General features: G+C 38.4%; 4 protein-coding genes and 1 long non-coding RNA gene across 5 annotated transcripts in view; 2 read left to right on the top strand and 3 right to left on the bottom strand.

The window, feature by feature from the left end:
• The window catches only part of LOC126822458 (gremlin-2), an 11,340-nt gene extending 6,112 nt beyond the window's left edge, over positions 1-5,228 (bottom strand). Inside the window, exon 1 of the mRNA XM_050551390.2 lies at positions 4,943-5,228. The gene's annotated coding sequence lies outside the window, so the exon portion shown is untranslated. The remainder of the gene's footprint in view (positions 1-4,942) is intronic.
• A 31,666-nt stretch (positions 5,229-36,894) lies between these two features.
• LOC126821620 (uncharacterized) lies at positions 36,895-53,988 on the bottom strand. The gene is made up of 13 exons (XM_056100900.1): positions 53,942-53,988; positions 53,132-53,233; positions 52,370-52,408; positions 51,729-51,800; positions 50,850-50,974; positions 49,091-49,227; positions 48,605-48,695; positions 47,497-47,588; positions 41,837-41,976; positions 39,830-40,248; positions 39,100-39,197; positions 38,360-38,416; positions 36,895-36,958 (listed from the first exon to the last, which is right to left on the bottom strand). Exons 4-13 carry the CDS (start codon positions 51,795-51,797, stop codon positions 36,933-36,935), a joined length of 1,254 nt encoding a protein of 417 aa, XP_055956875.1. The 5' UTR covers positions 51,798-51,800; positions 52,370-52,408; positions 53,132-53,233; positions 53,942-53,988; the 3' UTR covers positions 36,895-36,932.
• LOC130012968 (uncharacterized) lies at positions 43,165-45,919 on the bottom strand. Its single transcript, XR_008788212.1, has 4 exons — positions 45,884-45,919; positions 45,168-45,278; positions 44,012-44,098; positions 43,165-43,271 (listed from the first exon to the last, which is right to left on the bottom strand). It is a non-coding gene; the product is annotated as an uncharacterized LOC130012968 (long non-coding RNA).
• Positions 53,989-58,360: 4,372 nt separating the features above from the next.
• Positions 58,361-62,391, top strand: LOC126822435 (kanadaptin). Its single transcript, XM_056100901.1, has 4 exons — positions 58,361-59,072; positions 59,641-59,809; positions 61,135-61,172; positions 62,365-62,391. Exons 1-4 carry the CDS (start codon positions 58,368-58,370, stop codon positions 62,389-62,391), a joined length of 939 nt encoding a protein of 312 aa, XP_055956876.1. The 5' UTR covers positions 58,361-58,367.
• Positions 62,392-73,353: 10,962 nt separating this feature from the next.
• On the top strand, positions 73,354-109,940 carry LOC126822430 (dynein regulatory complex subunit 7). The gene is made up of 17 exons (XM_056100902.1): positions 73,354-73,714; positions 74,381-74,549; positions 76,995-77,120; positions 78,252-78,446; positions 78,959-79,117; positions 80,077-80,295; positions 80,496-80,618; positions 84,995-85,070; positions 86,169-86,297; positions 87,967-88,095; positions 90,195-90,427; positions 92,209-92,427; positions 93,677-93,787; positions 101,687-101,797; positions 102,389-102,583; positions 105,042-105,204; positions 109,933-109,940. Exons 1-17 carry the CDS (start codon positions 73,491-73,493, stop codon positions 109,938-109,940), a joined length of 2,589 nt encoding a protein of 862 aa, XP_055956877.1. The 5' UTR covers positions 73,354-73,490.
• The last annotated feature ends 21,216 nt before the right edge of the window (positions 109,941-131,156 follow it).

The raw sequence follows: 131,156 nt of genomic DNA on the forward strand, positions 1-131,156 counted from the left end.
TATCGAATTCCAACTGTCAAGGGATCTTTTACGTGCACGCCAATGTGTACACGGGACCTCGGACAGCTGTCCTTGTCAGGCCCCCCGTCCTGCATCACTGACAAGGGGGAACCACGCCGGAAAATCTGGATGAACGTTCTCGGCCAATGCAGGGATCGAACACCCGACCTCCAGGCTAGCCAGCCAGCGTCTTACCCACTTAGCCACCGTGACCCCCTCTAGGATGGCAGATACGCCACTGTCTGGGAAAATATATCCTCTGTCGCTTCGCATGCGTAACCACAGAAACAAAATTGTTAGTTTAAAAATGAAATAGAGTTTAACTCCATTTGTTCTGCCCCGAACTGGGCTAATGAAGACGGGCATTCGCCATAAAGTGTGCAGAGTAAAATTATGCCCGGACAGTGGCGCTTTGGCATACTCTTTTATCGAATTCCAGCTGCCAACGGATCTGTAACGTTCGCGCCAATGTTTACACGGGTTCTATTTTTTTGTCCCATCCGAACGACTATACGTTGTCCATTACCAGGCTGTCAGTCCTGAACCACTGGTTATATGTTGACAAGACACGGCATATGGTCACAAACCTTTTTTTTCTTTAACCCTAGCCCAAAGAACTCCTGCTGCCACATAGTGACGGGTCGTATTCAAAATTCAAAGCAATATTTTAAAATCAAACCCAGTTTATCAAACCATCTGGACATTTTTAATCAACCCAAAAGTTTTGAAGGCTAAAAATTTGGGTCGTCATCAAATATTTTCGAGAAAAAAACCCCCGACGTATGATGGGTGTCTGTACATGTACTAGATGAGGCTTTGATCATACATCAATTAGTTTATCATTTTAATTGAATTTTAAAATTTCACATGAAAATTGATAACACATCAGAATCGTGGTGGTCCTGCGATCCTACAGAGTTAGTAGTAACATATAAAGATAGTATGCACCCTGTGCATAACTTTGATAACTGATAACTGATACCTCCGCGAGGCACCAGTCGCGGTGGTCCTGCGATCTTACGAGGCTGGTGCACGCCGCAAATAACAACCAACTACAACCATGCAACTTTGCAATGTCGAAAATTGATACCTCAGCGAGGTGGTTCCGCGATCATACTAGGTTGGTACACGCCGCAAATAACAACCAACTAGAACCATGCAACGTCACAATATCGAAAATTGGTAGAAGGGCATCATTCGTGTAGTCATATACGAAGCTGGTACAAGCCGCAACAAACAACTTATACTAAACATCCACCCCGGTAGCGCCCCCCACCTCCACCTCCAGCGCCGCCACCACCATATATGAACGTTTCCGTGGACATATAACAGCAAACTTCATGGAAGCATTTCCTTCCGGTAAAATCAAATGTGGTCCAAAGCTTATACCTTAAAGAGGTCACTCGTGGCAGTATTCAGATCATACGATGCCACCGGACTGGTCCAATACAGGAGCATAACCGAAACATTGTTAGCTATGTAAACTAACTTCTCAAATAAAAAGTGGTCTCAGGTGTTCCAGAAAGAGTTGTCTCTCACACGACACCCTTCATTAAATATAGCTAAATAAGGCTATAGATCGGACCTGAATTTCAGAAACGGAAGCAACTGGGTAGAAGAGTTGGCATGTCTACGAAAGTAATAGCGACCAACTTCCCAGAGAAATGAAAATGAAATGAAATGGGGTTTAACGTCCTACTGTTCTGCTTCTATACTGGGCTAATGAAGACGGGCATACGCCATACAGTGTGCTATGAGGGAAATTTTGCCCGGGCAGCGGCACTATCGCCTTCTCTTATATCGAATTCCAACTGCCAGGGGATATTTTACGTGCATTCCAATATATACACGGGACCTCGGTTTTTCGTCTCATTCGAAGGAGTAGACAGCTGTCCGTGTCAGGTCCTCCGTTCTGCACACATCCCAGAGAGGGTGACGTAACACTGCCTTGACAAAATACGCCAGTGGTTGTTTTATTATTCATAAACGCATCAGCCGGTAACAAGAATTGTTCTTCTGAACCCGTAATGCGCCCTACAGTGTACTTTTGCTCGGACAGACAGACACGTATTCACCTACTCTTCTTTAAAGTAGCTAAGTCTCCAACTCAATATCATCCAAAATCTTCAACATTGAAAACACGAATTATTTGTCAATTTAAATCAACATTGATGTTGTGATCTTACCGGGAAAAGATGGGCTTCTGATATCCAATATTTAAGACAAAATAAACATTTTACCATTGGTACACGAATCGTGTACCATAATGCGCTTCAGCCCCAGTTGTATCAGGAGACTCGAGTGACGAGGCTAGACACGTTGCACCAAATCAAACGGCGTATGTAGACTGGAAAAACCAGACGCTAGAAATTTGCACTCGCTTGAGACTGCTGGCTTATTTCGCCTAACATAACTGATTTGAAATTGGAGTAAAAACGGAAACCATTGAATGTAAATCAGTTTATATACATTCATATTACAGTATTATATGCGTTGCGACCCACTTTTGTCAATTTCTAGGTCCCAAATGTTAGCGATTTAGCTCCTTTAAATTTGTACTGCCATGGGCTATTTTATAATATGTACAAAGGACCTCGGTTTCTCATATCTTCCGATCGACCAGATGACGTTTTTTGCCAGGTTCTTCCTCCTTCAAAAAGGGATCCGGCCTGGAAAATTCCATTTATCGAACACGTGACCTCCTGGTTAGCGAGCCAGTGCTTTACTCGCTGGGCCACCGTCCATAGCGCCCGTGTTAGTTCGAATAACTCATTCGGAGTAGACTTGACATTCAAGCCTATGAATTTCATTCATGGTGTTCAGCCTTCTCAGTTTGCTTGATAAGCATTTATAAATAATTTATGAGTAACACTAATGGGAATATATATCTATCTTTAAAAGAAAATAAAAAGGGCAAAAAAACATTTCACTTGCAAAATTATACTAAAAACTTCACACCTCAAAACACCTATCGATTCAAACTTTCTTTAACAGCCAGGGGGGGCCAATTTTAAAATTAAAATCGGAGAGAGTTATAAACAACCTGACAATCTTCCCGTATCGCGTGTCAGATATCCTCCGCGTATTTATAAAATAAACCAAAATAATATACTACTTTATCAAATTTGTTTAAATTACCAAATTTACAATTTCTATCTTAAAATAATAAACAGATTTCTCCCTGACCTGGAAAACCTCTATCAAGACTTCCGTCTTCCACAGTTAGTAAAATTATCAAGAAATTAAGATAATAACTAATATTTTTTTATCCAAAAAAATGAGTTTGTGAAAAACATCGTCTAATGGATATTTAACTGTGTTGATAAAATACACAGTAAAAATAAAACTGATACGCTTTACGTGTTTGATCAATCAAGTTGCGTGTGGTTCGGTCATGCGTGTGGTTCGGTCATGAGTATGTTTTTTGTGGGTTTTCTTGTGCATTGGACGCGTGGATGAATCCCCCAGAGCTGGCTAATATTACAGTTCTCTCAACTCAACATCCCGAAACTTTGTGTTTCATAAACAAACTCTTGATCAAATTGCTTTAAAAAATGTCGCCGTCCTAATACAGAAACCAAACGGCAAAAATTGCCATTGTTGGTAAGGAATTTCCGAATTTGTCCACGATCCCCCGTCCCTCCAACATTCAACTTTAAAGGACATAAAGTGAAATGGCATGTGGTTTCATATCTTATCTTCCTGAACCACCAGGGCTCTTAAGGGAAATTTCAAACACCAAAATATGGTCGCCCCGGGGACTACGAAAACTAATGCATACATAAAAAGCAAGAACAAGCTATGTTAAGTTTGATTCTAATAAAAGGCACGGAACTAGTGGAAATGTGCAAGAAATAAAACGTCCACTTACGCCACTGTTCTGGCTAAATTCTCATCATCGCGTCGCACTGTACGCGAGTAGTATTGCTCTCACGACAATCTCAACATTCTCTTCTGAAAACGGCGATTCCGTGAAGCATACGCTGGTTTAATAACCAAGCAGTTTCGGGTTCGATCCCGTTTAAACAAGCTGTTTCGGGTTCGATCCCGGTTAACCAAACTGTTTCGGGTTCGATCCCGGTTAACCAAGCTATTTCGGGTTCGATCCCGGTTAACCAAGCTGTTTCGGGTTCGATCCCGGTAGGGACGGAGAAAGATCTTCGCATCTGTCAGCGTGTTTCCCCACGTCGTTCGGATAAAAGGAAAAACCTAAAGCCGTGCAAACACTGGCATGTACGTAAAAGAATCCTTGGCAGTTGGAATTCGATGAAAAGTAAAAGAAAACGCCCGTCTTCGTTATCCCTGATTGGTGCAGACAAAATAGAGAGTTAAATTCCGTCAAAAACAAGGAAACAGAAATTATATTTTTTTCAATTTTACTAAATCCCCACAAGTATTTAAATAAACGTTTCTTTGTTTGATTATTCGCGTGATTTAGAGGAGGAAATATATCGTCATTATAAAACATGCACGTGCTTGTATAAAAAGCTATTCAACTGAGGGGATTTCATCAAATCCATTTCAATAAAGGTCCCAAAGCTGTTAAATTACTATTATTTATTATTTAAAGACTGTACAACCAATCATATTATTACGAAATCAAATAATGAATATTCATGAATTCAACTTTTCCTTCAGTGACATGTATCGTGTTTATTTTCAGTTTAATATGTGTAAATTACGAAGGAAATCGCGAAATTAATTGTTTTGTTCAGCCCGTAGTTCTAATTCTACGGAAAATATTGGGCGCTGTTTCTGAATCCAATTAAATAAAAAAAAGTCGTTCGGTATTCGCTTTTTTAATTATTTAGCTTGCTATTTTCCGGAATATGAGTCGCCCATTAAAAAAATAATATTTTGCAAAAAATATCCCCTTTCTCAAATCATGGCAAATAATTTTAAATAAAGACAATATAAAATATATTTAAATTATATAACTCACCTTTTGATTTTAAAATTCTAAATTAAATCCGGAATATTTTTTGTTCAATAATCGGTGTAGAACCAATTAGTTGATTATTTTTCGCACAAGATAGTAAGAAAAGTATTGACTGTTCTGTGCATATCGTCCTGTAGGCCTACTGTGTCTCATCAAGTCCAAGTATTCAACAAGTCAAAGTTATAAGTAGAAATGACTTCAAAAGCTGGAAAGCGTCTGCTATTATGGTGGCTGTACAATGATAATGTGAACGGCTGGAGTAGGGGGGCTTTTTGATAGCCCGAGTCGATCGGCGCCAACGCAACACGACCAACTTGGATAAGAAAACATCGTGATAACCCAGTCTACGAATCCCACTGTAGTTAACAAGGAGACGCGATAATTGAGTCTAGGGTTGTAAAATGATTGGGTGGCGGCCAGAAGTCGGTTTGTCGTCTGCTAGGTGAGTGTGGCGGGAGATGGCAGACGTACAGTGGTAGTTATTTGACGTTGGTTATAAATTCAACAATATTCGTGTCCTTCCACGTTGTTTGCCAACGATTTACTTCAAGCCGAAAGACTGGGCTAAGTACAACTTTAAGAAAAGGAATAGCCCATGCGTAGCTTAAGCGATCAACTCATATAATTGCAAAAACATTTATAACAAACTAAATTCTAGCATAAAATGAAATGATATGGGGTTTAACGTCATCTGGTCTGGACCGACTGGGCTGATGAAGACGGGCATAAGCCATACAGTGTTCTATGTGGAAAATTCTGCGTCAGGGCCTACTCTTATTTCAAATTCCAACTGCCCAGTGTTCTTTTACGTGCACACTAATGTGTACATGTGGGCTCCGATTTTCGTCCCATCTGAACGACTAGACACTGTCAAATTCTGGCATACTACAATAATTGTCTGCTACAGTTGCCAAAAATATAAAATAATGATAAGCCTCACGTCTAAAGACTCTGTAGATATTTTAAAGAAAGAATTCAAACGTTATGCCATCGATTCTTGGTGTCCATGTTTCCTCGACCATCTTCTTAAATTTAACAAATCATTTTACCACTTCGTCTCTCAGATAATGAAGTCGGGGTGGGATGGGGTGGGATGGGGTGGGGGGCGCAAAGATAAATAAATCGAAGGACGAAACGCTTAGACTGGGGGAAAACGGTGGTCGGACGTTTCGTGATCTAAATTTCACAAATTACGGGTTGATTTTTAGCAATGCCTAGGCCTATCTTCGTTTTAAAGCTAACGCCAAAGCAGATTAAATTATTCTTTTATTGTCGTTGCACAATAAATGCCTAAATTCCAATATAGCGTGGTCGGATGTTTCAGACACGGAATGTACTTGATCTAAATTTCACAAATAACAGGGTTGATTTTTAACAATGATTTTTAAAGCACACGTCAAATCAAATTGAATTATTCTTGTATGTCATTGCACTATCAATTCCTAAATTCCTAGCGTGGCTCTTGTTTTCAGACAGTTCATTTCAAACGGGTAATTTGTAGTTTAATTTTTATTTTAAACGCATTTTATTGCAGAAAATCTTAAAATAAAACGAAATCCATCATTTATGTCAATCGTTAAAACGAAAGTTATTTTCTGCCGACTTTTCGACTACCTAGTTTTAATAGGTACAAACTGGTGCTAATAAATTAAGTGAAATGGGGTTTAACGTCCTTTTTAAACAAAGCGGGAGAATTTCGCATACTTATCTTTCAATTCCAACTTCTACGTACGTGTGCGTCAGTTTGTACACGGGGCCTCAGGTTTTCGTTCCAATACTAACTATCCGGCGCTTTGTCTTGCAAGGCTCTCTTTGGCCGGCGCCACCGACAATGGGAAATGAAATGAAATGGGGTTTAAGGTCCTACTGGGTTAATGAAGACGGGCATACGCCATACAGTGTGCTAGAAGAAAATTTTGCCCGGGCAGCGGCACTATGGCCTACTCTTATATCGAATGGAACCGCGCTGTTGACCGCCCCCTTCCACTCCCGGGTTAAAGGGCCATCGTCGTACTCACTATCCCACCGTGGCTCCTTTGTGCTGACAAGAGATTAGGGTTTGCTCTATAAAGATCCGTGACCGAAACGTCATACAGGCATACGAATCAACCTCACCCATTTCAATGCCTGTATGCGATTGTAAAAATTTGCATTTTAAAATAGGATTGGGTAATTAATGATAACCCGTGAACATGGCTGTCAGAATAGTTGAAATCTCTGTGTATAATTTAAGCGCTACAGAATCCAAGGGGGGGGGGGCTGAATGGCTAGTACGTGCGCGCTATATCATACAGTCTGTCATTGTGTCAACTGGCGTGGTTTCAATTCCCCGGTTGTACGTGACAAGCAGTAGGGTCGCCTAATTTTAACCAACCCCGTGGGTTTTCTCCGGGTCCTCCGGTTTCCCCCCCTACGCGCAAGCGAATTATTGAAATAAAATTAAAACCATACGTTAGTCCCGAAATGACCTAGTTTGTGTCGAGTGGACGTTAAACCCCATCTCTCTCTCTCCCTCTCCCCCTCTCTCTCTCTCACAGAATTCATGCCGGGAGATTATTCTGCTTTAATTAAATATAAGTCAGTACAGAAAAGCAAGACGTAAAACCACATTTCATTTAATTTCTGTTAAATATTCACTCTGCTTACATATTAGCGTAAATTAGGCCGTGATATTTCCAAATAAAATGCAAATCACGCACAATTACTTTTGTCATATTTTGTCTATAGTACACGTCAACGCTACACTATCCTGAGACAAAACCCCGGGCGTTTTTTAAACCCTCATATATATGGCCGTCTATGTATGTTACTTGTTTCCTACGCTACCTTCAATACTTCAAACAGCACGCTATAGAAAGTAGTAGACTGTTATCTTGCTGGATACCTGGTAACCAAAACAACAACCGACAAAACTTATAACTCTTCAACTTGAATCTAGAGAGATAGATGCTAACTTGTGAATTACAGGCAGACAGAGACAGGCTAATTATCTCATTAAACTTAATTACAAAAATGATTAGGGCAAATCAAAGGAATGACGGATGAAATTAATGACCGCGTGAGGGCGTGAAAAGCCGTCGAGGGGGTTGACGCCACGAGCTAGGGGGTAGACGAAATCAGATCTATTAGTCGCAGCCATCCAGGCAGTAGTCGCGTTCTATAAGTATTTTATTAGTGTACATTTACTTTGAATGTAGGAGTATAAAAGCATTAGTTATTAGCTATGATCTTGCGAGAAGTGAAAAGCAAGAGACTTTAAGAGAGAGAGAGAGAGAGAGAGAGAGAGAGAGAGGGAGGGTTTAACGTCCACTCGACACAAACGAGTACATTTCGGGACCAATAATATGTTTTAATTTTATTTCAATAATTCACTTGCGCGTAGTTGTCTTTCGCAGTGAGAGGAAACCGGAGGAACCGGTGAAAACCCACGAGGTTGGACAGGCGATCCTACTCCTTGTCACGTACAACTGGGAAATCGAAACCAGGCCAGTTGACTCAATGACAGACCATTCAGCCATTCAACCCTCTAGACTTTCATGGGTCTTGCCACAAACCGCCATTTGATTCTGCCGGATAATATCTATGTTTAACGGCTTAATCCACGCCAAAATCATTGACCATTAAACATTAAGTTAAACATATATTATGACGTCACATTCATAATGACGTCATTGTATTAATCATATTAAACATACATTATGCAAGAGCTAAATCTGCCTATTGTAGGTCTTTCTTTAGACCTGAAATGTTATATAAACTATTAAACATGCATTATGCAAGAGCTAAATCTGCTTATTGAAGGTCTTTCTTTAGGTCTGAAATGTTATCCAAATTATTAATTAGACATTAATTAACCTATCCAGACTATAATCAACTCTCGATGGCATCGCTAGCCTGTGATATTTATTGGATTAGGTTCCGATTTGCTGTTCGACTTCCATTCATAATTTAATCATGACATCGATAATCGAGACTATGCTTTTTATCCTACCGACTTTAGTAATGATGATCGAGGCTAGGACGTAAATTCAATCGCTAAAATCTCGGTTCAGGGTGGATCAATTTGACTGAAATTTTCAGCAAATTCCCTTTACATTATCTAGATTTTAACTATTATCATGAGAACTGTCAGCTCTTTATCTAATCTTCTATAATGTTTCTTTGAGGAAAGATAACCCAAAATGTCAACGGATGATAATCTCTAGGCCTGGATGCAATCGGAATTTAAAGGAGGCCCTTCAAAAGATCGGTGAAACTGCCTTGTTTATTTCTTCTGCAGACCTTTGATATGAAATGATATGAAATGGGATTTAACGCCAGACTGGGCTAATGAAGACGGACAAACGCCATACATTAAGCCATGAGGGAACTTTTGCCCGGACAGCAGCACCATGGCCTGCTCTTATATCGAATTCCAACTGCCAAGGGGTCTTCAACGTGCATATCAATGTTTACACGGGACCCAGGTCTTCCGTCCCACCCGAACGACTAGCAGATCTATGAAGGGAACTGAACAGAACTGAACCCTTTCTGGGCCGATCTATCTGTTGGCTGAGATCGTTTCTTGGGATTGTCCGGGGTTGTCTCCACTTAACACAAACTAGGTCATTTTGGAACTAACATATGGTTCAACTTTATTTCAATAATTTGCTTGCGCGTATGGGGTCTTTAGCAGTGGGAGGAAACCGGGGGGGGGGGGGCTGAAGAAAACCCACGAGGTTGGACAGGCGATCCTGAAGGCTAGAAAAGATATAGCGTATAGTTGTTGTTCGGATGACACGTGTATACGTTGCTATGCATCTGAAACAGCCCTAGACAGTTGGAATTTGAAATAAGAGTAGGAGCTAGTGCACACTGAATGGAGCATGTCCATCTTCATTAGTCCGGTAGGTGCCGAACAGTAGGCTGTTAAACTCAATTCAATATCATCCAGTCTTCGACATTAAAAATCTTAAAGTAGCTAAATCTCTAATTCAATATCACCCAAAGTCTTCGACATTGAATATCACAATTTTTTTGTCAATTTAAATCAACATTGATGTTGTTATCTTACCGGGAAAAGATGGATAGCCAATATTTAAGACAACATAAACATTTTACAAATGGTATACAAATCGTCATTTGTAACAAGGGACTAGAAGAACGAGGCTATACATATCCCAAAAGTCATGTCAAACGGTGGCGCCATATTATTATTCTTATCTGAAAAGCATGCGCAATAAATACTACCGATGTAGACTGGAATAACCAGATGCTAGAGGTTGTCATTCGATTGAGACTTCTTGCGTATTTCGCAATTTGAAATTAGAGTAAAAACGAAAACGATTAATGTAAATCAGTTTATATACATTCATATTAATATGCATTATTATATGCGTTGCGACCCATTTATGTCAATTTCTAGGTGCCATATATTAGTGATTTAGCTCCTTTAATCCGTTTAGGGATTAGATTTCCACAGAAATGTAGAGTGCAAATAACTTCAAAATCCTAATTGATATATTTATTGTATTGGTAACCCGATAAGTATTCATAAAGGATTTTGCGACATTTATATATAGGTGCGAATTTTTAGACCGACGGCGACCATCCATTGCGGCATTTTTACAGTTCAAAGACAAAACGGAAACGACTTTGAAATGTAAAAACTAACATTTGATAAGAACGAGAAGAAGTTGTCTGATTCTTTCAGTGACCTTATCGTTAACACCATAATAAAAGCTTTGATTTGGGAAAACAAACAATTGGCATTTCTTGTTTCCTCCATGCATGAAAATAACACAATCTTATTTCCTTGATGCACGGGTCTGGCACGAGCACCCAGGCGCCGGCAGGTAACTCCCAAAATACCACGTGGAACCATTACAACATTTTGATATTATTTAAAGATACATTATGTAAGATTTAGATAAAGAGCTGGCCGTTCTTGCCGTAATATTTAAAAAATAGATAATGAAAAATGAATATCTTTAAAATTTCAGACAAACTGATTATGGATTTTTGAGGTTTTGGCAAGAATACTGTAGTCTCCGTTGTTATTGCTACAATAATAAACGAAATTACGATTTTCCATTTTAAAGTTAAGGGGGCATTATGAGAGATCAGATAGAGCTGGCAGTTCTCGCTATAATAGTTAAAAACTAGATAATGTAAAGTGAATTTGCTGAAATGTCAGTCAAATTGATCCACACTGAACCTAGATATTAGCTTTTGAATTTTAGACCTAGCCTCGATCATCATTACTAAAGGCGGTATGGTTATCTATTTTTGGATTTAATCTTCAATGAGCGTTGGGCAGCAGATCGGATTCATATCCAGTAAATATCTCAGGCTAGCGGTGACATCGAGAGTTGATTATGGTCTGGATAAGTTAATAAAGATCTAATTAATAATTTAGATAACATTTCAGGCCTAAAGAAAGACCTGAAATAGGCAGATTTAGCCCTTGCATAATGTATGTTTAACCGATTAATTGCGATGGATGGTCTTATACAATTAATATGGTAGCCATCCGATGTCGTGAGAGAAATGGGGTTTAACGCCCACTCGACACAAACTTGGTCATTTCGGGACTAACATATGATTTAATTTTATTTCAATAATTCGCTTGCGCGTAGGGGTCTTTAGCAGTGGGAGGAAACCGGAGGACCCGGAGAAAACCCACGAGGTTGCCGATGACCTAGAGCGTTTATTATGGGCTTGTCATGTAAATAAATGTCTGATAACAATTGAAGCCAGAAGAATACCCTACAATAAGCAGATTTCGCTCTTACGCGTAGTGCATCTTTAAAAAATGTAGGAACTAGAAACGTCGCGAGTCGAGACGGAAGTTGAACAATAAAAGATTAAAATATTGTAAACGTTTCCCTCAGGTACAAATTAGTTGATCATTTCCGCGACTAAAAGTATCCAGTTTTGTGATGTTTTTATTTTTAATGCTAATAGGAAAAGATAAAACTGACTCTTTGTCAACTTTTATTGAGCCATGAAAATAATCTTTTAACATTTGATAATATACGCCTCGTGATCTAAACCGGAGCACGCAGTGACTTTTATTCCAATATCGGTAAAAGTCATCGCAAATGTTGAACATTCATCTCCCGGCGCTACGAGACCTTTCAGACTCTGGGCACGTCGAATACCCACTTCAAAGGAAATGCACAAAGGCATTTCGAAAACTACACTTCCGATGATTAAAGTAACGGTCCGTGATTTAGCATTTTGTTCAACCTGATTAAAACACAGATCCTATTTCGTTTCGTTTTTATAGTTCAAAATTTCGTTTTAATTGTCTTTACTACACTAGGATCTGGAAGAGTTGTTATCATTGACGTCTTCTGAATAGTGTGAGGTATTAGCCAATGAAACGGTCTGTTACGGCGAGCTTTAGGCGTGTTTTGCGCGGAACTGTGGGTAATCCACTAATAACCTCAATGCTGATTAGTTAATCAAATGTCTGACGTCATAGGCCCAAAAGCCGCTCGTATGACCTCTGACGCGACCTATCGCTACAACCGGTCAGATCTTCAGGTGTTATAGGCCATCGAAAGTATAAAAAAACGAAACGAAATATAGATCTGTATTTTAATCAGATTGCATTTTGTCTGAAAATATCAAATTTCTCACGACTTAATCCGCGCTAACTCAGGTTTATTATTTAATTAAGAAAACAAAATCTACATACCAACGCGTGATAATCCTCCGGCTTGGTTTCAATCGGATTAAAAACAGACATATCAATTAGGGCTAGATCTGTTTGTTAAGGCCAACTCAATTTTCGTCAAGGTCGCTGAGATGTAAATAAGGTTAGAGCACCTGATTGTTTGCGAGATTGTAGGTTAGGGTCAGGGTAAGCGTTAGGGCTAGGTCCAGGGTTACGGTTGGGATTAGTGATGGCCCTGTATACATCTCGTGACCTTTGAACAAACTTGAAGTTGGCGTTATCAGATATATCTAACCATCAATTTAACGTCCTCTCGACACAACTAGGTCATTTCAGGACTAACACATGGTACAATTTTATTTCAATAATGCGCTAGCGCGTAGGGGTCTTTAGCAGTGGGAGTAAACCGGGGGACCCGGAGAAAACCCACGAGGTTGGACAGGCGACACTACTCCTTGTCACGTACAAGCGGGGATTCGAAATCACGCCGCTTGACTCAATGACAGACCCTGTGATCAAACGCGCACGCGTTAACCATACGGCCACCCAACCCCCACCATAGGGGACAGCATAGATCCTTGGAAATCCAGTTAATCATACATTGTAAATACCAAACGAACTATTTTGGGACTGATATTCCTATCAAGAATTCAACTTTTACAATATAACTTTAACGGTCGTTTAAATATGGATACAAGCACTAAAATTGGTATAGGTAAGAAGAAAATCAAATTAGTTGCCTGAATTTTCTAAATGGCCGCAATTTTCCATTATAGATACCATTTTCCAAGATGAGTCGATAAGTTCCATAACACACTGGAATCAAATAGTGAGGCATATAACTTTAGCATTCCTTTAATTCACAAGCACTAAAATTTGTATAGGTGTCCGTTTAAAGTTATTTAATAAGAAATCCACATTAGCCGCTTGAATTTTCAAAATGGTCGTAATTTTCCATGATAGCTGACATTTTCCAAGATGGCCGCCATTTTCAGCTTCTGCTTTACAGAATAATTGAGAGGATTTTTATACGCCCATATTTTCACGTGGACGCGTAATGTCGTTGCCCATGTTCGGACTTCTGGATCGTTCGTTCACATTAGTTTGTGGACAGTCTACAGTTTACAATTTTTTTTCGATTTTAATAAAATTGAATGTATAATATGTTTATTTCCAAAAGATCTCGGATGAGTTCCATTTGGTACTCATCGGGTCGCAACTTCTTGGGTTATGACACTTGTCTTTTACCCATAATGTTCGAAGTTTGTGGACTCTCCAGAGGTGTGAGAGTGAGGGAAATTGGGTTTAACGTCTACTCAACACAAACTAGGTCATTTCGGGACTAACACATGGTTCAGTTTTATTTCAATTATTCGCTAGGACCCGGAGAAAACCCACGAGGTTGGACAGGCGACCCTACTCCTTGTCAAGTACAACCGGGGAATCAAAACCACACCAGTTGACTCAATGACAGACCTTATGATACAGCGCGCACGTGCTAACCATTCGGCCATCCAACCTCCCCTCTCCAGTGATGACAAATTGTTGGTCTGATTCAGATGAAGCTTAAGAGATATGCTAAGGATCAAACGGTCTTGGAGGAAGAAACTATAACACATACTTAAGGAAAAACAGCTACTTATTAGAGACTTTTGGCAATCGGAATTTTCCCATCCGTATCATATATCCGTATGGTATACGTGATACGTTGCGTCAATGTAGTTTTAGAGTTTTGGCAGATTTTTGCGTGGCTGAGCTGGGGTTAATTCTATCACAGCATCACGAGCTGCCGTATGCGTGTGCCGTATCACGTATGAGTAATACACACACATTGATCACGTCACACGCAAAATCCATACGGATACGCGATACGGACCAGGAAATTACGCTTGCCAAAAGTCTCTATTTATTTGGGCGACGTTTCGAAGAGTATCCCATAAGCATGCGTTTTTGTGTATTGCTCTATCCAGTCACTAAATGCCTCTCAAAGATTATTATCGAGATCTTGGAGGAGTTCGATATTTGTCTGTATTTTGGTACAATTTTATTTCAGCACTTCCGTCTCGCGTAGGAGTCTTTAGCAGTGGAAGGAAACCCGAGGAAAAACCCAGGAGGTTGGACAGGCGACCGTACTCCTTGTCACGTACAAGCATGGGGTCGAAACCAGGTCACTTTACTCAATGACTAACCTTCGAATTAAGAGCAGGGAAGTCTGAAATATGCAAATCCGATTTTCAAACCGGATTTCCAGCAACGCCCGTAAAGCTGACTGGAAATTTGTTCTATTCGTTGTATACATTGGCAGTGCACGTTAAAGATCCGTGGGCAGTTCGATTGCTAACACAGCATATTTAACCGAAATATTGCGTTGACGAGACGTTCAACTCCACCCGGTGGCTAAGTGGGTAAGACGCTGGCTCGCTAGCCTGGAGGTCGGGTGTTCGATCCCTGCATTAGCCGAAAAAGTTTATCCAGATTTTCCGGCGTGGTTCTCACTTGTCAGTGATGCAGGACGGAGGACCTGACACGGTCAGCTGTCTAGTCGTTCGGATGGGACGAAAAACCGAGGTCCCGCGTACACATTGGCGTGCACGTAAAAGATCCCTTGACAGTTGGAATTCGATATAAGAGTAGGCCGTAGTGCCGCTGTCCGGGTAAAATTTCCCTTCATAGCACACTGTATGGCGTATGCCCGTCTTCATTAGCCCAATTTGTAGCACAACATTAGGACGTTAAACCCCATTTTATTTCAACTCCACCTCGCCTACTCTGCACTGTTAGATAATTGTAAACATGTTATATTGATCTATAAATAGATTGTTTGTCGACTTTGTAAACAAGTGTTAGTTACCTCATATTCTATAATAAGCCTGTCATGAACGTGCCTTTACCATCTTCTAAAATTAGTCTGTCATGAACGTGTCTTCGCCAACGTTATCAAGAAACTTTAACAACAAACTGTTACTTTTAAAATCGTGTTTCATGGGTTTTGTTAACGACAGGGTGGTAGTATGGAAGTACTGATTACAATGTGTAGAGGAGGTAAATATGAAATGTAAGAAATTGCCAAGAATTTTCCTAACCCTTTGATAATGCATTATGTGAGAGCTAACTCTGCCCATTGCAGGTCTTCCTCTGGCCCACATTCATTTCTTGTCGCATATCCGACACAAATTTATAAAAATTACTTTCATAATGGCGGATCAATTCAAACGAATCTTTTTTGTGTTTTTGGATCGATAATTTCTACATGACAGTAGTGCTGGATTATTATAAATTTGTGTCGGATGTGGCAAGAAATGATTCCTTTTGGTGATCAAAGAAGAATCACGGTGAAAATAGACGGCAAGGATTCCAAAATAGCCTAAGAACAGAGGTGGTTGGGAAGCCTTATCTTCATATTAGTTGTAGATTAGGCAGTAACGAATAAAGGCCATGGTCCTGTTTCTTGAAATTTAACTCAAGATAAAATCCAAATTTTAGTAGATACTTCAATTTTGATTGGCTAGACACTAAAATCAATCTAATATTATCCAATCAAATTACTAAAATTTGGATTTTATCTTAGTCAAGATTTCGTGAAACGGGCCCCGGAGCCGATAAGAATCCGTTGCTAAAGTAACTACACGAGGCGCTTCGGCATACTCTTATCGCGGTTTTCAAATGTGAGGGGATGTTTAAATTTAGAGATTTTTTTTATTATGTTGTATATATTTGTGCCAAATAAATCTATCTATCTACCATTGACCACAATATACCCCCTTTTCAGGCAGGGGGGGGGGGGAGATGCAAGCTCCAACCCTGTAGTCAGCTATCCCCATAATCCGGCCCTGTAGTCAGCTATCTCCTTATTCAGACCCCGTAGTCAGCTATCTCCTTATTCAGACCCCGTAGTCAGCTATCCCCATAACCCGGCCCTGTAGTCAGCCATCCCCATAATCCGACCCTGTAGTCAGCTATCCCCTTAATCCGGCCTGTGTCAGCTATCCCCTTAATCCGACCCTGTAGTCAGCTATCCCCTTAATCCGGCCTGTGTCAGCTATCCCCTTAATCCGGCCCTGTAGTCAGCTATCTCCTTATTCAGACCCCGCAGTCAGTTATCCCCATAACCCGGCCCTGTAGTCAGCCATCCCCATAATCCGACCCTGTAGTCAGCTATCCCCTTAATCCGGCCTGTGTCAGCTATATTCCCTTAATCCGGCCCTGTAGTCACCTATCCCCATAATCCGGTCCTGCAGTCAGCTTTCCCAACAATACGGCCCTGTAGTCACCTATCCCCTTAATCCGGCACTGTAGTCACCTATCCCCTTAATCCGCCACCGGCTATATATATACATGTATACATACTGTAAAAGTACATTAAAAATGTTAAAATGTTATTAAACCAGTTGTTGAAATCAGTTTGTGTCGGCATACCCTATATCTTTTCTTCGTATACCGCGAAACAAAGTAGTGCAGCTTTACGGTTGTGCCAATATTTTTGGATATATATATATATATATATATATATATAAAGTACATTACTATATATAGTAAATTAAAAACAAACGTTATATATCATTTAAAGGTTTGGTCTGAGTGTTCGAGCCTTCTTGTCATTTCATCAGTGTAAGCTTGTCAGTATATCGAGAAAAGCCTGCGTCCATGACGAGACGCTTTACCTTTCACGAAACACTGGCGCTGAAGTTGAGGAGCCCTTTGTTTATAAGGCGCGACGTGAACCTTTCTAAATTAGCCTCAACTTCGTGTTGCTTTTTACTAATTGTTTGTTTACGTGTAGGATTGAGAGGATAAAACGGATAGCTAGATTATCTCGAGCACGTTCTAACCACGAACTCACGCGCTCTGTCTGCTGGCATAGCACGCGCCAGTCGTCTTTGCTCAAATGGATGGAGCCTTGGGGTTGTTTTGAACTGAGTGGAGTCCCTTTAACCCAACGAAATACGCCTTTAGTAGTCTACCATAACAATCGGTAAACACACAATCAAGTCAGCTTTCATTTAAAAATCATTTGTTTTAAGTTTAAAGTTTAATTAACAGTAAAACAAAATGGATATTTGAAATATTTTTAGATTCCTGTCTCGCTAACGTTTTTGTCTTTCTGGATGTGTGTTTGTTTAAAGTTATTTTCATCTTTTCTTTTGTCTGCAGATTAAAATTTTCGATATTGATTTATGAATAAAGTCAGTCTCCTGAAGAAAACAGTTTATGTTGAAAATGTATTGATGTAACTTGCTGGCACCAGAGGCTAATGTTTATCATGTTTATGCATGTTAATCTCGGCTGGGCTAATAAACAGTCTTCGAAATGCTTCAGGGCCAGTTCCCACTTGTCAGGTTGAGAGAGAGAGAGAAAGAGAGAGAGAGAAATGGGGTTTAACGTCCACTCGACTCAAACTTGGTCTTTGTCATTTCGGGACTAACATATGGTTCAATTTTATTTAAATAATTCGCTTGCGCGTATGGGTCTTTAGCAGTGAGTGGAAACCGGAGGACCCGGAGAAAACCCACGGGGTTGGACAGGCGACCCTACTCCTTGTCACGTACAACCGGGCAATCGAAACATCACCAGTTGATTCAATGACAGACCTTATGATTGAACGGGCACGAGCTATCCATTTGGTCATCCACCGCCCTCCCCCTTGTCAGGTTAAAGATACATCATAGTAACTACAGGGAGACTGCACTACACACAAACAATTACACAAGACAAACCTACGGACACGACACAATAAAGAAACACCATAAACAGCAAAGCGAATAGAATTGGGGGCTAGCCGTAAGCGTTCGCCACGCTTTAAGAGCTAAATCTGCCTATCGCAGGTCTCTTTTGGCCACAAAGGTTTTATAAATCATTTATTCACATGAAAAGACCAAAATCAATTCTCGAGACGATCGGATGGCTCCGATTTTTAATGGATTGAAACATGATGACCATTTAATAATTTAATTAAAAAATGGATAATCGAGACTTTGTTTAATTTCGTAACAATGGTAGCAATGAAAATCGAGATAAAGTTATTCTTATCAAAACTTTAAACACTGATAATTTCTCTTCGAATAATGTAATTTGACTGAAATTTCTAATATATTCCTTTTTCATATAGAGAACTGTCAGCTCTTTATCTAAATCTTAAATTATACATCCTTAAAATCTGACAAATTTGTTGTTCATTGGATAGTTTCTTAGCCATTGGAATACGAGAGAGAGAGACAGAGAGAGAGAGAGAGAGAGAGAGAGAGAGAGAGGTTTAACGTCCACTTGGCACAAACTAGGTCATATGGTTCAATTTTATTTCAATAATAAGCTTGCGCGTAGGGATCTTTAGCAGTGGGAGGAAACCGGAGGACCCAGAGATAACCCACGAGGTCGGGCCATTGGAACACATACGTGTACATAACTGTATGTACGTAAACAAATACATTAGAAATTAGAAATAAGAATGCAGGCCCTGGCGTCGAACAAGTAACCAGGGAGAGTTTAACGCCCACTCGACAAACATCAGGGCTATTGCTGATTGGAAAGATAACGTGTCTGCATATTCGTTTACATAAAACACGAATAGATGATGTCTCGTAGCGCATCCCTGTCACCACCCGTACTATACAAAACAACCAATCAAAACATATCATCAAATTTCAAATTAAAAATGATTTGTATAGAATGTATAATATAAATAACTTGGAGATGAATTATAGAAGCTTCGGCTGGTCTTCATATCTATTATAATATCATAGTATTGTCATTGTATATACAACTGTACTCGTGTCGTATTCGAAATAAAATATTGTTTATACCAAATTTAAAATAGTTTTTATCCACTTGATTTCAACCACTTCATCGAAAAACAATATATAACTAATCAATCGGTGTCTGTGATTCTCCTTAAACGGCGAATGGCGAACGCCAAAAATAGGGATAATGCGACTTGATTATCGGGATTCCATTATTTCCCGCGTATTTTTTTTATTCTGTTGAAAAGATTAGAGCTACCGGGAAATTCACAACGACCAAAATTAGATTTCAAGATAATTTAAATGGACAGATTCGTCTGAATTGTTGCATACAAATGAAAAAGAAACATTGCCGATCAGTGTCGATAGCCAAAAGGTCTTTTAATAAATCTAAATGACCGACAATGTTTCTTTTTCTTCATTTGACTACGCAGTTTAGTCGGACACATTTGCATTACAAAGTATGCAGCAATTTAGAAGAATCTGCCCATTCATATTTAAATTAGGAGAGAACTCAGAGATTAAATAATTTTGAAATCTAATTTTTGTCGAAAAACTGAAAATAATAATTATTATTTCATCAGTGTAGAACATTTAACACATGTAAGATAATATTTAATGAAATAAGTGAATAGAAGACATGTTTTAAATGGCATTTAAAATATACGCCTTTTCGTATTATCATTACATAGCATTACTTCGTTTCGTTGTGAATTTTCCGATAGTTCTTATTTTTACAGAAGAACAAAAAATACGCGGGAAATAAATGAATCCGGATCATCAAGTCGCATTATTCTTATTTTGGGGCGTTAGTAGAATCACACAGCCACCGCTAATTAATAGTCAAGTCGTTAACGAATTTCTTAAACTCTTGTGTGTATATCACGTCCTGATGGTTATTAGACATCATGAATATCATTAATATAAAACACTATTAAAGGCTCTATACCACTCTTGTTGTAACTGAATATATGTCCCAATCTTTATTCTGGTTAACAAATTGTACTATTTTACAATATTCCAATTAATTGATGATACAAATTTCATCTTAACACACCTAATTAAAAAAATTGGAAAAATTCAACTAAATGATTTGAAAAGCCTGACGTAAAGCTTTTCAAATGTGACTTGGATTTAAAAATATTTTCGAACCCTCTGGAAAAGTAAAATAGGATGTAATGGATAATTTAAACAACAGGTAGGACACTTAAACATCTAATACTTAGAATAAGGCTATTTTTTTTATTTTCTGGAGCTGTCAAGCCAGCAAGAGTGTTATTGTCCCTTTAAACGTCTAACACCTACAAAGGTGATTTATAAAATCCCCTGATCTGTCATCCATAAACTGAGTTAGTTCGCTATCCAAATTTTTATAAACTGAATGATTTACAACAATTTAAAATACTGATGATGAATAAAAATATAGAAATTTTAAAATGTTTAGGAGCTTTTGTATACAATTCGTGCATGTCCTTGTAAAGTTGTGTATCTTTATATTGTCCATGTATGTATCCTTTGTTTGTTTCATGTATATTTCTATTATTTTATTTGTATATGCACATAACCTTGTAAGGTTTTTTTATGCAATAAAGTTTCTTCTTCTTTCTTATAATAACTTTAAATTCAAATAATGTCAAATATTTCAGATTTTGTCTTTAGAGATTGGGTTTAACGTCCACTGGACACAAACTAGGTCATTTCGGGACTAACACATGGTTCAATTTTATTTCAAGAATTCGCTTTAGCAGTGGGAGGAAACCGGAGGACCCGGAGAAAACCCACGAGGCTGGACAGGTGACCCTATTCCTTTTCACGTACAACCGTGGAATTGAAACCCCACCAGTAGACTCAATGACAGACTTTTTGATACAGTTGACTCAATGACAGACCTTATGATACAACGCGCACGTGTTAACCATTCGGCTATCTACCCCCGCCCCCCTTATTTGGCGAGCATTCGCAATAAATACTATCGGTGTAGACTGGAATAACCAGACGCTAGAGGTCGCCATTCGATGAAGACTTCCGGCATATTTCGCCGAACATAACTAATTTGAAAGTAGAGTAAAAATGGAAAGGATTGAAAGTAAATCAGTTTATATACATTCATATTACATTATTACACGCGTTGCGACCCATTTGTGTCAATTTCTAGGTAAGAGATAATTAGAAAATGGGTTTTACGTCCAATTTTTCTGGAGAGGGAGGGAGAGAGAGAGAGAAGGGGGGGGGGGGGGGTTAACGTCCACTCGACACAAACTAGGTAATTCGGGACAAACATATTGTTCAATTTTATTTCAATAATTCACTTGCGCGTAAGGGTCTTTAGCAGTGCGAAGAAACCAGAAAATTTTCTAGGCACCAAATATTAGCGATTTATCTCCTTTAACAAGGTGCGTAGGCGTGGTGTGAGAATGGTAGTTGTAGGATGTAGGAATGTTAATGTGATTGTACGGCGGTAGAGAGTGGGGGATATTTGTACTCTATGAAACATTTACTGGCCGATACGACCACTCAACACCCGAGGAAACTGAATGTCAGGTTGTTAGATACAACATATATTACTGGCTTGAAATGTGTTCAGTACCGTTGATGATTCTCAAGGCTTTTATCTTTTACTGTGGGTGAACCGTACTGTATAATTCAATGCTGTAGATCTAATGATCTCGACACCAAGTTGGTATTTATTAAGATTTTAAGCATTCTCTTAAGACTGTTTCGTAATGTTCTCTGGCTGTATCTAAATGGTTTATTGCTACAATATCAACTGGGTGAGACTTTCTCCAGTACAAGAAAATGTTCTGGCGATTATGAAATGCCAGGTGAAGCCCATCGTTACCTTACCTAATGTCTTCGTGAGAATAGACAGGTATTCAATCAACTATACCTGTTATTTCCTTGTCTAGGGCGGGGCACGGGGGGGGGGGGCGAATGGTCTGTCATTGAGTCAACTGGCATGGTTTTGATTCCCCGGTTGTACGTGACAAGGAGTAGGGTCGCCTGTCTAACCTCGTGGGTTTTCTCCGGGTCCTCTGGTTTCCTCCCACTGCTAAAGACTCCTACGCGCAAGCGAATTGGTGAAATAAAATTGAACCATGTGTTGGTCCCGAAATGACCTAGTTTGTGTCGAATGGACGTTAAACCCCATCTCTCTCCCTCTCTCTCTCTCAATATTGCCCGGACAGCGGCACTACGGCCTACTCTTATATCGAATTCCAACTGTCAAGGGATCGTTTACGGGCACGCCAATGAGTACATGGGACCTCGGTTTTTCGTCCCACCCGAACAACTAGACACTTTTCCTTGTCAGTTGCACAACTGTCATACACACAAAGACTAATGTATAAAGGTTTTATATTTAATACAATGGAAGCGGAACCGATCTCAAAATTCGTGAAGTATACACGCCAATGTGTACACGGGACATCGGTTTTTCGTACCATCCGAACGACTAGAAAGCTGTCCTTGTCAGTTGCACAACTGTCATACACACAAAGTCTAATGTGTAAACCCTTTTCAATTTTATACCAGGGAAGCGGAACTGATCTCAAAATTCGTGAAGTATGCACGCCAATGTGTATATGGGACCTCGGTTTTTCGTGCCATCCGAACGACGAGACAGCTGCCTTGTTAGTTGCACTACTGTCATACATACAAAGACTAATGTAAAACCTTTTCATTTTTAACAAATGGAAGCGGAATTAATCTAGAAATTCTTGAAATATGCTTGGAGTTGTCGACTAAATTCGTCGATTTAGGAAATTAAAATGTCGGTCAACTAGCTTATTGTCTGTTCTCAAGCGGAGTTAATTATAGACAGACAACATTATCTTAGTATGTTTAGTTAACGTGGCCACCCCATTTCCGAAACGAATACGAATGTAGCAAATTTCTGTCGGTATCAGTTGTAACAAGAGCCATATTTTCTGTACATAATGACCGTGATTATAATAATTGGGAGAAACTGTAGAGGTAACTAAAAACGTCGAGATATACTGATGTGCTTGTACGGAGGGTTGAGAGATGAGGTTTGTTATCTAGTAACCAGTCTGCTGGCTGTGGAGGGGCAGTGAACTTTTTAGTGTGTGTGTGGATGGGAGGTGGGGTTCTCTCGGTAATTTTTTTCGGGGGGGGAGGGCTGGGCAAATAATTTTTTCTACTTTTATTGAGCGTATTGCCTATTTATTAGTTCGGACGAAGGAATGACGCCCCTGGGGAAGAGAACCTCGACTCCTTACTGTGAGCCCCAGTCCGCTCTTACTCCCTCCCCCCATACTGTATTTCGCCGATACTATTTTTATTGGGCGTAATATCTGTTTATAATTTGGAATGAAGGAATGGCGCCCGGGGGCGGGGGAGAACCCCGACCTCCTACAGTGGACTCCAGTCTACCCTAACTCTCACTCCCCAAACTTGTCTACCACGCCACTGTATTTAGCTGATACGGGGCTGCAGTAGACACGATCATAGCGGAAACCTTTTCTCAGAATTGTGATCGACAAATGTACCTACATGAAGAATGTTAAGTACGTGCTGAGAGTCAAGTTGAAATGAGTGTTATATCATCAACATTGTTCCTGGTGCATTGATATCAACATTGTTTCAGGTACATCTATATTACCTGTGTGTAGGTGGTAATAACATTACATACATTAACATAAACACTTTATATATTAGATACCATACATTCTATTGACTTGTAACTTTTGGTAAAGGTCCTAATCACGACTGACTATGATGGTATAACTCCTAATGACGATGCTGGCAATGATGGTATAGCCCCCAATGACAGTGCTGACAATGATGGTATAGCTCCCAATGACGGTACTGTCAATGATGGTGTGGCCCCGAATGCCGGTACTGATTATAATAGTATAGCCCCTAATGACAACATACATGGGTACTGACAATGAAAATATAGATCCTAATGACGGTACTGACAATGATGGTATCGCTCCTTATGACGGTATTGACCATGATGGTATAGCTCCTAATGACTGTACTGACAATTATGGTATAGCTCCTAATGGCGGTGCTGACAATGATGGTATAGATCCTAATGACGGTACTGGCAATGATAACAGCTCTGATAATGATAATATATCTCCTAGTGACAACTGACCATGATGGTATAGGTCCTGATGGCGTTACTGACAATGATGGTATAGCGTCTAATGACAGTACTGCCAATGGTGATATAGCTCCTAATGACAACTGACTATTATGGTATAGCTCCTAATGGCGGTACTGACAATGATGGTATTTCTCCTAATGACGGTACTGACAATGATGATGTAGCTAATAATGACGTTACTGATAATGGTATAGCTCCCAATGGCGGTGCTGACAATGATGGTATAGCCCCTAATGATGACAGTGCTGAGTATAGCCCCTAATGACATTACTGACAATGGTGATATAGCCCCTTATGACAGTATTGACAATGATGGTATAGCCAATAATCGAAATTGACAATGATGGTATAGCTCCTGATGATAACTGACAATGATGGTATAGTCCCTAATGACAGTACTGACAATGATGGTATAGACCCTAATGACATTACTGACAATGGTGATATAGCCCCTAATGACAGTACTGACAATGATGGTATAGACCCTAATCAAAATTGACAATGATGGTATAGCTCCTAATGATAACTGACAATGATGGTATAGTCCCTAATGACAGTACTGACAATGATGGTATAGACCCTAATCAAAATTGACAATGATGGTATAGCTCCTAATGATAACTGACAATGATGGTATAGGCCCTAGGCCTAATGACAACTGACAATGATGGTATAGCTCCTAATGACGGTACTATTGACTGTTTTGTTTTAGTTAAACGTGTGACAATCATACCACCCAGCTATAATTACGTGTGGTTTAAGATAATATAAATAAGTAGAATGGGAGGAGAAGAGAGTTGGATTTCAGTTGAACTGATGAGAACGTTAATAAAAGTATTTATGGTGTTGTGTGTTTGATATATATGTTTATTGTTTATATCAGATAGATCCCACCACAACATTCATTCATACCAACTAGTAAATAGACAATACGCCCAATAAAAATAGTATCGGTGAAATACACTTTGGGGGAGAGAGAGTGAGCACTGATTGGGGCCCAATGTAGAGGGGTCGGTGTTCTCCCCCCACATTCTGCACCCCGGGCGTCATTCCTTTGTTCCCACTAATAAACAGACAATACACCCAATAAAAATTGTATCGGCAAAATGCAGTGACGTGGTAGAACAGTTTTGGGAGAGGGAGTAAGGACGGACTGGGGCCCACTGTAGAGCCCCCCCCCCCCCCAGCGCCATTCCTTCGTCCCAACTAATAAACAGACAATATGCCCGTCAAAAATCAGTATCGGCGAAATACAGTGACGTGGTAGAACATTTTGAGGAGAGAGAGCACCCAGGGCGCCATTCGTTCATTCCACCTAATAAAGAGACAATACGCCCAACAGTTTGTGGAGAGAGAGCAAGGACGAACTGGGGCTCACTGTAGAAGGTCGGGGTCCCCCCACCCCCACCCGAGCGCCATTCCTTCGTTCCAACTAATAAACAGACAATACGCCCAATAAAAATAGTATCGGCTAAATACAGTGACGTGGTAGAACAGTTTGGGGAGTTGGGATTCCCCCCCCCCTCCGAGCGCCATTCCTTCATACCAACTAGTAAACAGACAGTATCCTCAATAAAAATAGTATCGGCGAAATACAGTGACGTGGTCGAAAAGTTTGGGGAGATAGAGAGAGCAAGGACGGACTGGGGCCATAGCGTAGGAGCAAATGCCCCCCCCCCCCCCAAAAAAAAAAAAAAAAAAATTATTTTCGGGCAATGAAAAATTCGACGACCTTTTTTTTCTATTAAAGTTTAGAGAAAAAATATAACTAACTTATTTCTATGAGATCCACACTGCCCGAAAAGTATTTTCTCGTCTTTTTCTTGTCAACTGCATGCCCGAAAATATGCCCGAAGCTCTCTTATGATATGTATGCCCGAAAAAACGGTATTGATTTCGGGCAATTTTCTCTTATGCCCCCCCCCCCTGAATTACTTTGAGCTCCTACGCCTATGACTGGGGCCCACTGCCGGGGATCGATGTTCTCTTCGCCCAGGGCGCCATTTTCTTCATTCCAACTACGCCCAATACGACCAATAAAAATAGAGACAAAATGCCCAATAAAAATATTATCGGCTAAATACAGTGGTGTGGTAGAAAAGTTTGGGGAGAGATAGTAAGGACGGACTTGGGCCCACTGTAGGGAGTCGGTTTTCTTTCCCCTCGGGCGCCATTCCTTCGATCCAACTAATAAACAGACAATACGCCCAATAAAAATAATATCGGCTAAATACAGTGGCGTGGTAGAAAAGTTTGGGGAGAGAGAGCAAGGATGGACTGGGGCCCACTGTAAGGAGTCGGAGTTCTCTTCCCCGCCGGCGTTATTCCTTCATTCCAACAATAAACAGATAATGCGCTCAATAAAAATTAAAAGTCCAGTGAACTAGTTGAATAGTTTGTTGAAAGAACAACCATAACCCGCCACCTGCATGATACCGCCTGTAAGTCGAGCGAACCATTTCTCAGTTGGAGTACTTCACATGGATAACAAATTTTGAGTTTACATTTTTATTACAACACGCATTATAATATAAACCAAAATATCAAAAAAATAAAGAATTAAGTAGAAACTGTTTCTCTTAATATGTTTAATTCGCTTATATAACGGAGTCGAACTCAAAGAAACCGTATGTAAGATTTAGGTTACCTTTTGTTGCTATAATAGTTCAAAAATAGATAATGAAAAATGAATATATTGAAAACCGGCGGGAGAGTTTGTTCCGATCAGTCTGACTGTGTAGAATACATGTTTATACAGTATGTCTGTTTACTACTAATATATAAGTTATAGGATTCTGTGTGTATCTATACATGTATGTTCTTATCTACATGGTGTTATTTAGAGAATTAACACGTGAGTTTCATTCCATCCCCGCCACGAGATAATAAACACACAGTTGTAACTAATATATACCAGGTTTCAAGTTGAATACCACCATTCATTACATGTCTTATCAAATACTCTACAGTTCATATATTATATATATACTACTGGAGAGAGAGACAGAGAGAGAGAGAGAGAGAGAGAGAGCATGTGGATCACTTTTATTTCCTTCAATGCTAACATTTCGGTATAATCTTTAGCGGTTGAAGAAAGCCCGCTCTGCTTGACACAAACCACGCCACTTGACGCAAACCACGCCACTTGACACAAACTAGCTGTCTTGAGTTTACGCCAAACCCCATTTACACGTCCAGCTTAAAGGAGCTAAATCGCTAATATTTGGGACCTAGAAATTGACACAAGTGGGTCGCAACTCATATAATACCGTAATATGAATGTATATAAACTGATTTACATTCAATCGTTTCCGTTTTTACTCTAATTTCAAATCAGTTATGTTCCGTGAAATAAGCCAGCAGTCTCAATCGAGTGCAAATTCCTAGCGTCTGGTCATTCCAGTCTACATAAGCCGTTTGGTTTGGTGCAATATGTCTAGCCTCGTTCCTCTAGTCTCTTGCTAGAACTAAGGCTGAAACGTATTATGGTACACGATTCGTGTACCAATGGTAAAATATGTATTTTGTCTTAAATATTGGATATCAGAAGCCCACCCTTTTCCGGTAAGATCACAGCATCAATGTTGTTTTAAATTGACAAATAATTCGTGTTTTAAATGTTGAAGATTTTGGATGATATTGAGTTAGAGACTTAGCTCCTTTAATATTAACATTAAAGAATCGCCGTAAGGAAGACTAAAAAACCGTCATATGTAATCGAAAAAATTAATCTTTTATCGCAATTGGCGGAAATGGCTATCGAAAGCGTAAGCATTGCACCAGTCCTGACGCAAATATACTATTCAAAAAAAGTAGGGGATATTTGATTTTGGGGGCATAATACTAAAATATGCAAATGACTACGAAAAAAGTCACTATAGAACCTAACAGAAGAAACATTTCCAGTTACATGTGACGCCCAAACGCACCAATAGCTACCGCATGGAATGCAGGTGATGCTTGGGATCATCATGGGGGTCCAACCCAAGATTTGCACGACTCTGACTTTGAATGTTACAGTCATTGTGGCATTGAATTCCAGGGTGGAAACATCAGTTTAATTGTTTTAGTGACCAGAAAACAAATTTTGATATGCGTCGGCTTACCCAAAATGAAAGGTTACGTGCCCTTGGCATGCTACAGATCGGCACAACACAGGCGGTTGTGGCGCGGACGATGAATGTTTCTCAGTCTGTCATAAGCAGGCTATGGTCCAGATACCGTGATACACAATCTGTACAGGACAGACCACGCTCAGGTCGACCAAGGGCGACAACTCAAGCCCAGGATCGATTTATCCGTACCCTGGCCTTGAGAAATCGTGTCATCACAGCAAATCAGATCAGCGCTCGTCTTCAAACAGACACTGGTGTGAGAGTGAGTGGCCAGACGATTCGGAATCGACTGCATAGGGGTCACCTTCGCGCCCGACGTCCTCGCGTGATCCCTTGTTTGAGAGATCATCACATTCAGGCAAGACGTCGTTGGTGTAGGGATCGTCAACACTGGGATAATCGACGCTGGAGCAATGTGATGTTTTCAGATGAGTCAAGGTTCACTGTTGATTTTTTGGACAGACGTAGGAGGGTGTGGCGTCGTCGAAACGAGCGCTTCCAAGACGTTAACGTCATCAGACATGATCGATTTGGGGGTGGTTCTGTTATGGTGTGGGGAGGCATCACTGTTGCTGGAAGAACGGCTTTACATGTTGTTGCAGGGCGTGTTACAGGCCAGTACTACCGGGACAACATCTTGGCAGTCCATGTTGTGCCGTTCGCACGACGTCATGGCCGCCGTTTCATCTTCCAGGATGACAACGCAAGATGTCACAGGGCCAGGATCGTTACAGGTTACCTCCAACAACAGAACATCACCACATTACCTTGGCCAGCACTGAGTCCCGACCTCTCCCCCATCGAGCATGTCTGGGACATGCTTGGACAGAGGTTACGTCAACGTCAACAACGTCCTGCCAATGTCCAAGAACTTGCTGCTGCGTTGCAACAGGAATGGGACAATCTGGACCAAAATGACCTTAGACGTCTCATTAAGAGTATGCCACGTCGGATCAATGCTTGTTTGGCAAACAGAGGAGGATTTACCCGTTACTCACTTGGTTGTGATGCTGTGGTAACTTTGCTGTTTGACCCCGGGTATCATTTTACCCTTATAATGGTCAGTCTGTGCCTTACTTAGTCTAACGATCATTTGGAATAAATCGATGAATGTGAACTTCATTTCATTTTGTCATTTGTTTCTTCGTCAGTTTCATTAGGTGACTTTAATAACACTTAAAAATCAAATATCCCCTACTTTTTTTGAATAGTATATTATTAAACAATATTACCGCGCTGAACTTCCACTGCAGGGGCGCTTTATAGAAACATGGGGATCACGTGGGGTTTAACGTCCTACTGTTCTGCTCCTATACTGGGCTAATGAAAACGGGCATACGCCATACAGTGTGCTATGAAGTAAATTTTGCCTGGGCAGCAGCACTATCGCCTACTCTTATATCGAATTCCAACTGCCAAGGGATTTTTACGCGCATTCCAATGTATACACGGGACCTCTGTTTTTCGTCTCATCCGAAGGACTAGACAGCTGTCCTTGTCAGGCCCTCCGCCCTGCATCACTGACAAGGGGGAACCACGCCGGAAAATCTGGATGAACTTTCTCGGCCAATGCAGGGATCGAACACCCGACCTCCAGGCTAGCGCGCCAGCTTCTTACCCACTTAGCCACGTGATCCCCACATAAAAACCTACATAGCAGAATTATACTTATGATTAAAAACACAAGGAAGAAATAAAATAGTGATATAATAAGAGCATTGTTCAAATTTATCAAAACTAGTTTTTATGGTGAAAGGCTGTTTTCAGATTATTAATGGAAGTTTTTTGTGGGTTAATTCTGGTGTATTACTACTAAACCTTGTTAGAGTTTGTGTAGAGAATTTAATTAAAGATACATTATGTTAGATTTAGATAAAGAGCTGGCCTTTCTTGCTATACTAGTTCAAAAATAGATAATGAAAAATGAACATATTGAAAATTTCACTTAAATTACTTTATTCTGAGCCAAGTTATCACTGTTTGTAATTTTGACAAGATGTGTGCACTGATTGTTTATTATCGTAACCACGGTACTGGTATTCCCAAGCCTTAGATCCAATCCTCCATTTTTAAAATAAATCAGTTAATGATCGAGCCGTTCTAATCTAGTTAAAATCTCGAGCATCCGATGGCATCGAGAGTTGATTATGGTCTTGCCATGTTAATAAATGTCTATTTAATAATATATATATATATATATAAATATAGCTCTCTCTCTTTCTCTCTCTCTCTCTGGGGGAGGGGGGGTGGATGGCCGAATGGTTACCATGTGCGTGCTGTATCATAAGGCCAGTCATTGAGTCAACTGGCGTGGTTTCGAATCCCCGGTTGTACGTGACAAGGAGTAGGGTTGCCTTTCCAGCCTCGTGGGTTTTCTCCGGGTCCTCCGGTTTCCTCTCACTGCTAAAGACCCCTACGCGCATGCGAATTATTGAAATAAAATTAAACCATATGTTAGTCCCGAAATGACGTAGTCTGTGTCGAGTGGACGTTAAACCCCATCTCTCTCTCTCTCTCTCTCTCTCTCTCTCTCTCCCTTACATGCATGTCACATACGACTATTCTTAAAGGTGTACAAAGCCCATTTCTTGTTTAGGCCTTTAAGGGACCAGGACATCATAAAAGTCTACAAGACCCACTTATTCCTAACAATATCGTTCGTTTATCGTGTTTAACGTCCGCTTCCACCGAGGGTGATGTTGTAGACAGTGATCTACAAAACCCACATGTAGTTAAATAACTATACAAGACCCACTTCTAAATAAAGGGATAAAAAAATTCACTTCTTATAGGTTTACAAGACCCACTTCTTCTTAAAGGTCTCGAAAACCCACTTGTTTTTAAAGGTCTGCAAGGCCCATTTCTTTTTAAAGGTCTACAATATCCACTTCTAGTTAACTTTTTTTTAAAGAAATTCTTTTTCTTAAAACTCTATATAACAAGACCTACTTTTTATTTAGGTCATCTAGGTCTGCAAGGCCCACTTCTCATTTAGGTCTACAAGACCCACTTCTTATATAAGGTCTACAAGACCCATATTTTATTTAGGGTCTACAAGACGCACTTCTTATTTAGGTTCTACAAGACCCACTTCTTATTTAGGGTCTATAAGACCCATATCTTATTTAGGTCTACAAAACCCACATCTTATTTAGGTCTACAAAACCCACTTATAATTGGGTCTATAAGATCCGCGTCTTCATTAATACGATTGGTCCAGAAAAGAAGGCGGGTTGGATGGCCGAATGGTTAGCACGCGCGCGCTGTATCATAAAGCCTGTCATTGAGTCTGGCGGGGTTTCGAATCCCCGGTTGTACGTGACAAGGAGTAGGGTCGCCTGTCCAACCTCGTGGGTTTTCTCCGGGTCCTCCGGTTTCCTTCCACGAATTATTGAAATAAAATTAAACCATATGTTAGTCCCGAAATGACGTAGTCTGTGTCGAGTGGACGTTAAACCAATATATCTCTCTCTCTCCCTCTCTCTCTATCTCTCTCTCTCTCTCTCCAGAAAAGAAGAACGTTAATTCCATTTCATTTTCATCGTGTCAGTGATCAAACCAGCATAGATTGGGAGATTCTACTGTTTTAACTGTCGACCTAAAATATGTAAAACTAGTTTTAATTTGAAGCCTATTTTAATTAGATCAGAAAAAGAAGCACTAGTTGATAAAGTCAGTTGGCAGCCTGTGTGGGTTGGGTTGTAAAGATCTTTAACATTGAGACTCGGCGTCAGATAGGCAGCCAAGAATCCACTTATAATAATAACCCACCTCTTGTACCTAACACTAGTAATATATCAAAGTCTTCATTTACTTTCTTCTTCATTTTCTTTGCCTTTTTTTATTTTAATACTATGTCGTCTATTTTTTTATATCAAATAAAAGAGAAGCACGACTTTGATTTTTGGTTCGTCATAATCTCGGTAATTAGAAATAGGTTTAACGTCCACTCTACATAAACTAGGACATTTCGGGACTAACATATGGTTCAATTTGTAATCACCGGGGAGTCACGTACGAGCTTAAGATCGAAACCACTCCATTTTTCTTAATGACAGAAATAAAAATCTAACTCGCATGCGTTAGGCCACCCGGCCCCGCCAACCCCTCTTGCACAAGGCCCCGAGTTCACAAAGTATTCTAAGACTTAAGTTAAGAATTTACTCAAATTTCAATCACAAACACAAAACTTTACACATAGTTTCTTATTGATGTATTTGATACATTAAACAAAACAAAGTTTTATAAAGGACTATATTTTAGTTAAAATAAGGCGACCAATTTGAGTATATTCGAAGTATGAGAATGCTTTGTCAACTCGGGGCCAGAATGGTCTGAATTTTATACTTTATATAAAAATTAAATATATATATTGATGGTTTACCGTGAGATAAATCAAAGTGGGTTCTTTCTGAGCAGTTTAAATTTCAAAACCTGAACATCTATTGATCTTCTGCAGCTAAAATGTGCTTTTAACTAGAACAGCAATTATAAACTCGTTTCCGATCGTTTGAATAATTAAAATAATATTTTAAATAATTATATTGTAAACACTGTTTTTAGATTGACTGAGGTGTTGGCAGATAAAAGAAATGAAACGACACGGAATATAATTTTACCTCGGCTAGCGGCCATCAAAGATCCAATCTGTAAGTGGGCCACGGTGGATAGGTGAGTAAGGCGCAGACTGAAATGAAATGAAACACGTCCTACATTTGGGCATCAACCGGGAAGTGGCTCACAACATAAAACGACACGGAATACAATTTTATGTCGGCTAGTAGCAATCTGTATGTGCGCCATGGTGGATGAGTCAATAGGGTGCTGACTCATCAACCAAAACGCCCAAGGCTCTTTTTCTCGAAATCTTAACCAAAGATAAAATCAAAATTTTAGTAGATACTTCATTTTTGATTGGCTAAGCACTAAAATCAACCTAATATTATCCAATCAAGTTACTAAAATTTGAATTTTCATTTTAGTTAAAATTTCGTGAAACAGGCCCCAGGATACGAGCCTCGGGTCGACTAGCAAATTCCAGTGGGTTTTCCAGAATTCTTTTCCTCTGGTCAGTGGTGTGACGACCGAACAATTCCACGGGAATATACAGTGTTTTTGTCCTCTGGTCAGCGGTGTGAGAAGGAGGGTCTGGCAAAGGAAGAGCACCTAGTCGTTCGCATGGGACAAAAAAACCGGAGTCCCTTCTACACTTTGACGTGCACGTAAAAGAACCCTTTACGATTGGAATTCGACGAGGAGTAGGCGACAACGTGTCCGTCTTCATTAACCCGGTTGGCGTGGAAAAGTTGTCGATTGGATGTTAAACCCCTGTTCATTTTATTTGTTATATTTATCAGTTTGCATTTAGTTTATTTTAAATTTCCTTCGAAACCGATATTTCCGCCATCCAGCTTTATCCTATTAAATCGGAGCCATCATGTTATTGTGACATCATACCAAAAACGGTTAAATCCATTTGATAAGGCCAACTTCAAGTTTGGTCAAAGGTCACGAGATGTAAACAGGGCTAGCGCTTACCCTAACCCTAACCTACAATCTCGCCAACAATCACCTGCCTTAACCTTATTTACATTAAAGCGACCTTGACGACAATTTAGTTGGCCTTAACAAATAGATCTAGCCACCTAAAACCGAAGTCAATCAATCAATGTCTAAAGCACACACATGTCAATCGTGTTCGAACTGGTATTGTTGTTGTTCTTGGTGTTTAACGTCCGCTTCAAACCGAGGGTGATGTCGTAAACTAGTTGTCATATTTTTGATTTTTATTATCTAAGCGCACGCGAATTGGTGCAGCCTTAGCCCAAATATAACATACTAGCTAGCCAACTTATTAATAAAAACGATTTAAAGATACCCAAATGGAAACGAAGAAAGCATTAATTGATCCCTTTTGATATTGTTTCCGGAGTTTATCCGCCGTGCCGGAAGTATTACATTAATTTACGGAAATGTACGATAAACTTTCGCGCCCTTTTGTCAGCGCGCGATAACACCTTGATAATCTCTGGCAACACGAGACGGAGATGTAAATGGCATATTTATTATAAAATGTATATTTATACGATAACCGACACTTCACATGGTATTGGCAGATAGATATGGCATATTTATAACTTTATGGTTTTTTTTTATTTCAAAAATATTCCTACTTTGTATGCAATCGTGCGAGAGAGAGAGAGAGAGAGAGAGAGAGAGAGAGAGAGAGAGAGTTTAACGTCCACACGACACAGACTAGGTCATTTCGGGACTAACATATGGTTTTATTTTATTTCAATAATTCGCTTGCGCGTAGGGGTCTTTAGCAGTAGAAGGGTGCCGGAGGACACGGAGAAAACCCACAAGGTTGGACAGGCGACCCTACTCCTTGTCACGTACAACCGGGGAATCGAAACCATTAAATGAAATGAAATGAAATGTGGAAATGAAATGAAATAAAATGGAGTTTAACGTCCTACTGTTCTGCTCCTATGCTGGGCTAATGAAGACGGGCATACGCCATACAGTGTGCTATGAGGGAAATTTTGCCCGGGCAGCGGCGCCACGGCCTACTCTTATATCGAATTCCAACTGCCAAGGGATCTTTTACGTGCACGCCAATGTGTACACGGGACCTCGGTTTTTCGTCCCATCCGAACGACTAGACAGCTGTCCTTGCCAGGCCCTCCGTCCTGCATCACTGACAAGGGGGGACCACGCCGGAAAATCTGGATGAACTTTCTCGGCCAATGCAGGGATCGAACACCCGACCTCCAGGCTAGCGAGCCAGCGTCTTACCCACTTAGCCACGTGATCCCCGAAATGAAATGTGGTTTAACGTTTCACCTCTCTGCACCGATTGATCTAACGAAGACGGGCAGCCTATGTACACCATGCACTGTGTCGAGAGACGTTTGCCAGGGCAGCGGCGCTGAATGAAATGAAATGGGGTTTAACGTCCTACTGTTCTGCTCCTGTAATGGGCTAATGAAGACGGGCATATGTCATAAACTGTGCTATGAAGAAAACTTTGCCATAGTGCCACTGCCCAGGCAAATTTTTTTTTCATAGCACACTGTAAGGCGTATGCCCGTCTTCATTAGCCCAATCGGAGCAGAACAGTAGGACGTGAAACCCCATTTTATTTCATTTATTTCGATAGCACCATGAACGACTCATCAACAATGAGACCTTTGTTTAAAGGGAGACAAATCTGCATTAAATCCACTGCTCGGTCAAGGGATTTTCCTCTTGACTATTGGTACACTTTCATTTCGATAACTCGGTTGTGCGAAGGGGCTTTAACAGTGGGAGTAAGGGAGTGATCGGGCGGAGGACGCGGTGAAAACCCACGAGGTTAGGCAGGCGGTTGAAACCACACCATTAGACTCCGTGACAGACTTTATGATCTAAACACACGCTTTAGACAACTCGGCAACCCGACCGTCCGTATCACAGGCAAGGACAAAACACAACCTCAACAGCATAATAATCATTTTGGTTAAAACACATTTAAAGGAGCTAAGTCGCTAATATTTGGGACCTAGCAATTGACACAAATGGGTCATACAATAATGTAATATGAATGTATATAAATTGATTTATTTTCAATCGTTTCTGTTTTTACTGTAATTTCTAATCAGTTAGGTTCGGCGAAATACGCCAGTATTCTCAATCGAATTTCAATCTCTAGCGTCTGGTTATTCCAGTCTACGCCGATAGTATTTATTGGGCATGCTCTCCAGATAAGAATAAAGCGTCACCGTTTGATCCTGACTTGTGAAATATGCCTAGCCTCGTTTTTTGAGTCCCTTATTACAAATAGTGCTGAAACGCATTATGGTACACGATTCGTGTACCAAATTGTAAAATGTTTATTTTGTCTTAAATATTGGATATCAGAAGGCCATCTTTTCCCAGTAAGATCACAACATCAATGTTGATATAAACCGACAAATAAATCGTGTATCCATGTCGACAGGCCCGTAGCCAGCTTGCTAGCTTCGGAGGGGCAGTGAAGTTTTTAGGGGGGCACACCCGGCATAGTCTACAGTAGGTATTTTAGATCTATGGTCACCAAATTCTTTTTCGGGGGGGGGGGGGGGCAAAACATTTTTTCGGGGGGGGGGGGGCATTGTGGTAATATGAACCGGACTACCTTGTGTGCGTGATGAATGTTGGATATGCGTCATCGGGCTTTTAGCTAATCCTTAAATGACTCAATGACAGACCTTATGAATAAAGCGCATGCGTTAGACAAACTACAGAAACTAATTTTTTATGGATATTAAATATAATAAATATAAACTGATATAAAATCATGTACATCAATAAATAAAACTTTGATCTATCTTGCACCTAATAACTTCTGTCCTGAAACACAAAATCAAATTAAACATTTTAAAATGCACTTTCTGTAACAGCAGCAAATGTGAGGAAGCTTGCGTTCATTTAAAGGGATATTATGGACGATTAGATAAATAGCTGGCAAACTAGATAATGTAAAGGGAATATGCTGAAAATTTCAGTCAGATTGCTCCACTCTGAACCGAGATATTAGAGTTTGAATTTTAGGCCTAGCCTCGATCATCATTACTATAAAAAACATATTCTCGATTATCCATTTTTGGATTAAATCATCAATGAGCATTGAGCAGCAAAACGGATTCAAATTCAGTGAAAATCCGACACATAAGACGGCACCGAGAGTTGATTAAGTTCTTTTCATGTTAATAAATGTGTAATTAATAATTTATATAACATTTCAGGCCCAAAGAAAGACCTGCAATAGGCAGATTTGGGTCTTGTATAATGTATGTTTAACCGGTACCTTTGGAACAAGATAAACCTCTCCCTCCCCACCTCAATTAAATAAAGTGGGCGGAAGTTTGGTCGTTTGACCCGAACGTTTGAAAAAAGATACCCCCTCCCCCCCACCACCACTAAAACGCACCCACCTCTACTAAATAATAGAGTATCTAGTACATATGCCTCAGAAGAAGATGGATTCGTTTAACCTGTACTTTAAGATCAAGAGAGCCCCACCCTTCCACCTCTATTAAATAAAGTGAGCGGAAGTCTGGTCGTTTGACCTGAACGTTTGAATAAACTAAAAAAATCAATACAAAGTATATCAAACATTCTTCAAATAGAAAACTTTTACCGCCCATTTAGACTTATTTCTTGTAGGATTGACTCGTCAATGGGTAAATCGCCATAATTCTGCATATATCAGTAACCTTGGTAACGATAAACCCTTTTAGTTTAATCATCAACAGGTAGTCATACATCAAATAAAGATAAACATGTCCACTCGGCACATCGAGATTATTAAACATGGTCTTATTTGAAAATGAAATAAAATGGGGTTTAACATCCTACTGTTCTGCTCCGACTGGGCTAATGAAGACGGGCATACGCCATACAGTGTGCTGTGAGGGAAATTTTACCTGGACAGTCGCGCTACGGCCTACTCTTATAAAGGCTTCCGCTTGTCAGTGGTGTAGGACGGAGGGCCTGACAAGGACAGCTGTCTAGTCGTTCGGATGGGACGAAAAACCGAGGTCGCGTGTATACATTGGCGTGCACGTAAAAGATCCCTTGGCAGTTGGAATTCGTTATAAGAGTAGGCCATAGTGCCGCTGCCCGGGCAAAATTTCCCTCATAGCACACTGTATGGCGTATGCCCTTCTTCATTAGCCCAGTTGGAGTAGAACAGTAGGACGTTAAACCCCATTTCATATCATTTTGTTTTAACGATAAACCTTGTATTACCTGACATATGTTCGGGTTTAACAAAATCATTCATAGACGTTGACACCATGTTGTTACCTAGAATAAAAAATAAAAATCTCACCATCACGAAAATTATTATAATTCCAGAGTTGTATAGAATAGTGAAACAAGTTGGAGATAGTAAGTTCAATGAGTGAGTCGTCTATTACTAACACATTGTATATCGTTATATCAATCATTCACGATGTGAGCGGAACCGGGGAAACCCACGAGGTTAGGAATCGGGCCGTACTAAAGCGCACAACCATGATCCCCATGTCAATCGTCAGATTTTGGTCGGGCAGCGGTGCTACGATCTACTCTAATATACAATTCCAGCTGTTTCTTGATGTAGGCTGGGGGGGGGGGGGGGTGTCAAATTGGTAACGCATGCGCGTTGAGTCATAAGGTCTGTCATCGAGTCAAGCGGCGTGTTTTCGATTCCCCGCTTGAACAAGGAGTAGGATCGCCCCTTGGGTTTCTCCGGGTCCTCTGGTTTCCTCCCACTGCTGAAGACCCCGAATGAAATAAAACTGAACCATACGTTAGTCCCGAAATGACCTAGTTTGTGTCGAGTGGACGTTAAACCCCACAAGGGTCATATTACGTGCACGCAATGTGTACACGGGACCTCGTTTGTTTGTGTGTGCAAACCTAACGACTAGAAAGCTGTCCTTGTCAGGCGCTCCGTCCTGCACCGTGGAGTGTCGGCTAGAATATCACCAATAAATAATACAAACCTCCTGACGTATCTGTGTGAAACAGGTGTGATTTTTCTAGAGGTTGGTTAAATATTTTATTAACTTGTTCTATTCTCTTCTGATGACTTTCTGTAAACCTAGAAAATATCAAACATGGAGAATAATTTTATGTTAATTTTACAATTTGAATAGTCTATTCAATTCAAAATCTATTGTCTGTGTATTCATTTATGAATATTAATTAATATTATATATCTAAATGATTCGTAAAGGAGACAAAAACTGATCAGTTGAGGAGCACCTGGTTGTCATTGAACCAAAAAAACTTGGTGTTTTAATAGCCATCATTTTACGTCAACCCTTAATACAATGTGGGGGGGGGGGGGTAGTGCTTACGCGTTGCATCATTCAAAGGGTCTGTCATTGAGTCAAATGGCGTGGCTTCGATTCCCCGGTTGTACGGGAAAAGGAGTAGGGTCGCCTGTCCACTGCTAAAGACCCATACGTGCAAGCGAATTATTGAAATAAGATTGAACCATATTTTAGTCCTGTAATGACCTGGTTTGTGTCGAGTGGACGTTACCCCCCCCCCCTCTCTAATATGATGTAGAAGGGTTAGGGTATGGGTCAGTGTTACTAAACAAATTGGTGAAAGCGCTCCCTTAAATTGGAATAACCTACTGTCGTTGGACGTTATATATAGCACATTTCATTGTATTAATTCAAGTAGTACGTTATTGGGTTTATTTGATAACACACTATAATTTACCTTGAAGAGTCAAGTGGAACAAAATCATTTCTCATCACCGATGTTTCAAACGGTGTCTGTTTCTTTCCGGAATTTCTTTCGCTCATGCAGAGATTCCTGGCTCGTAATGCTTCCTTCGTACTCGCAACGTAAGGATCGGCCGCTGTGTAATCGGACGTATTTTCACTGACGCTGAGATGACTGAACTGTCTCTCCGGTATAATCTCTCTGATACCAGCTGTCCTCTGGATCCGATCAGCTATCGGCGCCCCAGTAAACATCGATCTGTTTTCAGTCGTATGGTCCGGTGTTAGATTTTCAATACCGATCGTGAAATGTGTATCTCTGTTGAGTTCGACTCCCGATCGACAATTGTATTCCTTGGCATATCGTCTCTGTAACGCCTCGTAGCCATTCATCAACGTTCCAGTAAATGTGTTCTGTGTAAGAAAATATAATAAGGGTTATGATATACATTGTAGTGTTGGCTATCAGATTACGATCAAACGGTTCACCTTCCTCGTGCCCTCGAAATGAAATGGGGTTTAACGTCCTACTGTTCTGTTCCTAACCTTAGCTAATGAAGACGGGCATATGCCATACAGTGTGCTATGAGGGAAATTTTGCCCGGGCAGCGGCGTTACGGCCTACTTTTATATCGAATTCCAACTGCCAAGGGATCTTTTACGTGCACGCCAATGTGTACGAACGACTAGACAGCTGTCCTTGTCCGGCGCTCCGTCCTGCATCACTGACAAGGGAGAACCACGCCGGAAAATCGGGATGAACTTTCTCGGCTAATGCAGGGATCGAACACCCGACCTCCAGGCTAGCGAGCCAGCGTCTTACCCACTTAGCCACGTGATTCCCCCTTCGTGCCCCCCACCCTCCTTCCTAGTTGAAATGTTATATACAAATGACAATACTTGGTTCTAGTCAATCAAAAAAATGTCCAAGCATGTTTCCTTATCGACAACAATGAATAACTATTTTTTTAAATGTTTAAAACCATGCTCGTCACTAAATATACTCGAATTCGACCTTTAAGAAAAAGAAGGAACCGAGCACGACGTCATCGCGACCATCTTGGAATCATGACATCATATCAAAACAAGAAAGTAGTGCTTGTGACCCACTCCCTTGTCTGCCATATCACTTCTGTGGAAGAAGACTTTAAAACACCAGGTAGTAGTAGACTCACTCCCTTGTACAAAACCACTGTAAGGCTGACATATTTTAAAGTGACAACCGTCTGTACTAAGCCCTTTCCCCCAAATCAGAGATGCGGCTCGTTTTGCAGTTTTGGACTATTCTTTACTTTTTGAAAAAATATTCTGATTCAGACCGACTGCCGCCACTGACATCTCAAAAACTGAAAACAAGTACTCTTTGAAAGAGGAACCGGTCATGATGCCATCGAGGTGATCTTGGGCCAAAAAACAAGCAAGCCAAATGTCTTGCCGATCTTAATCGAATTGGCAGATTCCTTTAGGCCCATTTTAAGCGCGTCTCCCCAAGAAAACGTTTACAAAATGTATGGAAACACCTCCTGGTTCAAGAAAAGAATACGGATTTGATAGTTTCGCTTCCTTTACATATTTAATTAAACATACATTATGCAAGAGCTAAATCTGCCTATTGCAGGTCTTTCTTTAGGCATGAAATGTTTTCTAAATTATTAATTAGACATTGATTAACTTATCCAGACCTTAATCAACTCTCGATGGCATCGGATTTCTCCGATATTAAATAGATTAGAACAGTTCAGCCATATTTTGATTTAAGCTAAAAATGGAGGAGCGAGACTTAGCTTCGTACAACCAGTACGGTGGTTGAAATTATTGCACACGTCTTGTCAAACCTTCAAAGGCTAATATCTTCGCTCGCAATAGAGTAATTTTAATGAAATTTTCAAATTATTCATTTTACCTATTTTCGAACTATTGTAGTAAGAGTGGCTAGCTCTTTATCTAAATGTTACATAATGTATCTTTAAGGACATAATTATACAAAACGAGTTCACCTTACCTTAGCCTCACTTCCACTGATAGGAGCCGAATAAGGAAGAGCATCATTGGCTTTCAGAAAATCAAACCTGACAGGTGGGGCTCTCTTTGGTGTCATAGGTTTAAATGTGGAGGGCGGGGCCATAAAATCGCCATGTGATACTGAAACGAGGAAGTGGTTTAACAATATAAATATTAGCTATATGGACGCCTCAAATAAGAAATGGTATCACATGGTCTAAAGAGAGTGACATGTGAGTAAGCTAGTTATTAACAAATGAAAAATAAATGACATCCCGAGGAGCGGGGTCGTGGTAACTAAGGGAGTATGCATAGTTTGCCTCATGCACTACTTGAAATGAAATGAAATGGGGTTTAAGCTCCTAATTTTCTGCATCAACCGGGAAAATCAAGACGAGCATTCACCAAGCATGAGTCTGGTATGAGGGGAATTGTGCCCGGGTAGTGGCGCAACGGACTAATTTTCTGCACCAACAGGTATAATGAAGATCGGCACACGCCAAGCAGTGTGCTATGGTGGAATTGTGCCCGGGTAGTGGCGCGACGGACTAATTTTGTTAGCGAAGCACCACCTTACTCCCGCTTACTCACGGGACTATTCGTGCTCTCCGTTTGTTGGGGAGTTGGATGGTCGAATGGTTAGCGCATTCGCGTTGTATCATGAGGTCTGACATTGAGACACCTGGCCTGGTTTCAATTCCCCGGTTGTACGTGACATGGAGTATGGTCGGTCGCCTGTCCAACCCCGTGGGTTTTCTCCGGGTCCACCGGTTTCCCCCCACTGCTAAAGACCCCTACGCGCAAGCGAATTACTGAAATAAAATTGAACCATATGTTAGTCCCGTAATGACCTGGTTTGTGTCTAAACCCATCTCTCTCTCTCTCTCTCTCTCTAATACGATGCGTTGAACCATGCGTTAGTCCCGAAATGAACTAGTTTATGTCGAGTGGACGTTAAACCCATCTCTCTCTCTCTCTCTCTCTCTCTCTCTCTCTCTCTCTCTCCGTTTGTTGTTTGTTACGTTGCGACTTGTAGCAACGTGGTCAGATGTACACCGAATGACTTGTGGCGTGTACATGTATCACAGACGAGTTGGGAGCCATGGTGGACCAGTGAGTAAGGTTCTTTCCCGGTTCATTTCATTTAAAGCCCGTTGTCAAGTCTAACTGTCTTCGAACTTACGGGGTATTTGTGATATTTTTCATAGAAAAAGTTATCATTTCTGGTTAGTTGTTTTTATAAATCCTTTCAATACAAATAAAACTTGACTATTAATCTATCTAGGGACCGCATTTCAGAAGGCCGACTCTTGATATTCATACTTACACGAGACGAGCATATCATTAGGGTTAATTTTATCTTTTGATGTAAGAGTAACGTTTCTACCATGTCGTCTAGCCATATTATTATCAGCTTCAGTTTTACCATTAGCTTGCTGCAATTATAAATTTAAACATACATTATGCAAGAGCTAAATCTTCCTATTGCAGGTCTTTCTTTAGGCCTGAAATTTTATATAAATTATTAATTAGACATTTATTAACATGAAAAGACCATAATCAACTCTCGATGCGATCCTATGTGTCGGATTTGAACATAGGACAGCTGTCTAGTCGTTTGGATGGTGCGAAAAACCGAGGTCCTGTGTACACATTGGCGTGCACGTAAAAGATCCCTTGGCAGTTGGAATTCGATATAAGAGTAGGCCGTAGCGCCACTGCCCGGGCAAAATTTCCCTCATAGCACACTGTATGGCGTATGCCCGTCTTCATTAGCCCAGGTTAGGAGCAGAACAGTAGGACGTTACATCCCATTTCATTTTATTTCATTTCATTTCCTAGAGAGAGAGCGAAATGGGGTTTAACGCCCACGCGACACAAACTAGGACTAACATATGGTTTAATATTATTTCAATAATTCGCTTGCGCGTAGGGGTCTTTAGCAGTGGGAGGAAACCGGAGAACCTGGAGAAACCCTACAAGGTTGTCGGACGACCGGACGCCTTGTCCCGTACTAGCGGGGGGGGGGGGGACCAGGGGACCTGAGAAAACCTACGAGGTTGGACGGCGTCCCTACTCCTTGTCACAAAATAAATAAGGCGAAACAGGTTTACATCATTGACATAAAGATTCATATATTTCTGACTGTTTTAATGTAGTATCTATAGTAACTTACAATTCGTTGTTCAACTGGTTTTCTGTAGAAATCGGTGCTGTTCTGTGATTCACCAAATTTAGAAAATATCGGGTCATTCTGTATAATCTGAATAGAACACATAAAATATAAAAATAGTTCATAACAAACAGAGCCGGTGAAACGTCGTGATTGAAAATCGGTTTAGAACCCAGCAGTTTGTCACCAAGAAGTAATCGGGCTTTCGGCGACAGAAAATCGTCGGTGTACATAGGCCTTAACCAAACACTATTTTAGCCGTTACCGGGATTCAAGTTCATTGTCCAATGTCTCCCGACGTTTTCTTTCCGAGGGGTTAAAGTTACAATTTCATATTTTTAAGTTATATTTTTAAAATATATTAAAATAAAGCCCTAAAATAGATGGTATCTATAAACAGTCCTACCTCGTTAAAGAATAATCCTATAAAATCCCATAATTCACTATTACCAGTTGAGAAATTGGCAAAAATATCATTTTCAACTTCAAATTCAAACGTTTGAAGATAGCTATTCCATGGTGGGGAATAGGAAAACAAGGGAGGTAATTAGGGGGTAATTGTGTTATTATTTCCGGTGTGAAGATTTTTAAGTGTGAGAAAGATAACCTATGATCGTATAATAGTGAGTTGACAACCTATTGGGCAAAAGACATAGAAATATATAATTATGTTTTGACTTTCTTAGAAAATATGAAATTGTAACTTTAAATGGCTACGTGCGTCTTGAATAATAGGGACATCAGCGGTATTTAAAACACTGATCATTGTTATTTTTGTATATCTAACGTTCTACTGGAACCGGGCTACAAAAGACGGGGATACGCCATGCAGTGTGTAGTATAAGTATGAGTATGAGTCTTCTTTTACGTGCACACAAATGTGTCACCCGGGACCTCGGTTTTGTGTTCCATCCCAACGACTAGACCGTGTCTCATGCCAGGTCCTGTATCATGCACCACTGACACGAGAAAACCACGCCGGAGAATCGATGGGCAATTTCCCGACCAACGCCGGAATCAAACACGGGGCCTCCAGGTTAGCGAGCCATTGCCTACTCACTGAACCACCACGAACCTATAAATAAATTTACTACTTAGCTCTCGGTCTATTCGACTTTGGATAGTTCTATAGTAGAATGCGTAACAATAATTTACATACCTTGCCAGAGGACGGTGTTTTATAAAAATTGGGTCGACTTCTGGGTTTTTGAGAAGCCAGAAGGAAATCTTTAGAATACAAAGATTCTACAGTGGACTCGTCTGTTCCAAACTAAAACAAGAGAAGAATGTTTTTAAATATACATATAGCCATTGATTTGTGTAAAACAAGATAGGACCTCTATGATTTGGGTAAAACATGACAGGACCTCTATGATTTGGGTAAAACATGACAGGACCTCTATCATTTGGGTAAAACAAGGCAGGACCTCTATCATTTGGGTAAAACAAGGCAGGACCTCTATGATTTGGGTAAAACAAGACAGGACCTCTATGAATTGGGGTAAAACAAGATAGGGCCTCTATGATTTGGGTAAAACAAGACAGGACCTCTATGAATTGGGTAAAACAAGACAGGACCTCTATGAATTGGGTAAAACAAGACAGGACCTCTATGATTTGGGTAAAACAAGACAGGACCTCTATGAATTGGGTAAAACAAGACCTCTATCATTTTTATGATTTGAGTTTTATGTCGATTTAAGACAATTTTGTCTTCAAGTATATCAATTAAATCATTTGTTTTTAACTGCTGACTGTTTCGAAAAAAGAAACTTATCTATATATAAATTAAAACTAGCCAGGAACAGTAGGCCTACAGCAGTGCTCGCCTTATCAGAAAGTGCGTTCTGCGCATGCAATTTAATATGATTTTACCTTAAAATGTGCGTTCTCTTGGTCGTTTCTGCCATCTCTAGCCTCTGTAAAACAGGAAAATCAGATACAAGGAATGTTCAATAATATATTGTTTTCGACAATTCTCACAGTGTTATTAATATTGCAAGTAGCAATAAGTACAGGATGACCACACCACACACAAACACAAACACACGACAACCCAGCGGACAAGACACACAAGCAAACGACAACCCAGCGGACAACACGTGCATATGCAAAAGACAACCCAGCGAACAACACACGCACATGCAAAAGACAACCCAGCGGACAAGACACGCACATGCAAAAGACAACCCCGCGGACAAGACACACATGCAAAAGACAACCCAGCGGACAACACATACACGCAAACGACAATCCAGCGGACACAAACACACAAAGTACACTGACATATGCAAACCAATTGGAAGGAACAACTTTGCCATAATTAGCGTTTTACTTTTCTTACTGACAATTTTGCATTTTGGTTTCAAATCCCCGGTTGTACGTGACAATAAGTAGGGTCGCCTGTCCTACCTCGTGGGTTTTCTTCGGGTCATCCGGTTTCCTTCCACTGCTAAAGACCCCTACGCACAAAACGAAATATTGATATAAAATTGAACCATATTTTAGTCCCGAAATGACCTAGTTTCTGTCGAGTTGACGTTAAATCTCCGGGTCCTCCGGTTTCCCTCCACTGCTAAAGTTGCTTACATGTAAGTGAATTATTGAAATAAAATTAAACCATATGTTAATCCCGAAATGACCTAGTTTGTTTTGAGTGTTCGTGAAAAGGGGTAGGATCGCCAATACAACCCAGTGGGTTTTCACCGGAATCGCTTGTCAGCCCCGAAGTGATCTAGTTTGTGTCGAGTGAACGTTAAACCCCATCTCTCTCTCTCTCTCTCTTTCTCTCTCTCTCTTTCTAAAGAAAATAAAATGATGTTTAACTTCAACCGGGATAATGAAGACGGGCCTACTCTTATTTTACTGTTCAAATGTCAGTGGATCCTTAAAATGCGGAGATGGTATGTTACACGGGGTCTCGCTTTTTGGTCCCATCCGAATGACTAAATGCTTTCTCCATTGTCCGACCCACTGTCCATTGCCCCTGACAAAAAGGAAACCCGACTGGAAAATCCCAAGGAAACCTCTCGACCATCACCAGGGTCGATCCCAGGGTCTCATGGTTATTGAGCCAGCGTCTTACTCACTGAGCCACCGTAGCACCTCTTACAAGCGGCAAAATGAGTTTAACGTCCTACTGTTTTGCTCCGAATTGGGCTAATGAAGACGGACATACTCCATACAGTGTGCTATGAGGGAAATTTTGCCCCGGACAGCGGCACTACGGCTTTCCAACTGTCTAGGGATCGTTTACGTGCACGCCAATGTGTACACTGGGCCTCGGTTTTTCGTTCCATCCGAACGACTAGACAGCTGTCCTTGTCAGGCCCTGCGTCCTGCATCACTGACAAGGGAGAACCACGCCGGAAATCTGGGTGAACTTTCTCGGCCAATGCAGGGATCGAACACCTGACCTCCAGACTTGCGAGCCAGTGCCTTACCCACTTAGCCACCGTGAACCCCCTTACAAGCAACAAGAAACTTACCTCTATATACCCCGGGTACTGTCACCTGTTGGGCATGTCTATTTAAATGATTTTCTTCTAATAAACTAGAATCCACCTTCATCGATGGGTTTCTACAAAAACAGAAAGCAGCGTTAAAAGGGTACAAAAAAGGAGGTTAGTGCCTACTGATAAGGCCGGCTCAATTTTTCGTCATAGATCACGAGATGTAAACAGGGCTAGTGCTAATCCCAACTCTAACCCCAACCCTGAACCTTGTCGCAATGCTTACCCTAACCTTTACCTACAATCTCGCCAAAAATCACGTGCCCTAACCTTATGACCTGGCTATAACAAATAGATTTAGCCACAAAAAAGGTGTTTGACAGCCCATAATTCTAATACAGTTAAGTGTTGTGTAGCCAAGGGGATAATCTGGAGAAAGAGCCGAAAGGTTATGACATGGAAATGGGTAGGATGGTGGGTAATGCCTAGACATCGATGTAAGAATAACTATGCATTTAAGGTATTTCACCAAATTATAATATCAATTGTTAGCATAAAGAACTTTTGGTGCCATCATTCCAACTTGATTCAAACATTTCCATCTTATGAAGTTGTACAATAGAGAAATAGAGAGAGAGAGAGAGAGAAAGAGGAGAGGGGGGGGGTAAATAGATCACTTCGGGGCTGACACCCAGTTCCGGAGAAAACCCACGAGGCTGGACAGGGGACCCCACGCTTGTCACGTACAATCAGGAAATCGAAACCACGCAAGTTGACGCAATGACAGACCTCCTGATACAGCGCGCACGTGCTAACCATTCGGCCATCCAACTCCTCAAAGTTGTAAAATAAAGATATCAATGATGGTGAATCCTGGGAGGGATTAGTTAAAACATTGAAGATGATATGGCGCCTTAAATAGGAATTCCCTTCTTACTCCACTGGTGGTGGTATGGGAAGTATGGGTGGCCGAGCGGTCTAACGCGTGCGCCTAACATCGTGGGTTTTGTCTGGATCGTATGCCCCACCCCCTTGTTATAGACCCCTATATACACAAGAGAAATAATGAAATAAATTAGCAAGTTAGAAATAACCATGGTTTGAGTCGAGTTTCATTTCCCGCTTCAAATCGCTGGTTACTTACGCTTGTTGCAGAAGTTTAGCTGTAACTTGTTGACATGGTGATTTGGTTCTAGGTCCGTAATCTGTCATATTATTAGTCTCAAAACTCGCACCTGTAAAATAATATCACATATATAACAAGGACGGGAGCCGCAGTGGCTGAGCTAGTAAGACGCTGACTGGATAGCTCTGGTTTGTTCCTGGTGTTGGCCGAGCAAGAACGAGTGATTGGCAAGGGAACGATTCTACTCATTTGGATAAGACGAACAACCGAGGTTCTTACATTTTACGAACCACCGAAAGAGCTGTAGTAGTTTTATGTGTCTTATTCAAGTGCTGTTATTATACCAGGATTATTACAATAATAAATCCCAGCTTACCGGGGTTATTGTAATAATAAATCCCAGCTTACCGAGGTTATTGTAATAATAAATCCCAGCTTATCGAGGTTATTGTAATAATAAATACCAGCGTACCGGAGTTATTGTAATAATAAATCCCAACTTACCGGAGTTATTGTAATCACCAGCTCTAAAAACGTGTGACGTATTTTTTAAAGATGACGTATTTGACAGAGATGCTGATGGGTTGGTTCTCCCCTTTAATCTATCTTCTGAGAAGCAACTCTGATGTTCACTGGCTAATCTGTAAAACAGAAATATAATTTTAATATATTATGTTCTGATTTAAAATCCTTACTACTTATATCTGTCCAAACCAAATATACATTTTGTTCAATTACACACATGAAAATACCACCCTTTGCACCCCCTCCTGCCCCCTCTCCCCCATCACGCGCCCACGGCACCGCACTGTCCATACGCTTCTGCAGAGGATATACTTTCTTAACAGGCAGCCTGGATTAAAAATCTTTAAGAAATCTTACGATTGACTGAAAGTTTATCAATATTAGCACAGGCTGCACTTAAAGAGATTAAAATAAAACTTCTTACTACTGCTTGACTATATATTACAGTGAATATTAGTTAACACTGCACTGGTAACTAATGCAGTTGTACTAAATCTAATAAAAAAACACTACCAATTTACCGAGACCCTCTATCAACATAATATTATAACTTTCTAGGATTTTTATTTTAAATTATACTACAAACTTACCCAGATTGAAACCCTACCCCGTATATAAAATAGCTTTAACTATGGTGTACACATATCTATAATCAACGGTACATATATCTAAACCTAATATTATAACTTTCTGTTGTTTTGGGTTTTTTTAATATTATACTTATTACCAACTTACCATGATACTCAAACGTAAAATGAATCAAGCCCTTTCTATAGCATTGGTCTCCAGCCCGTAAAACGAACCAAGCCCTTAATATAGCAGTGGTCTCTTAAAACGAATCAAGCCCTTCCTATAGCTGTGTTCTCTATCCCGTAAAACGAACCAAGCCCTTCCTGTAGCAGCGGTCTAGCTCGTACAGTGAATAGTTTTAACTTATAAAGAAATAGATCTTATATTCTATTACGTTAAATAATTAATGTACAGATGGTCAGTGATAAAAACAATCTGATTTGATTGGTTTAATTCATCAATTAACAGAGTAATTAACAGGTTATACCAGGTGTCTCGTGAAATCTTATATACACAATAGTAGACCTATATAATGTCTAATCAATAAACTGTAGCACATACATATGTAATGGGGTTTAACGTCCTACTGTGAAGTTCCGACTGGGCTAATGAAGGCGGGCATATACCACACAGTGTGTTAAGCCCGTCGTACACGAGCAAATTTTCTTTGACAATTGGAGATTGGTCAAAGAAATTTGCTCGTGTATGAGAGGAAATTTGCCATATGAGATTTGACAAAAGCTGGCATGCATAGCTTTTCGTCAAATAAGTGTGTCAAAGATTTGGAACTTATGCTCGTGCACGATAGGCCGTCAAATAAATTGCTGGCTTCGTACACGGTCAAAGAAAATTAGAAGATACCGTCAAATTTTCTTTGCTCGTGTACGACGGGGTTTATTCACCTACTGCTAAAAGACCCCTATTGCAATAAACCTGTAGAAAATGTTAGTCCCGAATGAACTAGTTTATATCGAGTGAATGTTAACCCCCCCTCTCTCTCTCTCTCTCTCTCTCTAAACTAATATGAAACTTGATTCTACTGTTTAGTTCTAAAATATTGCTGGATTCTAAAATTCATCTGATCATAGGATAAAATCTGATTTTGTTGCTAAGCGCTAAATCATTCCTTGATTCTGAAATGGATGTAAACAAATGAACCACGTCTTACTTGTTGACATCTGATCCGAGAACTATACTAGCATCACCTAGTCTCTGATATTTCTCTGGGTCGAGTGGAAGTTGAACCTTTGATGTGTTGATCTTGGGGTGAACTGGGGCCATCAACGCATGTTCCTACAAAACATTTAATACAGAATATAAATTATTACAAATTTTATAGAAAAAAAGCAATCACAGAATTACTCTATGCTAACACTGATTTCATTTTTGAAATAGATTATCTTGAACAATTTGAGATTATTCGAAACTGGGAAAGCGTATTCAAGGCCTTAAACCGGTGATTTTCAACCATTGTGCCGCGGGACACAGGCGTGTCGCGAGATCTTGCTAAGTGTGCAGCGAAATTTTGAACGGCACACTAAGAAAATGCGAAAAACCACGTGATCCCAATTGAGTATTCACTGGTGTCTAACTGATAAGTTTATAGCTGTGTTTTTCTTTATTTAGTTTGAGTCATTCTATGTGTTTATGACTAGTCTCTGTCAACGGCTGTATGCCGTCTGACTGTCGATGTTTTTATTTCGCAATGTCAAATATTTTTCATATATATTTAGCCAGGTGTACCGCTATTTTTTCATGTGTTCCAAGGTGTGCCGTTGGCAAAAAAGGTTCAAAATCACTGCTTTAGACAAAAGGGAGACAATTATGGTTGTGTAGAGAGAATAGGGAGTGGGGGAATAATGTGGAAAGATTCATATGGTCAAAGTTACGTTGTGTGTGGTCGAGAGCGTTCTGACCAACGAAAAGAAAAGTTGAAGTCAGGTAAAAGGGACAAGACTTAACTTTAACATTAAAACCAATATGGAAAATATTTTGTGGTCTGCATCCATATAAAATTGGATTGATTTAATTAAATAAGATAACTTACTGTAGACATGTACTGATTAGAATATTCTGTATCACCTAATGTAGGATTCTCCATATACTGTGGTGCCATATCCTGTTAAACATAAAAATCAAAATAATGCATCGTCGACGCTGATTAGTGATTTCCTGTTTGTGGCGATGGTGGTAGGAAATTTCTTCTGTATTATAATAGGGTTAAGGGCGGGTTCACGAAAGATTTTTGTGCCAGGTTAACATTCTCCTTGCACCGAATGGGAATCAAATTCAAGGCGAGGCTACACCCACTAACCATGCAGTTAGTGGTCCTATACACTACCACGAAGTGAGGCAGAACCCAGAATACCCGGACTATGATTGATCTCCTCCCTAACCAGCCTGCCCCCCCCCCAACCGACCTGTTCTCCTCCCCAACCGTCCTGATCTCCTCCCCAACCGGCCTTATCTCCTCCACAACCGGCCTGTTCTCCTCCCCAACCGTCCTGATCTCCTCCCCAACCGGCCTGTCCTCCTCCCCAACCGGCCTGATCTCCAAAACTAAACACCAAAACGAATCTTGCGATTCCATCATTAACACCAAGATAACAATGTAGCCTACATAGATGTTTGTCCCGTATGTGTTAGAATCAAAACATATTTGTTATAATATAAACCAAACAAACTTACCGGCCAGTTAATGGTTCTGTCTATGGGACATGGTACGGTCTGAAAAAAAAGACGATTTGAGAAGCAATAGCCTTGGGCTTCAGAAAACTGTTAATATAGAAAGTATCCTCTGTATTATTTGGGGGACGGGAGGGGGATGTGTGTGTGTGTGTGTGTGTGTGTGTGTGTGTGTGATGGGGGGGGGGGGGGCTGGGGTAGTATACAATTGTTTTTCCATTGTCGAACCATGTATAGACTTTAAATTGGATAAATATCAACTTGGTATACTGGGTAACAGGTGAAAGGGGTATTATGGGAGATTAGATAAATATAAGAAAACAAAGTCTCGATTATCCATTTTTACGTTTAATTATTTTTCAAAAAAATGTATCCCAATCCGTTAAATATCACAGGCTATTGATGGCATCGCGAGTTGATTATATTCTGGATAAGTTATTTAATGTCTCATTAATAATTTATATAGCATTTCAGACATAAAGGAAGACCTGCAGTAGGTAGATTTAGCTCTTGCATAATGTATGTTTAATATACATAATGTATGTTTAATATACATAATGTATGTTCAATATACATAATGTATGTTTAATATACATAATGTATGTTTAATATACATAATGTATGTTTAATATACATAATGTATGTTTAATATACATAATGTATATTTAATATACATAATGTATGTTCAATATACATATTGTATGTTTAATAATTATGTATTTCCTCGAACATTTTATATAAACAGATGTATATAATATACGTTACCTTGACGCCACCTTTCTTGTTATAATCATCATGTGACAAACTAGTCTGATAATTTGTTTGATCTGGAACATCAGGTGCTGTCAACTCAAAATGGTGATTTAACTAAAAATCAAATAATGTTGAATATTTAGATATATAAAGTAAGTTTAAACAAAGAGAATGCTTCGACAATAGCCCCCCCCCCTCCCTCCACACCACACACACACACACACCCAACCTCTAAGAAAACAACGAAAACGGCCCAAACAAGTTATTATAAAGAAATAGGAATAATGTCCTTTTTACTGGGATTTAAGCAATCTGATTAAAACACAGATCCAATTTCGTTTCATTTTTTATAGTTCAAAATTTTGTTTTACTTGTCTTTACTACACTAGGATCTAGAAGAGTTGTTATATTACCAGTGTTCTGGTTGAAGTGAGGGAATAGTCACTGAAACGGTCTGTTCCGGCGAGTTTTTGGCGTGTGATGCACGGAACTGTGTGTAAACCACTAGAAACGTCAACACTGATTGATTAATCAATGTCTGGCGTCATAGGGTCAAAAGCCGCTCGTACGACCCCTGACGCGACCTTCCAGTACAGCCGACTAGATCTTCGTGTAGTGTAGGCCATCGGAAGTTTAAAAAAAACGAAACGAAATATAATCTGTATTTTAATCAGATTGAGTTTTAATGTACTACTCATCTGCATGCTCCAAGAAGAATGTCATTGCAATCCCCAACAACACAGGGATCGAACCCGGTTGGTGAGCCAGCGCCACATCCCCCATTCACTGTGGCCCCCACAAACAATAATAATGATTACTAACCTGTGTCGGTGGTTTTCCTTGAGCTAAATTGTCAGGTGCTCGTCCCTTTAAATAAAAAACACCATAATAAATTAAAGAAAGACCTGCATTAGACAGATTTAGCTCTTATATAATGCCTGTTTAATAAAATATACATTTTTTTCGAACTATGGCTGCTGTTAAACGGGTTTATTCTCCAAGTGGCGTGGTTTCCACCCCACACTTATGACAAGGAGTCTACAGGGTAACGTGTCCAACATCGTGGGATTTTGCCGGGTCCTCCAGTTCCATCCCACTGCTAAAGACCCCTGTACGCAAGCGAATTATATATTATTAAGTCGCGCAATATGTTAGTCCCAAAATGACTTGGTTTGTGCCGAGTATATGTTAAACACCATGTCTCTCACTAGACGGGAATAATCATGTATTCAGTAGGGGTATTATATCCAAACACACCCATCCCCTCACAAAAGCGAGAGAGAGAGAGAGAGAGAGAGAGAGAGCGATAGATTAACGTCCACTCGACACAAACTAGATCATTTCGGGACTATAATTATCATTGAATTTTATTTCAATAATTCGCTTGCGCGTATGGGTCTTTAACAGTGGGAGGAAACCGGAGGACCCATGAGGTTGGACAGGCGAGCCTACTCCTTGTCACGTACTACCGATGAATCGAAATCATACCACTTGACTCAATGACAGACCATAAAAATGATAAGTTGAAATGTAAGTTTCTTAGGGTGAATTAAAAACTTACGGTAAAGTCTGTCTGAAAACTGGTGCTCCATATTCCATTTTTTAATCCATCTTTAGTAAAATTATATTCTCCGTCATTAAATACAACACTTTTCTTCAGGGTATCTTTCATTACATCTGCTTTCACCGTTCGTTCTGTACCATACAGTCGACGACGTCTGTCTGTTAATGCGTCCATGTTTACCTCTTCGTCTGTCTCTGGTAAAATATTTAATTTAAAAATACATTTACCCAATCTGGTAAAATCTTTAAATTCCAAATAGATTGATCTAATTTGTTTTTAAGAGGAGTTCGAATAAATTCATTTTCTAAAAATATTTTAATTTCCGGTCAAATCTTTAGATTCTAGAGAGAGAGAGAGAGAGAGAGAGAGAGAAATGGGGTTTAACGTCCACTCGACACAAACTAGGTCATTTCGGGACTAACATATGGTTTAGTTTTATTTCAATATTTCGCTTGCGCATAGAGGTCTTTAGCAGTGGGAGGAAACCAGAGGACCCGGAGAAAACCCACGAGGTTGGACAGGCGACCCTGCTCCTTGTCACGTACAACCAGGGAATCGAAACCACGCCAGTCGACTCAATGACAGACTTTATGATACAGCGCGCGCACGCTAACCATTCAGCCATCCAACGCCCCCTTCAGATTCTAAATATATCTAATTTATCTTTTAGGGACGGGTCGGGTAGATTAATTAATAAAAATCATTTTAATTAATTTACATCCAAATGAAACTTCGTTATTTCTTCTATTTATTATCGCGATCAACTTCAGAATAAAATATTAATTAAATCACCAATACAGGGATTTCTAAAAGTCCCGATTATTTTGAAAATTTATATTATCAAAGTCCTGATAACTGTATTCATTTATAAAATTCGTTTTAATTAATATCCGTTCAAATGAAACTTGGTTATTCCTTCTTTGTTTATTTAATATTATCGCGATCAACTTCAGTTAAAATATTATTTAAATCACCAATACAAGGATTTCTAAAAGTCGCGATTCCAATTATTTTGTAACTTTATAGTATTAATGATATCTAAATCTCCAATACAGAGAGTCGTGATAACTGTATTCCCGTTTCTGTTAATTCAAATTGTATATCTTGATGATCGGAAAGGCGTGTAAATTCAGTGGGCACATCTAATCAAACGAATGTCCATATTGATAAAATAACTATAAAATAATATTTATTCGCTATGACTCTAAAGTCCTTATTTAGTCGAGTTTCTAACCAATCTACAATCACCCTGTTCAAAATACTGAAATTTAGTTCGTTTCGGTTTATTGTACTTTGATGTCCTCTACTCAGTATGGCGAAAACAAGTGGAACATTCAAATTATTAAAAAAATGCATAGGGTCTCTATTTTAATAAGAAGATTGGTCACTGATTACTTTTAATTCGGATTTTAAAAAAATTATTTTTTTATTGATTTAAAAATAAAAATCCTATAGATCTATATGTTGAGAAAAAGGTATTGACGAACTATAAAGTAATATTATCCTGATAAGACATATAGAAGTAGATTTCACTAATTAAAAACACTTATACTTCTGAATTTATTAATATGCTACGATACAGAAATCGTTATCAAGCAAATGACGATATTTAACAAAAATGTGGTGCAATATATAGATAATAATATAAGTGTTTTTAATTATAAAGTAATATTTACTTAATCTTTTATGACAATTAATCCAGTCAGCAATTCGGCAACGCTAGAATATATCCCAAAACAGGTCTATCTATATCTTTATATCCAAAGATATGTGTAACGGTGGAAATTAAATCAGATATAATATCCAGACTGTGAGATATGTCAAGGCTGACGTTTGTTCAGTCACTAAAATCAATCTCTAACTGTGAACAGAATGTCAAACCATTCTCTCTAAGTCTATCGTTGATTAATGGTTGCTATATACACCATTATACAAGTAGCATTAATTAGCTTACAGATTATCTGGATGATTGGGTCTACAGAGATTGAAATCTGGCGATTGTTACGTAATCTAATCATCTATGGTATATTATTATGATTAATATAGGTTATTGACAAACGGTGTAGATTAAGCTATTACTAATAAAACTTGTTTTTAAGGCCGCGGTAATTTGATTTTTTGTTCTTCTGGAGCACCTGTAAATAATTTTTTTTAAAAAATCCGTCTTATTTCTACGGAAAAGGCTAAATTAAAAAACAAAAAAGTAGGCCTACTTGATTGTGCTGTTCAAAAGCGCCTAGTTGCAAATTTTACAGTTTTGACATTTCAAACAAAACATCTTTCAGATGATTTCTTATTTATCAACAGAACATGAACAGAGAGCGAGAGAGAGAGAGAGAGAGAGAGAGAGAGAGAGAGAGAGAGAGAGAGAGAGAGAGAGAGAGGGGGGAGGGGGGAGGGTAATGTCCACACGACACAAACTAGGTCATTTCGAGACTAACATATGGTTTAATTTTATTTCAATAATTCGCTTGCGTGTAGGGGTCTTTAGCAGTGGAAGGAAACCGGAGGACCCGGAGAAAACACACGAGGTTGGACAGATGACCCTACTCCATCTCACGTACAGTTGACTCAATGACAGGCCTTATGATACAGCGCGCACGTGCTAACCATTCAGCCATCCAACCCCATGACACATGAACAGAAAATGAAATTGGTGTGGCCTAACGACAATATACGCTACTTGAGATTAACATTGACGTAACGTTCAATATCAATCATAGACTGACGTTAAAACTCTTAGATCACACAATATGGTAGGATTATAGAGAGCTTACGACCAAATTGATTTTAAAAAATCAAATTTATACAGATTTTTGAAAAAAAAAAAAGATTTATGAATAAATAAAATATGTTTACAAATGAAATTGCAGAAATAATACGCCCTATTTAATTATTTTCTAGATTATCTAATCTCATAAAAAATAAATAAATAAATTTAAAAAAAATGTTTTAATTCCAGATACTTGATTATGAAATTAGCTCCCCTCAAATAGTTGTTCAATAGTTTATAAGTTTGGCCTGAGTATTAAAAGTAACACGTCTGGCAAGCCAGGGTATCCATTTCAACAAGATAAATTAAGTTGATTTATTCACCACTAAGTCAATTTCTACCCGATGTAGGGGGGGGGGGGGTGGATGGCTGAATGGTTAGCGTGCGCGCGCTGTATCATAAAGTCTGTCATTGAGTCGACTGGCGTGGTTTCGAATCCCCGGTTGTACGTGGCAAGGAGTAGGGTCGCCTGTCCAACCTCGTGGGTTTTCTCCGGGTCCTCCGGTTTCCTCCCACTGCTAAAGACCCCTACGCGCAAGCGAATTATGTAAATAAAATTAAACCATATGTTAGTCCCGAAATGACCTAGTTTGTGTCGCGTGGACGTTAAACCCCATTTCTCTCTCTCTCTCTCTCTCTCTCTACCCGATATAAGTTAATTTGAATTCATTGAAATTACTGGTCTGATTCCGTATTTTTATCGGAGCTACTTCCCTTGCTAAGTATATCCCATACATCCTTAACAAATAAATTACTTCCCGGTCTAAATTATTTCAAGAAAAATCATCTGAAGTTTTGAAAGTGCGTTTTATTATCTATTGCTATGTATATTCTAAACCAAAATACTATAATTAATCAATTCCATTTAATTTTAATACATTTTATCATGACATAAGCGGTAAAAATCCATCATGGCGGACAAAAACGAAAATGTTATTCCTACGTTGGACGTAAATACAAATAACATCGAATCTAAGATGGAGACGCTCGCAGATAACGATGCAGAAGAAAATGGTATCAACAAGGATTCCAAGGATTCAAATCCATTTAAAACCCCAACAATTCAATTTAAAATGCCCGAAAAACTGCCACTAACATCCCCAATAACAAATTTAGAAAATGAAAAAGCCCAAAATGTAAAACAAATTAAAAAACCTTCAAACCAAGAATCACCCACCCCAAATTCCACAAAAGAAAAAGTTAAAACTTCAAATTCTTCCCCTGCTGAATCTTTACAGCAGGCACAAGTTGTTTTTCCTTATAAGGAACCCAGTTGGAGTGGGTTACCGGAGCCAGGTTATTCGTTCGAAATATTAAAGAATGGGGCAATTATAGAAAACATTGAACTTAAAGATAAAGCGTTTTATATGTTCGGCAGATTACCAAGTTGTGATGTTACCATGGAACATCCATCGTTGTCACGATATCATGCTGTCATTCAGTATTGCAAGAACCCAGAATCGTCAGTGTCACAGTCGGGATGGTATCTTTATGATTTAGACAGTACTCATGGAACTTGGTTAAATAAAAACAAAGTTAAACCTAATGTATATCACAGAATTCGTGTTGGTCATGTCGTGAAATTTGGAGGCAGTACTCGATTACATATTTTACAGGTAAACTATTTCTATAAGCTTTCTAAACTAAACAAAGTAAAATATAACTTTTCTGCACACATATGCCATACAGTGTGCTATGAGAGAAATTTTTCCGGACAGTGGCACTATGGCCTACTCTTTTATCGAATTCCAACTGCCAAGTGATCTTTTATGTGTTGCCAATGTATACCCGGGACCTCGTTTTTTTTTTGTCCCATCAGAATAACTAGACAGCTGTCCTTGTCAGGCCCTCCTTTCTGCACCACTAACAAGGGGAAACCACGTTGGAAAATTCTGATGAACCTCCAGGCTAGCTAGCCAGCGTCTTACCCAATTAGCTTAGGTTTAGATTTTAAATTATTTATATACATAAGGCTATGTGATATTTGTTTTTAATAAACTAGTCTGTCAGTTTTGTTTTTATTTCTATTTTTGTGATAGTTATTTAATTTGTCACAAATTGATCACTACATGTATATGTTTTGCGCAATATAACTTGGTTGGTACTGACATGCCATTAAAAACCATTTCATTTAATTTGAAGCAACATAATACATGTCAATGAAAATTAAAAATTGTTTTCCAGGGGCCTGAAACTGACCAGGATGAGGAATCAGAACTGTCAGTCACAGAAATCAAGCAACAGAGAGATCGACAGAAACGTGAAGCGGAAGTATTAAGATTAGCCGATGCTGACGAATCGAATCGATTACAACAAAAGATGAATCAAGATGAAGGATGTTCGTGGGGCATGGGTAATAAATTATAAATAAAACACTATTCCTAAGCAATCTTTTTTGATCAAAACTCCAAAATAAGATGTTTTAGATTTATTTAGTATAATGGGGTTTAACATCCACTTAACATAAACTAGGTCATTTTGAGACCAATCTGATTAAAATACAGATCTGTATTTCGTTTCGTTTTATTATATTACTTTTGATGGCCTCTCCCGGTTGTACGTGACAAGGAGTAGGGCCGCCTGTCCAACCTCGTGGGTTTTCTCCGGGTCCTCCAGTTTCCTCCTACTGCTAAAGACCCCTACGTGCAATTGAATTATTGAAATAAAATTAAACCATGTTAGTCCCGAAATGACCTAGTTTGTGTCGAGTGGACGTTAAGCCCCATTTCTTTCTCTCTCTTTGATGGCCTCTACTACATGAAGATCTGGTCAGTTGTAGTGGAAGGTCGTGTCAGGGGTCAGACGAGTGACTTTTGACCCTATGATGTCAGACAGTAAGTTCAGTGTACCTCAGCCCAAAAACTCACTGTAACAGACCATTTCATTGGCTAATCCCTCACATCATCCAGAACGTGTGTTATGTAACAACGCTTCCAGATCTTAGTGTAATAAAGACAAGAAAAACGAAATTTGAGACTAACATAATATGGTACAATTCTATTTCAATAATTCACTTGCACATAGGGGTCTTTACAGTTAACTTTACATGTAGCAGTTGGACAGGTGACCCTACTCCTTGTCATGTAAAATCTTGGTGATCAAAACCACGTCACTTGACTCATAATAACAGAATTTATTGTCTAAAGCACAAATATTCATTATGAATAATATGTCTACCACATACAATACATGTATAGCCTATGGATTGATGAGTTTAAACTTTCACAGTGCTACAGGAACATAAAACTTTGTTGACTATGGTATACCATGTCAGAGCTGCACTTCCAAAATGACCTTTTTCAAGTTTTTCCAAGATCAAACATTTCCTTTATTTTTTGAAGTTATTTTTGTTCATCAATCCAAGGAACAAGCATGCCAAGTTTCATGAAATTCACTGGAGCTTGGGCTTCTATTTTTTTGAAGAAGAAATGTACCCAAGGTCCCAATTCCTAATCCAAAATATTGTCTTCCAACACCTTATTAAATAAAGTAAAACAGTTTTTTGTTAACAAAATAATTTGTCTTTAAGAATTTACCCCGGTTTATTTATCAGGTGAAGAGGCTGCAGAGGAAGCAGAAGAAGTTGAATTAGTCTGTCTTTTTCCTTTTCTCTCTCCCTCTCTCCCTAATTAATGGAATTAATTTGTCTTTAAAAATTTACCCCGGTTTATTTATCAGGTGAGGAGGCTGAAGAGGAAGCAGAAGAAATTGAATTAGTCTGTCTCTCTCTTTCTTTCTCTCTCTCCCTCTCTCCCTAATTAATAGAAATAATTTGTCTTTAAGAATTTACCCTGGTTTATTTATCAGGTGAAGAGGCTGAAGAGGAAGCAGAAGAAATTGATTTAGTTTCAAATCAACCAGATAATGAAGAATTATATATTGATGATCCTAAAAAAGCTTTAAAAGGATTTTATGAACGTGAAGGTAATTCCCCTCTTCTAGATATCATTCTACATTGAACAATTCGCTGGATTTTTTATTGTGATATCCCCATCTGTCAGTAGCACAGAATGGGTTGACTGACCAGGAACAGTGTCTAGTTCTTCGTATGGTATGATTATCATACGGTCTGTCATTGAGTCAACTAGCGGGGTTTCGATTCCCCAGTTGTACGTGACAAGAAGTAGGGTCGCCTGTCCAACCTCGTGGGATTTCTCCGGGTCCTCCGGTTTCCTCCCACTGCTAAAGACCCCTACGCTGAAGCGAATTATTGAAATAAAAAATTAAACCATATGTTAGTCCCGAAATGACCTAATGTGTGTCGAGTGGACGTTAAACCACATTTCTCTCTCTCTCTCTCGTATGGGATGATAAACCAAGGTCCTGTTTACATGTTGCCCTGCACATAAACGAAACCCTGAAGAGTAGACTGAAATGTCTAAAAGAAACCTCTGTCTGGGCACCGTAGCGAGTTTGCTGGTAGAACTTGCTACATCCTCTCCTCTTGAATTTACCTAGAATTTACATGGTGATCTAAAGGATCACCAAAGGCTCAAGCATTTATATGCCTTGACTTTTGCTATCTATTATCTAATTGGTCAAATATTACGTAATTGATCATGATGATTGGTTACTAAGCCTAATGACCACGTGACTAAGCCAAATATGAAATGGGCATGCCTCATATCTTGCATACCAATCAATATGTTGGATATGACAAATATGTTCATGTTTCATATCATCACAGATTTCCGTTTCTTGTTTTATTTTACTTGTCTATGAATCTGCAGATAATTATTGGTCAAGGCCATAATATTATTATACATGTACATATGTGTTCTTTTGCACAAATCCTGCCATCCATATTGCTACATTATTCAATAATATTGATTATTTATTTAATATTATAGGGTGTAATTTATCTAATCTTCTTTAATAATATGATTATTTGTTTATTTCATATTATAGGATGTGATTTACCTGAATATATTATAACAGATGGTTTACCTGGAAAATATAAATGTCGAGTAGAGTAAGTAAATTCACATACATTTGTTATGGCTGTCTTCCACATGTACGCAGGAGATGCCTATCAGAATAATGGATCTATATTTCGTTTCTTTTTTTTTATATTTTCGATGGCCTACACTACATGTAGATCTGACCAGTTGTAGTGGAAGGTCACATCAGAGGTCATATGAGTGGTTTTTGACCCTATGACATCAGACATTTGATTAACCAATCAGTATTGATGTTTCTAGTAGGATATCCACAGTTCAGTGCATTGCACGCCAAGTACTAACTGTGTAACAGACAGTTTCATTGGCTAATCCCTCAGATCAGTCAGAACGCGGGTTATATAACAACTCTTCCAGATCCTAGTGCAGTAAAGACAAGTAAAACGAAATAGGATCTGTGATTTAATCAAATTGTGCATATCAGAATATTGGATTACACAAGTATTTTGTAGTTGTTTCTATAGTAACCCATCTCATCTTTTCAGTATTATGTTCACATTTTAGTTCCATTTCATTTACCAAATAGTCTGTTCCTAATTCCCTGATCAAAAATAACCAGGAAAAGTGTACCGTCCATTATCCAGGAAATTTGTCGGATTTAAAGGACAATATTGGTGTCAGTCATTATCACATATGTGTTAGAACTGGTTAAACACATTCCAAATATAATTTTAACACAGAGATCATTGCTATGATAGATGCCTAATGAAGATTTCAAGAAACAGAAGTGACGAAAGCAAAAGGAAAAACAAGATATTCTTTAACCAGTTCTGTCACATATGTGATTATGACTGACACCAATATTGTCCTTTAACAATTTTTGTGTTTCCATGGAAACAAATTTGACTTTGGCATACACAAGTTCGCATGAAATATGTAATTTTTTTTGTAGTAATTTCTCTGATTTAATAATTTTTATCGTTTCCATGGAAACAAGTTTTTTGTTAAACAAGGACCCGTTATGTTGATGCTGTGTGTGTGTGCATGTGTGCGATGTATCAAAAGGTCTGTCATTGAGTCAACTGGCGGGGTTTCGATTCCTCGGTTGTACGTGACAAGGAGTAGGGTCGTCTGTCCAACCTCGTGGGTTTTCTCCCGGTCATCTGGTTTCCTCCCACTGCTAAAGACTCCTATGCGCAAGCGAATTATTGAAATAAAATTAAACCATATGTTAGTCCCGAATTGACCTAGTTTGTGTCAAGTGGACGTTAAACCCCATTTCTCTCTCTCTCTTTGAAATATGTTATGTTTTTTGGTAGAAATTTCTCTGATTTAATAAATTTTAGTGTTTCTATGGACGAGTTTTACTTCGGTTTTTGTTAATGCCGTGTTTGTTTTTTGTAGTTTACCAGTTGACGGACAGAATGGAGAAGCCCTAGTAGCAGAGGTGATGATATCTGGGAAGAAGAAAGAAGCAGTATTAGCGTGTGCCCTGGAAGCCTGTAGAATTTTAGACAGACATCAATTATTACGACAAGCTAAACACGGTAATAAAATATACTTTATATCGTTACTAAAATAAAATAAAAGTGTGAGAAGATGTATCTGTGAGCTTGTTTCAGCTTTTTAGCAGACAACATCAGCATCATAGTTAATGTAACTCGTATGTCTGCGATATCAGGGGGGTTGGGTGGCCGAATGGTTAGTGCATGCACATTGTATCATAAGGTATGTCATTGAATCAAATGGCATGGTTTCGATTCCCCGGTTGTACGTGACAAGGAATAGGGTCACCTGTCGAACCTCAGGGATTTTCTCTGGGTCCTCCAGTTTCCTCCCATTGCTAAAGACCCCCTTTGCGCAAAATTGAACCATATCCGAGTCCTGAAATGACCTAGGATATGTCGAGTGGACGTTAAACCCCATTTCTCTCTCTCTCTTGTCTGTGATATCACTTCGTTTTTCTGTACCATCCAAATGACTAGACAGCTGTCCTTACCAGGCCCTCCGTCCTGCGCCACCGTCCTGTAGACTTCTCGCCTAACGCAGAGACCCAACAGGCTAGCGAGCCAACATCTTATTCACTTAGCCACAGTGGCTCCGATCACATTTTATAGGTTTTTAGAGAAATCAGCTTTTCCACGATTTTCTGTTTCAGATTCAGCTTTTTCCGTGTGTTTTATCCCCTAATCAGCATCTCTAGCTGTGTTGATCTATATTAACCAAGGTAATTTATTTTGTGTTTTTTAATTACAGAAAGTCGTAAAAGAAAGTCGAAGAATTGGGAAGCTGATGATTTTTATGACAGTGATGAAGACGAGTTTTTGGACCGAACTGGAACAATAGCTGTTAAACGTAAAAAGCGAATGGTGCAGGCTGGGAAGGTTGATAATAAAGGCGATACATATGAAACATTGGTACGGGTTCCACACATAATCATTTGTCTTGCAGAGGGGCTGGTTGTTCAAAGCTCTGTTAACTTTTAATGACTTGTTAACATGGAGTTGATGGATCGTTATCTTTAAATGAAGGGGATCACATGGCTAAGTGGGTAAGCCGCTGGCTCGCTAGCCTGGAGGTCGGGTGTTCGATCCCTGCATTGGCCGAGAAAGTTCATCCAGATTTTCCGGCGTGGTTTCCCCTTGTCAGTGATGCAGGACGGAGGGCCTGACAAGGACAGCTGTCTAGTCATTCGGATGAGACGAAAAACCGAGGTCCTGTGTATACATTGGAATGCACGTAAAAGATCCCTTGGCAGTTGGAATTCGATATAAGAGTAGGCCGTAGCGCCGCCGCCGCATGGGCAAAATTTCCCTCATAGCACACTGTATGGCGTATGCCCGTCTTCATTAGCCCAGGTTAGGAGCAGAACAGTAGGACGTTAAACCCCATTTCATTTCATTTCATTTCATATCTTTAAATGAGAGAAAGTCTGTTGCTGGAAGCCCTGTTAACTTGCCATTATATTTAACAATTTCAACCTCATGGGTTTTCTCTGGGTCCTCCGGTTTCCTCCCACTGCTAAAGATGCCTACATGCAAGTGAATTATTGGAATAAAATTGAACCATATGTTATTCCCAAAATGGGGATCACGTGGCTAAGTGGGTAATTGACGCTGCCTCACTAGCCTGGATGTCGGGTGTTCGATCCCTGCATTGGCCGAGAAAGTTCATTCAGATTTTCCGGCGTGGTTTCCCCTTGTTAGTGATGCAGGATGGAGGGCCTGACAAGGACAGCTGTCTAGTCGTTTGGATGGGATGAAAAATCGAGGTCCCGTGTACACATTGGCGTGCACGTAAAAGATCCCTTGGCAGTTGGAATTCGATATAAGAGTTGGCCGTAGCGCCGCTGCCCGGGCAAAATTTCCCTCATAGCACACTGTATGGCGTATGCCCGTCTTCATTAGCCCAGGTTAGGAGCAGAATAGTAGGAGGTTAAACCCCATTTCATTTCATTTAATTTATTCCCGAAATGACCTAGTTTGTGTCAAGTGGGCATTAAACCCCATCCCTCCCTCCCTCCCTCTCTCTCTCTCTCTCTCCCTCTCTCCTCTCTCTCTCCTCTATCTCTCTCTCCCTCTCTCTCTCCCTCCCTCTCTCTCTCCCATCTCTCTCTCTCCCTCTCTCTCCTCTCTCTCTCTCCCTCCCTCTCTCTCTCCCTCTCTCCTCTCTCTCTCCCTCTATCTCTCTCTCCTCTCTCTCCCTCCCTCTCTCTCTCTCCTCTCTCTCTCCCTCTCTCTATCTCTCTCTCTCTCCCATCTCTCTCTCTCTCTCCCTCTCTCCTCTCTCTCTCCCTCTATCTCTCTCTCCCTCTCTCTCTCCCTCCCTCTCTCTCTCCCATCTCTCTCTCTCCCTCTCTCTCTCTCTCTCTCTCTCTTTTTATTTGATATAATGTAAATATTAATGTATATATTTATAGTTAGAGAAATATAAATCAACTGTTAAAGAGATTGATGATATAGAAGCTAGGTTACAACATGCTAAAGATGGTAAATATCTTTTCTTTTACTAGTGTAACCGGTCAATAGATGCATTGTTTCCACTTTGTGTTTCCATAGACCAAGATAGCAATCTGCTTCCATATTATTTGTTCAATTCCCTCGGTTTTAATTATATACCTGTAACATATTTTGAATAGTCAATTATTTATTTAGGAAAGTTGTATTACAATTTAGTCAGGTGTACATGTATAATAATAATAATAATAATAATTTTCTATAGCATTGAACATTCAGTCAGCCTGACTGCTCTGTGGCGCTTTACAATGTAGATATGATTATAAAAAACATACATATATATACAAATAAACAAAAGAATACAAAGGTCTTCCGGATTCCTCCCACTGCTAAAGACCCCTACATGCGTGTGAATTATTGAAACAAACTGAACCATATCTTAGTCCCTAAATGACCTAGTTTGTATCGAGTGGATGTTAAACCCCATACTTCCATCTCAATTTTGTTTCAAACCCCCAACTAGCTTTGCGTATAATATCTATTCTTTACTTTGGATTACATTTTATATCGACAGAGGCAGCTAAATTTGATGGCGATGACATTGATGCCTTAGATGCCTACATGTCAGCCATTAAGGCTGGTGTCATGGATACCAAGACAAAGATGCAGTTAAAGCGTCAATTGATTATTCTACGTACAGAAGAGATGAGATTACGCAAACTTGTAAACGTTGCCAAACCAGCCTCATTACCAGAATTAAAACAGTGGGTATTATTTTGTCATTTATCCAACATATTTCATACATTTATTATTCTCTGTGCAACTACAGTTTAGGTTTCATTTAGTTGTGTTGTTTTAACAGGAGTTTCTGTATTTAATGTTTAGTTTTAAACCACTGTTAGCAAATTGTTCAAATTCGTTGAGAATCATTGAAAAATATTGGGTTCCTGCTGTCATGTGGTGTAAAATGGCCTGTCTAAATTAGCTAATGAGTGCCAAGTTTACTTTCACTAGCAGTGTTGAGTAATTAACAGAATAATTACCCAACAGAATAGTTAATTACTCAACACTGTTATTGAATGTAAACAGATTTGAACTTTTTGTAGTTTGAAACAGAGATGACTTTACCATTCGTTTATCTCTGGTAAATCCCACCAGCCATTAATCAGCGTTAATCGGTTCCGAAGCTCCGCCCCCAAGTAGCAACCAATTGGCAGTATTTGTTAGAATGAAATGGTGCCGATTTCTCGACAATTAGGCATCGATTCGTTGCATGGGTTACATATTAATGATCCTTGGAACTTTTTCCACATTTTGGCATCAAAAGTTCATTCGAAAAACAGTCAATTTGATGATTTAGCGGGAACTAATTTTAGTGCACAATGTGAGTGATTCTATGTGAAATTTCTGAAGAAACACGATTTTGAGCGGAAATCTTGGATTTTTGCGAAGGGACCAACGGAAGGATACATCACATGACAATCAAAATGGCCGTCAAGTATTTACCAGAGACAAACAAAGGGTAAACTTATCTCTGGGATGCATTGTGTCAGAATTCTTTTGTTTATAATGATTTTTTGTTTGTTCTAATTATAGGAATAATAATTTTTAAAATTTATTTGTGCCATTTTCAAATTAATTATTATTCAGACCTGTTAAAAATCAGAAATCAACGACTTTATCGACGAGTAACATGAAAGGGTTAACGGGTCACAAACCTGTGAAAAAAACGTTACCAATTAAATCGCCGATAGTAACCATGGAAGTAGGAGGAGAAGAAGTAGAAGAGGAAGAGGAAGAAGAAGAAGATGTTGACGACGAACCACAAAAACAAACAATCACTGAAACAAAACCGAAAAATAAAAACTCTGAAAACGAGGAAAGTGAAAGTAGTGCTAAACAAAACGCTGAAACTAAACTAAGTACAAATAGATCAACACTAGGTGCGTTATCGTCAGTTTTAGAGAAATTACAAGGTGATTCTAATAAATCAACCTCTTCAGCTGGTAAAATAAAGGGCCCATCAACACCTTCAGAAGAAGAGGAGTTAATTGTTTCATCATCATCATCAAAATCTCATAAAGGTTAGTAGAACTGGATTATAACATACAAGAAATATAATGGGGTTTAACGTCCTACTTTTCTGCTCCGACTGGGCTAATGAAGACGAGTATACGACATACAGTGTGCTATGAGGGAAATTTTGTCTGGGCAGCGGCACTATGGCCTGCACTTCGAATTCCAACTGCCAAGGGATCTTATACGTGCACACCAATGTATACACTGAACCTCGGTTTTTCGTCCCATTTGAACTACTAGACACCACATTAATACAGAAGAAGGAAGCTGTCACTGTAACCTTGGTATCATTTAATCTTGTGTATCTAGCATTAATTTCTTTCACATTCGTTTAATGTCAAATCTTTGTTTTAAAAATTTGTAAAAATCGTTTAAAATCACCCAAAATCATCTAATTTGTACATGTGTCCAGTTTAAAGCTGACTATTCAATTTGTTAATGAGTGGTTTAGATTCCTCGCTTGTGTGTGACAAGGAGTAGGGTCATCTGCCGAATACCATGCATTTTCTCTAGGTCCTCCGGGTTTCTTCACACTGCTAAAGACCCCTATGTGTAAGCGAATTATTGAAATAAAATTGAACAATATATTAGTCCCGATCTCTCCCTCTCTCTCTTTCTCTCCCTCCCTTTCTCTCCCTCACGAGACAAACTGTGGGGTCCGAAGTGAAACCAGGGTTATCCGTGGACAACCCTGTTGAATTGTAAGTCGCTTGGTGAATTAGTACAAAACTTTGACAAAATAAAACCATAAGTTAGTCCCAAAGAGGACAAGTGGAAGGTAAACTCTATTTCTCTCTCTCTCTCCAATATTCATTAAAACCAGGTATTTCTCTTATTTCAGAAAAGAATAGAAAAAGACATTTACCAGGTCAAGCAAACATTCAGGTAATTTTCCTTATGATGAAACAGAACAACATGTACTTAAAGTAGATTTTTCTTGGTAAACTCAATAATGTTTTTATACGCCCACATTTTCATGTGGACGTAATATGCCGTCACCCCTGTCTGTCAATTGAAATATAGGTCTATCTCCCAAAGATCTTGGTTCCTTTCGATATTGGCATATATCACACCATAACTTCATGAATTATGGCCCCTGATGTACGTAAATCATGTTTTTAGCCTGTAGACACTCTAGAGGTCACAATTGTCATCTGATTTTGATGAAACTTGACATACATGTTTAAAACTCAAAGATCTTGGTTCCTTTCGATATTTGCGCATATCGGATCATAACTTCCTGAAATATGGCCCCTGATTGTACAAAAAATCAAATTTTTAGCTTGTACACCCTCTAAAGGTGACGGTTTCTATTCAATTTTAAGAAAACGTTTGAATATATCACTGTTACACCTTAATGAAGGTTGTGTTCGACTTTAGTAAAAATCTGACTGAAACTGCTGGGCAAAACGGCCGCTCCTTGTACACAAAAAGTGTAAAAGTATGTAATGCCAATGTTGTGGACACTCTAGAGGTGATAATTTTTATCCGATTTTGATGAAACTTGAAATGTATGTTTATATAGATATTCACGCCCCGGAGCTTGTTCTCTGAGAATGTTCCTCGGTGTTGCTGGATAGAGGACCCCTGTCTGTCCATGTAGTTGTTGGCATGCACGTAAAACTACGCTTGAAAGTGGGAATAATTCGATATAAAGGCGTATATATAATGTATATATATATATTAAACTTGGACACATACATTATTAATATCTGAAGACGCCCTTAAAAGGATACATTATTAATATCTGAAGACGCCCATAGAAGGCAGACAGCTAGCTTATATGATTTAATGTATGTCAGAATGAAGTAAAGTGGTGAATTTTTTACCTGGACGTATTTTTTAATTACTTATGTATATATTAATTTACAGGAAGTAAATGAATACGATGCATCAGATCCGGATTATGCTGTTTGGCTTCCCCCAGAAGGTTAGTAAATCATTGGTTACAATCCTTAATACCTGCCCATCAATTCCAATCCTTAATACCTGCCCAGGGGGTTGGATGGCCGAATGGTTAGAATGTGCGCGCTGTATCATGAGGCCTGTCATTGAGTCAACTGGCGTGGTTTTGAATCCCCGGTTGTACGTGACAAAGAGTAGGGTCGTCTGTCCAAACTCGTTGGTTTTCTCTGGGTCCTCCTGTTTCCTCCCACTGCTAAAGACCCCTACGCACAAGCGAATTATTGAAATAGAATTAAACCATATGTTAGTCCCGAAATGACCTAGTTTGTGTCGAGTGGACGTTAAACCCCATTTCTCTCTCTAATACCTGTAAAATAACTACAAGTATAAAATGACAAGATAAAACATACAGAATACACAGACTTCAACTCATTAGACAAAAAACTGTGGTTCTATGTACACATTGGCTTTACATATAAAAACTGTTTCCATATACACATTGGCTTACATATAAAAACTGTGGTTCTGTGTACACATTGGCTTACATATAAAAGAAACCTAAGAATTGAAGTTGGAAACAAAAATTCCATCACAGAACACGGTTTAAGATCCTATTTTTCTACACCAACTGAGACAATAAAGACAGGTACACGCCATGCAATGTTCTATGAGGGAAATTTTGCGGCACTACGGCCAATGTATACACAGATCCATGATTTTTTGTCACATCTGAATGACTTGTGATGCCCTCTGTCCTGCATCAGTGTTTAAGGTGGCCCTCAGTGCGATTCAGATCCTTGAGGCCCTGATTCTACAATACCAATCCATGCAGCCTATGACTGTCCAGTGCTCCATCCATGAAAATAATAGTTCAATTGATAACAGTATATATATAGCTGTGTGTTTATTTTCTATTTACAGGTCAGAGTGGAGATGGAAAGACTCATCTTAATGATAAATATGGATATTAAACAGACTCTCTCACTCTTCTGTATAAATTATGTATATTAAACAGACTCTCTCACTCTTCTGTATAAATTATGCATAAAATGATATAAACCCAATAAACTGAAAAGCCATTTAATTTTTGTTATGTACAATTATTTTCATCGACAGTACTGCATTGTGCTAGGGGATTGGATGGCTGAATGGTTAGTGTGTATGGGTTGTATCATAAGGTCTGTCATTGAGTCAGCTGGAGTGGTTTCAATTCTGGGGTTGTACTTGACCAAAGTAGGGTCGCCTGTCCATCCTCGTGGGTTTTCTCCGGGTCCTCCGGTTTCCTCCCACTGCTTAAGACTATTACAGGCAAGCGAATTATAGAAATAAAATTGAACCATGTGTTAGTCCTAAAATGACCTAGTTTGTGTCAAGTGGACTTTAAACCCCATTTCTCTCTTTGCATTCTACTTTTGACAATGTCTCCAAATTTTGCTCCCACACTGCCGTTTCCACTTCAGTCATCATCGATTTCCAGCCGTCACAGAGTCGTATACATGCACACCAATGAGTACATGGGTGGCCCATCACAAGAACTAGATCATAGACAAATGGAAACCATTCGTTTTTTTCAATATATTGTATATTATGTAATTTATTTGTAACCGGGAGAGAGGTCTATATAGGCCTTGCCTGTTCCCCAATCCCCTCAGTTCCTGAATAAATATTGTTTAGAAAAAAAAAAATGGAAACCAGACTGGAATATACTAATACTGGGATTGAGCCACTTGCTAAAACATGAAGGAGGCATGGTGGCTAAGTGGGTAAGATGCTGGGTCTCTAGCCAGGAGGTTGCGTGTTCGATCCCTGCATTGGCTGAGAAAGTTTATCAGGATTTTCCGGCGTGGTTTCCCTTTGTCAGTGGTGTAGGATGGAGGGTCTGACAAGGACTGCAGTCTAGTCGATCAGATGGTATGAAAAACCAAGGACCTATGTTTACAGTGGCGTGCACGTAAAAGATCCCTTGGCAGTTGGAATTCGATATAACAGTAGGCAATAGTGCTGCTGTCCGGGCAACATTCTCCTCATAGCACACTGTATGGTGTATGCTCGCCTTCATTAGCCCGGTCGGAGCGGAACAGTAGGACGTTAAACACCATTTCATTTCATTTCGCTAAAACATCAAACCTCTTCACTGTCCCGAATGGTTAGCGTGCATGCTGTATTATAAGGTCTGTCATTGAGTCAACTGGCATGGTTTCGATTTTCTGGTTGTACATGACAAGGAGTAGGGTCGCCTGTCCAACCTTGTGGGTTTTCTCTGGGGCCTCAGATTTCCTCCCACTGCTAAAGACCCCTACGTGCAAGCAAATTATTGAAATAAAATTGAACCATGTTAGTCGCGAAATGACTTAGTATGTGTCGAGTGGACATTAAACCCCATTGCTCTCCCTCGCTTCGATGATCTGATTTGCAGATCTACCATTGGATCACCATTGGGGGTAAAAGTGCCCTCCCCTCCCCCCCCCCCCCCGCGCCGCCACTGCGTGGGACATGTCCAGCTTGATGTAAAATATTGTCAATTTTGCTTACTAAGGCCCGATGTGATTTGCGCTAGGCTTCGCTATGTGGAACTATATAGCACCATCTCTTTTCTCGAAACACGGAGGGTTGAGAGGTGAGGTTTGTTATCTACATCACATTATCTTTATTCACCATTTTTGTACTGATATTCCTTTTAGAGATTCAAAATCTCGGAAATGTGACCAGGTGGTTTAAATTAATATTCCCAATAAAATAACAGAATTGGTATAAGACATCTACCTTTCATATATTAACTCAAAAACCCAAAAATGAATGTGAATTTAGAAATGTGCGACCAAATACAAGGGGCGATAATTTCGTGCGTCAAGGGAAACAACTCCGTTTTAATGTACCGGAAGTGAAAGTCGATTGTACGTGGAGTGATATTTGTTTTTATGGTTTATTTATTTGGGAAAATATTTTAGTGGTTTATATATAACTTGAAACAAAATGAATGCAAATGATTACAATGGATGAATTGTATTTGGTTCATTAGTCTAATACGTTAGAATGAACGCGTGAACTACATGTTGCCATGGTTGCGGATGTGTCATAAACAGGTGTTGTTTGCCCCGGTTCCCGTTTGTAAACAGTGAAGTGGGACGTTTAAGTTTTCTTTTATGGCAAAATCTAATTAGACAGAAACAATTAGGCGGTCGATAGAGAGAAGAAAATGGAAAGCGCATCCGAAGAAAGTCCGGGCTTAGTTCCAACCGATTTAGATACGACGGAAGGGGCTGACGTAACAAATGACAGCAGCGAATTGACTGCTGATATTGGGGAAGATCAAGAGGGCAGCTCTGAAAATGTCGAGGGTGAAGAAGAATTATCACCAGATGCGGAAGCTTTAAAAGAAGAATTAGCTAAAATAGTTGTCCATTCTCCTGCTATAGAAAAGTAATTTTTTTTTTAGAGTAACTAGATCTAAACCTCTTTGAATGTTTGATCTGATCCAAATGCGGGGACAAACTTCAATTATTTTCGCCTTCGGGAAAGATTTATAGGAAGACTGCATGTTCAGGAAATTTATTTTGATTTTGTGTCTACTACAGAACATGAAATTAGTTATATCTCAACGCTGGTTTTACTAATTTAGCTACCTGTACCGTATTATTATCATTGAAGACTCAGTTTGATGATGTTGCAAAAATTAGACTTTCTTCTATATTCACTCTAACACTTGTATGTGACAAGGAGTAGGGGTTTTCCGCCTAAACTTGTGGACTTTTCTCCAGCTAATAAACGCAAGCGAATTATTGATATAAAAGTGGGGGGTTGGATGGTCGAATGGTTTTCTCCGGGTCCTCCCACTGCTAAAGACCCCTACGCGCAAGTGAATTATTAAAATAAAATTGAACCATATGTTAGTCCCAGAATGATCTAGTTTGTGTCGAGTGGATGTTACCCCCCCCCCATCTCTCTATCTCTCTCTGACATAAAATTGTGTGGTATGTTAGCCTCATGATGACTTAGTTTGCATAGCTCTCTCTCACATCATTATTTTTGTCAAATGTTAAATTATACTGACTTAACTTCAATCAATTTTTTTATATTTTATTTTAGGATAGAAGAAAAATTTGATCCAGCTGAATTTCCTGATTCTTATAAAAACAATTTACCAAAAGAGTTACTGATTTTACAATATTCTGATAATTTTCGTCGGCAATATGTCCACCTGTACCGAGATAGAAAACCTTTATTTTTAAACCCAGTAAATGAGTGTGGAGTCGAGGTAAATATGTGTTTTTCAAATCGCCATGTTAATGGATTTTTAAATGAAACAAATGTAAATTAGATTGGGCTTTGAGCAGACTTTTTTGTTTAGAGTTTTAGCACATCATAAGAATCCTATTATACTATTCAAAAAAAGTAGGGGATATTTGATTTTGGGGGCATAATACTAAAATATGCAAATGACTACGAAAAAAGTCACTATAGAACCTAACAGAAGAAACATTTCCAGTTACATGTGACGCCCAAACGCACCAATAGCTACCGCATGGAATGCAGGTGATGCTTGGGATCATCATGGGGGTCCAACCCAAGATTTGCACGACTCTGACTTTGAATGTTACAGTCATTGTGGCATTGAATTCCAGGGTGGAAACATCAGTTTAATTGTTTTAGTGACCAGAAAACAAATTTTGATATGCATCGGCTTGCCCAAAATGAAAGGTTACGTGCCCTTGGCATGCTACAGATCGGCACAACACAGGCGGTTGTGGCGCAGACGATGAATGTTTCTCAGTCTGTCATAAGCAGGCTATGGTCCAGATACCGTGATACACAATCTGTACAGGACAGACCACGCTCAGGTCGACCAAGGGCGACAACTCAAGCCCAGGATCGATTTATCCGTACCTTGGCCTTGAGAAATCGTGTCATCACAGCAAATCAGATCAGCGCTCGTCTTCAAACAGACACTGGTGGCCAGACGATTCGGAATCGACTGCATAGGGGTCACCTTCGCGCCCGACGTCCTCGCGTGATCCCTTGTTTGAGAGATCATCACATTCAGGCAAGACGTCGTTGGTGTAGGGATCGTCAACACTGGGATAATCGACGCTGGAGCAATGTGATGTTTTCAGATGAGTCAAGGTTCACTGTTGATTTTTTGGACAGACGTAGGAGGGTGTGGCGTCGTCGAAACGAGCGCTTCCAAGACGTTAACGTCATCAGACATGATCGATTTGGGGGTGGTTCTGTTATGGTGTGGGGAGGCATCACTGTTGCTGGAAGAACGGCTTTACATGTTGTTGCAGGGCGTGTTACAGGCCAGTACTACCGGGACAACATCTTGGCAGTCCATGTTGTGCCGTTCGCACGACGTCATGGCCGCCGTTTCATCTTCCAGGATGACAACGCAAGATGTCACAGGGCCAGGATCGTTACAGGTTACCTCCAACAACAGAACATCACCACATTACCTTGGCCAGCACTGAGTCCCGACCTCTCCCCCATCGAGCATGTCTGGGACATGCTTGGACAGAGGTTACGTCAACGTCAACAACGTCCTGCCAATGTCCAAGAACTTGCTGCTGCGTTGGAACAGGAATGGGACAATCTGGACCAAAATGACCTTAGACGTCTCATTAGGAGTATGCCACGTCGGATCAATGCTTGTTTGGCAAACAGAGGAGGATTTACCCGTTACTGACTTGGTTGTGATGCTGTGGTAACTTTGCTGTTTGACCCCGGGTATCATTTTACCCTTATAATGGTCAGTCTGTGCCTTACTTAGTCTAACGATCATTTGGAATAAATCGATGAATGTGAACTTCATTTCATTTTGTCATTTGTTTCTTCGTCAGTTTCATTAGGTGACTTTAATAACACTTAAAAATCAAAACCCCTACTTTTTTTGAATAGTATATAACAAAAGAGAATTGGGGTATGACCCTATTTCGACAGGCCAAGTCTATGCTATATATACATCTCACAGATGTTTGTAAGCTACAGGGGGGGGGGGGGGTAGGTTGTGGATGGCTGAATGGTGTACACGTATCATAAGGTCTGTGATTGAGTCAACTGGCAAGGTTTCTATTCCCCAGTTGTATGTGACAAGGAATAGTGTCGCCTGTCAAACTTCGTTTTTTTTCTCCGGGTCCTCCGGAAAAACGAATACTCAATCAACAAAGACACATAACTGAAGAATAACTCAGGCCTACCTGTCCAATTAATACAACAGACAATCTCACCTTGGTCCACAAAAGAGAGACACATACTAGTTGCCTCCCACTTCCAATTTCCAAGGCATAGTCGAAACCTTGACCCTGATATAATTAAACTATTTGGTACTAATTCGTACCTAATTGATGATTAAATCATTGATGATTAAATCGAAAAATGGATAATCAAGACTATGTTTTTCATCGTACCGACATTAGTAATGATGTCTGAGGCTAGGCCTAAAATTCAATCGCTAATGTCTAGATTAAGAGTGGAGCAATTTGAAATTTTCAGCATTATCTAGTTTTTAACTATTATAGTGAGAACTGCCAGCTCTTTATCTAATCTCCCATAATGTATCTTTAAGTCAGGAATATTTATATATTGCAATAAAAACTTTAATAAGAATCAGAATAATTATGTTTTCCTGGTAAAAAGTATTAATGTTATGTTTTCCCGTTAAAAGGTATTAATGGTATGACTCATTTAGAATCATTTTTATTTTCAGAAATTTGTTTGTACGACTATAAATCCTACTCAGCTACCATATAAGGAATTATATGATTGGGATACGGCAGCTGAGTTTGTGGCCGATTATTTAGATTTTGAAACCTTGGATCCACCATATGAACTCGTAAGAAACAATTTTTTCTTTTTTTTAAATTTAATATTAAAATAGATACTTCATGAAATTTTTGGGAAAATTTCGTGGCCGAATGGTTTAATGTGTGCGTGTTAGACCATAAGATCTGTCATTGAGTCAAGTGGCGTGGATTTGATTGTGTGACCAGGAGTAGTGTCACATGTCCAACCTCGTTGGTTTTCCTCCGGTCCCACTGCTAAAGACTCCTATGCGCAAGCGAATTTTTGAATTAAAATTGAACCGTAGTTAGTCCCAAAATGATTGTGTCGAGTGGACGGACGTTAAACCCCATTTCTCATGAATAGAGGTACATGTATTATGGGTAAACCTGATATTGTTTATTTGTTATATATGCTCAGTTTGCAGTATATTTGATTGTCGACAAAGCTGTAATTCTAAAAAAAAACATGCATCATATTTAATCCGCAACCATAGAATTGAAAGAGGGCGGTGTGTGGATGGCTGAATGGTTAGCGCAGGCATGTTTTATCATAAGGTCTGTCATTAAGTCAACTGGCATGGTTTTGATTCCTCCAGTTGTACATGACATTGAGTAGAATTGCCTGTCCAACCTCGTGGGTTTTCTCCAGGTCCTCCGGTTTCCTCCCACTGCTAAAGACCCCTACACGCACGCATATTATTGAAATAAAATTGAACCATATATGTTAGTCCCGAAATGACCTAGTTTGTGTCTAGTGGATGTTAAACCCCAATTCTCTATCTCCTTTTCGTTGATTGTCATTTCCAAACATGTTTGTCCCGAAATGACCTATTTTTTGTTGAGTGGATGTTAAATTCCATTTCACACTCCTATATCAAACATTTGGCGGAGAAAGTATCAGGATGGATGGGTTCGCCTTGTCAGTGGCGCAGGACGAAGGGCCTGACAAGAACAGCTGCCTCGTTCAGATGGGACGAAAAACCGAGGACCTGTGCATGCATTGGCGACCACGTAAAAGATCTCTTGGCAGCTGGAATTTGATATAAGAGAAGGTCATAGTGCCACTGCCCGGGCAAAACTTCCCTCATAGCACTCTGTATGGCATATGCCCGTCTTCATTAGCTCAGTTGGAGCCGAACATTAGAACGTTAAACCCCATTTCATTTCATTTTATATTACAGCCCACCCGGTTGTTATCACCCACCACCGTGTTAAAACGACAGAAGGGAAACTGTTTCGAGTACAGCACTTTATTGTGTTCCTTCTTGCTGTCAGCTGGATATGATGCCTACGTTGTCAATGGTTACGCTACAAAAGAAACTTGTCTTGCTGATGAAACGAGAGAAATTTGTCCGCTACTTACAAAGAAAGAACAGGTTAGTTGGATATTGGTTGATGTTCGAAAGTATATAAAAAACAAAACAAAATACAAATCGTTAAAGATACATTATGGGAGATTAGATAGAGAGCTGACAGTTTTCACTATAATAGATAAACACTAGATAATGTAAAGGGAATTTGCTGAAAATTTCAGTCAAATTGATCCACTCTGAACCGAAATTTTACTGATTGAATTTTCGGCCTAGCCTCGATCATCATTACTGATGTTGGTACGATAAAAAACATAGTCTTGATTAAATCCATTTCATGATTAAATCATGAATGAAAGTGGAGCAGCAAATGGGGTCCTAATCCAGTAAACATCGCAGGCTAGCGTTGACATCAAGAGTTGATTATGGTTTGGATAAGTTAATTAATGTCTAATTAATAATTAAGATACCATTTCAGGCCTAAAGAAAGACCTGCAATAGGCAGATTTAGCTCTTGTATAATGTATGTTTAATTTTAATCCGATTGATAAAATTGATGTTTATATTTTTTCTCTCAGAAAGTGGAAGAAGCAAAAAAGAAAGAATTAAAGAAATATACGGTGAAACCTCCACGAGATCTACAGAGTAAGTTTGAAATGAAAATGGAGCAAAGAAAAATTGCTGCCAAAGAAGCGGAAGAAGCTAAACGACGCCAGGAGGAGATAGAAAGGCAATTAGTAAGTTTTAAATTAGATGGAGTTATCTCTCTTTATGTTAAGCTTCCCTCAGTTGAATCATCATTGGTGAACGGGGTTGAGTGGTAGAGTTGTCATAAGGGACATGTCTGACGAACATGGGGACATGTCTGATGAACATGTGGACAGGTCTCGCAAACATAGGGTCATGTCTCCCGAACATAGATTCATGTCTCACAAATATAGGGTCAGGGTCATGTCTCCCGAACATAGGGACATGCATGATGAATATATTGAAAATTTCTCTCTCTCTTTGAATGAATACATGCATTTTCTGAAAATTTGCGGCTTGGTCAGCCATATTAGCGTTTAAAACAAATAAAGCGTGCATTGTCCAATTCACTTAATACCTAAGCCATCCAACGATCTAGAGCGCTTATGGGCTTGTCATATGAATAAATGTCTAAAGGATGATTTATATAACAGCAGCTGTTTATCTATAGTACATAAAACGGTATATTAATTACTGCTCCTTATTAAACATACATTATGCAAGAGCTAAATCTGCCTATTGCAGGTCTTTTTGTAGGCCTGAAATTTTATATAAATTATTAATTAGAAATTTATTAACTTATCCAGCCCATAATCAACTCTCAATGCCATCACTAGCTTGCGATATTTAGTGGATTGGAATACATTTTGTGAATGATAATAAAACGGATAAATGGATAATCCAGACTTGGTTTTTTAGTAATGGTAATTGAGGCTAACCTAAAATTCAAAAGCTAATATCTCGGTTCAGAGTGGAGCAATTTGACTGAAATTTTCAGCATATTCTCTTTACATTATCTATTTATGTACCTATTATAGCAAGAACTGTAAACTTTTTATCTGATCTCCCATAATTCCCCTTTAATGCCTTTTTAGCAGTGATTTTATTTATTAATTTCTGTCCAGTTTGTGAACACCATTGGAGTTATAAATGATTATTTATTTTTTAGGAGCTAGAGAAGCCACCACCAGATCCACTTTATGGTTTAAGAATTCACACCTGGATCCTGGTATTATCGGGTAAACGAGAAGTAGCCGAGAGTTTTTTTATCGAACCGTTTACCGGGTTACCATATCCTGTTGACAGTACGAATTATCTGGGTATTGAATCGGTGTGGAATAATACCAACTACTGGGTTAACATGCAGGATTGTTCCAACGGTGTTCAGGTAACAATACAATCTAATTAAAACACACATCCTATTTCATTTCATTTTTTATAGTTCAAAATTTCGTTTTACTTGTCTTTACTACACTAGGATCTGGAAGGGTTGTAATTCAAAATAAGACGCTGTTATAATCTAGGTGATTGTACTCCTATATATATTTTAGTATTTTTCGGGTTTGTTATTTTTTTTTTTAATTTTAGGGTTTGAGTTACGATCTAGGTGATTGTACGAGATGGGAGTATATGTTTCCAGGTCTAGACAAACCGCTTCTACAAATACCAGAAGCAGAAGAAGATTTAATGGCTGGCTTAGATGAGGAAGAGGTAGGCCTGTTTTTTATTGTTCAGATGGTGATAAAAACTTGAGTGTGAACTCGCATACGTTGATTAAAGTCTCTGATTGAAATTTGAATTGATTACAAACTTGTGCTTTCTGCATCATCATTGTCAGTGCGTGTATGAAGAATAAGGAAACTTTAGGCCAAATTATAATCATACAACATTATAATGCTAGGTTCCCACTATCATGATTTGTGCTGCGATTGAAATCGTGGAGTAATCGTGGTGATCCTATCAGGTCATATCATATATTGAGGTCAGTCGTAGCAATCGTGTTGATCGAATCGAAACGTATCTGCACGTACCAGATCGTGGACTCAATAGGGACAATCCTATCGTAACGTATCGCACCACCGTGGGAACCTAGCATAATATATACATTGTGTGATAATTTGTGTCTGTCAGTGTGTGTGACTGGTGCCTTGTATTATATGGAAGAAAGAAGACTTGTATTGTAAATATTAAAGTTTGATTTCGATTTAAATATTAACTTTCCAAAATTAGATGTCCAGCGGCTTTTGCTGCATCCAGCTACATTTTCACTTTCAATTATTCCTTAAACCAAATTGAATACCTCACACGGAGCGCAATTGTGCCAGTTCTGTAAATTATACCTATAGCCTTTCTTTTTTTTATTTATTTGAAATTAATATTAATATTTGAAGTAATTTGCCATTTAGTGAGTATGGCTAACTAAACCGAATGTTTTGGGTTCGTTCCCAGTGTTGGTCAAGAAAGTTCCAATGATTTTCCGGTGTGGTTTTGCCTTGTCAGTTGCGTAGAATAGATTCCTACCAAAAAACGGCATCTACTTATTTGGATGGGACAAAAATAATGAAATCCTGTTGTACATGAAAGAACCCTTGAAATTTGAAGAGTTTACAGAAATGCTTCATGGCGTCTTCATTTGCTCATTTGTTGCAAAAGTGTAGGAAATTAAAACCCATTTTATTGCCTTTATAATATTTAAAGTTATAATATTTGCTAGGCTAAGATACAGCGTTATGTAATCGCCAGTATCAAATATGTAAGTATATCGCCATCACAACAAATATATCGCCATCACAACAAGTAGATCGCCATCACAACAAGTAGGACAGATAAGAGCACCCTTAGTAGGCTAAGCACATATCAATGCACAAATTACCTACGTCTTCAGATTATATGAAAAGGGTATTTTCACTTCTTGTTTGGTACAATAGTAAAATAGCTTTAAGCTGGGATTGTCTTGGGTTTTATATATATAAGCATGAAGATCTCGTAAGCCAACATTGTTAGATTAGCTCACAATACGTTAATTAATTAAAGTAAATTCTGAGCATAGATTTATCTGTGGATGCTTTAAACGGGTTGTTCTTTGAGTGAATTTTTGCGTACATTTATCTGTGGATACTTTAAAGTGGGTTGTTCTTTGAGTGAATCAAACTGGTTAATTGTCTGGGAATCCTGGGCGGGGGGTTGGATGGTCGAATGGTTAGCACGTGTGCATTCAATCATAAGGCCTGTCATTGAGTCAACTAGGCATGGTTTCGAATCCTTGGTTGTACGTGACAAGGAGTAGCGTTGCCTGTCCAACCTTGTGGGTTTTCTCTGGGTCCTCTGGTTTCCTCCCACTGCTAAAGACCCCTACGCGCAAGCGAATTATTGAAATAAAATTAAACCATATGTTAGTTGCAGCTCTCTCTCTCTCTCTCTCTCTCTCTCTCTCTTTCTCTTATATTAATGTGATGAAATGATGTTTATATGCAGAGTATCTATTCAGCGTATCAGTAATGGCATTTATAGTACAGCACTATTAATTGGATGAAATGCATCAGTCAGTTTGAATTTCATTTTCCAATCTGATTAAAACACAGATCCTATTTCGTTTCATTTTTTTATAGTTCAAAATTTCGTTTTACTTGTCTTTACATGTACTACACTAGGATCAGGAGCAGTCGTTATATAACTTGCGTTCCTATTGATGTGAGAGATTAGCCAATGAAATGGTCAGTTATGGCGAGTTTTAGGCGGGAGTTGCATGGAACTGTGGGTAACCCAATAGAAGCATCAACTCTAATTGGTTAATCAAATGTCTAACGTCATAGGGTCAAAAGCCCTCTGACGCAACCCCTCACTAAAACCGGTCAGATCTTCATCTAGTTGACGGCATCGAAAGTATAAAAAAATGAAATGAAATATAGATCTGTATTTTGATCAGATTATTTTGTTTCAGTAGAAATAAAAAGTAGAAATATTGAAAGACTTGTGTTGCAATTACACATCTTTTCCATCAAGCCTGGGCATAAGGCACCTGTCATAGACACAAATAATCACACAACGTTTTTATTAGAGTATAGGGAGACGCCCAAAAAACAGAACCCATAAAATTTGTATTAAATCCTACAATGGGACAGTAAATTTGATGAAATTTGCTGGACTTAAACTTCGGTCTGTGTATGATCATTGCCCAAAGTTTCAGTTATCTTGGTGGCTTTGCATAAAAGTGATGTTCCTTCCAAAATATACTCCAAATGGCCTCTGTGGTATTGGAGGCAAATTTGCATAAGTTGCACAAAATTGTCAATTACTTGAACACATTCCTTGGAATTTGCTGGGCCTTTGTAGGATTTAATAAAATTTTTATGGGTTCTGTTTTTTTGGGGGGTCACCCTATATATACATGCAACATTTCAATACTCTTACCATATATATATATATATATATACATTGTGTGATAATTTGTACTGGACAATGTCTGCGGCAGTTGCCTTATGTCCTTGCTTGTTTGTGTGCCGTGAAGTCTATCCATTAGCTGTTGTTGTTGTTACGTGGAGGGTTGGATGGCTGATTGGTTTAACCTGTGTGTGTTAGATTACATGGACTGTCATTGAGTCAACTGGTATGGTTTCGATTCCACGTTTGTACGTGATGGGGAGTAGGGGCGCCTGTCTAACCTTGTGGGTTTTCTACATTGAAATAATAGTTTGACGATGGGGGGTTAGATGGGCGAATGGTTCGCACGTGAAGGTCTGTCATTGAGTCAACTAGCATGGTTTTGATTCCACGTTTGTACGTGACGGGGAGTAGGGGTGCCTGTCTAACCGCGTGGGTTTTCTCTGTTTCCTCCAGTTTTCTCCCACTGCTAAAGACCCGTACATGCAAATAAATTATTGAAATAATATTAATCTCGAAATGAAGTAGTTTGTGTGGAATGGACATTAAACACCTCCTCTCTCTCTCTCTCTCTCTCTCTCTCTCTCTCTCTCTCTGCACCATAATTTCTGGGAGATAATGATATTATAGTAATTTGTTTATTATTTTTCTACGATCAATAAAACCATGATTGATCTTTTCTGCCTTAGTTTGACGATTGGGGGGTGGATCGCCGAATGGTTAGCGTGTGCGCGTTGTATCATAAGTTCTGTTATTGAGTCAACTGGTGTTGTTTCCATTTCCCGGTTGTACGTGACAACCCCATGGGTTTTCTCCTGGTCCTCTGGTTTCCTCCCACTGCTAAAGACCCCTACTCACAAGCGAATTATTGAAATAAAATTGAACCATATGTTGGTCCCAAAATGACCTAGTTTGTGTCAAGTCGGTTAATCTCTCTCTCTCTCTCACTGCAGATGATATAAATGAGATATGTTAAAAAGTCAGCGCCTCTTTGTTTAATCCAAGCCAGAAGATTACTTTAAAGGGGTTGTCACAGATATGTTTGAGTGATTCAAACTGGTTAATTATGTGTGAATGCTAGTCCTGTACAATGATCAGAATTTCTGTGGTACTTTTTCATAGAATTACATTCTTTCAGTTTTGTATCATATATTGTCCAAAATCCTCAAATGTCTTGATATCCATGTCGGCCTACTTGTCTAAATTATAGAGATAAATGGCATCATGATTATCATATTGTCATGACTGAACAATGAAATTCATTAGATTACTTACCTCCTACATGTAACCCTGGTAACATCTCGTTATGTACAGCTAAACCTTCGGACAATGTATTTGGACTGCTTCTTTTATTTTGGAAGGGGGGGGTGTTGATGGCCGAATGGTCTGTCATTGAGTCGACTGGCATGGTTTTGAATCCCCGGTTGTACGTGACAAGGAGTAGGGTCGCCTGTCCAACCTCGTGGGTTTTCTCTGGGTCATCCGGTTTCCTCCCACTGCTAAAGACCCCTATGCGCAAGCGAATTATTGAAATAAAATTAAACCATATGTTAGTTCCGAAATGACCTAGTTTGTGTCGCGTGGACGTTAAACCCCATTTCTCTCTCTCTGGACTGTTTCTTTTATTTTGGAAACCTTGGGGTATTTTGGGGGGCGGAGGGGACTGCTACTTTAACTATCTTGTATTATTTTATTTATTTCTATAGGACGAAGATAAGGAAATAGAGAAACACCTGGATATGCCACCAACATGGGTTGAACCATTAAAATTATCTCTAAAAGGTACTGCTTTTTGTACTTATTTATAGTTCTATCATAAAGAGTTCAATTTCTTTTGTTTATCGAAACCCTTTTTTTTTGTTGCATTTGATTGAGAGTCTGTCAATGATCGTTGACAGTTTTAACTGATTTATAATATTTAATTTTCAAAACTGAGTATTAAGTTGCACAATGTTGAGATATACAGTTCCATATGTTGAGATACACAAGTCATTGTATTGAGATGCACAACTTATTATATTGAGATATACAACTCATTATATTGAGTAGCAAAACTCATTATATTGAGATGCACAACTTATTATATTGAGAAGCAAATTTCATTATATTGAGATACACAATTCATTGTATTGAGATGCAAAACTAATTATATTGAGATACACAACTTAGTGTATTGAGATACACAACTCATTATATAGAGATACACAACTCATTATATAGAGATACACAACTTAGTGTATTGAGACACACAATTCATTATATTAAGATGCACAACCCATTATATTGAGATGCACAACTCATTATATTGAGATGCACAACTCATTATATTGAGATGCAAAACTTATTATATTGAGATACACAACTTAGTGTCTTGAGATACACAATTCGTTATATTGAGATGCACAAGTCATTATATTGAGATGCACAAGTCATTATATTGAGATACAAAATTCATTATATTGAGATGCAAAACATATTATATTGAGATACACAACTTATTATATTGAGATGCACAAGTCATTATATTGAGATGCACAAGTCAATGTATTGAGATGCATAATTCATTAATATTGAGTTACACAACTCATTATATTGAGATGCATAACTCATTATATTGAGATGCATAACTCATTATATTGAGATGCATAACTCATTATATTGAGATACACAGCTCATTATATTGAGATACACTATTCAATATATTGAGATATGCAACTCATTAAACCCCATTTCAATTCATTTCTATATTGAGATGCTCAATCAACACATTATAATGAGATGCACTAGTCAACATATTGTGACATATATTGCCATACTGGTACTTGAGGCTTTAATAAAACGAAATCATGTTCTTATAATTTCTGTTTCTTTTTCCCGTAGATTTTCAGATGAGGTGTCCTTTAGGTAAAAAGAGCAAGTTATACAAACGAGCTAAATTGGAAAAATTTGCCCATTATTTGATGCCGGATGGATTGATATCTCGACTGTCTGTGTACGATGATCGTGAATGTAAGTTATTTTATGCTCATCTGTTTCGTCTGTCTAGACAGATTTTATATTTTACCAAATATAGACAATGTAATAATGATACAGTGTACTATTAAACCGTCGTCTAGTCTTTACAAGACCTAGCCATCTAATTTTACCCCTAATGCTTTTATCTTCTACCAAATATGGTAATCTCATAATACAATTTACACCATATATGGTTACTTACTGAAAGGGAGGTTGGCTGGTCTAGATTATAAGGTCTGTCAAATGACTAGGTATTTCGAATTCAAGATTGTATGGGGTGGGGGGGGTCGAATGGTTAGCATGTGCACGCTGTATCATAAGGTCTGTCATTGAGTCAGCTGGCATGGTTTTGATTCCCCGGATGTACATGACAAGGAGTAGGGTCGTCTGTCCAACCTCGTGGGTTTTCTCTGCTAAAGACCCCTACGCACAAGTGAATTGTTGAAATAAAATTGAACCATGTGTTAGTCCCGAAATGACCTAGTTTGTGTCAAGTGGACTTAAAACCCATCTCTCTCTCTCTCTCTCTCTCTCTCTTTCTCTCTCTCTTAGATTGTATGTGACAAGGAATATGGATGACTGCTCAACCTAGAGGGTTTTCTCCGAGGCCTCCTGTTTCCTACCACTGCTAAAGATCCCTAAACACAATTATACAATGTGTTAGTCCCGAGCTGACCTAGTTTGTGTCGAGTGGACGTTAAACACGATTCTTTTCATTTTCCCATATTTCAATTTATTTTCATTATACTTAATTGCCCAGGTCAGGAAATAACAGTTTTAGTTTGATTTGACAAAAGGTCCAGCACTAATGGCCCTGGCATACAATAAAAAAGACAAATCTATTCAGACACGATGCACTGTAACCTGGATATCATTTAATCTTGTGTATTTAGCACTAATTTCTTTCACATTCATTCAATATCAAATCTTTTATAAAAAATCTGTAAAAATCATTTAAAATCCCAGTTTAAAGCTGACTGATTAATTTTGATAATGAGTGTCGAATTTACAAGTGTTTAATTTCCAGACCACTGTTCAAAAATTAATCATTATAGTTATACATCAATAATCAATTGGGTTGTTTATTTTTTTAACAGTGATCAAGAAATTAAACAATTGGACACTCATTATCAAAATTGAATGGTCAGCTTTAAACTAGACACAAGTACAAATTAGATGATTTTTGGGGATTTTATTGAGTTTTTGATCAAAGACTTGATATTGAATGAATGTGAAAGAAATTAGTGCTAAATACACAAGATTAAATGATACCCGTGGTACAGTGATGTCAGACACAAGAGTAATTGTACCCGACAAAGTCTGTATTTGTGCTGGACTATGTCTGTGACAGGTGTCTTATTGAATGTCCTGTATTTTCCGACGTAGTTTCTCCTTGTCAGTGGTGCAGGACGGAGGGCCTGACAAGAACAGCTAACTAGTCCTTCAAATGAGACAAAAAACCAAGGTTGTGTGTATACATTGGTGTGCATGTAAAAGATCCCATGACAGTTGGAATTCGATATAAGAGTAGGTCATAGTGCCACTGCCCATGCAAAATTTCGCTTATAACACACTGTATGGCGTATGCCCGTCTTCATTAGCCCAGTCTCGGAGTAGGACGTTAAACCCCATTTCATTTCATTTCATTTTATTTATATTTCAGTGACTGATTTAATGTTGATAAAAGAATATTACGCACATCGCCAGGACAAACTACATACCAAGATACACAATCACAGAACAGGCTGGATATCGGAACATTTTTATCCTGGCAGACATCGTTGCTTAAAGGGTGAGTAGCCTAAACTGACCCACTTTTGATGAGCATGATTTAAAACTTCTTGACAACTACTGAAAATTTTTTTTGACGGATTTGTAAATTAAAATCACTAGTATTCATCTCCATTTTTTAGCAATATCAAAAAATTCAACAGCTCATGCAGGGCACGCTGGTATATACCAAAACCAATCTCTGACCTACTTAAAACTAAATATTTACGAGTAGTAAATTAAATTAATTAAGCAGCGTTTAATAACTGTATGAGAATAACATATTACGCAATTATATGGAATACAAGTTATATGGAATACAAGTTATACATAAAAGTTTATATCTTGTCTTAATCAAGCAAAGAATGATAAAGACAAAGGAATTGTCAAAATTAGGGTGACCCATGTACGCACAGAAATACAGTCCACCGCTGATAGTTCGAGACTACCACTGAAGCGTGCACATTCGCCGTGCCGAGACCAACTTTCTGACAGTATGATACTATAAATAGGCATGGCACGTGCAATTCTCTACAAATCTATCAACTATTAGAGCCGTAAAAAATTTATTGTTGACGATTTTGAATAGCAGTAAAATTAAGCTTCTTGGTTATTACAGCAGATTTAGAAATTACGTTCTTTTCATTTTTTAAATCGCTTTATCATTAACTGTACCGTTAAGAGCGGTACAGTTTTGGTTTAGTACAAATAATATCTCTGAATCACTCGGGTTAGACAGGAACATGATACTAGCAGTAGTTTCATTTTACTTTTACAAGCTTCTTAAAACGATTGTTGAGCTACCTAACGTGCTTATTTCTAAATTCAATTTCTTGTTCTAGCTTTCTGTTATGTTTCGTAAAAAAGTAGTCTTGATTATCCCGATCTGTCAATCAGACGTAGAATGGTCGATAGACTGGTTAAGCGAGACTAACTTCAAAACAAGGGCACGTAACCTATCTTTTACTCAAAAGTGTCTGGATGTTATGGACGACTCTTGGAACCAGTTTTCAATCTATTATTTATACATGATTAATGGTCATAGCTTATTAAGTACAACATGATCGTTTATTTAGTGACTATAATTGTGTGAAACTGATTTGAGGATTGGCATATATATAAATATTGTGGCGTAATTGTCGAGATATATGGAGATATTTATTTATGGTGGGTCACCCTATCAAAATGTTGCCAGAAATATTGACTTTTTCATAACAATATTCACGATAAAATATACTCAAATCATTATTTAACATTTAATTAAAGATGTAAGGTTTAAATATAGAGCTTGCTGTTAGTATAATAGTTTAAAAATAGATAATGCAAAATGAATACATTGAAAATTTCTGTCAAATTCTGAGCTAGGTTATGAATGGTTGAAGTTTTGACAAGAAATAACCGTCTCGATTTTCAGTCCTTTGATGCAGATATTGTCTTATCCACTCAATATCTTGGCTAATGGATGTCTAGAGTATTGATTATAGGCTTGTCACATGAATAAAAGTTTAAATACATAATGCATCTTTAATTAATTTACATCATAATTGATTTACATCACAATTAATTAACATCACAATTGATTTACATCACAATTAACAATTAATTTACACCACAATTGGTTTACATCACAATTGATTTACATCACAATTGATTTACATCACAATTAATTTACATCTCAATTAACAATTAATTTACACCACAATTGGTTTACATCATAATTGGTTTACATCATAATTAATTTACATCATAATTTACATCATCATTAATTTACATCATCATTAATTTACATCATCTATATTTGATGCTGGAAAAAAACCCTGCAATATTCAGATGTTTCTCTTACATATAGTAAAGTTAAACACCTTGAAAACCAGAGAAAATTTTGAATGACAAGTAAATTAAATTCGCTGATCGTCATTCTTCACAGTTTTATTCACGCTAAAATCTAATTAAACTGATTAATTTACATTAAATAGGTAATTAAAAAAACAAGCTAAAAATATCAAAGTAGATAATCCCCCAGTTTGGATTATTATTATTATCATCAATTATAATTAAGTTGTCAGAAAAATGCAAATGACAATCATCAGATTTAAAGGTATTTTTTTTTCCTTTTTACAGAACATCAGTACAAAGCAAGTGCCCCAGCACCGGAGAATGAAAGAACGATGATCTTTTATAATGAGGCTCGAGTGGACGGCTTGAAAAAACGGATCGAGACACCGTTAGAAATGACCGAACATTTCGTCAACAGAGATGACTTCATGTTTTACAAACATGTAGACTTCGGAAAGCGACAGAAAAAGTTCGGACCACAGGAGGGAAGTGGATCAGGGAATACAAGACCCATTAACGTAAGATTCGTTCCTTCAATTTGTGCTAAATTAGATTAATTCTGTTAAAAAAAAAACAGATTAGTGAACTTAATGAACTGGAGATTTCTCAGCATGATTTATAAAATGGCTGTTTCAAGCGGACATTACTACGGAATCAGATAGACTTCATGCAGTTAAATCCATTATGTTATTTAAACCCCTAACAGGCCATGAAAAAGAATTGAACTTTTGCTCAAAGATGCCTTCCTGTGTAAAAACCATGTGATTTGATGACTTATTTGGACAAAAAAACGTATTGAAACTAATTTATCCATCAAAACTGAGCTACAAATCCCTCTTAAAACAATTTATCAGTCACAAGACTTTACCATAAATATTGAAGCCTAATATCCATCAGATCGGGGTGGCGTTCTTTCTGCGCTGCTATGGCGACGGAAAATGGTCTCAGAGCTCATCAAAATTCTTTATTATCGTAGCATGATACTTGACAACCAAGACTTAGCCTTGATTATCCATTTTATTGTTAAATTTTAGATCTCGCGGGTGTTAATTAAATCCATTTGAAATTTCAATTTATCATAACTTTGTAAATATAAAATTTAATTGAACCATTTTTGGACTGAGATTCATTCCTATTAGAGATTAAACATTCATATTATTGTAGATTGCAACGGATTTCTATAGTGCTAAATCAGACATCTAGTCTTTAAGTTGTGACAGTTGACATCATGCTTTCTATTGATTTTAGTGGGGGTGGGATGGCCGAATGGTTAGCGCCTGAGTATGTGGGTCATAAGGTCTGTCAATGAGTCAACTGGCGTGGTTTCGATTCCCTGGTCTTTCGTGACAAGACGTAGGGTTGCCTGTCCAATCTCGTGGGTTTTCTCCTGGTCCTCCGGTTTCCTTCCTCTGCTAAAGACCCCCCACGCGCAACTGAATTATTGAAATAAAATTAAACCGTATGTTAGTCCGGAAATGACCAAGTTTGTGTCGAGTGGACTTTAAACTCGATTTCTGTCTCTCCCTATTGATTTTACACCAAAATCTATTTGTGTCTTTGAAAATACAATCCCACCTATTTTTCTTGAAGTTTTTTTTTTATACAATTAAACCCATTTTTCATGAAGTTTTTTTTTTTAATACAATCCAACCCATTTTTCACAAAGTTTCTTTTTTTTTATATACAATCCAACCCAGTTTTCATGAAGGTTTTTTTTTACTTTCAAGATAAGCTTAATAAATAAGAACAATCCGACTTGTAGATCGTATATTGTAGAAAATGGTTCATCAGGTTCCATTGTAATAAATCTTATAGTTTTATTCACTTTCAATAAAAGAAATACATTCATTTGTTGAAGGCTTTATTTTTTAAAGGTGGTAATTTTGTCACCATCAATCAATTTAATCATACTGTTCGTTGAGTATAGTTCATATTTATTTAGATATTCTAGAAGTTTAAAGTACCGTAGCTAAGTCTATAACTCAATATTTTGCATAATCAAATGAAATGAAATGGGGTTTAACGTCCTACTGTTCTGCTCCTATACTTGGCTAATGAAAACGGGTATATGCCATACAGTGTGTTATGAGGGAAATTTTGCCCGGGCAGCGGCACTATGATCTACCCTTATATCGAATTCCAACTGCCAATGCAGAGATCGAACACGCGACCTCCAGACTAGTGATCCAGCGTCTTACCCACTTAGCCACCGTGGCTCCCCTATTGCATAGAACACAAGATAAAAGAAAGAAAGCGTGAGAGATTTTTAATTATCTTTTCTGATATTTATATATTTTAGAAAATGATACAGAAATTTCATCGTAATAAATCAAAGCAGGCAAATGAAGATATTGCAGAGTTGATATTCCTGATATCAGAAGATAAGATACAGATATCGTACCACACAGAGGACGCTCGTATTGTCTCGTCAACACGGGAATATATCAAACCCAGTAACTGGGAAGAAAAAGGTGCTACATTAAAATGGGAGTCAGATCAGCTTCATCAAACTTTCCAGGTATGTAAAGATCAAGGTTTCTGTTCCAAAATTTTGCAGTGGGGTTGGATGACCGAATGATCATCATAAGGCCTGTCATTGAGACAACTGGTGTGGTTTCGAATCCCCTGTTGTACTTGACAAGGATTAGGGTCGCCTGTCCAACCTCGTGGGTTTTCTCCGGGTCCTCCGATTTCCTCCCACTGCTAAAGACCCCTACGTGCTAGCGAATTATTGAAATAAAATTAAACCATATATTAGTCCCAAAATGACCTAGTTTGTGTCGAGTGAACGTTAAACCCCATTTTTCTCTCTCCAAAATATTGCTTGTCGGATTTTTCCAGCTTCAGGAAATAGGGTCAATAAGCCTCCATTCCTTACCAATATTTCTTATGTTAAGCATCATATCATAGTATTCTTAATATTTATGATTATCTCCAGAAAGCGAATGAAACAGATTCCCTGGTGAGAGAGAGAGATGGGGTTATATGTCCACTGACACAAACTAGGTCATTTTGGGACTTACATATGGTTCTTTTTTATTCCAATAATTCGCTTGCGTGTAGGAGTCTTTAGCAGTGGGAGGAAACCAGAGGACCCGGAGAAAATCCACGAGGTTAAACAGGTGACCCTACTATGTGGCATGTAGAACCGGGGAATCGAAACCACGCCAGTTGATTCCATGACAGACCTAATGCTGCAAACGTGAATGCGCTAACCATTCGGCCACCAAACCCCCTCCCTGGTGGTGGACTGTACCAGAACATTCTGTTCATGTCAAATAGTTTATTTTTCTCTAATTTATTATCTGAAACAGAGCCCCAGTTTCATTTTGTTGGGAGCCCAACAGTAGCTCACTAACCAAGCGGTCCCGTTTTTGGTCCAGTTTTGTCCGAGAAATTTCCTTGGGGTTTTCCAGCCTAGTTCCCATTCCCCTCGCGTGTCTGGCAAGAAAAAGCGTCTAAACATTCTGATAGGACAAAAACAACAAATTAAAGACCTCTCCGACGTTTGGAAATTGAGATAAGTGTCGGATATATATAACACGGATGCCATGGCAAAATATTGATGACTGAATTTTCTTGTTTTGACCTGTATTAAAATGTTTTATCTCCTTTAAATTTAACTTCTATTCTGCACTTTGAAGATAAATCCTTTTTTTTTGTTTTTGTTTTTTTGCCGTAGAATTTACAAAGAATAGATGATTCTCTCTCCTATTCTCAATTCATCAACAAAGATTTTTTTTTGATGTTACTATTTCTTCCTTCAGGTCGATGCTGACATTAAGAGTAAAAAACAAGTGGATATTTATCAAATGATGTTACATTTATTAAAATGTGAAGATGTTTGTAGAGAGAGAGTTCGAGAATCAGAAGACGAGGTTAGTAGGTCTTTCATTTCTATTATGCTATCAGTAGTCTAAAGGTTAGATCTATTCGATAAGGCCAACTTCAAGTTTGATCAAAGGTCAAGAGATTTAAACAGGGCTAGTGCTAATCCCAGTCCTAACCCTAACCATTGGCCTAGCCCCAATGCTTACCCTAACCCTAACCTACAATGTTGCCAACAATCACATGCCCTAACCTTATTTACATCTTAGCGACCTTGACGAAGATTGAGCTGGCCTTAACAAATAGATTTAGCCACCATCAAGTCGAGGTTAACAGGTCCTATATTCTATTATACTACTGAGACCTTATTAACGAAAAAGTAAAAAATACATTCCCACGAAAGTATTTATAGGGTAGATATTTCCAATAATAAGTAGCATGGCATATTTGGTATATGAAAAGTAGGGACACTTAATGTTACTAGGGGGTTGGATGGCCGAATGGTTAGCACGTGCGCGTTGTATCATGAGACCTGTTATTGAGTCAACTGGCGTGGTTTGGAATCCCTGGTTGTACGTGACAAGGAGTAGGGTTGCCTGTCCAACCTTGTGGGTTTTCTCCGGGTCCTCCGGTTTCCTCCCACTGCTAAAGACCCCTACACGCAAGCGAATTATTGAAATAAAATTAAACCATATGTTAGTCCCGAAATGACCTAGTCTGTGTCGTGTGGACATTAAACCCCATTTCTCTCTCTCTTTAATGTTACTAGATAAATGCTGGATTCCCTGAAAAACACCCATTTGGATCCCACAAGACAAAAATGTAAGCGTGTCCCTAAGTGATATTTGGAAATGTACAAACAGATATAACTATAGAACAATATTGATCAATTATGAAATAGAAAAATAAATAAAAATAGCACAATAGAGGAAGAATATTTTAAATTTTCATTTTAAATGTGTTAAAAAAAAAATTAAAATGATATTTTTGTTAAAACAAGATAATAAAATCTAAAGAAATAAAATAACAGGTTACAGGGATTAGCCAATGAAACCATCTGTTATGACAAATTCTTGGCATGCAATGCACGGAACTGTGGGTAAACCACTAGAAATATCAACGCTGATTAATTAATCAATGTCTGACGTCATAGGGTCAAAAGCCGTTCGTATGACCTCTGACTCGACCTTTTACTACATTGTACAACTTGTCAGATCTTCATATAGTGTAGGCCATCAAAAGTATAAAAAAAATGAAACAAAATATGGATCTGTTTTTTAAACAGATTGTTTTCTAATTTTGGTTTGTTTTCAAGAGCTCAGGGTAATTCTCAGAATTCCGTTGACAACTTCCGCAAAGCTTAACTAAACAGTTTATTTCATTGGCTGATCCACAGATCAACAGAACCTTGTTTAACTAAACAAAAAAAAATCTTAAGATGACTATTGTCAAGACAAATAAAACGAGAACAAAGAACATGTGAATAAATCGAGACGAAATACAATCTATTTTTTAATCGGATTGCAAGAGAGTCATTTTGATGTGGATTTAAAATTTACTTTTAGAAACAAACTTACAGGCAAATTTCGAAATTTTAACCATCTTTTATAAGGATTAAGCTTTAAAAAAAACTGATAAATAAACTATTATATTTAAGGTATCATATTTTGAAAATCGAACCAATTTATACATATTCAACAATATTGGAAATTAAAAAGACCTTTGCATTAAAGATGTCTGAACTGAAAGGTTGGAGTGCTAAAATTGTTTTGAAACGGAAAGTTAGACGAAAGATTAAAGATACATTATGTAAAATTTAGATAAAGAGCTGACCATTCATGTTATAATAGCTGAAAAATAGATAATGTAAAATGAAAATATTGAAAATTTCATTCAAATTACTTCATTCTGAGCCAAGTTATCACTGTTTGTAGTTTTGACAAGATGTGTGCATTGTGGTAACCAGGGCACTGGTATATTCGAGACTTAGTCTCGCTTTCCCATTTTTAAATTAAATTTTTAAATGGCGAACCGTTCTAATCTAGTTAAAATCTCGAGTATCCGATGCCATCAAGAGTTGATTATTGTCTGGATAAGTTAATTAATGTCTAATTATTAAATTATATAACATTTAAGGCCTAAAGAAAGACCTGCAATAGGCAGATTTAGCTCTTGCATAATGTATGTTTAATTTAAAGCTGAAAATGCAGTTTGTTAGTCTCGTTAGTGCAGAACAGTAAGATGTTAAACCCTGTTTTATGTTATTTTATAAATTTGAACATTAACAAGAGAAATACATGAAATGGGATCCAAGCTTTAATCAAATTGTTATCTTCTGGAATATTTTACACTTTAAAGGAACTAAGTCTCTAACTCAATATTTACCATAATAATCGAAATCAAAAACACAAATTAGAATTCAATCCATATTGATGTTGTTATGTTGCCGTGAAAATGTGGGATACTAATATCCAATATGTAAGACACAATGAATGTTTTATAATCAGTACACGAGTCGTGTACCATATAGTTTCGGGCGCAACACCAATGAACAAAGAAAAACATATCCTAAATTACAATGTGGCAGTAAATAGTAATGGCTGATTCACAAATGATAAAAAATAATAAAAATATGTGAAGAATGGGCTAATTAGGCGTAAACGATTGTCTTTCAGTTTGATCTGTTATGGTATAATTACAATTTTTTTTAAAGAATTAGATATAAATCACTTGATATATACACTCATATTACATTAATATATGCTTTTAGATCCATTTATGGTTAAAAAAAATAGAGCCATACACCCTTTAAAAAAATGATGTAAAAAAAAAATAAAAGGGTCTTTGTTCTTTATTTTTTTATTTCAACAGTGTAAATAAAGTCTGCTTAAAATAGAAACCCAATCCTGATCAGCATTAATTCATTTCTTAGTTGTCCAGATTTATCGTATGAAAACTCTTTTGTTCTCAACTAATTCCAAGCCAGTTCTTTGATTTGTAATTTGTAACTACATAAGAAGGAAGTAATGGGTACCACTCCTATAAAGTAAATAAAACTCATTATACAAAATGCAATGCTGCATAAAAAAACTAATTTACTCCACAATTTGCTTTATAATTAATTTACACCACAATTAATTTACATCATAATTAATTTACATCATAATTAATCTATATCACAATTAATTTACACCATAATTAATTTACATCATAATTAATCTATATCATAATTACTTTGCATCACAATTAATTTACATCATAATTAGTTTACATCATAATTAGTTTACACCACAATTAATTTAATCCTTTAGTGGCATTTAGCAATTGGAAACATAACAAAACTGACACAGTTATATGGGACAACAATCACTGGTTTATTATACACAATTAATTTACATCACAATTAATTTACATCATAATTAGTTTACACCACAAATGGTTTACTACCAGTACATCAAAAATAGTTTTACACAACAATTAATTTATTAATTTACGTCATAATTATCCAGTTTTCTCCGACTGCTAAAGACCCCTACGCGCAAGTGAATTATTGAAATAAAATTTGACCATGTGTTAGTCCCGAAATGACCTAGTTTGAGTCGAGGGGACGTTAAATCTCTCTCTCTCTCTCTCTCTCTCTCTCTCTCTCTCTCTCTCTCTCTCTCTCTCGGTTTCCTCCCACTGCTAAAGGCCTCTACACGCAAGCAAATTATTTAAAAAAAAAAAAAATTAAACCATTTGTTAGTCCCAAAATGACCTGGTTTGTGTGGAGTAGACGTTAAACCTCTCTCTCTCTCTCTCTCTCTCTCTCTCTCTCTCAATGCTACTGCTCTGTCATTTCATAGATATTTACAGTGACATGTTAGTTTTCTAGTACAAGATAACCCCAGGAAATTATAGCAGTATTATTTCTTTTATCTAATTTCTTTGATCATAATTGTCAATGTCATGATTCGGTATTTCCAGAATTCATCGCCATGGTTACACGGTGTATAATATAATAGCATTTTATATTCTAATGGAGAATAGATTTCCTCTTTATTTTTTTTATCCCTAAATAATAAAAATGTTCGATACAGTTATTTTCGTTGATTTCTTGCTGAACGATTTTCAAACAGTTTGAAAATCTTTCATCGTTTTTTTCCCGCAAGTTTGACTTGGAGGTGTGGAGTTATTATCCTGGACTTAATCACAGAAATCTTCTACAAAGCTAAAAAAGGAAAATCCACAAAGCTTCTAATAAAAAATCTTTCTGAACAATATTCTTCTGCTAATAGTCTGGTTGCCACTAGCAACATTTAATTGTATACATTGTTCGGAACTTTCTAGTTTTTATTAATGCAGAGTAATAACATGACATCAAACCTAATACAAATTCAGATGGACTTTAGTTGATGTAATGATTTACTTTTCATCTTCGCTAAAATATCAAATTTCTCACAGCTTAATTCACCCTAAATATGTACTCAGATTGATTATTTAACATTTAATAACAGTACCATATACTTAAGGGAGGATTGCTGATCCCCCCCCCCTTCTCCTCTCATATTATATATATATATATATATATATATATATATATATATACTAGAATAGTTAATTAAAGCTGCTCTTTGATAATATATAATTGAAATTAAAGATGGCAAAATAAAACTACATTTTTATGCTAACGTTTTCACCGCGATAGCGCCTCTTCAGGCATTTATTAAACAATAATTCAATTAACAATAGTCTATGACGTCACAATGTCATAGTTACATTATTATACAGGCAAGGGTAGTAATTTCTTAGTCTACAGACTACAAATATTCAATCCCACCACGGTCTTTATTTTATTTAATTTAATTTAATTATTCTCTTATTTAGAATTAAGTTTCGGGTGGTACTTCTCAATAAAATAGCTTTCTTTTGCCTCCAAGAGGTCGTTGTTTTTGCTATTAAGTCTATATAAAGGAAAAACACTAAATTTACCCCCACCACATACTTCAAGATGCTCACTGAGCGGGATCATCCTGTATTTTGGTTGAAGTATGTGCTGTCGATGGAGGTTCATTCTCAACCTAAGCATCATTTGGGTCTTTCCTATATACCTTCCCTTGCATCCCGGACACGCTATAAGGTAAATTACATATATATATATATATACAGCACATTTACAGTGCGCCCTTTCATATAACATGTTCAGGGGCAATTTATAAATTGATAATGTAATCATAAATAAACAAAAAGATTGTGAACATGTTAGATTATTCCATAAAACAGGTGCTTGACAACTAAAAGAGAGCTGACCGTAAAAGACTAGTTGAACAGTTTTGGGCTTTAAAAGTAGTTTATCTGATGTACGGTACCATACACTTAAGGCAGGTTACTGTGTATAATAAACATAAATATCTTCAATAGCAGTACCGTATACTTAAGGCAGTTTACTGTGTATAATAAACATAAATATCTTCAATAGCAGTACCGTATACTTAAGGCAGGTTACTGTGTATAATAAACATAAATATCTTCAATAGCAGTACCGTATACTTAAGGCAGGTTACTGTGTATTATAAACATAAATATCTTCAATAGCAGTACCGTATACTTAAGGCAGGTTACTGTGTATAATAAACATAAATATCTTCAATAGCAGTACCGTATACTTAAGGCAGGTTACTGTGTATTATAAACATCTTCAATAGCAATACCGTATACTTAAGGCAGGTTACTGTGTATAATAAACATAAATATCTTCAATAGCAGTACCGTATACTTATGGCAGGTTACTGTGTATTATAAACATCTTCAATAGCAATACCGTATACTTAAGGCAGGTTACTGTGTATAATAAACATAAATATCTTCAATAGCAGTACCGTATACTTATGGCAGGTTACTGTGTATTATAAACATCTTCAATAGCAATACCGTATAATTAATGGAGGGTTGCTGTGTATTATAAACATAAATATCTTCAATAGCAGTACCGTATAATTAAGGCAGGTTACTGTGTATTATAAACATCTTCAATAGCAATACCGTATACTTAAGGCAGGTTACTGTGTATAATAAACATAAATATCTTCAATAGCAGTACCGTATACTTATGGCAGGTTACTGTGTATTATAAACATCTTCAATAGCAATACCGTATACTTAAGGCAGGTTACTGTGTATAATAAACATAAATATCTTCAATAGCAGTACCGTATACTTATGGCAGGTTACTGTGTATTATAAACATCTTCAATAGAAATACCGTATAATTAATGGAGGGTTGCTGTGTATTATAAACATAAATATCTTCAATAGCAGTACCGTATAATTAAGGCAGGTTACTGTGTATTATAAACATCTTCAATAGCAATACCGTATAATTAAGGGAGGGTTGCTGATCTTCCTCTTCCTCTTGTATTTAATAACGGTAATTTACTATATACTTAAACATACATTATGGGAGATTTTTATAGAGAGTTGGCAATTCTTGCTATAACAGTTCAATGAAAGATGCTTCAGTCAAATTACTTTATTCTGAACATAGTTATCATCGTTGTAATATTTGCCTAGAAATGGTAGCGAAATGTGTCTTCACCTTAGCCGGTCGTTTGATTGACAGGCGTTAACTCCACCTACATATCTCGATTATCAAGTAAAGTTTTCAATGGCATACGGAAACGCTTTACAGCGGCCTCACTAAGTACACTCTATCATTTATCCTGACGTATTTTCATCAGGTTACCCCTTATTTGATTTAATCAATTAGTGAAATCCTATTTAAATCCGAGCTGTAGCCGAGCCATCCGTGGGTCTACAGAGTTGATTTTGGTCTTGTTGTTTAAATAAAGATCTAATTTATAATTTCTATAACATCTGAAGCCTAAATAAAGACTTACAATAATCAGATTTAGCTCTTGCATAATGCATGTTTAAGGGAGGGTTGCTGATTCCCCCCCCCCCTCCTCTCATATTGAATAACAGTTATGTACTGCGTATAATAAACATAAATATTTTCAGCACATGTTCACATGAGGTTTGAGATAGAGCTAAATAATTTTTTCCGTCATTAATTTTCTAACCTTATTTCCTTTTTACGATCTTTAGGATGTGTTCCAGACGATCACCGGGCTATATTGTCGATATTTATTAGTTTTTATGATGTGACACGGAGAAGATAATTATTTTTCTATGTCTAATAGTTTGGTTAATCATCCCGCAATTTAACCAACCACCATTTTAATGGTGTGAAGAATGAAAATTATTTCAAATTTTTAAATCTAATAATTGAGTCGTCGAGGGAGAAATTTATAGTGACAAAATTGGTTTTGCAGACAAATTCTCATTTAATGTCCCAAGTTGATGAAAATACAGAGCTAATGTCTGATGAAAATACAGAACTATATTTCGTTTCGTTTTTTTTATATTTTCGATAGCCTCCACTAAATGAAGATCTGACGGGTTGTAGTGGAAAGTCGTGTCAGGGGTCATACGAGCAGCTTTTGTGACGTCAGACATTTGATTAACCAATCAACGTAGATGTTTCTAGTGGGTTACCCACAGTACCGTATACCAAGAACTCGCCGTAACAGTTTGTTGTATTGGCTAATCCCTCACATCAATCAGAACGCACGTTATATAACAACTCTTCCAGATCCTAGTGTAGTAAAGACAAGTAAAACGAAATTTTGAACTATAAAAACAAAACGAAATAGGATCTGTGTTTTAATCAGATTGGGTCAGAAACATAGGAGAACCACACAGCACATAAACAAACAGAAAAAAACGACAAACATTCAGACAGGACACACAGGCATTGCAAACAATTAACAAGTGTTCAAGCTACAAGGCGTTCCGGGCGCAAGTTTTTGCTTGAATTCGCCCCCTCGCTTGAGCCCTGAAACTTATCCGATAAGACAAACCTGCTGACAAGACACAAATCCATAAATAATTTGTGTTTATATTTTGTTCAGGTTCGTGAAATCTTAAATGGTAGGAGTAAAGAAGATACAGAATCAGAATTAGAGATCGGGGTCTACGATACGGAGAGAAACGAAAAAGCTAAAACTCACAGAAAAGAATTGGTAAGATGAAGTTTTTTTTAAGAAATGTGAATGAAAAGACAAAATATGTTGTTGTTTTTTTTTTTTTTAAAACAGTGATATCATTTTGACTTATCAGAAATTAATAACAACGTATTATTCAGTAAACTGATCAGTGGCTCTCAGTATATGAATCTTCATTCACCAACGGAATTGGTGCAGAAAAAGAAAGGATGTATTAAAGCCAGGGTTCTTAATCGATTTTGAAACGAAACAGCCAGAATTGGGTCAAATGAGGTCCGGGTAGGAAATGGGTTAATTATAAGCTTCCATTCCCTTGAATATAACCAGACTTCAACAAAAATAATTCTTGGTAATTTGTTATGGAGAAGTTGTATTTTGATGTATGTGATTACCACAAAATAATGACAAATAGGTACACCTTTTGAAAGCCCATTTTATTTATTTCCACGCGATACAAGGTTTGCTTTTGGAATATTAAGTTGTCGTGTTTTTTGAAGATTTGGTTGTGATAAATACCATTCGGTATCTGTGATTGTCAATGCCTTTTCACAAACTAATGACATAAACATGTGTTAATCATTAATATTTTCCTTTTCCTTTTTTTCACAGGAGAGATTACAACTAGAAGAAAAAATGAGAAAGCAAGAAATGGAGATAGATTATTTGGCCCCGTTCCTGGCACAGATCGGAGATCCAGAAAAAGTTTTGCGTAATCAAGCATTTAAATTGAAAGAGGATTGTTTGAATGACCTAAAACAAAGATTAATTGATAAAGCTAATCTAATACAAGCCCGGTTTGAAAAGGTACAGTTCATCAATTAAAACTTTCAACATATTATTAAATTTATTAGAATTTCTTTTAAACAAACATTTATCTATACGGCAATATTTGACCCTGGATATGAGATCTCTCAAGATTTCATGGAGTAGAAATTTATGCCACTTCGAAGATATTCTAGTGGGGGAGAGCGGGGATGGTTCGAACACTTTTGGGTTTTTTCACATTTATGCAACTTATAATGCTTTTGTCTCCGAACTTAAGAATGGAAAATAGACTTTACATTATTGGCTATATTCAGTCAGTGATACAGTTGTGTAGCTATAAAAGTCTTTATGTTGGACCAATTTTTGGAGGGTTAGTAAAATGTCCAGATTTACCCCATTAGCAGGGAGACACCGGTCAACCCTGGGGGGATACTTTGGACAAATGGAGGAGGATTGGACAAAAGTAAATTGAAAAGATTTCTTTCACAGTTTAGTTCTATTTCTTCAAAAAGTTCAGTTAGCAATAAAGTTAACACAGTAGTGATAAATTTAAAGCTGAATGTCATCTAATTGAGACATATTTTAACATAGCTGGATGAAAATAAATGAACAGATTCAAAAAGGAACCAACTGATAATTCTAAAGCTTTAAAGCTTCTTGCTATTCTCTAGGTATGACATCAATCCATAATTTACATCGAAAAAGGGGGGATCACGTGGCTAAGTGGGTAAGACGCTAGCTCGCTAGCCTGGAGGTCGGGTGTTCGATCCCTGCATTGGCCGAGAAAGTTCATCCAGATTTTCCGGCGTGGTTCTCCCTTGTCAGTGATGCAGGACGGAGGGGCTGACAAGGAAAGCTGTCTAGTCGTGCGGATGGGACGAAAAACCGAGGTCCCGTGTACACATTGGCGTGCACGTAAAACATCCCTTGGCAGTTGGAATTCGATATAAGAGTAGGCCGTAGTGCCGCTGTCCGGGCAAAATTTCCCTCATAGCACACTGTATGGCGTATGCCCGTCTTCATTAGCCCAGGTTAGGAGCAGAACAGTAGGACGTTAAACCCCATTTCATTTACATCGAAAAAGCTAATGAATGTTTATTCCCGCAAATGACGTACCAAATTTGTAGTAATAACTCATCCCCTTGTTGCTGCTGAATAAGGGTTTCGGAAGAATTGACAGAATTTGATTTAATGGAAGTAAAGCAGCAGTACCCATAATTTCAGTAAACTTATTAGACCCTGCAACTGCCAGTCATCATTCTTTTTCTTTTTTTTTTTATCAAATCTGACTCTTGGAAATACTGAACAGTTTGATCTGAACACTTCTGGGGTAATTCTGGACAGTGTCCGGATGTATCCCAAACCCATAATTCTGATATAAGCCACCATTATGTTTATTTACAATGAAAATATGATAAATTTTCAATCTATTTCTATTAATTAGCGAAGGAAGAAAGAGGTGACAGCTTACCCCTAGTAGAAACTTGTTAAACACCGAATTAATTTAAGCATTTAACTTTAGAAATTTTTTACATCAACTTTGTCAAAAATAGAAAAAAGCTTATCTGCATCTACATTTGAATGTTTATCTCCACCATGTGTTTTTCGTTTTACAAGATGAAATCTTTAGTATTATAATAACCAATCAAAAAACGGATAGCATTGTAAAGATTAAAGCTATGGGGGGTGTCCGGACCATCCAACCGTCCGAACCATCCCCGCTCTCCCCTGCTCATTCAAACAGAGTTACCCTATGAAATTTAGAGGACTGTTGTTCATTCGACACAACTTTATGAATCCAAGAAATTTCTATTTTGGGGTATGATTAACATGAAACAGAGAGAGAGAGAGAGATTAACGCCCACACAACACAAACTAGGTCATTTCAAGACTAACATATGGTTCAATTATATTTCAATAATTGACTTGCCCATAGGGATCTTTAGCAATGGAAGTAAACCAGAGGACCCAGAGAAAACCCACAAGGTTGGACAGTTGACCCCTACTACTTGTCACGTACAACCAGGGAATCTAACATTAAACTGTTGGTTGGTTTAATAATAAGTAATTTATATGACACTGACTATTTAACCTTCTCTCAGGCATTTGACATTAATAAATAAATAATGACCACAATGATAAAACATTAAACTTGCTATAAAAAACAATAAAAAAACCCCACAAAATGAATATTAAACTAATTGTTAAATTTTCTGCAAATAGTATTTACTATATAATGCTTGCAATGGATGCCAGATGTCGAAATATTTTAAGTTCATCATATCTTTGTAAATACAGAACGGAATTGAACTGTTTTGAACAGATATTTTTTGAATCCTTCAAATGCCTTTTAGGGACTTTATCCTAAAAGTTCCTCAAAATTGTATTATTTTTTTTATTCTCTTTCATGGTACCATCTTCATTAGCCCAGTCGGTGCGAAATACTAGGACATTAAACCCCATTTTATTTCATTTCTTTTTAAATTGAATTTTACAGGAAACTCAAGAATTACAGAAGAAACAGGCATGGTACCAACAAAACCAGGTGAACATGCCAAAAGAAAATGAAGAAGATTATTTGAATTATTGTAGTGATGCCATGTTCCGTATTCATATCTTGGAAGTTCGATTAAACAGGTGGGTTAAAGTCGAAAATCTCTGTAAGATGAACATCAATCTGATTATAATACAGATCTATATTTCGTTTCGTTTTTTATACTCTCAGTGGCCTACACTACATGAAGATATGACTGGTTGTAGTGGGAAGTCACGTCAGGGGTCACATGAATGGCTTTTGACCCTATGACGTCAGATATTTGATTAACCAATCAATGTTGATTTTTTCTAGTGGGTTACCCACATATCCATGCACCTCAGGCCAAAAAATCGCCGTAACAGACCATTTCATTGACTATTCCCTCACATCATCCAGAATGCAGGTTATATTACAACTCTTCCAGATCCTAGTGTAGTAAAGACAAGTAAAACAAAATTTTGAACTATAAAAAAATGAAATGAAATAGGATATGTGTTTTAATCGGATAAGATGAATATTTTTTATTTTGTGGGAGGGGGAGCTGCAGTGGCTCAGTGGCTAAGACGCTTGCTCGCTAACCAGAAGGTCTCGGGTTATCTCCCATTGTTGGCGGAGACCATTCCTCGGGTGTTTCCGGCATGGTTTCCCCCTCGTGAGTGGTGCACGACGGAAGGCCTACTAGCAAGGAACAGTGTCTACTCGTTTGGATTGGACGAAAAAGTTCCTCAGGAATTTCCGGCCTACTAGCAAGGAACAGTGTCTACTCGTTTGGATTGGACGAAAAAGTTCCTCAGGAATTTCCGGCGTGGTTTTCTCCTCGTCAGTGATGCACGACGGAAGGCCTACTAGCAAGGAACAGTGTCTACTCGTTTGGATTGGACGAAAAAGTTCCTCAGGAATTTCCGGCGTGGTTTTCTCCTCGTCAGTGATGCACGACGGAAGGCCTACTAGCAAGGAACAGTGTCTACTCGTTTGGATTGGACGAAAAAGTTCCTCAGGAATTTCCGGCGTGGTTTTCTCCTCGTCAGTGATGCACGACGGAAGGCCTACTAGCAAGGAACAGTGTCTAGTTGTCTGGATCATACGAAATAAACACGGTTCAATGAACACAATGTTTGCATGTGGAGGCATCTGTGACAGTTGAAATTTGAAATAAGAGTAGACCATAGCATCGCTATCTGAGCACATGATTCACTGGCTAGTTGGTGTAAAAAAGTAGGACGTTAAATCCCATTTTATTTTATGTGGGCCCCAGTCGCATATTTTACTCGAATATTTGCTTAAGGATGCATTATTCAAGAGCTAAATTTGCCTATTGTAGGTCCTTCTTTAGGCCTTAAATGTTATATAAATTATTAGACATTTATTAACTTGGAAGACCATTATCAACTCTCGATGCAATCAGATGCTCGGGATTTTCAACAAATTTAAATACGATTGGCAGTGGATGATTTAATAAAAGAAGGAAAAAAGAAACCGATTACTTTATTAAATTTATCATTTATATTTGAAAAGAAATATAAATCTAAAAAACAAATTGAGAGAGTATTATTAATGATTTACAGGTCTTAAAGGGCTATGGAATTTTTGCACTTCTTCACACCATTTTCATTAAACTAGCTGAACAATCTAATCCCTTTTGCAAACTTTAGACTTTTTATCTCAAGGCAAATCTTTTTTTTATCATTAAAAAATTCAGCTTCTAAAAAAAATTTAACATGTGTTAAGTAATTTAGATTTTTTTTAATGTGATTAACATTTTTTTTTTATATTAAAGATGTATTATGTAAGTCTGCCTATTACAGGTTTTACTTTTGGCTTCAAATGTCATATAGACTATTATTTAAACATTTATTAACATGACAAGCCTATAATCATCTCTCAGGGATCGGATGGCTAAGATTCAAATCGGTTGTCAAGTACAATAATGAACGCTACATTTTCAAAAAGTCACAAAGTAGCTTGACTGTAATTTTCAGTACATTCATTTTTCATTATCTATTTCTGAACTGAGAGAGAGAGAGAGAGAGACTCCACTCTACACAAACTAGGTCATTTCGGGACTAACACATGGTTCAATTTTATTTCAATAATTCGTTTGCGCGGGAGGGTCTTTAGCAGTGGGAGGAAACCAGAGGTCCCAGAGAAAACCCACGAAGGTTGGACAAGCAACCCTATTCCTTGCCACGTACAACCAGGGAATAGAAACCATGCCAGTTGACTCATTGACAGACCATATGATACAGAGCGAACATGCTAACCAATCGGCCATCCCCCCCCCCCCAAACTGTTATAACAACAACAGCCAGCTTCTTTTATCTAACCTAAATCTTACATAATGCATCTTTAAATTATTTTGATTCTTTAAGAAGTTTAACATTTTTTTTGTGGCTACATCTAGCACATATTGTGAGCAATGCAAATGCGCTTCAGGCAGTATATTTTTAAAAAAAAATGCTGAATGTGCTAAATAAATATCTTTATTATTTAATGATAAAAACATATTGAATAAAAGAATGATGGGGATTTTCTGTTTAATAAACAGAACTAGGAATTTAAATTATAAGTTGATTAAATGTTTAATAGGATTTTCAGATTAAAGATACATTATGAGAGATTAAATAAAGAGTTGGCAGTTCTCACTATAATAGTTAAAAACTAGATAACGTAAAGGGAATTTGCTGAAAATTTCAGTCAAATTGATCCATCCTGAACCGAAAATTTAGCGATTGAATTTTCGGCCTAGCCTCGATCATCATGACGATCATCATGACGATATCTAAAGTTGGTACAATAAAAAACATAGTCTTGATTATCCATTTCATGATTAAATCGAATAAACATCGCAGGCTAGCGATGACATCGAGAGTTGATTATGGTCTGGAAAGTTAATTAATGTCTAATTAAAAATTTAGATAACATTTCAGGCCTAAAGAAAGCCCTGCAATAGGCAGATTTACCTCTTGCATAATGACATGTATCTTTAAAATATTCATTATCTACACAAAACTATTCTTTTTCATTTTTAGCAGCACTTCTTGATAGGGAGAAAATTCCTCGAGATTTTATTTCCTGTTTTATCCCTTGTCTGCTGTGCTGGAAGGGCAGGGTCTGGCACAACAAATGCTTCTAGTTGTTCGGACTGGACATAAAAAACCCTAGGGCCCAATGTATACTATTTGCTGCATGTTACAGAGCGAAATAGGAGTAGCAAATATTTCCCTTCTAGTTGTTCGGATTGGACAAAAAAAACGAACCTAGCGTCCTACATATACTAATAGCTGCATCTTACAGAGCGAATAGGAGTAGCAAAAATTTCCCTTCTAGCACACTACATGACTAATAGTCGTCCTTATTATTAGCCAGATTTGTGCAGAAAAATAATGTGTTAAACCCGATTTCATATCGAAAATAAACAAGTTATTTTTGGCGTCTTGTACGTATAACCTATTAATAATCATTTTTACTGTCTGCTTTTTTTTTTCAGGCATAAAGAAATGGCACCAACTAAATATATGACATTAGAGCAAAAACTCCGGGCTGATCCCAGATTAGCAGAATATTTTTAGATATAAACACATTTATTTTGTGACATATCCACTATTTATAACACAGTACCATTGGTCTCTGATGAAGGATAAAAACATTTATTTTGTACAAACATGGCATATATTTATCTATTAAAACTGTGGTTATATTTCAAAATTAAACCTGCAGGGCTTAGAGTCATGGCAACTCAATCTCTTAAAATGGGATGTGATTTTGATTAAAAGTGTTTCTTATAGTCTGTGCACCAAGGCTTTTGTTTCAATTTTATTAGCCGGTCTTAACTGACTGACAGTGAAATTGACCAGCTTCAGAACTTATCTGTCAGTCATTTTAGATGCCATGAAATTAGCATTTCAATGAATTTAGCACAATAAATATTGTTAAAGTTATAGTTTTTATGTATAGTATATTTAACAATATGGATAATGCGAAAAATTGTCATATCCTTTGGGAAAAAATATCTTGCTGATTCAAATTTGGATTTTATATGATAATTTTAAGAGATTGTAAGTTGTGTTAAATGATGCCCTGAAAGATGTATATGTCCAGCTATTCTATGGTTTTATATAAACTGTGATATTATTTTTGTAAATAAATAAATAAATTATAATTTTTATCCAGTAAAATGATTTTAATGTTTCCCTTTCTAGTCATATTCCTGAAGCAATGGCCCGAGAAGTCCCTCTGTGGCAATTGGTGGATTGACTTCTGAATTCTGATACTTGAGCTTTTGAGTGGGTGTGTCTATTCTTCCCATTCAATCAAATCTCTTCTAAGTACAGCAGCATGGACAGCCCTTGGTTTAATCTGGGGTATTCCCTAAAACTTTGGACAGTGATTTAAGGTATTGTTCGTCTCCAAACAGTATTGTTTACATTGTAGGCGTTTTGATAGCCTCGTTTGTCACGCAATTAGTTTTTCTACAATATTCTGCTATGCACTGGTTAATTGGGCCTAATAAATTTCGTGAGTCTTGAAGTAACGTTATGTAAACATTATTTTGAGCTCTGTTTAAACCCAAATGATATTGTTACACAGTTAGGTATTGGTTGTTAATCGGACTATAGACCAGTCATAATTTGGACAGAGCTTTGCTTTCATTACGGCAGTGTTGAGTGGGATTAAGTCCAATCAAACGAAACACTGCGAGGAGTATGGTTTCTAGTGCGCATCAAGTCAAGTGGCACGTTTTCAAGAAGTAGGGTGATCTAATCAACCTTGTGTGTTTTCTCTAGGGTTTTTGGGTTTCTCCCACTGTCTTTCCACCAACATCAAGGTCAAGATGGTTTGTTTAATTCTCCAGATTACTAACACTAACAAAACTTTTTCAGTTTTACATTTAGTAACATTAAAGATGCATTATGGGGATTCATGCTATAATAGCTGAAAAATAAATAATGCAGAATGAATATATTGAAAATTTCAGTCAAATGACTTTATTCTGAGCTGAGTTATCAGTGTTCAAAGTTTTGATATTCGCGTAGTCACGATTTTTATTCTACCATTGTTACTGTAATAAACGTAGTCTCGATTATCCATTTTTATTGTCGTCGCCCCTGCCCGTCCGTCCACAATTGTTTGTGAACAGTCTACAGGTCACAATTTTTATCCGATTTCAATGAAACTTGAAATATAGGTTTATCACCCTAATATCTCGGTTCCTTTCGATATTGGCATGTATCGGACTGTAACGTCATGGATTATGGCCCCTGATTGTACGAAAAATCACGTTTTTAGCTTGTGAACACTGTAGAGGCCACTATTTTTATCCGATTTGGTTCAAACTTGAAATGTATGCTAAAAACCCACAGATCTCGGTTCCTTTCGATATTCGCGCATATCGGAACGTAAGTTCCTGAATTATGGCCCCCGATTGTACGAAAAAGTCGCGTTTTTAGCTTGTGGACCCTATAGAGGTCATAATTGTTATCCGATTTAAAAAAACGTATTATTACATCACCGTTACCCCTTAAGGACGGCTGAGTTCGACTTTCGTGAAAATCGACCCAAAACTGACAGACAAAATGGCCGCCCTTCGTTCTCAAATAGCGAAAATATGGTATATCAAGGTTGTGGACCCTATAGAGGTCATAATTTTTATCCGATTGTGTTGAAACTTGAAATGTAAGTATATAATCCAAAGATCTTGGTTCCTTTCGATAGTCGCGCATATCGGACCGTAACTTCCTGAATTATGGCCCCTGATTGTACGAAAACTCGCGTTTTCAGCTTGTGGACCCTATATAGATCATAATTTTTATCCGATTTAAAAAAACGTTTTATTATATCGCCGTTACACCCTAAGGACAGCTGAGTTCGAATTTCATGAAAATCGACCCAAAACTGACAGACAAAATGGCCGCCCTTCGTTCTCAAATAGCGTAAAAATATGGTATATCAAGGTTGTGGACCCTATAGACGTCACAATTTTTATCCGATTTTGTTGAAACTTGAAATGTAAGTTTATAACCCAAAGATCTCGGTTCCTTTCGATATTCGCGCATATCGGAATGTAACTTCCTGAATTATGGCCGCCCCTCGTTCTCAAATAGCGTAAAAATATGGTATATCAAGGTTGTGAACCCTATAGAGGTCACAAATTTTATCCGATATTGTTGAACCAAAGATCGAATTGTAATTTTCTGACTTATGGCCCTTGATTGTAGGAAAAATCACTCCCTTTTTAGCTTGTTCTCTATCCATCTCTCGAAAATGTGGGCGTATCCTGCCTGGCAGCCGCTGGTTAAAAAAAAAACTTTGAATATATCACCATTACAGCGTAACGTCGGTTGAGATCGAATCTAGAGGCCACAATTTTGATCCGATTTTGATGAAACTTGAAATACATTTTTATAACCCAAAGATCTTGGTTCCCTTCGATATTCTCGCATATCCAATCGTAACTTCCTGAATTATGGCACTTGAGTGTATGAAAAGTCGCGTTTTGAGTATGTTGTCCCTCTAGAGGTCACAATTTTTATCCGATTTGAAAAACCGTTTGAATATATCACCGTTACAACCTAATCATGGTTAAGTTCAAATTTCGTGAAATTCAGATCAAAAGTGCCGGACAAAATGGCTGCCTCTCGTACGCAATTAGTGTAAATATTCGGTATATCAAGGTTGTGAGCCCTCTAGAGGCCAAAATTTTGATCTGATTTTGATCACAAAGATCTTGGTTTTCTTACGATAATCGCGCATATCTGAACGTAACTTCATGGATTATGGGCCCTGATTGTTCGAAAAATCCCAATTTTAGCTATTGGACCTGCTAGAAGTCACAATTTTTATTCAATTTTAAAAAAATAAAAACGTTTTTGGACTTTCTAGTAGTCGCAATTTTTATCCGATTTTGATGAAACTTAAAATATATCTTTATATCCCAAATATTTCAGACCATTTCGATATTCGCGCATTTCAGCCCATAACTTCCTGGATTATGGCCCCTTATTATACGAAAAATCCCTGTGGGCGTATCTTGACTGGCAACCGCTGGTTAAATTATTAAAAGATAATGGTGATCATGTTTCAATCCATTAAAATTCACTACCATGCGATAATCTAGAGTTGATTATGGTCTTGTTAATAAATGTCTAATTAATAATTTTTATTACATTTGAGGCAAAAAGAAAAAAAAACGACAATAGACAGATTTAGCTCTTGCATACAATCTGATTAAAACACAGATCCTGTTTCGTTTCGTTTTTATGGTTCAAAATTTCGTTTTACTTGTCTTTACTACACTTGGATCTGGAAGCGTTGTTATCATTGACGTGTTCTGGCTGATGTGAGAGATTAGCCAATGAAACGGTCTGTTACGGTGAGCTTTTGGCTATTTGGTGAACGGAACTGTGGGTAAACCACTAGACACCTCAACGCAGATTGATTAATTAATGTCTGACGTCATAGGGTCAAAAGCCGCGGGTTATGAGCTAGGCTTTTGACAAATTGATAATGATTCGATCTTTTGGCAAAAACCATCCCATTCTTCAACAAGCTTTAGAATTGAGTTTGGTGACCGAATGATTTAACGGGTGCAGTGAGTCTTTGATCGTAAGGTCTGTCATTGAGTCAAATGTCGCTTTCTATTCCCCGCTTGAACGTAACAAAGAGTAGGGTCGCCTGTCCAACGTCTTGGGTTTTTCTCCGGGTACTCCTGTTTCCTCCCACACCTAAAGACCCCTACGCGCAGGCGAATTATTGAAATAAACTATATGTTAGTTCCGAAATGACCTAGTTTGTGTCGACAGGATGTTAAACATCTCTCTCTCTCTCTCTCTCTCTCTCTCTCTCTCTCTCTCCAACCCCCCATTCTCTGTTTGGTTGACGATTATAGACCCAAAATAGATAACTAGATAAAATTAAATGACGTATTTCTACTGTGAAACGTCATCAGTAATAATAACATATCCTATAACACAACTGTGCAATATGAGTTTACAGTTTTTGTCACGAGCTTATGGTGTCGTGAATAACTGGACATTTTAAGACGTGGATTTAAAGACATTTTTTACTCAAATATAGAAATGTCAGAAGCTAGTTAATGACGCAGTGTAACGGTAGATTAGAGAGGTTTAGAGAGAAACTATCTCATATTATCGATATTATTTCATCCTATATAAAAACATATCTTGCTTGCTGAAACTCTGTCGAATTCCCGGTTGTACGTGACAAGGAGTAGGGTTGCCTGTCCAACCTCGTGGGTTTTCTTCGGGTCCTCCGGTTTACTCCCACTGCTAAAGACCCCTACGCGCAAGCCAATTATTGAAATAAAATTAAACCATATGTTAGTCCCGATAATGGCCTAGTCTGTGTCGAGTGGACGTTAAACCCCATTTCTCTCACTCTCTTTTTGCTGAAACCCTGGTCGTGAAGCCCTGATCTTACTTGTAAAGTGCTACCTAGTCGTTGGGATGGGACCAAAACCGACGCCCAACAATGTAGAAACTATCTGATATTATCGATATTGTTTCATCCTGTATAAAAAACATATCTTGCTTGCTGAAACTCGGGGATCGCGGTGGCTAAGTGGGTAAGACGCTGGCTCGCTATCCTGGAGGTCGTGTGTTCGATCCCTGCATTGGCCGAGAAAGTTCATCCAGATTTTCCGGCGTGGCTCTCCCTTGACAGTGATACAGGACGGAGGGCTCTCCCTTGACAGTGATACAGGACGGAGGGCCTGACAAGCACAGCTGTCTAGTCGTTCGAATGGGACAAAAAACCGAGGCCTTGAGTACACATTGGCGTGCACGTAAAAGATCACTTGACAATTTGAATTCGAATTCGAAATAGAGTAGGCTAGTTACCTCAGGCTAATCTCGAAAAAAACTATTCACCTAAAGATGGTTCAATTTCGTTCATTCAAACTTGTCCACATTCGGCATTATCTGCCGACAATATGTTTAAAATAGATCAGCGTCACATATATTATTTGCAATATTCTCTTGATGGTGGAGAGTTGGATTGGCCGAATGGTTAGCGCGAGCGCGTTGAATCATAAGATCTGTCATTGAGTCAACTGGCGTGGTTTCGATTCCCCGGTTGTCCGTCCAACCTCATGGGTTTTCTCCCGGTCCTTCGGTTTCCTCTCACTGCTAAAAACCCTACGCGCAAGAGAAATATTAAAAAAAATTAAACCATATGTTAGTCCCGACCTAGTTTGTGTCGAGTGGACGCTAAACCCTCTCTCTCTCCCTCTCTCTCTCTCTCTCTCTCTCTCTTGGAATCCAAGCCGGGGATTATCTACCCTTAATATTTTAGTTTCATTTTCCTAATTAAATTGGGTATATTTTAGCGCGGATTAAACTGCGAAAAAAAAGATATTGTTCGAAAATGCAAATAACGATGAGTAGCTCGAAGATTATATAAATAAAATACACACGAGTTGGTTTATTGATCCAGTATGAATAGGATAAAAACAGATTAAACATGTTCCATTAACAAATTGGTAAAAAATAACCTAATATTCTTTTTCAAATGTTATTAAAATTTCTGTTTTAATACAAAATGGTCAACTTACCCTTTGCGGTGAAGGAGATATTGGGTCTAATAAACGATTGACGTCATAGATAACAAAGTAGAGTGACGTAACTTCCGGTGGTAACTCACACGTTTGAATATAGAACTAAATGGCTTGAACTGATACTTGAACATCATGCGGAAATGAAGACGGGCATAAGATCATTTCCAGTGAACTTTAATCTTCTGAAGTTCTAAATATAGGCCCACGTCACATAAATTATGGCTGTTAAAGATGCATTATTCCAGAGATACATATGCCTATTGCAGGCCTGTCTTTAGGCCTTAAATGTTAGGCCTACATAAATTATTAATTAGACATTTATTAAAGATACATTATGGGAGATTTTAATAGAGAGTTGGCCATTCTTGCTATAACAGTTCAAAATAGATGATGAAAGAAGAATATATTGAAAATTTCAGTCAAATTACTTTATTCTGAACAAAGTTATCACTATTGTAATTTTTGACTAGAAATAGGAGTCAAATCTCTCTTCACCGTCTCCGATCGTTTGATTGACAGGCGTTAACTCCACCTACATAATCTCGATTATCAAGTAACGTTTTCAATGGCTGTGGTTTGAGACGGGGTTGCAATTCAATTCGTATCACATTTATTTTTACTACAAATTAAAAATAAGACTTTTAATATATAGTAGATAAGAAGCGAAAGTTTGAAAGGAATGGACCAAAACAATGAGGCATAATTATAGCCGACTTCTTGTTAGCCTGCGTGTACTCTTGTACTGTAACTGGTAGGTCTACGTAACTCACGAACAGTGATCCAATGGAGCTGCAATTTAACTGGGGTGATGTTAGCTGCTATGTTTATCAATTTCCATAATTTTTCTGTAAACGCAAGTGACAAAACCGACATCCAAACTCTCATTTTAACCACAACTAAACATAATATCAAGGCCGTATATATCGAACTTTCAATCAAATTGACTGACATGCGGCCACGCTCAACAGCCATCCGTGGGTCTACAGAGTTGATTTTGTGCTTGTTGTGTAAATAAAGATCTAATTTATAATTTCTATGACATCTGAAACCTAAATAAAGACTTGCAATAATCAGATTTAGCTCTTGCATAATGTATGTTTAACCGTAATCAACCCTCTTTAACTTCGGATGCTCTTGGTGTTAAACTATGGTGGCTGTTAGCGGCCATTCAAATGAATCTAAATCGTCGCCTTGTCAAGAAGGCGACAAGTCGACAAGTCGACAAAATCTACCCGCCAACACGACAAAATAACCTGACGATCGTCGCCTACATTTCGTCGACTTGTCGGGTCAATTCTGTCGACTTGTCGCCTTCGACTTATTAACAACCCGACAAGTCGACAAAATACAATTATTTCGATTTGTCGTGCGGCGCATTTGCAGATTGGATAACTTGCATGCGCACAGATTAACTTCCGAGGCGACAAGTCGCCGCACGACAAGTCGAAATAATTGTATTTTGTCGACTTGTCGGGTTGTGAATAAGTCGAAGGCGACAGGTCGACAAGTCGACAAAATCAACCCGCCGACACGACAAAATAACCCGACGATCGTTCGTCGCCTTCATTTCGTCGACTTGTTGGGTCAATTCTGTCGACTTGTCGACTTGTCGCCTTCGACTTATTCACAACCCGACAAGGCGACGAGTCGACGAAATCAACACGCTCTTTCTCTCTATTTATATTAAATTTCTTGCAAATCTCAATCGAGCGTGCAAGCTCATATATTGTGGTGAACGTAAACAATGACGCTTAGACTGGTATGTAAAATGTTTTTTGATTGGTTCGTAGAATCAACCTACGTGGCCTGGCCAATGAAATCATCAAGGGCAGCAGATAATTTGAATTCGTGAAAACCCCGTGACTGTTATGTAAAATGTTTTTTGATTGGTTCGTAGAATCAACCTGCGTGGCCAATGAAATCATCAAGGGTAGATAATTTGAGTTCGTGAAAACCCCGTGACTGGAGCGGAACGACACCACTGGAGATACGTAGGATGTATTTTGTTATGCCTTTCTAACCCGTTTGACTTCTTTACAGATTTACATAAATACTTTCAATTTCGGTAAAATGAAAACTGAATGAATTATTTTCAAAATTCTCAAGGTAAACTTTGTGTTCCCGACTAAAATCGTCGTCGAAGGAAATAAAATGTCTAATAGTTTCGTGTCTGTTCTCAAGTAGGGGGTTGAATGGCCGAATGGTTAGCATAAGGCCTGTCATTGAGTCGACTGGCGTGGTTTCGAATCCCCGGTTGTACGTGACAAGGAATAGGGTCGCCTGTCCAACCTCGTGGCTTTTCTCCGGGTCCTCCGGTTTCCTCCCACTGCTAAAGAACCCTACGTGCGAGCGAATTATTGAAATAAAATTAAACCATATGTTAGTTCTTAAATGGCCTAGTTTGTGTCGAGTGGACGTTAAACCCCATTTCTCTATATCTCTCTCTCTCTGATCTCAAGCGGGTCTAATCGGTGATTGACAGTGTAAGTTTCGTATGCACTAGGAGTCACGCTCTTACAGAGGTTCGCTGTTTACTGAGTGGCCCGAACGCCCTTCCTGCCCAGCCCCCCCCCTTTATCAGTCTGCGCCCCACCCCCTTCAAATCAATGTCGCTCAATTTAAAATGTATTGGAAATATGTTACTTCGAATATGATTTATTAACGATAAATGCCCCAAATTAATATTTTGAGGATAAAATCTCAGATATCTGACATAATACGCGACATTATTTCGGCCTGACAATTACATCATTACGAGAACGCCGGATATATTTCCTGTGTGGGGGTTTTCGTGAGGGCGGGATAAAATCATTTTATTCACATTGATTCATTGATTTAAGAAGAGCACATGGCTTTTAGAACTGGTTTAAAGATACAATAAAAAAAAATAATTACGATCGGATTTGGGAAAAAACGCCAGAATTCATAAAATGCTAACAGGTTTTTGGAGTAGACTGGCAAAAGCAAAATAATTGTTAGTCAGATACATCCATGAAATTATATATAAAGCTCACCGAATGTGAATAATAACGATATTGATACGACTTTTAAACACGTTCTCTTTTACTCTTCTAACCATCTTTCTTCTGGTCAGTGCATCATTTACAGACTATCGGGTTATCAGGTAGAATTAGAAACTTTCCACGTCGTAAAACTGTTTGGCAGTTTCCGTTAGGGCTTTTAGGTCTGATTGGAGATAAATTGAGCGAGTAGGTTTTCGTCAAGTTATTCAATTATAGCCTGAACAGACAGTAATAAGGCTGTTTATGACGAAATTGTTAGAACGCTATTTGCGACATGCTCTTCTATTCGTCTTTTTTTAATCGCTTTTCTTTGTATCTGGGTTTTATAGCTTGAGTCTTTTTAACCGATACTTCACCGCATGCTGTGATAATATATTGTTTTTTAAAGTTTATAAGTGATGTCCGTAGTTATGTGGGTGCATACGCAAGTTGAGAGGGAGCACGGTGGATCAGTGAGTAAGGAAAATTAAGGCCAGGATGTCCCAGGTTCGATTCCAGGGTTGGCTGGGAATGTTCCCCAGGTTTGTTCCAACCTGGTTTCACCCTTGTCAGTGGTGCAGCACCGGGTGTCTGGTTTTCCCCTTGTCAGTACTGCAAGACATAGTGTCTTTTCAGTGGTGCAGGACGGAGTGTTGTCAGTGGTGCTGGACGAAGTGTTGTCATTGGTGCAGGACGGACTGTCTGGCAAGGAAATGTGTCTAGTCGTTCGACTGGGACATGTTGGAGTAAAAGAAACCTTGGCAGTTGAAAAACGATGAAGAATAGGCAGAAACATTGCTCTCCGGACTGTTTGTATTATCCTGGTTGGTGTTGCCTTTTTCGGATAGAGTGTCGGATGGAAACTTTCAAAGTCAGTTCCTGATAAAACAAAGTGCTAAACTAAAGTAATATTATCAGAACCATTGGTAGTAAACATGTGCTGACAGACCCACGTTCCCACCCCTCCCCCCACCCCTGTGTGAGTAGGACGACTGGGCTCAACTACATTACATAACAATAACAACAACGCCATGATTACAACACTATCAAATCATAATGGGGTACAGCCATAGACATGCTAATAATATACACTGACAACGTCATTAAATCAGTGACACCACTGTCCATAGCGACATCATTGGATGGCGTACTCCAAAGCCACTCGGTACATCTCAGCAGATTCCAGTACCCTACATCTAGCCTCGGCTGTATGACGAAGTCCGCTATTGGAACTACTTTCAAGTTCTCGGATTACCAACGGCGTTGCCCATGCCGACGCCTTTGAAGAATGTTTTATCAATCATACAAATATTTCAAAGTCTGAAGCTGTTTTTCTTTCAAGTTTATCCGATTTTCTTCAAACAAGAACAATTTTGCACTGAAAATTCTAAACACGCTCCGAACGACGCAATTTTGATAACTTCCTTTTAAAAGCGACAAGTTTTCCTAATAAATAAACCGGTGCCGCCTCACTTACCGTCATACAGCCGAAGCTAGATGTAGAGTTACAGAATCTGCCGAACAGAAGCTTTAAATAAGTGGGAATAACCCTTCAAGTATGACGTCGTTGATACTAAATGTCATTCATATATTAATTTACATAATGAACTGTTCTTTCACTTTTTCGAAGACGGGCATACCATGCAGTGTGCTATGAAGGAAATCGTACCTCGACAGCGGCGCTACAGCCTACTCTTATCTGTTCTTGCAATTGTCAAAGGCTTGTCCCATTCTTACCTCGACAAGCCCCGTCCCGTATGCACCACTGACAAGGGGCTGGCGGTGAGGGTGGGGGTAGAGGTAGGCTAACATTGAAAATATTAAGGTTCTTTTTCGACCAACTATCGGGATCGTTTTACAGATACTAGTGTTGTTGTTGCCGTGTTTGAGAACAATCTGCGATATTGACCTGTGTGGAAACGTAGCTTGACATGTATTAATTGTCGACAGGTTAATAAGTTTACGTCGGAAGTAGCCCCGATCACCAGGAAGTTGATAGGATCACCAGGAAACATCTATAATTACTACCGCTCACAAAACAATAATGTTTAAAGCCATCCGTCACCATGTCATGTTATATATCATGTCACTTCATACATGTTTTTATCCACTTCTATCCGATCTGTGGGAAAATTCTCGATAACCCAAACAGATCAACAGTACATATTGACTTGGCTGCTACTATCACTGAAAGGGGTGGATGGCCTAATGGTTAGCACGTGCGCACTGTATTATAAAGTCTGTCATTGAGTCAACTGGCGTGGTTTCGATTCCCCGGTTGTACGTGGACAAGGAGTAGGGTCGCCTGTCCAACCTCGTGGGTTTTCTCTGGGTCCTTTGGTTTCCTCCCACTGCTAAAGACCCCCACGCCCAAGCGAATTATTGAAATAAAATTGAACCATGTGTTAGTCCTGAAATGACCTAGTTTGTGTGGAGTGGACGTTAAACCCCATCTCTCCCTCTCACTCTCATTTACAAAAAATTATGTAGATATATTTTTGTTCTTAATAATCTAAAAAAATATTTTCGAATCACTGAGACGGTTGACATCGGGCGACTTAATTAGCTCTCAATATTAAATATTTTGTCATTTTGTCTTCTGCAAATTAAAGTGAGGATGCTAGTGCAATACGGTGAACAAGTGTCGTTGTTTAAAATAAGATCATTTGATTTTTTTTCAAATAAATCTATTTTTAGCAGATTTTCTTAGCAACTTGGCCATTATTATCATTTTATCCGTTTTTATCACAGAATATGTCAATTTTAGTCTTCTGGTCTAAAAATATGCAAAAATATTATTTTTGACAGATTGTATGAAAAAGCACTTGTCCACCTTATTGCACTAGCATCTCCAATTCTAAAACAATTTTCTTTTTAAATTATTAAGAAAATAAATATATCTGGATAAAACAAAAGTCCTATTTAGTGTAAATGGGTCCGTAAAATAGTACGCGGAGGAGTAAAAGGCGCCAGTTCTGTCCGGATCAGTTTGTGTTACTACGTCCGATGTAAACAATGCACGTTTATGATGCACGTGAACTTAAAGGTCAATCATCTTGTACAGAGCTAAAAGAAGGCTTACCACCATGAAACAGATTGTTCTGAACTTTCTACCTTTCTCACTCACTTCTGGCCCGTCGGTGAAGGTATCAAACATTTCGAACTACTTTTCATTTTCCACTAGAAGCATGCTCGACTGTAGATACTTTTGCGCGGTTTGGCCTGGTACCCGATTCGGTTCGGTACTTTACCGTTTATAAGTATCAAAATGTGTTACACGTAGATTTGAAGTTTATTTGCCACAGTAAAGTAGTAAACAGACATAATAGAATACAGTGTCTAGTGGGTGGAATTAGTTCTTATGATCATACAGTACAGTATTGAATGGGCTGAATTAGATCTTATAATAATAAAATACGGTATTCCTTATAATAATAGAATACAGTATCCAATGGTCTGAATTAGATCTTATAATAATAGAATAAGGTATTCAGTGGTCTGAATTAAACCTTATAAAAATAAGGTAGGGTTAGGGTTAAACCTTATAATAATAGAATACAGTATTCAGTGGTCTGAATTAGACCTTATAATAATAAGATAGGGTTAGGGTTAAACCTAAATAATAATAATACGGAATGTATAAAATGATTTTCAGCGTCCTACTTTTCTTCACCGGATAATGAAGACGGACTTACGACATGCAATTTTGAAAAGGCAGCAACGAATTCCAAAGGATTCTGTTATCTGCATGCCAACATGTACACGGGGCCTGTCCTTGCCTAGCTGCAGTTTTTAGCCGTGATAATTCTTATCTACGGCTGCAATTGATACACTATCCGAGGATTTGAGCACGTAAAATTAGGTTCAATTGCAAAATTTTCAACATATATCATCACAGTTTGCATGGAAATAAGTAATTATGTTACAAATGAAGAGTGGAACACTGAAATCATAATTTTATCTTACCGAACAGTTTTTCTATATTTTCTATATACCATGCTCTCCGTCCTGTCCTTGCCAGACCCTCCATCCTGCATCACTGGCACCGGAGAACCACACCGGGCTGTAGAAAGATTTATACTAACAATAAATAGTTGGACCAGGTCGAAATGTGACGTTGGTATTTCTACTAAAACAATACCGTGGATGAACAAAGAATTATAGAATAAGATGAAGAACCGTTCCACAAATAATTACCAACCAAGCTCCACGAGCTGTCAACATAATTAATTAACTTGGTTAATTCATAACAAACAATAAGCACTTAACACATGAATAACACGTATTACGGATGGCTAAATTAACTACCAGCAGTGATGTAATAGTCCAGTTATCTTACTGGAGATTACCAACATGGTAGTTATGAGCTGTGCTTATTACCACGAAGCCGTTATCTAATGACATTCAATTATTTTTTTGAATTGTCAGATATACTCTTACAGTCTCATATAGCAACTTTTGGTCTTCGAAGGAATTATTAGTGAGCAGAAATTCGCCCATCTATCTGTTATCACACGTCACTTCAGTCCGTTATATAGAGGGATAACTCGTGTTTTCCTTTTGCGTTCGTCACTTCCGATTGTTGAAGCATTGATTACACATAGGCGTACGGGGAAATTTTTTACTGGGGGGCGGTGCCTAACTATAGACACTCTGAATTTAAATTCGCTGTTAAATTGGACGCATTCAAGAACACAATATTTTTTTATACAACTTTTACAAAGTACAACTGTGTGCCCAAATTTTCCCAGCATTTGGTGTCCAAAATGGGGGGAGGGGGCGGCCGCCCCCCTCAGCCCCCCCCCCCCCCCAGCTCGTACGCCTATTTACGCATCTATCGTAGCAATGATCCCTGTGATAAAATAATATTTGGAACTCGTTTAACCAGTTCTATCAGATATGTGATAATGACTGGCACCAATATTGTCCTTTAATAAGTAAGAATTGAAGTATGGGGTTTAACGTCCTACTGTTCTGCTTCTACTGGGATAATGAAGATGGCCGAGATGGCTTACTATGTAAGACATAAAATGGGGTTTAACGTTCTACTGTTTTGCTCCTACTGGGCTAATGAAGACGGGCATACGCCAAACAGTTTGCTATGAGGGAATTCGAAATACAAGTAAGCCGTAGCGATTTTGTCAGGGCAAAACTTCTCTCAAAACACACTTTATGGCGTATGCCCGTCTTCATGCACAAAAATGGCACAATACTAGATCTTTGTACGATCTGAGAAATATCTTTCTCTACGGTTAGGGTTCGGGTTAGGTTTATACATTACATGTCAAACGTACAAATTGAAGCTGTAACAACGGTGTATTGTGGCTAAAACTATTCTGAAGGGTTAGGGTTAGAATTGTGGGTATAAACACGGCAAAAAAAATCAAAGATATTTCTCAGATCGGGAGGATCCAGTATCGTGCCGTCTTCATTAGCTCCGACATTGCAGAAAGGCAGGACGTTAAACCCCATTTCATTTTCTGGTATTAGGTCTAAATAAGGTCTACTGTAATGTATATTATGTGTACGTACCACTTGCAAAAACGTCACGGATAAGTTCGCGTTTTTTTTTCATTTAAAAAAAAATAAGATACCGCGCTAAACTGGATACCGAGTCGATTGTAGATTGTGTATGCTTACCACTTGCGAAAACGTCACGGATAAGTTAACGTTGTTTTTTTTTATTAAAAACAATTAAGATACCGCGCTAAACTGGGTACTGAGTCGAACCGCGACATTCTTAAACGGATGCACTCTATAACAATAGAAACTTGTTTTGTTTGTATTCTCTCCACGTTCGCTTTAGATCAGAAGATCTGGTATTGGGTTCGAGTTGCGTGGTTTCTATGTACGTGACAATGAATAGGTCCCCCCCCCCCACTTCTAAAAACCCTAAAACACCCCTTCTTTCTTGTATATTATGAGGATGTCCGAATTGTTAGCGCATGCGCACTGTATCTTAAGGTCTGCCATTGAGTCAATTGGTGTGGTTTCGATTCCACGGTTGTACGTGAAATGGAGTAGGCTCGCCTATCCAACTGCGTGGGTTTTCTCCGGAACCTCCGGTTTCCTCTCACTACTAAAGACACCTACGCGCAAGCGAATTATTGAAATAAAATTCAACCATATGTTAGCCCCGAAATAAGTTGGTTTGTGTCGAGTGGACCTTAAACCCCATCTCTCTCTCTCTCTCTCTCTCTCTCTCTCTCTCTCTCTCTCTCTCGCTCTGTTTATTATCTATGCTTTCCACGCAATTTACACACCTGGTACCAAGGTAAATCAGGTACCGAATCGAACCGCGAGACCGGTTAGCGAGTGCACTCTATGACAACGGAAACTTAGAAACTTGTTTTGTTTAAATAAACTTGGTTAATGAATTCTCTCCACGTATTTAGATAATCTGTTTTGTCTTGATAGTTTTTAATGACATCCTTTCAATACCTCCCAGGCAGGTCATGTTTACGCTTTGTAGCACACCTGATTTATTTGAGAAATTAACAGATTGTACTTTTGAGAGAGAGAGAGAGAGAGAGAGAGAGAGAGAGAGAGAGAGAGAGAGAGTTTAACGTCCACTCGACACAAAATCGATCATTTCGGGATTAACATATGGTTCAATTTTATTTCAATAATTCGCTCGCGCGTAGGGGTCTTTAGCAGTTGGAGGTAACCGGAGGAACCCGGAGAAAACCCACGAGATTGGACAGGCGACCCTACTCCTTGTCACATACAACTGTGGAATCGAAACCACGCCAGTTGACTCAATGACAGATTTTATGGTACAGCCATCCCCCCCATATGTTAAAGGAGCTAAATCGCTAATATTTGGGTCCTAGAAATTGACACAAACAGGCCGTAATGCATATAATAATGTAATATGAATGTACATAAACTGATTTACATTCAATCTTTTCTGTTTTTGCTCTAATTTCAAATCAGTTATTAAAATCGAATGGCAACGCGCACGCCTTAACCACTTGTACTTTTGTATTATATGTTTACTGTGCCGGGTGAATATTCAAGGCAAACAAAAAGGATAATGAAATATCATCTCATATTCTCTCTCTTCCGTTTGACGTCATTCGAGCTGATTACAGCGTTATCGTATTCCAGGTGGCTTGTGGCCTCGTGCACCGGTTATGACGTATTTTCTAATGAAGATGAACCTACCTGAAGAAGCGGATGATACGAGACGCTTTGCTTCATCGATTTTCTGATTTTATTTCTTGTAATTTGTCGGCATAAACAATGGAATCAGCTACCCGGTTTACTAAGCTTGTATAAATACGCGCTAACACGTCTAATGGCGGTGTTGTTTAATGAAATATGGTTAAAAGCTTTTAGTTACTTTGTCTAGGCCTACCTGTATTACAATGGTATTGTTCGAAACGCTGTACTTCAAAAACACTCGTTATTCTCAATTCCTTCACATCACAGGTCACATTGGGTTAAAGTAGAGGGGTTGGATGGCCGAATGGTTAGCACGTGCGCGCAGTATCATAAGGTCTGTCACTGAGTCAACTGGCGTGGTTTCGATTCCCGGTTGTACGTGACAAGGAGTAGGGTCGCCTGTCCAACCTCGTGGGAATGTGCTTGTTTTCATCCCGCGACGATGGACAGACGACCATACTCTCCCTGAGACCCTATAACCGTGGGACATAACTCACTACATGCATTGCTGACATACCCATGTTCCACAGCGCAAGCCTTTTACCATGCCGGTATGGAACCACGGTTGCTGGATTGAAAATAGTGCTCGCTAACTAGTCACGAGGTCTCGAGAAAGTTCAGTACTGCAGGACGGTTGGTCTGGCAAAGAAACGCGTCTGCTCATTTCGATGGGACGAAAACACGAGGTCCAGTGATTACCATTGCCAGCCCGTTAAAGATCCCTCGTTTACGGGCATGCCAAAGTGTAAACGGCCCGGGTCTCGATTTTCGTTCATGTACGGCCTAGTAAGGAGCGCCATATATAAGATGACTGGCCATTACAAGTTTAAATGCCTTCTAGGTATGACGTGACATCACAAGCCGTCGATCATTGGCTCGATGACGCGTTCATTGTTTACGTAAGACATGGTAACGTAAACTGGTCCGGGCAGAATTGTGCCTGTAGCTCATTTTAAATACCCATTTATACTAAATAGGAAATATTTTTACATGCTCACATTTTCATGTGAACGTATATTGTCGTCGCCCCTGTCCGTCCGTGTGTCCATGGGTCCGTGTGTCCGTTCACATTTTGATTGTGGACACTCTACAGGTCACAATTTTTATCCGATTTTGACGAAACTTGAAATGATTAGTTTTGTCTCTCAAAGATCTCTTTTTTTTTTACGATATTCGCGCATATCAGACCCCAACTTCCTAGAATGTGGTCACTGATTGTAGGAAAAAAAACCCGCGTTTTTAGCTTGTCGACCCCTTAGACGTTACAGTTTTTATACATTTTATAAAAAATTAAATATGTCGTCGTTAAATCATAGTGACGATTGAGTTCGAATTTCGTGAAAATCGGAGCGAAACTGCCAGACAAAATGACCTTTCAAAGTACTTAAATAGTGTAAAGTATGTAATACGAAGGCTGTGTACACACTAAAGGACACAATTCTGATCCGATATATCACCATTTACACCATAATGACAGCTCAGTTCGAATTTCGTGAAAATCGGAACGAAACTGCCCAACAAATTGTGTGTAAGTATGTAATACCAAGGTTGTGAACCCTCTAGATGTCACAATTTTAATCCAATATTAATGAAGCTTAAAATATATGTTTATATATCAAAGGTCTGGGACCCTAACTTTCTGAATTATGGCCCCTGATTATATGAAATATCGTTTGGTTTTTTTTTAGCTTGTTTTCTGCCCATCTCTTGCAAACTGTGGACGTATCTTGCATGGCAACCGCTTGTTTATCCAGATATACTTCAAACACCTTTATTTATTTTTCTAATACTTCAACAAAACGCTAATTAACCCCGCTCCGACGTGTCACTCCTTTCAGTAATTGTAGCGGCCTAATGAATATTTCCGGCTGATCAGCGTGGGTGTATGCTCGTCTTATTTATCCCGGCCGATGAAGAGAGAGAGAGAGAGAGAGAGAGAGAGAGAGAGAGAGAGAGAAGGGGAGGTAACGTCCACGCGACACATACTAGGTCATTTCAAGACTAACATATGGTTCAATTTTATTTCAATAATTCGCTTGCGCGTAAGAGTCTTTAGCAGTGGGAGGAAACCGGAGGACCCGGAGAAAATCCACGAGGTTGGACAGGCGACCCTACTCCTGGGGAATCGACTGGTGAAGAAATGTAAGAGGTTAATAAGCTCTATTTCATCTGCTTTCCATCCAGAACATCCAGAACAGCACCATAACAATTAGACGCAGTAGATCCATGAGGCTGGATAATTTGTTCACAAAACAGAATAACCAATTTCGATTCAAACATCCAGCAAAACAACACATTTCAAATTCTAAAAGATTATTGAAATATTTATTAGGAAAGCAAGTCTTTTAACACCAAGGGGGAGTTGGATGGCCGAATGATTAGCACGTGCGCGTTGTATCATGAGGCCTGTCGTTGAGTCAACTGGTGTGGTTTCGAATCCCCGGTTGTACGTGACAAGGAGTAGGGTTGCCTGTCCGACCTCGTGTGTTTTCTCGGGGTCCTTTGGTTTCCTCCTACTGCTAAAGACCCCTACGCGCAAGCGAATTATTAAAATAAAATTAAACCATATGTTAGTCCCGAAATGACCTAGTCTGTGTTGAGTGGACGTTAAACCCCATTTCTCTCTCTCTTTTAACACCATTAGGTTATAGCAACATCCATCCATTCATCAAAGAAAACCGACGAATTTCACCGAATGCTCTTTTACGAATTTTATACTTAAAATAGCCGACGAAATAACGCGAAAACAAGAATTAAACGTAGTAGACGCATATTGCTAGTATATTTGTTGACAACGGCGTCAACATCATTAAGCCGGAACAATTAGTGGACTTTAGTGCAAACTCATTGAGAATATTCGGTCACTGACGACGCTAATTATGGAATAATACACAACACGTCAGGGCCATAGCCTACAGTTATATTAGAATTGGTCAACTATAGAATCTTTAGCTATCTGCGCCATTTGTCGAGATAATCGCCTTAAGATCGTCCCAAGATAAGATGTTATGTTTTGTATCTAATATTACTGTAAGGCAAGCTGATAGAAATCCTGCTACTAAAAGAAGACATGTAACGACGTGGTAATAACTAGCTAAGAATGTCAAATGGCGATTCAGTACCATATCAAAGATATCCCTTTTTTCTGTACACGAAGCTTCGCTTTTAAGTCTCTCTGTGGTTAATTTTCCTTTTCGATAAGACCACAGTTTCTCTGTGTGTATGCCGATCTTTGAAATCCGGAAACGTGACAGTGAATATTATATCCATTAGATGATAAAGACGCGCGCGCAGCATGGAGTGAATTAAATAAGTAATCGCTAGGATCTTTGTTCCTAAATTAATTTCTTATGTTATTAATTGACCAACCCAATTCTACTAACCAAAACCTAAAGCAAAGAGGGTGTAGCCCCTTTTACCTTCACCCCCTCCCCTGAATGAAATGGAGTTTAACGTCCTACTGTATTCTGCTCCGGGTAGCCCTCTTTACTTTCACCTCCTCCCCTGAATGAAATGGAGTTTAACGTCCTACTGTTCTGCTCCGGGTGGACTAAAGAAGACGGACATACGCCATGCAGTATGCTATGAGGGAAAATTTGCCCGGACACTTGCACTACGGTTCGGATTCCAACTGTCATTGGATCTTTTACGTGCACGGCAATGTGTACAAGGGACCTCGTACTTCCTCACAAGCGAACGACTATACCTTGTCCCTTGTCAGGCTTACGGCCGTGCACAACTGACAAGGGGGAGGGGCACCTTGAAAAATCCCGATGAACCTTCTCGGTAAACGCTGGGATCGAACCCCCGTGTGACAAGTGCTCTATAACTTTCATCAAATTGAACGCTCATTTAGATGCATAGAAGTTATTGAACCCCAGCTGTGTTTGATGATATATTATATTGACTTTTCAACTCTGTATATACGTACTTCATGACTTCAAAGGAAAATGTAATGGCCAGTTTATCATACCATGACCTGATAATGACTTCAAAGGAAATACGCAGTGCAATTACAGATACTGTAATCTGATAAATAAACAGTACCATAATATATGATGATGACTCTTATAATACATTTTCCCTATTGTCGGACACTATATAACCAGGAGTGTACTGACAGTAAGTCAGACATGTAATAGATCTCCTCCCGACTTATGTCTATTTCATGTTCTTAAAGTAGCTAAGTCTGTAACTCAGTGTCATTCAAAGTCTTCAACATTGAAAACACGAATTAGTTTTCATTTTAAATCAACATTGATGTTGTGATCTTACCGGGAAAAGATGGGCTTCTGATATCTAATATTTAAGACACAATAAATATTTTACCATTGGTACACGAACCGTGTACCATAGTGCGTTTCAGCGCAATTTGTAACAGGGGATTCGAAGAACAAGGCTAGACATATTCCACAAGTCATGTCAAACGATGGGGCCATATTTTTTTCTGGAGAGCATGCGCGATAAATACTATTGGTGTAGACTGGAATAATCAGATGCTAGAGATTGCCATTCTATTGAGTCTTCTGGCGTATTTCGCCGAACATAACTGGTTTGTAATTAGAGTAAAAACAGAAACGATTAAATGTAAATCAGTTTATATACATTCATATTACATTATTATATTAGTTGCAACCCATTTGTGTCAGTTTCTAGGTCCCAAATATTAGCGATTTAGCTCCTTTAATAAAGGTCTTATCATTATGCTGATCTTCTGTTATCTGTAGTCTTACACCAGGTTAGCGTGTCGACGTCTTACCCAGTAATGAAATGAAATGAAATGGGGTTTAACGTCCTACTGTTCTGCTCCTAACCTGGGCTAATGAAGACGGGCATACGCCATACAGTGTGCTATGAGGTAAATTTTGCCCGGACAGCGGCACTACGGCCTACTCTTATATCGAATTCCAACTGACAAGGGATCTTTTACGTGCACGCCAATGTGCACACGGGACCTCGGTTTTTCGTCCCATCCGAACGACTAGGCAGCTTTCCTTGTCAGCCCCTCCGTCCTGCATCACTGACAAGGGAGAACCACGCCGGAAAATCTGGATGAACTTTCTCGGCCAATGCAGGGATCGAACACCCGACCTCCAGGCTAGCGAGCCAGCGTCTTTCCCACTAAGCCACGTGATCCCCTCTTACCCAGTAAACCCCGTCCCTCTGAATACTCGTCAAATGTACTTAAACAGTAATTTGGGACTAGGGATCTTAATAGTAAATAGTTTCATTTTTTTTATATTGAATAGAAATTTGGGATTTGTATCTCAGTTACTAATAATATGATTTAAACAGTATTTTGGGATAGGATTGCAGTTGGGATTATGGATCTAAGTTTTTAATGTGATAATGATTTAAAAATAATTGCAGTAGGGGGTCTTATTCGTTCGTTTTATAATATTAATTTGCTAATGTTATCCATAAAAATAATCGAAATTAAAAACACGAATTAGAATTTAATATTTCAATCAATATTATTATCTTACCGTAAAAATATGGGATCATAATATTCCAATATTTAAGACACAATATTTAAGCATTTTGAAATCAGTACACGAGACAATAATTTCGAGCGTCTTTTGTAATGAACAAAGAAAAACACATCCCAGAAGACGGTCGTGGAAGTAATAAAAAATGGCTAATTCACAAAAGACAAAATGATAATTTAAAGAAATATCTGTATATTGCACTAAATAATTGATTACAGATTACAATAATTTTTTTAAAAATTGAATGTCAATCACTTTAAACCGATATAGACTCGTATTACAATATCATGTGCTTTGAGAGAGAGAGAGAGAGATGGGGTTTAACGTCCACTCGACACAAACTAGGTCATTTCGGGACTAACATATGGTTCAATTTTATTTGAATAATTCGCTTGCGCGTAGGGGTCTTTAGCAGTGGGAGGAAACCGGAGGACTGGGAGAAAACCCACGAGGTTGGAAGGCGACCATACTCTTTGTCACGTACAGCCGGGGAATCGAAACCACACCAGTTGACTCAATGACAAACCTTATGATACCCCCTTTTAAAAAATAGTAACATGTAGATTTTAGTAATCATGCTATTATACTGTAACATTTTATTATTTAATATTTAACGATTTATTGTTCAACTATAACGCCGATACATTGTAACATTGTTTCTGAGCAACCCTGTATCGGTTTTTTTAAAGCCCCATCTTTGATCAATACAATGTAAAACAATTTGTATTGTGACATCTTTATTGTTTTTCGTATTTGAAATTCCTTAGAGATATATTATTCAATAATCATATCGAGATATTTTTGTACCTTGTCATTCATAAATAAGATATATTCTTTGAAAGACATT

This window comes from Patella vulgata, chromosome 5 (assembly GCF_932274485.2).
Source record: "Patella vulgata chromosome 5, xgPatVulg1.2, whole genome shotgun sequence".
Classification (NCBI taxonomy): domain Eukaryota; kingdom Metazoa; phylum Mollusca; class Gastropoda; family Patellidae; genus Patella; species Patella vulgata.

What these genes read in the sequence shown, in the direction of transcription:
- LOC126821620 (XM_056100900.1), bottom strand. Translation starts at nt 51,797, where the DNA reads ATGGCACCACAGTATATGGAGAATCCTACATTAGGTGATACAGAATAT. An exon ending in CTCGGATCAGATGTCAACAA is followed by an intron (nt 49,228 to 50,849) that starts GTAAGACGTGGT and finishes TCTGTTTTACAG; the next exon opens with ATTAGCCAGTGAACATCAGA. An exon ending in TGGTGATTACAATAACTCCG is followed by an intron (nt 48,696 to 49,090) that starts GTAAGTTGGGAT and finishes ATTATTTTACAG; the next exon opens with GTGCGAGTTTTGAGACTAAT.
- LOC126822435 (XM_056100901.1), top strand. Translation starts at nt 58,368, where the DNA reads ATGGCGGACAAAAACGAAAATGTTATTCCTACGTTGGACGTAAATACA. An exon ending in CTCGATTACATATTTTACAG is followed by an intron (nt 59,073 to 59,640) that starts GTAAACTATTTC and finishes ATTGTTTTCCAG; the next exon opens with GGGCCTGAAACTGACCAGGA. An exon ending in AAGCAGAAGAAATTGAATTA is followed by an intron (nt 61,173 to 62,364) that starts GTCTGTCTCTCT and finishes TTCATATTATAG; the next exon opens with GATGTGATTTACCTGAATAT.
- LOC126822430 (XM_056100902.1), top strand. Translation starts at nt 73,491, where the DNA reads ATGGAAAGCGCATCCGAAGAAAGTCCGGGCTTAGTTCCAACCGATTTA. An exon ending in TTCGAGAATCAGAAGACGAG is followed by an intron (nt 93,788 to 101,686) that starts GTTAGTAGGTCT and finishes TATTTTGTTCAG; the next exon opens with GTTCGTGAAATCTTAAATGG. An exon ending in AAACTCACAGAAAAGAATTG is followed by an intron (nt 101,798 to 102,388) that starts GTAAGATGAAGT and finishes TTTTTTTCACAG; the next exon opens with GAGAGATTACAACTAGAAGA.